Source organism: Acipenser ruthenus, chromosome 2 (assembly GCF_902713425.1).
Source record: "Acipenser ruthenus chromosome 2, fAciRut3.2 maternal haplotype, whole genome shotgun sequence".
In the NCBI taxonomy this organism is placed as follows: Eukaryota; Metazoa; Chordata; class Actinopteri; order Acipenseriformes; family Acipenseridae; genus Acipenser; species Acipenser ruthenus.
In genome coordinates, this window is record NC_081190.1 from 59,013,736 (window position 1) to 59,135,631 (window position 121,896).

Sequence of the window (121,896 nt, forward strand, 5' to 3'; positions counted from 1 at the left end):
CAGCTTTTATGCAGTTGTACCGAGATTCGATTGCTAGTCAATCATTCAATTGGAATCTCGGTACAACTGCACGTGAATTAATTAAAGTGCAATTCCCCGTGCTCACATATTACTTTTTACTTGCACGTGATGTGATGTGCCATCCCCATGCCTAAATACAAATATACAATTTACACACACGTGAAACACAGACCGCTTATATCCCGTGTACCAATGCCTATACACCAACATTTACACACAACACGTAACATAACATACACAGGGGGGGGGGCATTTTGCCACATATACCCCCCCTTGTGCAACGCACACATGGCCTCAATGGCCACCTCCCCCCTCAGTCCCAAAGTCCCGGAAGAGGGGGAAGCAAGTTGTTTCTGGGGGTGGCCATGGTGGAATGTCTGGCACCCCCCAATTGTTCGTGGCTGGCAGCTCCCTCTTCCGGGGCTTCAGCCACACTATCTGCTGCCGCGAAAGTGCAGCTGGGGGAGCTGGTCTCCTGACCTCCCCCTCTTTCTTTATGGCCGGCAGCTCCCCTTCATGGAGCTCCGGCCACAGTGTAGCGACCCGAGGCAAAGCAGAGGCCCCGGCGACCCCAGGCGAAGCAGGACCCTCGATGACCTCAGGCGACGGCAGCAGCAGCGGACCCTCGGGAGGTGGAGGCAGAGGCAGCTCCTGCTCCTCTCCCTCAGGTGGTGGAGGCAGAGGCAGCTCCTGCTCCTCTCCCTCGGGTGGTGGAGGCAGAGGCAGCTCCTGCTCCTCTCCCTCGGGTGGTGGTGGAGGCAGAGGCAGCTCCTGCTCCTCTCCCTCGGGTGGTGGAGGCAGAGGCAGCTCCTGCTCCTCTCCCTCGGGTGGTGGTGGAGGCAGAGGCAGCTCCTGCTCCTCTCCCTCGGGTGGTGGTGGAGGCAGAGGCAGCTCCTGCTCCTCTCCCTCAGGTGGTGGAGGCAGAGGCAGCTCCTGCTCCTCTCCCTCGGGTGGTGGAGGCAGAGGCAGCTCCTGCTCCTCTCCCTCGGGTGGTGGAGGCAGAGGCAGCTCCTGCTCCTCTCCCTCAGGTGGTGGAGGCAGAGGCAGCTCCTGCTCCTCTCCCTCGGGTGGTGGAGGCAGAGGCAGCTCCTGCTCCTCTCCCTCAGGTGGTGGTGGAGGCAGAGGCAGCTCCTGCTCCTCTCCCTCGGGTGGTGGTGGAGGCAGAGGCAGCTCCTGCTCCTCTCCCTCAGGTGGTGGAGGCAGAGGCAGCTCCTGCTCCTCTCCCTCGGGTGGTGGTGATGGCGCTGCCGGCTCCTCCGACAGCGGGGGTAGGGCTGGTGGCGCTGCCGGCTCCTCCGACAGCGGGGGTAGAGCTGGTGGCGGGCGTCTCCGCTGGGCTCCCTTCAGCAGCAAAAACAGCGGCTGCTGTGGAGCCTGAGCTTCACGCCCTCGTCCCTCCCAAAAAAAAATAGGGGTTTGGGCCTTCAGCTCCTCCCCTCCGGACACAGGACGCACCGACTCCTCCCTCTCGGGCCGTGGACGCACCGACTCCTCCCTCTCGGGCCGTGGACGCACCGACTCCTCCCTCTCGGGCCGTGGACGCACCGACTCCTCCCTTTCGGGCCGTGGACGCACCGACTCCTCCCTCTTGGGCCGTGGACGCACCGACTCCTCCCTCTTGGGCCGTGGACGCACCGACTCCTCCCACTCGGGCTGTGGACGTTCGGGCTCCTCCCACTCAGGCGCAGGACGTTCGGGCTCCTCCCACTCAGGCGCAGGACGTTCGGGCTCCTCCCACTCAGGCGCAGGACGTTCGGGCTCCTCCCACTCAGGCGCAGGACGTTCGGGCTCCTCCCACTCAGGCGCAGGACGTTCGGGCTCCTCCCACTCAGGCGCAGGACGTTCGGGCTCCTCCCACTCAGGCGCAGGACGTTCAGGCTCCTCCTCCCCTGGCTCCTGCTCTGGGCAGTCCTCGTCCTCATGCCCATAAGCAATGCACATGGTGCACCACCTTGGCTCCCTCTGCTTCCTCCTCACTTTTCCCCCTCTCTGCCTCCTTCTGCTCACCTTCCTCCTTTGGGCTGGTTCCTCCTCCTCTTCCTGGAAGGGGCAGACAGCCACCGTGTGCCCATACACCCCGCAGGCAAGGCACCAACCTTGGTCCTCCAACCTGCCGAGGAGATCCTCCAGCTCACTGCAGCCGTCTCTCCAGTTCCAGCCTTCCATTTTTTTTTTTTTTTTTTTTTTTTTTTATTTACTTTTCCACAAAAAAAACTGCGGTTCCCGCTCTGGCCTGAGCCCTGGAGGCGCTGTTGTCCCGGTTCTGACACCACGTGTGACAAAGACGGCTGCAGGGAGGAACTCAGACCAGAGAGAGAAACACACAGACAGACGGTGATGATGAGAAACTGAGTGCGATGGTTGCACTCAGCGTTTAATAACAAATAAATAAAAAGGTTTTAACAAACAGAACACAAAACAGGACACGGCACTTGAGCCAAAATAAAGAGACAAACAAAACGGACTACACAGACAAACACGGTGAGCTTCTTTTACTACTATTTTACTTTATAATACCCTCCGTCTCCTAACCCGTTCTCCACTCACCGAACACCAACCCCCAGTGAGTGAAAACATGCAGCTTTTATGCAGTTGTACCGAGATTCGATTGCTAGTCAATCATTCAATTGGAATCTCGGTACAACTGCACGTGAATTAATTAAAGTGCAATTCCCCGTGCTCACATATTACTTTTTACTTGCACGTGATGTGATGTGCCATCCCCATGCCTAAATACAAATATACAATTTACACACACGTGAAACACAGACCGCTTATATCCCGTGTACCAATGCCTATACACCAACATTTACACACAACACGTAACATAACATACACAGGGGGGGGGGCATTTTGCCACATATACCCCCCCTTGTGCAACGCACACATGGCCTCAATGGCCACCTCCCCCCTCAGTCCCAAAGTCCCGGAAGAGGGGGAAGCAAGTTGTTTCTGGGGGTGGCCATGGTGGAATGTCTGGCACCCCCCAATTGTTCGTGGCTGGCAGCTCCCTCTTCCGGGGCTTCAGCCACACTATCTGCTGCCGCGAAAGTGCAGCTGGGGGAGCTGGTCTCCTGACCTCCCCCTCTTTCTTTATGGCCGGCAGCTCCCCTTCATGGAGCTCCGGCCACAGTGTAGCGACCCGAGGCAAAGCAGAGGCCCCGGCGACCCCAGGCGAAGCAGGACCCTCGATGACCTCAGGCGACGGCAGCAGCAGCGGACCCTCGGGAGGTGGAGGCAGAGGCAGCTCCTGCTCCTCTCCCTCAGGTGGTGGAGGCAGAGGCAGCTCCTGCTCCTCTCCCTCGGGTGGTGGAGGCAGAGGCAGCTCCTGCTCCTCTCCCTCGGGTGGTGGTGGAGGCAGAGGCAGCTCCTGCTCCTCTCCCTCGGGTGGTGGAGGCAGAGGCAGCTCCTGCTCCTCTCCCTCGGGTGGTGGTGGAGACAGAGGCAGCTCCTGCTCCTCTCCCTCGGGTGGTGGTGGAGGCAGAGGCAGCTCCTGCTCCTCTCCCTCAGGTGGTGGAGGCAGAGGCAGCTCCTGCTCCTCTCCCTCGGGTGGTGGAGGCAGAGGCAGCTCCTGCTCCTCTCCCTCGGGTGGTGGAGGCAGAGGCAGCTCCTGCTCCTCTCCCTCAGGTGGTGGAGGCAGAGGCAGCTCCTGCTCCTCTCCCTCGGGTGGTGGAGGCAGAGGCAGCTCCTGCTCCTCTCCCTCGGGTGGTGGTGGAGGCAGAGGCAGCTCCTGCTCCTCTCCCTCGGGTGGTGGTGGAGGCAGAGGCAGCTCCTGCTCCTCTCCCTCAGGTGGTGGAGGCAGAGGCAGCTCCTGCTCCTCTCCCTCGGGTGGAGGCAGAGGCAGCTCCTGCTCCTCTCCCTCGGGTGGTGGTGGAGGCAGAGGCAGCTCCTGCTCCTCTCCCTCGGGTGGTGGTGGAGGCAGAGGCAGCTCCTGCTCCTCTCCCTCAGGTGGTGGAGGCAGAGGCAGCTCCTGCTCCTCTCCCTCGGGTGGTGGTGATGGCGCTGCCGGCTCCTCCGACAGCGGGGGTAGGGCTGGTGGCGCTGCCGGCTCCTCCGACAGCGGGGGTAGAGCTGGTGGCGGGCGTCTCCGCTGGGCTCCCTTCAGCAGCAAAAACAGCGGCTGCTGTGGAGCCTGAGCTTCACGCCCTCGTCCCTCCCAAAAAAAAATAGGGGTTTGGGCCTTCAGCTCCTCCCCTCCGGACACAGGACGCACCGACTCCTCCCTCTCGGGCCGTGGACGCACCGACTCCTCCCTCTCGGGCCGTGGACGCACCGACTCCTCCCTCTCGGGCCGTGGACGCACCGACTCCTCCCTTTCGGGCCGTGGACGCACCGACTCCTCCCTCTTGGGCCGTGGACGCACCGACTCCTCCCTCTTGGGCCGTGGACGCACCGACTCCTCCCACTCGGGCTGTGGACGTTCGGGCTCCTCCCACTCAGGCGCAGGACGTTCGGGCTCCTCCCACTCAGGCGCAGGACGTTCGGGCTCCTCCCACTCAGGCGCAGGACGTTCGGGCTCCTCCCACTCAGGCGCAGGACGTTCGGGCTCCTCCCACTCAGGCGCAGGACGTTCGGGCTCCTCCCACTCAGGCGCAGGACGTTCGGGCTCCTCCCACTCAGGCGCAGGACGTTCAGGCTCCTCCTCCCCTGGCTCCTGCTCTGGGCAGTCCTCGTCCTCATGCCCATAAGCAATGCACATGGTGCACCACCTTGGCTCCCTCTGCTTCCTCCTCACTTTTCCCCCTCTCTGCCTCCTTCTGCTCACCTTCCTCCTTTGGGCTGGTTCCTCCTCCTCTTCTTGGAAGGGGCAGACAGCCACCGTGTGCCCATACACCCCGCAGGCAAGGCACCAACCTTGGTCCTCCAACCTGCCGAGGAGATCCTCCAGCTCACTGCAGCCTTCCATTTTTTTTTTTTTTTTTTTTTTTTTTTATTTACTTTTCCACAAAAAAAACTGCGGTTCCCGCTCTGGCCTGAGCCCTGGAGGCGCTGTTGTCCCGGTTCTGACACCACGTGTGACAAAGACGGCTGCAGGGAGGAACTCAGACCAGAGAGAGAAACACACAGACAGACGGTGATGATGAGAAACTGAGTGCGATGGTTGCACTCAGCGTTTAATAACAAATAAATAAAAAGGTTTTAACAAACAGAACACAAAACAGGACACGGCACTTGAGCCAAAATAAAGAGACAAACAAAACGGACTACACAGACAAACACGGTGAGCTTCTTTTACTACTATTTTACTTTATAATACCCTCCGTCTCCTAACCCGTTCTCCACTCACCGAACACCAACCCCCAGTGAGTGAAAACATGCAGCTTTTATGCAGTTGTACCGAGATTCGATTGCTAGTCAATCATTCAATTGGAATCTCGGTACAACTGCAAGACCGCTTATATCTCGGTACAACTACAAGACCGCTTATATCCCGTGTACCAATGCCTATACACCAACATTTACACACAACACGTAACATAACATACACAGGGGGGGGCATTTTGCCACAAAGTGGCATTGTCAAATCCTGCAGTTTACTTATAGGTTGTGCCCCTGTCTGTAACAACCAGTTGTGTCAGTGTCTGAACAGCAGAGTAAATTGATTCAAGAGCAAAACAACACTAGTCATTTTAGAAAAAAACTAGCCCAACTGTCGTTCTCTTTCACTGACAAGCTTGGCAGCATTTTAAGAACATAAGAACATAAGAAAGTTTACAAATGAGAGGAGGCCATTCTGACCATCTTGCTCGTTTGGTTTTTAGTAGCTTATTGATCCCAGAATCTCATCAAGCAGCTTCTTGAAGTACCCCGGGGTGTCAGCTTCAACAACATTACTGGGGAGTTGGTTCCAGACCCTCACAATTCTCTGTGTAAAAAAGTGCCTCCTATTTTTTGTTCTGAATGTCCCTTTATCTAATCTCCATTTGTGACCCCTGGTCCTTGTTTCTTTTTTCAGGTCAAAAAATGTCGACATTGTCTATACCTTTTAGGATTTTGAATGTTTGAATCAGATCGCTGCATAGTCTTCTTTGTTCAAGACTGAATATATTCAATTCTTTTAGCCTGTCTGCATATGACATGCCTTTGAAACCCGGGATAATTCTGGTTGCTCTTCTTTGCACTCTTTCTAGAGCAGCAATTTCCTTTTTGTAACGAGGTGACCAGAACTGAACACAATATTCTAGGTGAGGTCTTACTAATGCATTGTAAAGTTTTAACATTACTTCCCTTGATTTAAATTCAACACTTCTCATAGTTATAATTACTGGTTACTAAATATTGATTCCTGCATTAATTTGGAAACAAGTCAGTGTTATTTTTTAAGTAGCACTTTGATGGCTGAAATTTTATTCATGGGACAGGTCGGAAAAAGAGAGTTACGACAAATTCCCTACATTTTCCTCATTGGGCAATGGCTAAAATCAGCTTTTTATTCAAATGCTACTTGCATGGCCTAACATAACACAAATTGCATTATAAGATATAAACCCAGTGACACTGTTAAAATCCCTGTCATATGAATTTTTTTGTGGCTAATTCTTTCATCACATATTTTCTCCCCAATTTAGAATGTCCAAATATGTTTCCTCCCCGAGTTTCAGGTGTGGAAGGAGGTCACAAAGTCCTGCAGGTAGCCCAGACGCTGGCGAGCCCGGCTGGGCCGTGCTGCCGGCCCAACAGGTGCGGGGCCTCCTCCATCAGTCACAGCATCTGCACTGGAGGGCCAGAACCCGGTTCCGTGGTGGCCAAAGGGTACTGGCTGAGATTCAGGAGGCGGCACTTTGCGCAGTCGGCTAGCATGCCAACGGGACTCGTCCTGGAGCTGGAAAGTAGCTGGTCCCAGCTGGCGACTGACTCGAAGCGGGGAGGACCAGAAGGACTGGAGCTTGTCTCCACGGTGGGGCCGTTTAGCTCTGACCCAGTCCAAGGCGCTTATGTCAGGCGGTTTCACTCTGCGTGCTCTGTCGAACCGCTGCTTCATGCGGCGCTGGCGCTGGCGGACCCTGGTATGAGCAGTGGGTGCATGAGGGCGAGCCTGGGGTAGGCGCAGCCTATCCAATGGCAATTGTAGCTCTCGCCCCAACATTAGCAGCGCTGGTGAAACCCCTGTGGTAGTATGCTGGGTCGCTCTGTAATGCAGGAGGGTCTGAAGAAGAGCTGTTTGGAATGCACAGCCTTGGGCTCGGATACCGTTCTAGAGGGTTGTGCTTGATGTGCTTGATCCCCTTATTCTTGAGGAAAGTGGAGAACTCGGCAGAGACGAACTGTGGCCCATTATCAGTAGTAATGGCCCGAGGCCACCCCCAGCAGGCGATGTCGGTGTCTAAGATGTTGATTATTATTATTATTATTATTATTATTTATTTCTTAGCAGAAGCCCTTATCCAGGGCGACTTACAATCGCAAGCAAATACATTCAAGTGTTACAATACAAGTCATACAATAAGAGCAAGAAATACAATAATTTTTTCAAGTGTGACAAACCACAATTCAATAATACAGCAGATAATAGTGAAAGTTACATCAGGATATGATTAAATAGTGATAGTTACATCAGGATATGATTAAGTACAAAATACTACAGGTTAAACACTTGGCAGATTACAATATTCTGAAGTACAGGATTAAATGCAGTAAAATAGGGGGCAGATAAGAGCAAAATAAAGCATATTTAAATGAAGTGTGATAGTGTCCCAGGATACAACAGAGGAGTTCTACAGGTGCTGTTTGAAGAGGTGAGTCTTAAGGAGGCGCCGGAATGTGGTCAGGGACTGGGCAGTCCTGACATCTGTAGGAAGGTCGTTCCACCACTGCGGAGCAAGGGTGGAGAAGGAGCGGGCTCGGGAGGCAGGGGAGCGTAGCGGAGGTAGAGCCAGTCTTCTAGTGCAGGCGGAGCGGAGAGGTCGAGTGGGGGTGTAGGGAGAGATGAGGGTCTGGAGGTAGCTGGGTGCAGTCTGGTCAAGGCATCTGTAGGCTAGTACAAGAGTCTTGAACTGGATGCGAGCGGTGATCGGGAGCCAGTGGAGCGAGCGGAGTAGTGGAGTAGCGTGGGCGAAGCGAGGTAGAGAGAACACCAGGCGAGCAGCAGAGTTCTGGACGGGTGGGGACGCAGGGAGGCCAGCCAGGAGGGAGTTGCAGTAGTCTAGGCGGGAGAGTACCAGGGCCTGGACCAGGAGCTGGGTAGCATAGTTGGTGAGGAAGGGTCGGATTCTTCGGATGTTGCTCAGGAAGAATTGTCAAGTGCATGCCAGAGTGGAGATGTGCTGGGAATAAGAGAGGCAGGGGTCCAGGGTGACTCCAAGGTTCTTAGCTGAGGAAGAGGGAGAGAGTGTGGTAGATTCCAGAGGAACAGAGATGGAGAGATCAGAGGAGGGGGAGGAGGAGGGAAAGAAAAGGAGGTCAGATTTAGAGAGGTTGAGTTTGAGGTGATGCGAGTGCATCCAGGAGGAAATAGCAGACAGACAGGTAGAGATACGGGAGGAGATGGTGGAGTCAGAGGTGGGGAAGGAGAGGAAAATCTGAGCATCATCAGCATAGAAATGGTATGAGAAACCATAGGATGCGATGAGGGGGCCCAGGGAGCAGGTGTAGAGAGATAACAGGAGAGGACCCAAGACTGACCCTTGGGGGACTCCAGTTAAGAGTGGGTGAGGTGTGGAGGTTGCTCCACGCCAGGTTACCTGGTAAGTGCGGTTGGAGAGGTAGGAGGAGAACCAGGCCAGAGCAGTGCCAGAGATCCCCAGGTCAGCAAGAGATGATAGTAGAATAGAGTGATCAACAGTGTCAAAGGCAGCAGAGAGGTCGAGGAGAATTAGGACAGAGGAGAGAGAGGCAGCTCGGGCACACTTAAGTGAGTTGGTGACAGACAGGAGGGCGGTTTTAGTGGAGTGAGCAGAGCAGAAGCCAGATTGGAGAGGGTCAAGCAGAGAGTGGTTGGACAGGAAAGCAGAGAGCTGGCGGTGTACAGTCTGCTCGAGGGTTTTGGAGAGGAAGGGTAGGAGGGAGACAGGACGGTAGCTCTGGAGGGAGGTGGGGTCGAGGGTAGGTTTTTTGAGGAGGGGAGTGATAGAGGCTTTTTTGAAGGCAGAGGGAAAGATGCCAGAAAGTAGAGAGGTGTTGAGGAGGGAGGAGATGAAGGGGAGTAGAGCAGGAGCAGCAGCTTGAAAGAGGTGAGTGGGGAGGGGGTCCAAGGCACACGTGGTGGGTTTGTGACCCTGGAGCAGGGAGGAGAGGTCAGAGTCTGAGAGGGGCAAGAAGGTGGAGAGGGAGGGCGAGTTAGTAGGGGATGTAGTGGGTGTAGGGGTTGGAGCAGGAGGGGGTGCGGGGGAGGGAGAGGTGTTAAAGAGTTTGCGGATATCTGAGATTTTAGAAGAGAAGAAGGAGGCAAAGTCGTCAGGGGAGATAGAGGAGGGAGGAGGAGGGGGGGAGGGTTTAGGAGGGAGGAGAAGGTAGAGAATAGTTTACGTGGGTTGTTAGTGGAGGCTTGGATTACAGATTGGAAATAAGCACATTTAGCAGAGGAGAGAGTAGAGGAGAAGGAGGAGAGGAGAGTGCGGTAAAGGTCTAGGGCAGCAGGGAGTTTGGTTCTCTTCCATTTCTTTTCAGCAGATCGCAGTGTGATTCTTGCCTGGGAGGTGACTGAGCCCACTAGGAAGACTTCAGGCCATTTGGAATGGAGGTCATAGATGACCACGAGAAAGCGCTGGTGGTGGGGTACGCCATGGATTTCCCCACAGATGTCCATCTGTAGGTGTTCCCATGGTTTGGACGGCCAGGTCAGTGGTTGCAGGGGTGGTGGAGCCGGCTGTCCGGTTTTCCTGCTGAGCAGGCAGGCAGTACAGTCCCTGACCATCACCTCAACATCGTGGTCAATACCAGGCCACCAAATGAGGTCCCGGCATCGCTGCTTCAATCTGACAATGCCCAGGTGTCCCTCGTGTGCCATAGCCAGCACTCGTGCCCGCAGAGCACTCGGCACTACTGTGCAGTGACCCTGGGCCACACAAGTGTCATTCCAGCATGACAGCTCCTCCTTGATCCGGGCGAATGGTGCTAGCTCGTCAGGCACCCGGGTAGGCCAGCCACCTGTGATGTAGGAGCGCAGGGCACAGAATAGGGGGTCCTCCGCCGATGCCTGCTGGAACTCAAGGCGGGAAACTACAGCCTGGAGAGGAGTGTGCAACAGCTGAATCAGGTCATCTTCAGTGTCTGCCAGCTGGCCGGCACGGTCAGGAGCGATGACGGCTCTGGAGAGAAGGTCTGCTACCACCATGTCACGGCCCGGGGTGAACTGGAGTTTGAAGTTGTACTGTTGCAGACGACCCGCCCACCTGTACAGCCGGAGCGGTCTGTGTCCTGTGCCTGAGGTGGACATCAAGGCTGTGAGAGCCTGGTGGTCCGTGCGGAGCTCAGACCAAAGGGTATGCGGGTGTAGCGGAAAACACCAGTGTGTGTAAGAAAAGCAGTGAGGTCCCTGCTGCTAGGGTGTAAGGGAACCTGGAGGTAGCCTTAGTGTAAGTCCAGTTTACTGAAAACTGTGGAACCATAAAAGAGGGTGGTGAGCTCCTCCACTGTTGGAAGCGGGTATTTGTCTGGGATGATGGCCGTTCTCACAGCTCTCAGATCCACACAGATGCGGAGCCCCCCCCTGACTTCTTCTTTGCTATCACCAGGTTTGAGATCCAGGGTGAAGCGTTGATGGGCTCAATAATCCCAGAATCCAGTAGGGCCTTCAGCTCAGCCGACACTTGATCCCGCAGGGTGAGGGGAATGCGGTGCAGCGGCTGGATCACTGGGGTCACTGCAGGATCGACCTTGGGTTGGTGAGTGAAGTTGGAGAGGCAGCCCAAGCCATCAAACAGCGCCGGCCACTGGCATTGCTGGGGGGAGGCAACAAGTAGGATCTCCGTGCCGGAGTTGTCGGTCAATGAGAAACCAAGCCCCATGAAGAGGTCGAGACCCAGGAGGTTGGCCCCCTTGCGTGTGACGTGGAATGGGAAGGCTGGCAGAGCCCTGGTGCCATAGCGCACTGGCAGCTGGAGGGAGCCCAGGACTTCGATTCTAGTATGTCCATAGCCACTCAGAGCGGTGGAGGGGTGCTGAAGGGGCAGGTGCGAGAAAAACTGTTTCTAGGTGTCGAAATTAAGCAGAGACACCTTGGCCCCAGTGTCCAAGAGCAGGGGAAGGCAGACATCCCTCAGGTATACGGCACAAGTCTTAAAGCCAGTAGGGCTGGAGAGCACAGTGTGGATTGTAGCTGGTACTGGTGCTGCTGCTGGGGTGGACCAACACCACCTGGCAAAGTGGCTCAATTTATTACAGTTTCTGCAGGTTTTCCCCCATGCTAGGCAGCCAGGGGCTCTGGACTCATGCCTGTTGGACCCACAGTTTCCACAACACTGCCTAAAACGAGCAGGAAGTTGCTGCGCTTGTTGGACAGGGAGACCAGGTTCTGTGTCCTGTTGCAGTAAGGCAGGCTGAACTTTCTGCACTGTAAGTTCAGTAGTTGTAGCAACAGAGTGAGCCCCAGTAATTTTAGCAGCACATGCAACAGCAGACTCTACTTGGCACGCTAATTGAATGGCTTTAGCTAAAGTTAACTCATCAGATTCGAGTAACAGTCTCTCACGCACTTGCGCACTGGAGGTTTTCTCAATAAGTAAGTCCCGAATCATTTCGTCATACAGTGCTCCAAATTTACATGGCAGCGCCAATTCACGCAATGCAGCTGTATATTGTAGAATGGACTCACCCGGCCGCTGGCCCCACTGTCTGAAGATGAAACGCTGGAGGAGGACGCTCTGTGTGGTGGCAAAATGCCCCTGGAGTGCAGCGACAGCTTCAGCGTATGTGTCAGCCGGTCCCAAAGTTGAAAAGACGCGCTGTCCCTCAGTCCCCAGGCAGTGCAGCAGCAGGGCGCTCTTGTGGGCATCGCTCACATCAGCCAGACCGAGAGCAAGCAGGTACATCTGGAAAGACGAAAGCCAGCGAGTCCAAGGAACAGGCGGCTCGCCAGGTAGAGCCAGGAAGACCGGCGGGGGTGAAAGCGAAACTTCAGCCATCCTTGTCGCCAGTGTTGTATTGTAAAAACAAACGACTCCAACAACGTGTTACAGTAAACTAACAGGTCGCTTTATTGTGTGTTTTCTAACTCCAGCATCGTATCTCACTGGCGTAAACCAGCACGCCCACTCACCTGCGGCAACACCAACAATCCACACCGCATGACACCCACACACACACACATTATGAACAGTAACAAACACAGCACAACATAACCGTTAGTTAATGAGTTAACTTTATTATTCTTTAGATCAGTTTAATTGGAGCTTTTATTTGGTAATATGGATATCTAGAGATAAAGGACTGAATTGCAGATGAGTGTTTGTTTAAAATCTACTATGAATTTCTACCAGTCCTTATTATAAAACAAACTATAAAAGTTTCAGCTAGTGCCTTCATCAATAGCAAAAAAAGGTTCATCTACTTGAGATTAAGTGCTTCTTAAGCTATGGATACGCTATATATTTGCAGCAAACAGAAATGTAATATACAGTACAAAATGCAGTATTATGTCATTATTTGGCATTTAGCTCTGCATATCAAGTAAACCAAACACATTTTTTTATAGGTATTATTATAAATCTTTAACAGGAAAGCTATTTAGAAGAACTCATGCCCCAAGAATATTGCTGCAACTCTCTTTACCACCATCAGTCTGACTCTGTCAATTTTCATGTTAACATATAAAACAAATTCCCTTATCAAACAGATTAAAATCGAACAAATTAGGGATGTATTTAGTACACTCTCTCTCTCTCTCTCTCTCTCTCTCTCTCTCTCTCTGAAGATTAAACAAGTCTAAACATAATGAGATGAAAACAAACTTAAATGTTCTTTACTCCCAGAAGTTAATTATATGTTACCGTACTGTTATTTATAATGCTACAGAACAGAGAGAAATTAAAAGACAAAGCCTTAATTATTTGTCAGTAACCAATGTATTATACAGTACAGTTCAAACGGAAAACAAAACATGCAAATACTATGCATTTACAGGACTCAAGATTCTGATAGCAATCAGTAATTAATAATAAAAAATAATAATAATTTAATAAAAAAAAAAACATTTTGAAAAAGCCACATTTAGAGAGACAGACATCAAATACCAGTACATTCATCTTAATTTCAGGATGTTTTATTCAAGTAAAATACCAAAATATACCTTCGAAAAGCAATTGAAACACTTAATATGGCAATTGATTAAGAGAAGCACTATAGCATATACATGTGGACACATTTAATTGTACGGTGTAAAAAATCAATTATTTAAATAATTTTAGTATTTACATATTGGTTTTCAGCTCACACATTACACATAATCAATCACAAATGACCAGTCATTGATACAGTAAGAAGAAAACACTTGTATAACACTGACTTGTCCTGTCATTTCTGTTCTTGAAAATATGAGAAATAAAAAGGGGGACTGTCACAAAGACGGCTGCAGTGGGTGACGTCAGACCAGAAACAGGAAGTAACACACAACAGAGACTTGGGGTTTTGGTGAAGCTGAGCGCGTGATCGCGTTCAGCATTTAATAATTAACAGACAGAACAGAAAATAAAAATGTATCTTTCTTTCTTTCTTTCTTTCTTTCTTTCTTTCTTTCTTTCTCCTCTCCCGTTCTCCACTCTCGAACACCCAACCCCGAGTGAAAGAAATGTGCATCTATATATACTGTTGTGCTGGGATTCAATTACTAATTAATTTTTCACTTGAATCCCAGCACGTGAATTCATTACATGCAACCCCGTGCTCACATATTACATTTAACTAGCACGTGAAGTGATTTGTGCCCTCCTCGTGCCTAAATACAAATCTACATTTTTAAATACACGTGAAACACAGACCCGTTTATATCCTGTGTACCAATCTCTATACACCAACATTAACACACGCAACATACACCATATAACACACACATGCACACAGGGGCGGAGCACATTGCCACATATACCCCCCCTTGTGCACAGCACACATGGCCTCAACAGCCACCTCCCCCCTTAAAAACCCAGCAGTCCAGGACAAAGTCTCGGGCTGGGAAGGAAGGCTTCAGTGGGCCCATGGCTGGCAATGCTGTCAGCAGACGTGCTGACAGCTCCCAGACTGACTCCTTCAGCCGGGGCAGTCCTGGCAGCGGAAAGGCTGCAGTGGGAGCAGGTCTCCTGACCTCCCCCACGATCTCCGGCAGCGAAATTGCTGCTGGGGTTGGTGGTCTCCAGACCTCCTCCCCCTTCTTCGTGGCCGGCAGCTCCCCTTTCTGGGGCTCCGGCCACCGTACTCCCTGTGGTGGAGGTATGGGAAGCAGAGACAGCTCCTGCTGTTCTGCTTCTGGCAGTGGCGGATGCAAAGGCAACTCCTGCTCCTCTGCTCCGGGCAGTGGCGGAGGCAGAGGCAGCTCCTGCTCCTCTGCTCCTGGTGGTGGTGGAGGCAGAGGCAGCTCCTGCTCCTCTGCTCCTGGTGGTGTCGGAACCAGCAGGTAGTCACCCTCTGCTGGTGGAGGTGGGAGGGGCCAGCAGTCCTCCCACAGCGGTGAAGGCAGAACCAGCAGGTATTCACCCTCTGCTGGTGGAGGTGGGAGGGGCAAGCAGTCCTCCCACAACAATGAAGGTGGAACCAGCAGGTATTCACCCTCTGCTGGTGGAGGTGGCGGAGGCAGAGGCAGCTCCTGCTGCTCTGCTCCTGGAAGTGGCAGAGGCAGAGGCAGCTCCTGCTCCTCTGCTCCGGGTGGATGCAGAGGCAGCTCCTGCTCCTCTGCTCCTGCCGGTGAAGGTGGCGGAGGTAGAGGCAGCTTCTGCTGCTCTGCTCCTGCAGGTGAAGGTGGCGGAGGCAGAGGCAGCTCCTGCTGCTCTGCTCCTGCCGGTGAAGGTGGCGGAGGCAGAGGCAACTCCGGCTGCTCTGCTCCTGCTGGTGAAGGTGGGAGCAGAGTGTAGTCTCCTGGCGACGAAGGTGGGAGCAGCATGTAGTCTCCTGGCGACGGAGGTGGGAGCAGCGTGTAGTCTCCCCCTTTTGCAGGGGACTGGTGCTGCTCTGCCTCTCTTGCAGGGGACTGGTGTGGCTCTGCCTCTCTTGCAGGGGTAGGTGATGGAGGCAGAGGCAGCTCCTGCTCCTCTCCTCCGGGTGGTGACGGTGGGGAAAGTGATACCAGCAGACATTCACACTCTGCTGGTGGACACGGGGACAGCAGGCATTCTCCCTCTGCTGGTAGACACGGGGACAGCAGGCATTCTCCCTCTGCTGGTGGACATGGGGACAGCAGGCATTCTCCCTCTGCTGGTGGACACGGGGACAGCAGGCATTCTCCCTCTGCTGGTGGACATGGAACCAGCAGGCATTGTTCCTCTGCTGGTGGAGGTGGAACCAGCAGGCATTCTCCCTCTGCTGGCAGCTTGGGTCCTAGGGCTGTGGAAGCACCGACTTCCCCCTCTTGGGCTATGGAAGCACCGACTCCCCCCTCTTTGGGCTGTGGACACACCGACTCCTCCCTTTTGGGCTGTGGACGCACCGACTCCTCCCTTTTGGGCTGTGGACGCACCGACTCCTCCCTTTTGGGCTGTGGACGTTCGGGCTCCCCCCATTCAGGCGTAGGACGTTCGGGCTCCCCCCATTCAGGCGTAGGACGTTCGGGCTCCTCCCACTCAGGCGTAGGACGTTCGGGCTCCTCCCACTCAGGCGTAGGACATTCAGGCTCCTCCCACTCAAGCGTAGGACGTTCGGGCTCCTCCCCTTTGGGTGCTAGAGAGGACAACAGCCTTGCTAGTAGCGGTGCGGGGCACCTTTTTAACACCGCCTGCAACTGCTGCACTGATGTTACTCTGGGGCTCCCTTGCTTCTCCCGATCCAGCAGCCAGTCGATCACCTCCTCTGTCACTGGCCTGCAGGATGGGTGCTGCTGTTGCTTCCTCTCTAGGCTCTTTTCTCCTTCCCTTTCCCCCCCAAAAAATCAATTTTTTTTTCATCCCCTTTCCAAAAAAACACACGGTACTCCTTCTCTGGTCTGCGTCTAGGAGGCACTGTTAATCCAACTGCTGACACCACGTGTCACAAAGACGGCTGCAGTGGGTGACGTCAGACCAGAAACAGGAAGTAACACACAACAGAGACTTGGGGTTTTGGTGAAGCTGAGCGCGTGATCGCGTTCAGCATTTAATAATTAACAGACAGAACAGAAATAAAAAGGTTGTACAAACAAAACACAAAAACAGGACACGGCACTTGAGGCCAAAATAAATAGATGAACAAAAACGGACTAAAACAGTAAACAGACAGACAAACGGTGAGTGAAGCAAAACAAACGTTTCTTTCTTTCTTTCTTTCTTTCTTTTTTTCTTTCTTTCTTTCTCCTCTCTCGTTCTCCACTCTCGAACACCCAACCCTGAGTGAAAGAAATGTGCATCTATATATACTGTTGTGCAGGGATTCAATTACTAATTAATTTTTCACTTGAATCCCAGCACGTGAATTCATTACATGCAACCCCGTGCTCACATATTACATTTAACCAGCACGTGAAGTGATTTGTGCCCTCCTCGTGCCTAAATACAAATCTACATTTTTAAATACACATGAAACACAGACCCGTTTATATCCCGTGTACCAATCTCTATACACCAACATTAACACACGCAACATACACCATATAACACACACATGCACAGAGGGGCAGAGCACATTGCCACAGGGACAAATTGTATATCAATAATAGCAACTTATTAGCATATTCTCCCGGGAGGGTCCCATATTTTTTACACTTCTCCCGGATGGCTCCTGGGACAAACTTTCTCCCGTATTTTAAACTTCATATTTAGCCAAAGTAATTTTGTTTGCTAATTTTTCAAGTTCTAAATCGTAGTGCCCTTAGCACAATACTGGAAGATATTTGTCATCGTTTAGGACCCAGGGGAAGCCAGTGGAAGACAACACATGCGCGTGTCGGGGTTGGTAACGTAGGCGAATCAGCTTCAGGAGACCTGACAGCACCCGCGCCAGTGCTGTCTCTAATGCAAGTCCTATTCGTCAAGTAAAAAAGTATTCTTGTAAATTCCAATCTTGCTGGAATACAATACTTAATTTTTACTTTAGTGTAACTAGTGTTTTTAATTGTTACAGTCGTATCTGATTAGAAGTTATCTTTCACATAGTATAATAACACTATTTTTTTTTAAATCTATCTTCTAAGGATTTCAAGTTGTTTAAGTGAAGTACCAGTAGTTCATTCTGTGACACTGAAAATTATTTCATCTTCTTTGTTTTTAATTTTAAGATTTCTGTATTTTTATTTGCAGTGTTGAGGTTAGCAAAGAAATGTCCACAGCTGAAATTTGATATAGACAGACTGAGAGATAAAATGATTTAGTTCCATATAACAGACAGCACAGCTTTCTCCAAAGAAGGGAAGGTAGGCAGATTCTGGGGAGTTGTGGGAAAGCAAGTAAGATTTATGCACTTGTCATCATTAATGAAGGCACTTCTTTGCATCCCTCACAGCAATGCAAGCAGCAAGAGACATTTCAGCATGGTTATTATTTCTTAGCAGACACCCTTAAGATTGTGACTGAGAACAGGATGACTTGGATAACTCTACTGTATGCGCTCTACTGTCATGCAAAATTAACTAGCTTGAACTGGCTCACAAATATTGTCTTTCTAGCAAAGTACTGGCTGCTGCCAAATCTGTAACCTATGCTTACAACCAGAGCCTCAAGGGCAGAGAGAATGTTTGAAATTGATCTCTATGAATTTTGGTTACCTCTGATGTGACGCAAAACCTGGGACAACCATATTTACTCTTTGTAATAAAAGTTTAAATTATGGTATTTTTTAATTTTTTTCACATCATTTTAAACTACCGGTATTCCATTTTTCGTAAAGTAAACATTATTTGAAAATAAACTTAAAACTGCTCTGTTACTGATATTGATGAAAGGCCAACAAGGATGGGAAATAACCTACTTTGAATTCAGGAAAATTATTAAGCTTTAATTAATGTTTGTTATAATAACATATTTGACAATATGTTATTATAAATAATAAAGTGGAATGAATTTTTTAACTTGTATGACTTTTGTGTGCTTAAAACACAAAAAGAGACCTATTCAATCATTTAAAAAAACTATTTCGGACACAATCTCGCAATATCTCCCTTATTTTGATAACTTAATGTCGACATGTATGCCATTAGTGGTAGTGAAAAGTGTACGGCAGTAACAGAAAATACCGGGGTCCTGCAGGTGTTGTCTGAGGAACACATGTAATATTTACAAAACAAAAAGTAGCTGCAAAATTTGCAATTTTGTTTCAACACTGAATTCAATAATGTCTGCAAGGCAAGTTAATTTAGATAAATCCTTTTTTATTTTATAGTTTAACGTTGATACATTAAATTATAATTATATAGCTTTAGGGAAGATGGAATTTCCCTCATAAGCGTTATATACTTTCATTCTACCATATTACCATACTTAATGATATTCTCTATCAACCAACCCTACAAATGTAAAAGTAGCAGAATTAACTATGTGAAACGGTTGCTACCTGTTGTGAGCTCTGTATCCCTAACATCACACACAGCACACATTATAAGGAGAATTGCAGTTGTTTGGATCCAAACTCACTTTATTTTGCTTACATTTAATGGACACGCAGTGAATGGATCTTAGACACACTTGACTGAAGTACACAAACCTTTCCTTTGACCTAGATTAAAGTAAAATCCAAAACAAGGAATGGAACTTTCTGATCTATAAGACAAACAGTGGGATGCTCCTCACCCTGATATGATTTCGTAAACCTGATGAAAAGGAGAAGTCTAGATTTAAAGTGGCAGATCTTTTTTCTCAACAGTTTACTTAATATTAGAAATCATTTCACTCCATTTGCACCTTCTAGCATAACTGCAGACCCAAATAGCAGATATATTATACTTACTGGCAAGCGTTTTAACATTCCCCTTATTCTTGACAATGTCTATGCTCAAAATTGGGATGACAGTCAGTTTATCAAAAAGAAATGTTGTCCTCTCTACCGGATCTAAATTCTCACCAACTGCTTTTAGGGGGGGACTTTAATTGTGTCTTACACCCTGTTCTGTACCGCTCGTCCACTAAACCCTTCTCACTCTCTAAAACTGCTCAAGCTTTTAACTCCTTCCTAGATACATATAAAATATGCGACCCATGGCGTTTTCAAAATCCTACTGCAAAAGAGTATTCCTTCTCTTCTGTACATCATACCTATACTCGTATTGATTATTTTTTTTAATTGATTGCAAACTGCTTCCTTCTGTTTGTAGCTCCACTAATAGTAGCATAGTGATTTCTGACCATGCTCACTTGTCTTGGGCTGTCCTTTCCCTCATTGGTGTTTTAATTCTATATTGCTTTCTAATGCAGACTTTGTTAAATGTATTAAATCCCAAATCACTTTTTTTCTAGAAACTAACACCACTCCTGATATTTCGTTCGGCACATTATGGGAGACCTTGGAGGCCTACCTTCGTGGACAAATGATCTACTATAGAAGCTCAAGACCGCAAGCGCCACCTTGAGCAGCTCTACAAATTGTCTGATTCTATTTTGGAAATTGACCGTATATATGCCAATTGTCCCTCACCAGCTTTATTTAAGAAACGTCTTGCCTATCAGACAGAATTTGATCTACTCTCATCATCCCAAACTGCACAATTATTAATCAATTCTCGTTACAGAATTTATGAACATGGTGATAAGACTGGTAAACTTCTGGCCCACCAGCTTCACCAATCTGCCGCTTCCCATTTAATTACACAAATTCAAACTGATTCTGGTTCAACATCTATTAACCAGCAAAAAAATTAATGACCAATTCTGGCACTTTTACTCTACATTTTATAAATTACAATCACCCACTGATTCCTCCTTAATTGATACATTTTATGAACACCTTAATATTCCCTCCATTGATTCCTAATCCAAATCTTGTTTGGAGGAGCCTTTATCCTTAGAGGAAATAACTAGCGTGATTGGTTCCATGCAGTGTGGTAAAGCTCCGGGCCCTGATGGGTTCCCGTCAGAAGTTTTTAAAACATTTACTGACCAGCTCTCCCCACTCCTGAATTATGTGTTCTTGAAATCATTTAATTCTCTTAAGTCTCTCCCCCCAATGCTATATCAGGCAGCAATTTCTTTACTATTAAAAAAGATAAAGGCCCTGTGAGGCGTGTGAGTAATAATGGAAGGTTCAGACAGTAATTTACGTGTAACCAAATATTTTGTTTTATTAATATTATTAGTTACACGATAAAAAAAATAATAAAAAAAATGAAAAAAGAATGGCGTGAGGGAGGGGATGCTGGAATAGATAATAACAAAAAGAAGGTTTCGTAATCTCCTCTGTCCTCTTCACAATATCCCCGAACATAAAAGGGATAAAAACAGTACAGAAAACGTTAGTGCATATTCCAACCCCGTGCCAAACAAGTAACAACAAACCAAGCCAATGCTTAGTGCCTCCCTCAGGCATAGTAACCCCGCCTATCCTTTCAAGGACCAACCCTGAACACAGTAGTACGTTCCCTTTTGTATGCAACGCCCCGCCCCTGTAGTCAGTGGAACACCAATCCCCAACTGACAAGTGTCCTTATAACTCACTTGACTCCAGTGGCTGGAATTTACATACTCGTACTTCCGCCCCTCACCAAGGTGCCGCCCCTCATAAAGATGACTTTCGTCATGGTCACGAGACCTTGGTAAGGGAAGTCCTGAGTTGGTTTGGTGCCTTCTACTGTCGGGAGGCTGAATTACAGACCAAAACCCCTTTGACTCATCACAGGCCCCCTTTCATGTTCCTTATATCTCCCTATCTCTCTTTTAAATGTGGATCTGAAGATATTAGCTAAAGCCCTAGCATCTCGCTTAGAATCGGTCCTTACTTCTATAATGTCTCCGGATCAAACAGGTTTCATTCAAGGCAGGCATTCGCTTTCCAATTTACGGCGGCTTTTCAATATCACATACACTCCTCATGCATCCCCTGTGCCAGAGGTTCTGGTTTCTCTAGATGCTGAGAAGTCATTAGCTGGACTGCTTTGTACTATCTAGGCATGGTTGTACTGTACTACCATTTTTTATATACTGTTTCTTTATCTGTCTTATTATTGTTTATAATTCAATTTTGGTTGGTGGGCGGGTGGGTGGGTGGGTGATTGTTTAATTTTGTTCTTTTCAAAACCCAATAAACAGAGTTGAAAAAGAAAAAAAGAAATACTTTCATTAACATGTGGTAGAAAAATAAATGTTCAATGTATTGCTTAAAAATATATATGCACCTGTGTTTCATGTATGTAAAATTTAGCTTCACCATATGTATTGTATATACTGACATTTTTAAAATACATTTTCTTTCAACAGCTGACCTCTCTAATTTGGGAAAATCTCTGCAGTCTCCTTGGTCTGGTACAGAAATCCCCCAGTTTGCCAGCATGAGTAATTTTACCCAACCTACAAATCCTTTTAAAATAATACGGTAATGTTGGATAGATACATAGAATATTGTATAGGGTGCTGTGCAATACAAGCAGATATTCACCCCATGAGAGGTCAGAGGTAACAACAACCTGTAAATTAAATTAATGGATACTGAATGTCAACATTGAATCTGCTGCTGTTAGCATGCACGATGCTTCCTTGAACTATATGTCAAATTGGATTATAAACCACAGCCCTATAGACACATCAGTGTATAAGTCGCTCGCCCCTTTTCAAAACTGCTAAGTAGACTTATACACCAAATGTTGTAGTAAAATGTATCAGTTTTGTCTGCCACTCACGAATATGTTTCATTGTATGCATTTGATAACCTAATTATGCATCATTTTAGTTATTTGTCTTAAGAATATTAAAGAGCTAATTTTGCTTCCTAAAGCCTGTGAGGACTATTTTAGTTTAGAATATTCTCTTTAAACCATTTTTCCCTGTGTGTGGTAAATTGTGGAGTAGTTTTATAGAGGGGAGATTATTATTATTATTATTATTATTATTATTATTATTATTATTTCTTAGCAGACGCCCTTACCTAGGGCAACTTACAGTTGTATACAAACAATACATATCAAGAATTACAGTACAATTAAGAGCAAAATACAAAATACAATGACTTCAGTCCTAATAAGAGCAATAGGACCGCAGGTAGTGTGGAGCCTATACCCTCTATAACCACAGCCCTAAGGACAGGGTAAAAAACACATTTCCCAGCAGGCTTTGCGAGTTCCAGGACACCTGTTTGTTGGTAGCTATATTTAAAGACCCTGCTTGCTTTCTCTGTTGGGGTAATGCCGTGGAGTGTGGCAGAGAGACCGACTGAGCGAAGGTCAGAACAAAGTATTATTAAATCTTTGCATTTAATATTAGAACTGTGGTCCACAGGCAAGCAGCTTAGTTGCCCAGTTATTAGTTAGCAATTTACTGTTTAGTTAGTACTCCGTGAGGGAGTTAGGATTTTGTTTTGTTTTTTTTTGGATTCAACTCGCATCCTTTGAACAAGGAGCACTTACAAATAAACATACATTTACTGCCCTGTCTCTTATTAATACAAGATTGTGGTATTCCCCTGGATAAATGGTGGTAATCAGGACACATTGTCACATATGGTGGAGAATGCGGGCATACCACTAAAACTGTCTGTGTAAGAAGAAAGACTCGACTTCAGAAATATGGAAGTTGTAGTTCAAGGGTTCATACAAGCCGCTGTGGTACAGCAAGAAGCTACCCACGCTCAACAAGCGGCTAACCAAGTACAACAAGAATCCCAACAAGAAGCTACCCGCACTCAACAAGAGGCTACTTGGGCACAGCAGGAGACCAAACAACTCCATATTGCATGGCTGGGCATTTTAGCCGGATAAAGCCCCCTTGCTCGCAAATGTTCAACCCGGTCCACCTTAACAGAATGTCGTTACAGCCGAGGTCCACTCAGCTGCTGAGGTCGTTCAACAGGTCGTGATGGATCGGTTCCTGTTGGGTCTTCCACCTGCTTTAAGGAGGGTCGGCCAGGGCAACCCCATCAACATCGACCAGCTGGTTGTCATACCACTGAGTTACTTGAGTTGGTACGGCCTGCAACACCAGAGAGGCTCCAAACCCCGAAGGCCCAGAGCCTCAACAGAACCGGTAAGACTGTTTTTGGGTCAGGGGGAGCAGAAGAGCAGCCAGAAGCTGTGAAGGAACTTGGGGACATTGGGGAAAATAGAAAGGGATATAGGCCTAGAAGGCTTGTTGAAGGGGGGTATAAGGGGTACCCGAATAGGTTTGTTCTGTGCTTTCGGTGCCAGGAGACAGGGCATATAGCCGCTAATTGTCCGTCTATTGAAGAGCCTAAGCAGTGCAACATAGGGGGAAAAAAACATGGAGACTCTACGTTATATTATTATTATTATTATTATTATTATTATTATTATTATTATTATTATTTTATTTGTTTCTTAGCAGACAGTTGTTACAAGATATCACACTATTTTTACTTACAATTACTTTTTTTTTTTTTTTTACACATTATTTTTTACATACAATTACCCATTTATACAGTTGGGTTTTTACTGGAGCAATCTAGGTACCTTGCTCAAGGGTACAGCAGCAGTGTCCCCCACCTGGGATTGAACCCACAGCCCTCCAGTCAAGAGTGCAGAGCCCTAACCACTACTCCACTTGTAGTGTGGGGTCTGTTTTAACTGGAGTGCAGGGTAACTGCAAACATTTATGTTCGGTCACAGTAGAAGGAAATCAGGCTAAGGCTTTACTCGATTCGAGGAGCATGATTACCCTAGTCTCCGCCAATTTAGTAGAGGCAAAGTATTATTTTTGTTCATGGAGACACCCATCAATACCCTACAGCCCAAGTTCTCATTGAGACTAATGCTGGGTCAGTGGACTGTAGGGTAGGGGTGATTGCTATGTTACCATATACAGTAATAATGGAACAAGACTTCCCCAACTTTTTCGAGTTGTGGGGAAAAATGGGCAAATTGAACAAGCACAGTGAAAACGATATAGCCACAACTATGGCAGAGAGTGATGAGCTAGGGGCTTTGTTTCCATTTATGGATTCGGTTATGTCCAATGATGTGCCAGGCACTGGAGAAATGAAATATATAACTTGGGTTCAACAGGTGGCCATTCTTTCCCTTTAGAAGCTCTGGCAGGGGACAGATTGGGCCAAGGAAGATCCGGTTCCAGTGACACAGAACCAGACAAAGTCTTGTCAGAGTTAAGCGCACCCGCTGACAAATTTGATTACCTGAAATCTGTATTTTGTTATCAAGGAAGTGATTATATTACATCAAAACATAAAACGAAGTGCTTACCTTTGATATGCTGTTCTTCAGTATTTGATCTCGTGCCATTTTACCATGTCAACCTTCTTGTTTCAAAGACATTTTTAAAGTGCTGTGGGCTATGTTCTTAGCGGTGACTTAGTGTTGGTAAAAAGAAAAAAAAACATAACATATCTAAACAAAACATATCTAAAATAATATTTGTTTTAAACCACAGACAGGTCCATTGGCTTTTAATTGTGCTGTTTGTATGTTTGTTTTTTTTGTTTTTAAATACTTAAATATGTAAATTGCTTGTCTCAGCTAAACAATTACAAAAAGAAAGCCAAAACTAAATTTAATGAATTTAACACATTTATGAAAATGAAAAATACATATAAAAAATATCTGCATTTGTGGATTGAGAACACAAAAACAAACTAAAGTGAGAAATTATACTAATAACTATGAAATTACACCCATATTTGTCACTTAAAGAATACCCTAGTCTGAAAAATATAGCTTTATACATCCCCACGTGTTGCTACAACTGTTTAAATAACATATCCTGAAATTTTTTTACACTTATAACTTTAAAGTCTGTTTCAAAGCTTTTTACCAAATGTCCACTCTAGTGCACGGAGATTTGAGATCTGTCCTCTAAATCACTGCAGGAACAGCAATTAAATAAAACAAAAAAAAAGTGCTCTGGCTTTTCTGTTCCATACCACATCATGGATCATTATTGCTGTGTTATCTGTTTGACAATGCAGTCAATAATCCTTATGCTATAAGTGCATTAGAACGGACATTTTGAAAATAGCTTTGAAACAGACTTTAAAGTTATAAATGTAAAAAGTTGTCAGGATGTGTGGCGGAGTGTCCCGCCCCTATTTATTATTATTTGTATTTTTGTTTGCGACGCTGATAAAAGCGCTGTGTCTTTTGTTATTGTTTTTTATATTTATAATTTAAAAACCCAGTGAGGATATATGACTGATCAGCTACTGATTATTTAACTAGCTGACAGTCATGCATCCTTACCAAACGCGTGCAGACTGTGGCCGAGGGGTAATAAGATAATTAACAGCTAGTTAACCCCTCGGCCAGAGTATAAGAACATGCAGCTGTCCGTGCTGCAGGGTTGGGGTGTACAGAGAGGAGGTACGGGGAGATAGAGAGGAGACAGAATACAAAAACAATTTCTAAAACGTGCTGGATTAGCCAGCACGACACTTACTTGTTTGTTTGTGTCTGCCCTTTTGTCTCTGTTTTGTTGTTTGTTTAAATCTTTATTTTTGTTTTGTTTAGTAATAAAATCACCTGAACGCCGTTGCGTTCAGCTTCACCCGCCCATACATTGTTTTGATTCAGTTACTTCCTGGTCCGTGACGTCACCACACCTCACCACTGCGAGCCAGCCTGCCACAGGATGTTAATAATGAAAAGAAATATTACAGGTACGTTATTTAAACATTTGTACCAACATGTGGGGACGTGTAACGATATATTTTTCGGAACCCTGTTACTCTTTATATACTCTTAAATATGTGCTTTGGAATTATTATTATTATTATTATTATTATTATTATTATTATTATTATTATTATTATTATTATTATTATTTAGATATGTTCTGCATTTCAAATTGAGAATAAATTAACTGTACCTGTGCAATTACAGAACTCTTCCCACTTCATCACCTTATCTTAAATTCTCTGGTCCTTGAAATTAAGGGATTTCAGTTTGCAAGTAGGAGGATTTGTGACAGCTGTCATATTGTGAAAGAAGGGCTTTTGCCACAGTGGTACTTGTTTCAAAGATATTATTTTCCAGAATCTTCCATGCACATTTATTTTACAACCCAACATATCATCACCACCAATAACTACTTACACCCTCCCACTCTGGTTTAAGCTTTTGATTAAGCATTTTCATACAAAAATAAATTCCATTGTTAAACTACTGGTATTAAACCTTTGAAGAAATATAGGGGTGGCTTTTGACTCTTGTTAATCTATTAAATCCTTCAATTATAACTACGAAGGTTCCAGGATGACAACATCCATTATGTATAAGCTAGGTAAAGATATCCTTGCTTAAAATGAACTGGGAAAACACGTTAGGATATTTCTCATGCATATGCGAACAACAATATGTTCTGGCAATTAAATTATGTTGAAAATAGTATTATTGGTATAATCTTATTAAATAAATGTATCATTTTGCAAGTATACTTTATGCCACGTATATGCGTCTGCATGGAAGGGTATATGCATTTCTTTGTAAAGGTTATTTTGGTCAATTAGTCCACAAATAAATTTCCAGTACATTATTCCACTTTTCATCAAGTTCTTTATATAAGAATATGTGCTGCAGAAGCCTTGATGTGGGTTGGACATCATGCAAACTGCTATACATGCTGCAATTTCAGCTAACAAAATACTAAATAAGACAAGTGTTGGTTACAGAAGTGGCTTTGTTTTTAAACGATCAAGACTTCACTGATCCTGGTTTTAACAGCCAGGGAATTTCCTTTCTTTAATAGCACATTACTTTACTGTGATGGTAATGCTCTGCACTGCTGGCGTGAGTGTTTGAAGTTGCTGAGTACATCACATATTGTTTACACTCCTGCAGGTCATGACAACTTGCAGTAACCAGTATCTGCTAAAACACACTCTCTCTCTTCTTCTTTAGAGCAAATTTAATATATCACCTACATTTTTATGTGTGCAAAGTGTTTGTTTTAGTACGATGGCAACACAAACCCCAATACCACTCTCGCACAGTGTAAACTGATGCTTCCTGGTAACGGCAGGTCACATAGTCTGAGGGCAGTGAAACAAATGGATTGAATTTGACAGACATCGCAGGAAGTAATTAATTGTGTTGCAGTGAACACAATTATCAATTTATCACTTACAGTATTTATGATTCAACAAAGTAGACAGCGATGATTTTCAAATGTAATATTTTAAATATGCATTGAAATAAACCACCATAAATTGTTAACATATGTTAATGTTAAGTGCATATGGCAGCATGGACGTGATTGCTATAAACATGCTTGTGATGAAACCGACAGCTGGCGGTGCAGCGCATCCCATTCTAGTCAATAGTAGAATATTAGGGGGAACGCTGTTTGGCTTCCACAGGGCTGGTAATGAGGGCGCGCCCATTCATATTGCTAGTAATTAGGTACTAGGAAGCAGCAATTGAATTTGAAACATCTGCATAGGTAGCTGCATTCATGAAAAACTATTAAGCAAAAAACCAAGCATTTAATATATTTAGCCTGATTTAAGCTTTGGTTGTCACTCTTACAAAGGCATCTGGAATGTACATGCTGTATACAGGGCAGCTTAGTAAATTAACTGTGAAATGGTTATCCATTATTTTAATGCAATTATTGTTATTTACGCCAAAAAAAAGTGCTTACATGTATTGTTGTGTAACACTGCAAACTGTACACAACTTGCTGCTTTAATATACCTTTATAGTGTTATATAGTTATTCTAAATGGAAAATATAATGCAGATGATTACAGGTGTTTTTAAAATATTTAAATAGCAAAGATGCTGCATACATCAGTGTTGTCTTATAAGTATATTTTATATAAGATGTCTTTGAAAAAATATCCTGACGTAGGCCATATGCTGTACTCTTATGTTAATCATACACCATTTTAACTTGCCTTGGTATTTCACCCACGTTAATATTTACATTTTCATATATGATCTGATGGGTTTGGTTTACTGCGTATGTATCATTTGCTGGCTTGCCAGGGCTTGTTCAGGGTTCCATTGTGATTTATGTATTCTTTGACATTTTGATGCAACTGTTTTAATTGCTGATTTACTCTTTGACAGGTGGGCCCATCTGTTTGATATCTCTGCTGTGATGTTTAAAAGAATGACTGCAGGCTATTAGAAAGCAATAGGTGTACAATGTTTGGGATTTTACCTAACCTGAGAACTGCTTGGCTTATGGATCCCTTTTTGACTTGAATTATTGATGTAAAGAAGTTGGAATAACTTCACACTTCTTCAGATCAAAATAGTACTACAGTGCATTAGCTCATTTATCAAAGATAGTCTATATAGTATGACCTATATAACATTTTCTGCAGTTTTATGTTTTTAGATTTCATGCAGTATCAAAATATAATTGTATGTAATTATATATTTAAACAGTAAGGAGCTTCAGATGGCATTTTTCATTTTATATGTATTACTGTTCTCGTATTTATTTATTTATTTATGCTATCTTTTTATAGCAATTCAATAGATGGAATCTGCTGCTAATACTTAAGACACTTTGGTTGCACTTAGGCAACTAGAATAGCAGCTTCTAAACTTGCAGTAGGTCAAAACAACTTAACACAGACAATACAAAAAGGAACGACAATACAATATTTGACTAATTGCAATAAGAACCAATCAGAACGATTTCCAACATCATGAATGTAGTGTATTAAGGTATTGATATTCATTTCGTATGTGATAAGGAATGTAGAATGTAGATGCTTTTTGGCTTTAGTGAGTTGCCATAGTTGTAGCAGAGTCAGAACAAATCACAGGACTGCTGTAGTAAAACAGGAGAAGTCTGTAGTTCAATTAATAAAGTTGTGTTGATGAAGACTTGGCATCCGTTTCAGTCAATACACAACAATTAACTGGCGATGAGGAAAATTGGAAAATAAAAATAAAAGGACTGACGGTAGTGGGAAAGTGAATGCAAAGCCTTCAGTCCCAACAAAACCAGGACGTTACCATCATTGTGATGGTAAGGATCACAGTGCTAGTAAACAAACAAAATACATTCATGTGGAAGGAGAAGAGGAACATGTGATGTTTTCTCTGTCGGACACTGGAGAGAAATCCCCATTTAAAGCTAACTTTAAAGTTGCAGAAAAAGATCTTGAAATGGAGATAGACACAGGTGCAGCAATTTCAATAATTTCACAAGAACTGTAAGAAGATGTATTTTCACAGTTGCCTCTTGAGAAAGCTAGTGTTAGACTGAAGACTTGCACTGGGGAGGCAATGCCAGTTTTGGGACAGTTTACAGTGACAGTACGTTATGGTGGGCAGGCCCAGCTTTGTGTGGGAGGAACTGGCTACAAAAATTAACCTTAAACTGGAAGCAGATTCAGCTGGTTAGGCAGGTCAAGATGAATGAGCCCAAGACAATTAAAGATGTGCTGGATATATATCCTGAAGTTTTTAAAGGTGAATTAAGCAAATTCTGCAAGAATCGCCCACTGCCTTTTGCAATGAAGGAAGCTGTAGATAAAGAGTTGGAGAGACTGGAGAAGGAAAACATTATTACACCAGTCAAACATAGTGACTGGGCAGCTCCAGTTGTGCCTGTCTTAAAAAAATTCAAGTCAATTTGCTTGTGTGGAGACTACAAGCTTACAGTGAATCAAGCAGCAACCACAGAAACGTATCCACTGCCACGCGTTGAGGAGCTGATGGCAGCCCTTAGCGGGGAACTGTTTTTTCAAAAATTGACTTGGCTGCAGCATACCAGCAAGTTTTGCTAGGCGATGATTCCAAAAAGTATGTCACAATTGACACGCATCATGGTTTGTTCGTGTACAACTGCTTACCTTTTGGAGTCAGTGCTGCACCATCCATCTTCCAAAAGGATAATGGAAAACTTAATGAAGGACTTGAAGTTAGTGGTGTACATAGATGATTTGCTTGTCACTGGACGCACTGAGGAAGAACATATAAAGAACCTGCAAATAGTGCTTCAACGCTTCAGCGCTTACAAGAGAATGAAGAAGTCCAAATGTGAATTTGGGAAGATGCAGGTGGAATACTTTGGCCATGTGCTGGGCAGCCATGGAATTCATCCATCACTGGACAAAGTGGTAGCTATTAAAAATGCACCAGCACCGACCAATGTTAAGGAACTACTGCATTTCTGGGACTAGTTCATTATTATGGAAGATTCATTCAAACCAAAGCACAATGCTAGCCCCACTCTACAATCTGCTGAAAGAGCAAGTCACTTGGCAATGGAAACGTGCAAAGAAGGATGCTTTCAACAAATGTAAAGCACTGTTGACTTGTGACAAAGTCCTTGTTCATTATGACCTGAATCTGCCAGTCAGCTTAGCTTGCGATTGGAGCAGTGACTCAGCTCATCATGCCATCGGGTGAAGAACCCCCAGTAACCTATGCTTTACGAACTCTGGCTCCAGCAGATAGAAAATACTCTCAAATTGAAAAAGAAGCCTTAGCCTTGATTTTTGGAATAAAGAAATTCCAACAGTATCTGTGGGGGAGGCAGTTTAAACTAGTGACAAACCACAAACCTCTACTTACCTTATTTGGAGAGCATAATAGCCTTCCAACAATGGCAGCAGCACACATTCAGTGTTGGGCCATAATCTTGTCAGCTTATGACTACAGTATTGAGTACCGTGCATCGGAGCACCATGGTAACGCCGATGGACTGTCACGCCTTCCTTTACCGGATATCAGTGATGCTGGCAAAGAAGCAGTTTCAGAGCACATAAATGCTGTTCTAGATGAGCACTTTCTAGAAGTACCAGTGAATGCCGGCCTAGCTTGTCGTGCAACACATTCCGACATACTGCTCAGTAAGTTTTATCAGTTTGTAATGGAAGGATGGCCTGACCAGGTTGAGGAAGACTGCAAACCTTTCTTCACATGACGACATGAACTGCCAGCTGAGAGAGGTTGTATTTTGTGGGGAACCAGAGTCATCGTGCCTTCTAAACTCAGAAAAACAGTGTTAAAGGAAATACATGTTGGGCACCCCAGAATTGTAAAAATGAAGGGACTTGCATGCAAGTATGTGTGGTGGCCAAACATAGACAATGATGTGGAAGGTGTCTGCAAAGATTGTGATATTTGCCAAGCTGAACAAAAGGCACCACCTCAAGTTCCTCTACATCCATGGGAATTTCCTGGGGGATGCTGGAAGAGACTGCATATCGACTTTTCAGGTCCTTTCCTCAATAATATGTTCATGATTATTGTGGATGATTATTCAAAATGGCTGGAAGTGTTTAGAATGCCATCCATAACATCTCATACTACCATAGCCAGACTACGAAGGTTGTTTGCATCTTATGGATTGCCTGAATAGATGGTAACAGACAACGGCACCCAGTTCACTTCAATGGAGTTCTAACAGTTTGTGAAACAAAATGGAATTCTACATTCTACAAGTGCACCGGGACATCATCCAGCATCAAATGGACTTGCTGAACGGTTTGTGCAGACATTTAAGTCAGGCATGAAGAAGATCTCAGCTACATCACTGGATTTAGAAGACATGATCTCATTGTTTTTGTTTCAGTACCGCACCACACCTAACTGCACCATAGGACAATCTCCTGCTGAATTATTCTTGAATAGGCATGTTCGCACTAGGCATGACTATTATTAAGCCAAACACCCTTTTGCAGTTCCTAAGAAGCAATACTTACAGAAGTCTTACCACGACCAACATGTTCCAGACAGATCTTTCAGAGTCAACGACACTGTGTATCTAAAAAACACAACAGGAGAGGGTCCAGGAATTGTGATTGATCAAACAGGACCAGTGTCTTACAAAGTTAAGGCACAGGACGCAGATGTCACCTAGCGTAGACATGGTGGTCAGTTGAGATCAGGAGTTTCAAATAAAACATCCAACTTCAGTTTGACTGACAATACAAGTGAAGACACATCTGTGTTAGACGGATTCAATCAGAAAACCGGTCCAGTCAATGAAGGTTTCACTGAGCATGAAAGCATTGCAACCAGTGTGACAGTGTGAGTGTGATCTAAGAGAATCGTCAGACCACCGCAGCGCTACAACCCTGAATAAAAGACAGTAATGTTCCTGTTGGACTGCTGACATTTACTCATTTATGAGATGTTTTTGTTGAAAAAAAAAAATGTTATACAGTAATAGTAATGTTTGAATTACAGTAAATAATCAAGCTCGGTGGGGGGGGGGGGGGATGTAGTGTAGTAAGGTATTGATATTAATTTCGTATGTGATATGGAATGTAGAACGTAGATGCTTTTTAGCTTTAGTGAGTTGCTGTAGTTCTAGTTCTAGAGTCAGAACAAATCACAGGACTGCTGTAGTAAAACAGGAGAAGTCTGTAGTTCAATTAATAAAGCTGTGTTGATGAAGACTTGGCATCCGTTTCAGTTAATACACAACAATGAAGAATATTAAAGTGTGATTTAAAGCAACTTACCTAAGATGCTAGACATAGATAATCAATATAAAGTTACTTTATCGTTTTGCCAATCATTGTCAATACATGTAACTTTAATTGAATCAGACCACTTTTCAATTAGAGCAGTTCTTATATTAAATGTTACACATTATTATTATTTTCTTAGCAGATCCCCTTATCCAGGACGACTTACAATTGTTACAAGATATCACATTATTTTTTTACATACAATTACATTATTTTTTTTACATACAATTACCCAGTTATACAGTTGGGTTTTTACTGGAGTAATCTAGGTAAAGTACCTTGTTCAAGGGTACAGCAGCAGTGTCCCCCACCTGGGATTGAACCCACAACCCTCCGGTCAAGAGTCCAGAGCCCTAACCACTAGTCCACACTGCTACCCCTACTCCACACTGCTTATACACTGTATATCTTTCATTAGAATTATTCCTTGCCCAATAAGCTCCTGTCTCGACACTGGGCCAATTCTTAAAGCACTTTAGTCCAGAATTTATAGTAAAAGGTGTTAACCAATTCCTTAAAATCAATGTTCTTATTAGACCATTGGAGTAAGTTGAAACGGAGCACACACTTTTATTAGGTACCAGGAAACAGCAGCAACATTTCATCTCTAGTTTGTCTTTGAAAAGTCTGCACATTCCAAACTGAAGTGTGACATGCATGTTAGAACTCTAACAGAAGAACAGGGTGACCGACCGGTGCAAATATTTATAAGTCAAATGCATTTTAAAATATTTCAGTTTCTTATTTTGTAACAACATGGATACTGTAGTAAATTGTAGACTACATAGTTAATAGAGTAAATGGTTTTGAGAATACAGCCTTGTGTCTCTTTACAGAATGTTAATATTACTCTTTGCTCATGATATTCTCAATATAGTAAACAGCCCCTGTTCTTTGGTACATCACTTGGGGATCAAATAGGTTGGATAATAATTGGGGTTTCAAAGCTTACTGGGACTTGTGTTTCAGTCAATTTGAGATTTTAATTTTTAGGGGGTAAGAGTATGGGTAAACCTTAATTAATTAATTAAATACCCAGTCTCTGTGTTGTCAGTGTACAACCCCTGACACTGCAAACAAACCCTTAGTTAGCTTCAGTATGTTTATACAATGTAACACAACTATGTGGTAAGTGTGTTTACAACAAAAATACTTTGTAAAGGCAATTGTACCAATCGTTTGTGTTTTTTATAAATGAAATCAGCCAGTACATTTGTAAATATCAACGCCATTGCCTACTGGCAGTCATTCTTGACACCAAAACAGAGTTTGGGGGGAAAAGTATGATAAACTGTGGTTTATTGTTTTTTTGTGCTGTGGAGGGAACTATGTACAACTGACAGATTAAAATCTCAAAATAAAGGTAATGTATCTGTGCAAAGCATCCTCTATTGGCGAGGGAGGGTACGTCGGCCAAACTCGAAATGAACCACAGGAAATATTGGGCAGTTCATGAAACACTACAAAAGGGTCATTTCTATTGGTAAGCATTATTATAATTCTTATTTTGGTGAACAGGAGTTACCTGGGAACACTGGGGATTCTTTTTTCAATGCACCAAACCTTTTTCAGGTACTGTGAGGTTAAAATTGTTCATCATTTTAACACTGCCTTTTTCTTTTCTTTTTTTTTTTTTTGACTCTTTTTTTTAAATAAATGTTTATTTCCTTTGGATTGAAATATGATTTGAAAAAATATATGCGTCTTTATAATCTTGTTTTATTTTTAGGCATATTACACTAAAATCACCAACACATTGTAATTAGAATTCTGAACGGGCATTGATTTGTTTTTTTCTGATTTGTGCATTTGTGTTTGAAATCATTAACCTGCTGGTAGATGAATAGGTCCTTAAATGATGATTTAAAAATGAATAAATTTACATATATAGTACAGATAATGATTTCCTTTATAGAGTCACAATCTTCTGCTCAGAGTAACATATCCGTACACCTTCACTTTATTTTTTCATGCCTCACAGATTTTTTTAATCTCAGGTGCACAAAAAAGGCTTATCAGAATCTCAAGATATAGCCCTCAATACTTCAGCCAGTCAGGATTCAGTATTGTAAAAATATTTGTTCATGACCCATATCCAAAGCAGAGACCCTGCTGTAAATACCTTTGAGCAATTCTCAAATGCAATTATTTAATTTTTTTTGCAATAACCCTTGTTACCCTCTTATTTTTGCAGGTTGAATACATGGCATTCAAAATCCCCCTATATCCCTTAACGCATAGCCTCAAAAATAGTTAAAATAGTGGGGCTCCTGAGTGGCGCATCCAGTAAAGGTGCTCCACATGGAGTGCAGGATGTGCCCTATAGCCTGGACGTCACGAGTTCGAGTCCAGGCTATTCCTTTGCTGACAGAGGACGGGAGCTTCCAGGGGGCAGCGCTCAATTGGCCGAGCGGAGACCGGGGGGAGGGAGGGTTAGGTCGGCCAGGGTCTCCTCGGATCACCGCACACCAGCGACCCCTGTAGTCTGGCCGGGCGCCTGCGCGCTTGCCTGTAAGCTGCCCGAGAGCTGTGTTGTCCTCCGAAACTGTAGCTCTTGGGTGGCTGCATGGTGAGTCCGCAGTGTGAAACAAAGCGGTCAGCTGACGGCACACAAGGACAGTGTGTGTTCGTCTTCGCCCTCCCGAGTCAGTGCAAGGGTGGTAGCGGTGAGCTGAGCCTAAAAATAATTAGCCATTCCAAATTGGGGAGAAAATAATAAAAAATAATTGGCAACAACTACATTTATTAAATATATATATATATATATATATATATATATATATATATATATATATATATATATATATATACAGACGTGCTCAAATTTGTTGGTACCCCTCCACAAAAAACGAGGAATGCACAATTTTCTCTGAAATAACTTGAAACTGACAAAAGTAATTGGCATCCACCATTGTTTATTCCATATTTAATAGAAATCAGACTTTGCTTTTGATTTTTTATTCAACATAATATTGTAAATAAGAAAACAAATGAAAATGGCATGGACAAAAATGATGGGACCGCTAACCTAATATTTTGTTGCACAACCTTTTGAGGCAATCACTGCAATCAAACGTTTTCTGTAGCTCTCAATGAGACTTCTGCACCTGTTAACAGGTAGTTTGGCCCACTTTTCCTGAGCAAACTGCTCCAGCTGTCTCAGGTTTGATGGGTGCCTTCTCCAGACTGCAAGTTTCAGCTCTTTCCATAGATGTTCGATAGGATTCAGATCAGGAGTCATAGAAGGCCACTTCAGAATAGTCCAATGTTTTGTTCTTATCCATTCTTGGGTGCTTTTAGCTGTGTGTTTTGGGTCATTATCCTGTTGGAGGACCCATGACCTGCGACTGAGACAGAGCTTTCTGACACTGGGCAGTACGTTTCGCTCCAGAATGCCTTGATAGTTTTGAGATTTCATTGTGCCCTGCCCAGATTCAAGGCACCCTGTGCCAGGCGCAGCAAAGCAGCCCCAAAACATAACCAAGCCTCCTCCATGTTTCACTGTAGGTATGGTGTTCTTTACTTTGAAAGCTTCATTTTTTCGTCTGTGAACATAGAGCTGATGTGACTTGCCAAAAAGCTCCAGTTTTGACTCATCTGTCCAAAGGACATTCTCCCAGAAGGATTGTGGCTTGTCAATATGCATTTTAGCAAATTCCAGTCTGGCTTTTTTATGTTTTTCTTTCAAAAGTGGAGTCCTCCTGGGTCTTCTTCCATGGAGCCCACTTTTGCTCAAAAAGCGACGGATGGTGCGATCAGAAACTGACATACCTTCACCTTGGAGTTCAGCTTGTATCTCTTTGGCAGTTATCCTTGGTTCTTTTTCTACCATTCGCACTATCCTTTTGTTCACTCTGGGGTAGATTTTCCTCTTGCGGCCGCGCCCAGGGAGGTTGGCTACAGTTCCATGGACCTTAAACTATTGTCACAGGAACATCAAGCTGCTTGGAGATGGTCTTGTAGCCTTTACCTTTACCATGCTTGTCTATTATTTTCTTTCTCATCTCCTCAGACAACTCTCTCCTTTGCTTTCTCTGGTCCATGTTCAGTGTGGTGCACACAATGATACCAAACAGCACAGTGACTACTTTTCTCCATTTAAATAGGCTGAATGACTGATTACAAGATTGGAGACATGTGTGATACTAATTAAAGAAACTAATTAGTTTGAAATATCACTATAATCCAATTATTTATTATCTTTTCTAAGGGGTACCAACAAATGTGTCCAGACCATTTTAGAATATCTTTGTAGAATAAGCAATAATTCATCTCTTTTCACAGCTTCTTTGCTTTATTCTATGACATACCAAAGGCATGCAAGTATACATGATAAAATAGCTTTTAATTTCATCACTTTTCAGGAGGAATGAAGCATTATTTCAATAAGCTGTAAGGGTACCAACAAATTTGAGCACGTCTGTATATATATATATATATATATATATATAAAATAGTAAAAATCTAAGGACCCTGCAAACATACCTTGTAACTAAAGTGAGCAAGTTGCAGCTGGAACGTAGTCTCAAATGATAGATACTGTATAGTGCAGATGGAGCTCAAAATGTCTGTCAGGAGAGTGTAGCTTTGAAAATTACAAATGTAGAGTACATTGCAAACTGCCATGACAGTAGCCTAGATTTCCATTTATATTGGGGCCTGTATAATATACAGTCACTAGTCACAGAATAGTCTCCACAGTATTAACTTGACTAGAGTCACCACCATGCCTCTAGATAAGAGTTACTTGCATTAGTTTGGCATTTAGAAATTTTCCATCATCTTAAAATACATATAGATAATAAAATAATGTCACTAAATCTTATTTTTAACAGCTTTTTAAAGATTACAATTAAACATTACTGATCGCTCCTCCCAGATATTTCAATGCGACGCTTCTGCTACCTCCCTGCGTATAGGAACATAAATACATTGAAAACATGCAGTCTTTGGCAAAGCATCAATTGCAGACTTCCAGTCTCCGGCTTTGGCTTTACCTCATTAACCAATCACTGCTTTTCCAATGACTTGTCCAATGTGCAGCATTGAAATACCTAGAAGGAGCAATCAAATGAATGTAGTTCATTATTATCTTTGAAAAATACCTTGAAAAAATCAAATACTTGTTTTCCATAATGCTGTTTGTCTTTTATTACAGCCAAAGCGTGATTCAGGGGGCAGGAGCTAGGGTGTCTCCCCTGTTCTGTCCTGCCAATAATCTCTGCCACTCTCCCTCTTTAAACCCCAAGTCATGCCCTCGTTCTCTGTCTTGCGTTTTTCATTTTCCACCATCCTCCCCTCCTCCTCCGTTGTGCAGCTGTACCGCTGTAGCTGCTGCTCCACCTCTGCAACGGTCTCCCTCTGGGGGGGGGGGAGTGAAGCTCACTTCCCAACCTTAGAGGCCAAGCCACGCTGGCCTTGTCCTCCACCAGGAAGGTTCTCTGCAAACCCGAGGGGACCTCCGGCCAAACCTATCATAACTCTTTCATTTTCCCATTCTCTCAGTTGCTTCCCAGCCTTGGAGCCCGATCAGTTTGATCTCACAGTGAGGACGGCTCTCCACGAGCCAAGGGGAAAACCATGTACTCACAAAGCCCTTCTATTCTCAATTCCTGAGGTTCTTCCTCCATGCAGCCCTTGCTCTTGTTCTGTGAATAAAATGTGAGCATTACAAAATGATGGTAAAACATATTATGCAAGATTTACTGGAATTATTTCATTAGCTCTATGCATTTTAAGAAAAAAAATGGCATTTTAAAATGAGAAACATATCAGCAATGTTTCATGGCTAGTAAATATTTCAGTCGTATGACATGCTGATTAGCAAGAGGTCAAGCACATATCTCTCAGAGGGGATGTTACTCTGATGCACTTTTTGTATTTTGCCAAAGCACCACCTATGTTTGATTCTGTTGCACAGAATGTTGAAAAGGTAAAGGTTTCAGAGCTCCTGACCACACACCAGTTCTACCACCATAACCTAGCCAAGCCATGGATTAGAAGTTAATTTTCACTATCGTAACCCATGCAAAGAAAGTGAGCTATTCTGCCTATTAATAATTTAAAAGCAATTACTGAGCATAATCTACAGTTTTGACTTACAATGTAATGAGTAAGCCCAAGGAACAAAAAATCTGCCCTGAGGGAATAGCTAAAGTCAATTGCTCCCCAACTCCCCAGACTGTTTAATTCTACCTGACAGAAAACATATTTTATGAACAAAGTTGATGTTCACATTTAAAATGTTGATCTTCCTTTAGTTATTTGACATAAATGACAAGTACATGTTACTAGTATAATTATTATTATTATTATTATTATTATTATTATTATTATTATTATTATTATTATTATTATATGTATGATTATTACAGTTTTGTAGCATGTAACTCTTAAAGAACCTCATGTTTGTTTTAAATTAGATAAATATATAAGGAAATGTGGATTGTCTCCAACTAATCATAGAAGATGCTATGCAATTAATTTAAACTGCAAGCCTGTTACATATTATGTAACATATACAATTAAATCTGATTCTCCCTGTTGTAAGTCCGTTTCCATCATCATGGACAAAAAAATAAAAATCTTACTGATGCAGGATAAATAGTATGCCAATTTGCCAGTTGCTTCAAACTTGCCCAAATTACAGATAATTCACAGAGAATAAAACAGACATTTCTGCAGATCCACCTCCCAATTCATACACATCCACCTCCCAATTCATACAAGGAATGAGAGGCAGTAGTAATTTTAGAGGGATGGTCAAATATCTCTCCAGAACAATTTTAACACATTGAATTATCCTCCTGGCTGCCATGATACTCCATACCCTATTCATAGTTATGGACGCCTTTATAAACGTTTTTACCATAGTTTACCCTGGTTTGCCTTGTTTATCAATATGTTTTACCATACGTCCCATTGTTCTTTCAACACAATGCACCTTGTTATTCTTTACCATGCTTACCTATGCTTTGCCATGCTTTCACACTGGTTTATTTCACTTTGCTATGCTTTTACTATAGTTAACTTTTATAATAGAAGTATTACTTCTTTTTATTTGAAGCACCATTACTTTGTTGTTATTCCATAGACCACATTAAATATAATTATATTTGAAATATAATTGTATATAATTAAATAATTATATTTTTGAATGCATAATATTTAATCTCTTACTGTTAAAATATGTAAATTAAACCTAGACAGGGTGTGCCATGTAGAGGTGCAAGGTTAGTCTTGTTTGCTGCACATTCTTCACAGAGATTGGGTTATTTTTTTCTTTTACTATTTTCTCTGACAGCCCAGGTGTGAAAGGGTGAGGCATTGGAAGAACATCTCCAATTCAGCAGCCATGTCATTAAAGAATCCTCTGATCTTTATTCCCATGATGGTCCACCATGACGAGCTGAACAGCAATTTTCCAGCTGAATAATGAGTAACAATGTGAATTTTTCATTTTCTCTGGCAGGGAAATATCTGTTTGCTTACGTTGCACATTACATTTGTTTCAGTAAAATATGACTGGAATTAAGTAGGGGTAGCCAATCAAAAACAAAAGAATCATTTTACATGAGTGTTTGTCATTCTAAACTTACTTGGATGTTAACCCACGCTACTCCACTACTCCGCTCGCTCCACTGGCTCCCGATCACCGCTCGCATCCAGTTCAAGACTCTTGTACTAGCCTACAGATGCCTTGACCAGTCTGCACCCAGCTACCTCCAGACCCTCATCTCTCCCTACACCCCCACTCGACCTCTCCGCTCCGCCTGCACTAGAAGACTAGCTCTACCACCGCTACGCTCCCCTGCCTCCAAAGCCCGCTCCTTCTCCACCCTTGCTCCGCAGTGGTGGAATGACCTCCCTACAGATGTCAGGACTGCCCAGTCCCTGACCACATTCCGGCGCCTCCTTAAGACTCACCTCTTCAAAGAGCACCTGTAGAACTCCTCTGTTTGTATCCTGGGACACTATCACCCTTCATGTAAATGTGCTTTATTTTGCTCTTATCAGCCCCTATTTTACTGCATTTAATCCTGTACTTCAGAATACTGTAATCTGCCAAGTTTTTAACCTATAGTACTTTGTATTTAATCACATCCTGATGTAACTATCACTATTTAATCATATCCTGATGTAACTATCACTATTACCTGCTGTATTATTGAATTGTGGTTTGTCAAACTTGTACTTTACTTGAACAAAAGTTATTGTATTTCTTGCTCTTATTGTATTACTTGTATTGTAACGCTTGAAATGTTTTTGCTTACGATTGTAAGTCGCCCTGGATAAGGGCGTCTGCTAAGAAATAAATAATAATAATAATAACCAGGATCTTCAACTGTAAAATCAGATATGTCTTTGAAAACCTCTTCAAATGTATGTTCCCTTCCTTTAAAATATACACCAGTAGCTTATATTTACACTATTGAAGACTTGAAAATAATTTGATGATGATACATTTCGGATTTTTTCTAAAGCACTTCGCTGAGTTAATCAGCCAAAGATTTTACTGCATGCATTCATTAAAAAAAATAGCCATCCAAGATTATTATGGCCAGTGCAGATAAATAATTCCCATGAACCATCGTTATGTCAAAGTTTGCTATAAATGAGCAATATAGTCAGTACTAAAATACAAGTTTAGCATAGTAAATGTGAACGGTACTTTTGCTGTGTGCTTTTCCCATGGTTATACCATGCATTTATATCTGTCCACTGGATGAAACATAAAACGGAGGTCCTACTGTAAGTGACTGCAGCAGCAGTTGTTGTTGATGCTTAGTTCACACCCTGATCTCTCTGAGTCGCTTTGGAGAAAAGTTTCTGCTAAATAATTAATTCATAATAATAATGTAATGTTCTCCCTGGGTTTACAATGCTTAATTATGCTTTACCATGATTTCGCTATGATTTATTACACTTTAGTATGCTTTTACTATGGTAAACTTGTGTAAAGGAATAAGGCCTGTAACAGGATGACGAGTGGTGACGTCAGGCCAGAAGCAGGAAAAAAAGAAAAACTCAGAAATACTGCAGTTGCAAAACAAACGCACCGTGCGCCATTTTTTTTTTTTTTTGACAAAAAAATAAATAAATGTTTAAACAGAAAAACACTGTGCTCACAGAGCAAAATAAATGATTAAACAAAACAAGTCAACAACACAAAGCTAAACAATACCGGTCAGGCTGGGCAATCGCTTTCACGGATCCTGTATTTCTTTTATATCGTCTCGCTCTCGCTCTCGCTCCTCTGTACACCCACCCGGAGTGCAGAGAGCTACAGGTTTATATATCGTGGCCGAGGGGTTTAACTGGCTAGTAATTATTCTATTACCCCTCGGCCACAATCAGCATGAGTTTATTAATTACTCCTGGTAGAGGACAAGCTACTAACCTGCCAGAACACGTTTTAAATAAAAACAATAACAAACAACGCGGCTATGCCGTCATATATATACAACACTAAACCATAACAATACAACAATAATCACAATAATAATAACAACTACAACAAAACAAATACAAAATAATAAACTGCACAGGGGCGGAGGGGGAGACCCCGTTCTAAAAATAAATAAACAATACATTTAAACAGCAGGGTTTTGCCCTGCCCACTTTTCATGTGCAGGGCTTTCTACCGACCCTGCTACAAGGCCATATGGGTTTTTGTTCACACACTTCTTTTCTAAACTCAATTATTTATTTTTTTACCCTTCACAGCTCATACCCATATGATTTAAACACAACAAAAAAAAACATGCAACAGATGCATCTCCTCATCATTTTGTTATAACTATCAGATGGTAACAACAACATAATTGTACTGTATTATTATCTCTTTATTAGCCCTTATCCAGGGCGACTTACAATTGTTATAGTATACCACATTATTTTTACATACAATTACTCATGTATACAGCTGGGTTTTTACTGGAGCAATCTAGGTAAAGTACCTTGCTCAAGGGTATAGCAGCAGTGTCCACCTGGGATTGAACCCAAGACCCTCCGGTCAAGAGTCCAGAGCCCTAACCACTACTCCACACTGCTGCCCTATATTCTTCAGCTTCTCATGGATAAACAATTTATGCCCAACTATGCTTACCTGTTTTTAAGGCTGGAGTATAAAACCTTAATAAATACTCTTTAGCTTAATTTAAGTTGTAGGAACAGTTTAGATGATTCAGGGATTATAATTTTAGGTAAAAAGAGGCTAATGTTGTAAAGCAGGTTAGTGAGAGACAGCCATGTATATTCTGTTAAGTCCCATGTTTTAATAAGAACTATATTGTAAAATGTTTATTTTTGACATGTTAATAAAATATATATTATCTCTCGTGTTGCCCTGACTAGACCTTAATAGTCCAAAACTTAAGTATATTCTGTCCGAGGGGTGCATTCCTTTTAAAGGGTTTTTTTTTCTTCTTTTTTTGATTCTGTTGTGTGTTTTCTTTTTTTTCCTGTGGCTTTGATTCTAATGGGAACACACACTGAGATCTATTTATAGATTAATGACAGATCTTTCAGAATTAAAATCTAAACATCTCCTCCCATATATTCATATTTGTCTTTTTATGTCTAGTTATGTATAGTTTTCTGAATAGCAACAACATCTTTTAAAAACAACAAAGTTGCTTATTATGATCTTTGTAAAGCAAGACTACTTTGAGCACAATTAGCACATTAACTCCTGTCCTTTCACAAAAAGAGGATGTATTCAATCTTTCAATATATATATATATATATATATATATATATATATATATATATATATATATATATATATATATATATATATATATACTGTAACCAGGGAGGGAGTTAAAAGCCTCCCTGTCAGAACACGTGCAAACACACGCTTGTTTATTGTTTAATTAATTGTATTATTGTTTTATTGTTAATTGTCACCCGCACCTGGTAATTATTGTAAATTAGTGCCAGGTGCAGGGTTTAAAAGGCCTGCAGCCAGTCTTTTCTGGGCTGATGTGTGTAAAGAAGCCCGACTGTGCGCGTGTGTGTGTGTACAGCCATAATAAAAAGGTAAAGTGAAAAGCCTTTTGGTGTTGTCTGAAAATTGTGTTTGTTTGGTTTCATTTTATGCTGGTAAACACCTTAGCTGTCCGGCTTATTAGATAGTTTCCAGTGTGTGATAGTTAGTGCTCGAACAGAGCTAGGTTTGTTTTCATTTTATTTTTATTATTAAAAATAGCGCTTCTGCGCTTAAAAATCCACTTCTGTGTCCTGGGTCATAATTTTAAAGGGGCTATGAACGTGAATGAGTCTCAGCTCGTTTACAATATATATATATATATATATATATATATATATATATATATATATATATATATATAGTAAATATGGACTGGAGAGGAGGGTCATAGTGCAAAAGTATTGCCCCCTAGGGAAGACTATTGAAAGAAGACAGGGGGCTATAATGCCCGAAGCCACAGGCTTCCCGAGGGGCATTTCATTTTCCACAATGGCTGAGTCTGCAGTACATATTTAATATATGAATGAGTCAAGGAAATAAGTGAGGCAAGGTTGGATAGTAAATATGACTGTATAGATTTTGTTTAAATATAGCTGATACAGCATAATACATAAATAAATAAATACACAAATACATAAATACATAAATAAATACATAAATAAATAACATAAGTAAGTAACAGAAAAGGTGTTTAAAGTTCATACCACATAGTTATCAAAGTATTTTTGGAGTACAGCGCTCCGTCTTGCTCCCTGACTGCTGCATAATACTCTTAGTAGTGCTGTAACAGGGCGAGGTCTGTGCTGGCTGTCTGACACATGCATTGTTCTGCAGGAAGAGGGCAGTCGCCCCGTAGGATCCGCCCGTCAATCATGGCAGTGACACAGAGAGTTTGGGTGAGGGTGTGCGGTCTCTCCCTCTCTCTGAGTGGTTGGGAGGCGGGTCTTGGGGAGTTGCTGGGCCTATAAAAATGACGCTTTGTTGTTCCCTCAGCCCAGCCCATCTAGGAAGACAGATAGCGGGAGCTTTGCTCGAGAACGGAGAAAGCCAGAAAAGAAAAGAAAACAAAAGCTAAGCGATCAGTGTTGACGTACCTGAGGGGGAACGTGTTTTGAGATAGCTGGGGAACCCTGGGCAACTCCACGAAGTATAAAACAGAGGGAGTAAGACAGCGTAGGCTGGAGAGCCAGGCTGTATGAATAGTGGTGGTTGGGAATGCTGCACAAAGCAGCACCTTTTATTTTGTAGTTTTATTACTGTGTTTTATTTTCACTTTTCCTTTTTGCCTTTTGTTTTCATTATTATTGTGAGCACCTGCGTGTGTGCCGCAATTGAACGGCCAACCTTTTACCATTGCTGTTATTGGGTTGTGCTCTGCAAGCAGTGCTACATTGCCACCTTGTGGCAGAAATAAATCAATGCGCCAAGCGATGTTTCAACTAAAGTTCTGCCTCCTGTGTGTAAGTGACTTTCCCCACCTTTCCACAAGTGGGTTTAGATCCTGGGCATCATATTTGTTTACATTGTCGAGTTGAATTTGTTTGAATTTCAGAAAACAGTCAGAAAACAGTGACAGTGACGGTTTAATCACCATTTTAGTGTTTTGAGCATCTTTCTTTTGTAGAATGTTTTGTAATTCATTTTCTGTTAAGTCTCAATCGCTGTTCTGCAGGTCTTTTACTTTCAGCTTATTTCTCCTGTTGTGAGGAGTGCAGGGTGGCACGTTCCTTTGAAAAGTGGCGGGACTGACAGTGATGTGAACCAATCACATGTCAGAAGGTAGACTACTACCCTGTGGTGTAGGGATGTTAGGGCAATAGTTCAATCTGTTTTTGCTCCTATGATGAGGTTTTAACCAATCACAGGCCAGAATTTTTCAAGCACTGATTTATATATATATAATATCCGTATCCGTCCATCACATATCCGCCCTAGCCGTTTATCCACCATGATCAACCTCTTCATCAGTGTTAGTTTATTATTGAACAGAGAAGATTAGTTCAGCTATTGTAGATTATTATATGGGAGGATGCTGTAGATGAGGCGTATGAGAGGAAGAAACTGCGGTATGCTCAACTAGCCACTGAAGCGGAACAGCGAGGATGGAGAGTTCGGGTTTACCCAGTGGAAGTGGGTTGTCGAGGATTTGTGGCACACTCTACAACCCGGTTTCTCAGAGACGTCGGATTCAGTGGCCAAGAGTTGCGTCGCACAGTGAAGAACTTATCTGAAGCAGCAGAGAGGAGCAGCAACTGGCTGTGGTTGAGACGGAAAGATTCTGGCTGGGGACAGGTAAGTAAGCTGGGCTGAGTTGAGTGGGGGACGGAGGGGGGTGATGCTGGGACGCCAGAATCACCGTCGAGCCCTCTTGAGGTGTCGTGGGCTAGTCGACGAAACACTGAGGATGGAAGGTGCCCACTTGAAAACCCCAGAGATGTACCCTACTTAGCTCAATCCAGACGGTTGTCATGCTGATGCGCTGGGGAGGCCGCACTTTGGTTGATCCCCGGAGCCAGCATCGCAGCCGTTGTGTGTGCTGATGCGCCAGGGAGGCAAAATAAGCTGATCCCTGGAGCCAGCATTACACTTCAGCCATTAACACCAGACAGAAGGATATCTACATCATCATATGGAAGGAAACGTAAATGGATGGAGACACATATGGATCACATTAGTTTACTGTAAAGCTACGTCTTAGTTGGTGCTTATCTTGGCGAGAGCCGAGTTCAAATCAGCATGAAGTTTTAACATCTACTCTCATGTAATGGAAATCATGAAGATCTGGATACGTCCAGTGACTGCTGTGAATAGTGCAGCTGGCAACAAGGGAAAGACCTTGTGACAGCCTGGAGAGACAGCTGACAGGAGGAAAGAGACCCCATTGGGGCTGGTAAGGGTTAGCTACCCTTGTCGGCAGTATCCAGCTCTGTGTTTACAGGATGCTGGAGACACCCGCCCAAGGCTTCTAAGAAATTAAAGAGAAAAATACCCCTAGAGTCTGCGAGAGCGGGGGCGGAAGATGACTCAACGTTGGACAACACGGTTAACGACTTAGGAACGGAAACGGATATGAGTATGGAGAGTACTTCACAAAAGACTAGTTCAAGATCTGCAGTTAACAAAGACATGGAACTCCAGGTTTGTGTCTGCGGCTGGAGCAAGGCGACAACGGTCAGGGGTTTGAAGATTCATCAAGGGAGAATGAAATGCCTGAGGGAGAAGGGACAAGGGCCTCGCATTGATCAGTACTTCTTATGAAGTCAGTCAAGTCAGTCGAATGAAATCCAGCGACAGGAAGCAAACCACAGTTCGCAGGATATCAGCACCCCTGTCATAGATGTGAGGAGGACTTGCATGGACACAGTTAGTGATGAACCTAATGATCCTTGTGAACCCGGTCAGACAAACCAGCATAAGAGAGAAAAGAACCTCAACGGGCACAAGCCTGGAGTTAAATGGCCAAGAGCTTGTGAGAAAACTGCATGGGACACAGTAAACACAGATCTCTGCGTTGCATTGGAAAGATTAAGTGGAACAGTTGAAAAGAAGCTGGATAAATTTGGGGACATCATCTACGCATATGGAAGTGAGAGGTTTGGAGTTGAAAAAAGGAAGGAAAAAGTACAAACTATTCCTGGAAAGTCTAGACGGCAGCAGGAGATTGAACGCTTAGTTAGAGAAAGGAGACAGCTGAGGAACCAATGGAGAAGAGCAGAACAAAGTCAGAAGGAGGGACTCAATCTCTTACAAAGGGTCATAAAAGATAAGCTTGCAACATTGCGCAGAGCTGAGCGCCTACGGAAACGCTACAAAAAGAAGGAGCGTGCGAGAGCTAACTTTTATAAAGACCCATTCAAATTTGTAAAGAAGTTATTCACCAGTGAGAAGAATGGCACACTAAAAGCATCTAAGGTTGAGCTGGAGAGATATTTGGAGGAAACACATACAGATTCAAAAAGGCAGGAGCCTATGTCAGTTCCATCAGACATCCCACCTATCAATCCACCAGAATACCAAATGGAGGACTGTGCACCTAAGTGGAAAGAAATAGAGCAAGCTGTGAAAAAAGCAAGGGCTTCATCATCTCCAGGGCCTAATGGAGTTCCGTACAGAGTGTACAAGAGTGCTTCAGGAGTTCTACGAATTCTGTGGAAATTGATGAAAGTGGCATGGGAAAAACAGGTTGTACCAAGAGCATGGCGCCGAGCAGGTGGAGTCTTTATACCTAAAGAAAAAGATTCTACAAGCATCAGTCAGTTTCGTCCCATTTCCCTATTAAACATAGAAGGCAAGATTTTCTTCAGCATTATTGCTCAGAGATTGTCAGCTTACCTATTAAAGAACTGCTTCATTGACACTTCAATACAAAAAGCGGGCATTCCAGGTTTCCCAGGTTGCTTAGAACACATCAATGTGATCTGGCAACAAATTCAATCAGCTAAAAAGGAGAGGAAGGAGCTCCATGTGACATTCCTGGATTTGGCTAATGCATATGGTTCAGTGCCACATGAACTACTTTGGGCAGCATTTGATTTTTTCAGTGTACCGATGACAATAACAAATTTAGTGAAAGCCTATTTTGGAGATTTGCAATTCAGTTTTTCAACTTCAGAATTCAGCACTACATGGCAATGCCTAGAGGTTGGAATAATGGCAGGATGCACCATTTCTCCACTGGCTTTTACCATGGCAATGGAAGTAATCATTAGGGCATCAAAATGGGTAGTAGGAGGAGAGCGCTTGGCTTCTGGAATGCGACTACCACCAATTCGAGCATACATGGATGACATGACAACCATGACTACAACAGTAGCCTGCACTAATCGATTATTGGGCAAATTAACCAATAACATTGAATGGGCACGAATGCAATTCAAGCCCACTAAATCAAGGAGCATCTCTATAATTAAAGGCAAAGTAGTAGATAAAACATTCTTCATTAATGGTGAGGCAATACCAACAGTGTCTGAGAAGCCAGTGAAGAGTCTTGGGAGATGGTACGACGGGGATCTAAAGGACACAGTTCGTGTGGGAGAAGTTAGACAACAAGCAGTGGAAGGGTTGAAGAGCATAGACAGCTGCGCTCTACCAGGTAAACTAAAACTCTGGTGCTTTCAGTTTGGTCTACTGCCGAGGTTGCTGTGGCCACTGACTGTGTACGAGGTTTCTTTGACAACAGTAGAGAAGCTGGAAGCTTTAATCAGTTCATACATCAGGAAATGGTTGGGAGTTCCACGCTGCCTCAGCAGAGTGGGACTTTATGGTAAAGGAATACTGCAGCTACCAGTCTCTGCTCTAACCGAGGAGTTTAAGTGCGCCAAGGTCAGACTGGAAATGACATTAGTAGAGTCACGCGATAAATGCGTAAGGGAGGCAGCACCTGTGTTGAAAACTGGAAGAAAGTGGGCGGCAAAGAAAGCTGTGGAAGATGCAAAGGCTGCCCTTCGAATTGGTGATATCATGGGGCAAGTTCAGCATGGAAGAGGGGGTCTTGGTTTCAGTTCAACTCCTCCTACATGGCACAAGGCGGCCCCAGCTCAAAGGAGGAAGCTGGTAGTCAACGAGGTGCAAAAGCAGGAGGAGAGGATGAGGTGTATAAAGGCCATTTCCCAGGCCAAACAGGGAGAATGGATGAGATGGGAGAGTGTGGAACAACGCAAGATTGGCTGGCAAGACCTATGGTCAATGGAACAGAGCAGGATCAGTTTCCTCATCAGGTCAACATATGATGTTCTCCCATCACCACAGAACCTAAACCTCTGGGTAGGAGAGGATCCCTCATGTCCTTTGTGTTCATCACCTGCAACATTAAGGCACATTTTGACAGGATGTAAGGTGGCTCTTAGCCAAGGACGGTTTACTTGGCGCCATGACCAGGTGCTGCGATGTTTGGCCTTAGCATTGGAAAACAAGCGTAACATGACCAATAAGTTGCCACCTGTTCCATCAAAACATTACACACAAAAGACAACATTCCTCCGCCCAGGAGAGCAACCACCAAGAAAAGGTGTTAAAACCAATCCTCGCCCAGGACAACTGGAAGCTGCTAGAGACTGGAATATGCTGGCAGATGTTGGTCAACGGCTTATTTTTCCACCTGAGATTGCCACCACTAACCTTCGACCAGATATTGTCTTGTGGTCTGGATCAGCACGCCTTGTTCACCTGGTAGAGTTAACAGTGCCATGGGAGGATGCTGTAGATGAGGCGTATGAGAGGAAGAAACTGCGGTATGCTCAACTAGCCACTGAAGCGGAACAGCGAGGATGGAGAGTTCGGGTTTACCCAGTGGAAGTGGGTTGTCGAGGATTTGTGGCACAGTGAAGAACTTATCTGAAGCAGCAGAGAGGAGCAGCAACTGGCTGTGGTTGAGACGGAAAGATTCTGGCTGGGGACAGGTAAGTAAGCTGGGCTGAGTTGAGTGGGGGACGGAGGGGGGTGATGCTGGGACGCCAGAATCACCGTCGAGCCCTCTTGAGGTGTCGTGGGCTAGTCGACGAAACACTGAGGATGGAAGGTGCCCACTTGAAAACCCCAGAGATGTACCCTACTTAGCTCAATCCAGACGGTTGTCATGCTGATGCGCTGGGGAGGCCGCACTTTGGTTGATCCCCGGAGCCAGCATCGCAGCCGTTGTGTGTGCTGATGCGCCAGGGAGGCAAAATAAGCTGATCCCTGGAGCCAGCATTACACTTCAGCCATTAACACCAGACAGAAGGATATCTACATCATCATATGGAAGGAAACGTAAATGGATGGAGACACATATGGATCACATTAGTTTACTGTAAAGCTACGTCTTAGTTGGTGCTTATCTTGGCGAGAGCCGAGTTCAAATCAGCATGAAGTTTTAACATCTACTCTCGTGTAATGGAAATCATTATTATTTATTTCTTAGCAGATGTTCTTACCCAGGGCAACTTACAGTTGTATATAAAAATACATATCAAGAATTACAGTACGATTAAGAAAAAGATACAAAATAAAAACCGCTGCCACCCCTGCGCTGACTCAGGAGAGATGAGAACAGACACATGCGTCCTCCGAAATGTGTACCGTCAGCTGTCTGCTTTTTTTCACTCTGCAGGCCCACCATGCAGCCGCCTGAGAGCATCGAAGGACCACACAGCTCTGGGCAACTTACAGGCAGACCCGCAGGCTCCCAGCTAGTCTACAGGGGTCGCTGGTGTGTGGTGATCTAATCCCTCTCCACCTGGGCAGCGTTCGGCCAATTGTGTACCGCCCCTTGGGAACTCCTGTCCACGGTTGGCAGTGGAAGATCCTGGACCCGAACTGGCGATCTCCAGTCTATAGGGCGCATCCTGCACTCCATGCGGAGTGCCTTTTACCGGATGCACCACTCGGGAGCCCCTTACTCATCTGACTTTTTACATATCCGCCCTTACTCTGGTCACACCGCAGTCAGATATGCGATGGATTACTGTATATATATATTAGAGATTGTAACACCTGATAAAGACATGTATTGTTGAAACACGCTGCGTTTTGTGTTTTTAATAATAAATAATTGTTCAGATGTAAAATATTGCTGCTTGCTTTTTACTCTCTTCAACAGCAAGTCTAAAATGAATTAAGGAAACAATTGAACCATCCTGAGTGTGCGACCCACCCAGTCTCTGCAAACAACAAACAAGTGGACTTTGATTTGTCTTTCACTCCACATGGTTGATGACTAAACAGAGACTATTTTCTTATATACAGTGGTTTGCAGAAGTATTCACCCCCTACCAATAATGTCACATTTTGTTGAATTACAAATAATGTATGCACAGTTTTTCAAACAAACTTTTTTTATTCAAAGCTGTAGTGGTTAAACTGAACACTGTTATATGAGGAGGAGGTTAAATGTCAGCAAAACTTGCAAAGAAAATGTACAAAATGAAATTTACTGTTTGCATAAGTATTCAGCCCATTAAGTCAATACTTGGTAGAAGCACCTTTTGCAGCAATTACTGCTATGAGTCATTTTGGATAGGTCTCTACTAGTTTTGCACAGTAGGATGGTGACATTTTTGCTCATTCTTCACTGGAAAATTGCTCCAGTTCTGATAAGTTTGTTGGGGATCATCGATGGACTGCAATCTTCAAGCCATAAATTTACGATTGGATTCAAGTCAGGACTTTGACTGGGCCACTCAAGAACGTTAATTCTCTTCTTGTTCAACCACTCCAGTGTGGCTTTGGCTTTGTGCTTCGGGTCATTGTCCTGCTGAAATGTGAATTTCCTCACTTTGCACCATCCATTCTCCCCTCTATCCGGACAAGCTTCCCAGTCCCTGCTGAAGAGAAGCATCCCCATAACATGATGCTGCCACCACCATGCTTGATAGTTGGGATGGTGTTGACTGGGTGATGCGCAGTGTTGGGCTTGCGCCAACCCTTTTCCACATGTCTGCAGTATCATCTACATGCTTTTTCGTAAACTCCATACGTGCTTCAAGATAAGTCTTTTTGAGTAATGGTTTCTTTCTTGCCACCCGTCCATACAGGCCAGCTTTGTGTAGGGACCGGCTTATTGCTCATGTGTGAACACTGACTCCCATCTCAGACACAGAACTTTGCAGATCTCGCAAGGTCATTGCTGGCTTCAGAGTGACATCCCGAACCAGTTTCTTGCTTGCCCGGCTGCTCAGTTTGGGAGGGCGACCTGATCTGGGTAGTGTCCGGGTGGTATGATGCATCTTCCACTTCTTAATGATGGACTTCACTGTGCTGAGAGGGATAATCAGCACCTTTGAAATTTTCTTGTATCCTTCTCCTGCTCTGTGCCTCTCCACCACTTTATCCCTGACTTGTTTCGAAAGCTCCTTGGTCTTCATGGTTGCTTTGATGGATCACTATGTGTGTTGCAGCTTGAAAGTCTTTATATACCTGAGGGAGATTATCTACAAGTTAAACCACTTTGAGTACACACAGGCTGAAACCATTTCACTAATTTTGTGACATTTCAAACAAATTATTTGCACCTGAGCTGATTTAGGGCTGCAGCAGCAAAGGGGCTGAATACTTACGCAACTGAGATTAATCTGTTTTTCTCTGTAAATCTTACTTATTTATATTCTATATGCATTTTTTAACTTTATCAATGAGTAGTAATTTTTGTAGATTCTACATCTACAGTTTAATTTGAAAGCGTTGTGGAGTATGCTCAGGTGCCAACAAAATGTGAAAACTTTGCAGGGGGGTGAATACTTCTGCAAACCACTGTGTGTGTGTGTGTGTATATATATATATATATATATATATATATATATATATATATATATATAGATAGATAGATTGATTAAATGAAAGGGAAATATAACTACCTGTAGAGACTTTTTTGTAAGGACTATTTTCCAGCAGATTCAATTTAGTATTCATAATCAGTTGTTTAATTCAGGACACCAATGTTTTTCCTACTGATTAAATTATTACCATAAAGAATACTCAGCCAATTTACTTTTTTTCTTGTCTTGAGGACAGACAGGCAGCCAAAATAATTATCTAAGGTTCTGTTTTTACTACAGACTTTATATGCCAAGGAAACTCCTGCTGAGTGTAACAATAATGGTTTCCTATGGTAAATGTTTATCTGAGTAAAGTCCACCCTGTTTCTGAATATTCATTATAATGCAAAGTGTTTTTCTAATGAAAATGTTGAATTATACCTTACAAATACCGTAATCTTAAGAAGATAATGCTCATCTTTTTACAAGTTTTAGAAGTATTGCAGCATGTTATATAAGAGGTGCACGGTATACTTGAGTGCAGTTTGCATGTATAAGTCACAACCTACATGAATTACTAGCCTATTTTTCTTGCAGCTGTCAGCAAACGCTGATGCTGATGCTGAAGCCTAATACCAAAGAATTTTAATTGATATTATCTGACTTTAAAACAAGTGTACAGTGTATGCTTAATTGATACATTGATGATGTGGTATATATAAATACAGTTTAAAGTATGATTGAGCCTACTAAGTATTATTCTTTGCTTACCTTTTAGCATATGAGAGGCACACGTTTTACAAAATGAGCATGTGTTACAAGGGGTGCATATTATACAAGTAATGTTAAATGAAACTGTCCAGTCATGCAGATGGTGCACATCATATTCAGAAAATGAAGGTCATAATTTAATGTGCCAATAGTATATTCTTATAGGACTAAGTCTGTGTATACTGATACTTCTTTTGTTGTATGACTTTATAGTGAAACTATATTACACCGTGTAACAATTTTATTTAATTTTTTTGGTTCCTGGGTAGTAAGTGTTATTTCCTAATTGCTTATGCCTCAAAAGTATAGAAAATGGCTATTATTCCCCACAAACTTTGCTTTTGTGACCAGGACAGTGATACCTATTTTCCAGAACATTCCAGATAGATTCAGTGCTGAGTAAACTTGGAGTAACTTCTAGAACTTTCTAGAACTTTCCAGTAATATAAATAGTAGTGTAAATACAGGGGCCTTAAGCCCACCAGTTCAGTTTAGTTCCAGCTGCCTAAGTGGATACATATCTGCATTTTTCTGAGATGGCATCAAGGTCATAGGAGACTTCAAAATGGTGGCATTCCTGATGGGTCTCCAAGGCGGTTTTACCAAATTTCCCTGCTATCTTTGCCTTTGGGACAGCAGGGACACCAAGGCGCACTACCACAGGCGGGACTGGCCACAGCGGACCGAGTTCTCTGTGGGGAGGAACAACGTCAAGTGGGAACCACTGGTGGACCCCCGGAAGGTGCTGATGCCACCACTGCACATGAAATTGGGCCTTATGAAACAATTTGTCAGAGCTCTAGATAAGGAGTCGGCAGCCTTCAAGTACCTTCAAGACTTCTTCCCTAAGCTGTCTGAGGCAAAGGTCAAAAGCCAGTGTCTTCATCAGACCACAGATAAAGAAGATCCTGGAGTGCAATGAATTCCCCAAGAAGCTCACTAGTAAGGAGAAAGCGGCTTGGAACAGCTTTTTCGCAGTGGTTCGGGGCTTCCTGGGCAATCACAAGGCCGAAAACTATGTGGAGCTGGTTGAGACTCTGGTGAAGATCTACGGCACAATGGGCTGTAGGATGTCCCTCAAAGTCCATATCCTTGATGCTCATCTTGATAAATTCAAGGAGAACATGGGAGCGTACTTGGAGGAGCAAGGCGAGCGCTTCCACCAGGATATACTGGACTTTGAACGCCGCTACCAAGGACAGTATAACGAGAACATGATGGGAGACTACATTTGGGGGCTGATTCGTGAAAGTGATTTACAGTATAATCGTAAATCTCGAGAAACTACTCACTTCTAAATCTTTTGTAGTCATTTTTGTATTACTTTAGTAGTATAAATACATGTTAATTTGGATTCATATGTTGTTTTTTTCTGACTTTATGTGAACGAAAAGACACAAATTCGCCCGTTTTCTCATTGGAAATAGGTCAATTTCAAAATATCACTGTCCTGGTCACAAAAGCAAAGTTTGTGGGGAATAATAGCCATTTTCTATACTTTTGAGGCATAAGCAATTAGGAAATAACACTTACTACCCAGGAACAAAAATGGTGTTACATAGTGTTATTAATCCTTTACCGTAGGAGTCATAACCCTAATTACTCCACAACAGGATACACTATTATTAAGTATCTCCGAATGAATGAGAACAAAATAAAGGTTCCAGAGAAGAAATTAAGGAACCATATGGTTCTAAATAGAATGCCTGTGGCAAAGTGCCCGCCCCTGTGTGTATTTTGTGTGTTATGTGTTGTATGTTGCGTGTGTTAATGTTGGTGTATAGTCATTGGTACACGGGATATAAACGGGTCTGTGTTTCACGTGTATTTAAAAAGTGTAGATTTGTATTTAGGCACGAGGAGAGCACAAATCACTTCACGTGCTGGTTAAATGTAATATGTTAGCACGGGGTTGCACAGAATTAATTCACGTGCTGGGATTCAAGTGAATAATTAATTAGTAATTGAATCCCAGCACAACAGTATATATAGATGCACATTTCTGTCACTCAGGGTTGGGTGTTCGAGAGTGGAGAACGGGTGAGAGAGAGAAGGAGAAACGTAAAGTAGAATAAGATCGTAAATATAAGTGTTTGTACTCACCGTGTTTGTTTGTCTCTGTGCACCGTTTGTCTGTGTAGTTCGTTTTGTTTGTCTATTTATTTTTGCGTGAAGTACCGTGTCCTGTTTTGTGCTTGTGTTTTTGTTACAAACCTTTTATTTTCTGTTCTGTTTATTAAATGCTGAGCGCGATCACGCGCTCAGCCTCACCAAAACCCCAAGTCTCTGTCTGTTTCTTTCCTGCATCTGGTCTGACGCCACCCACTCCGGCCGTCTTTGTGACACGTGGTGTCTTCGTGGGATAGCCGCGCCTCCAAGCGTCAGACCAGGAGGGGTCTGGATTAAAAAAAAAAAAAAAAAAAAAAAAAAGGATTGCAAATATTGTTTTGGGGGAGAAAAAAAAAAAAAAAAAAGAGTCAATGGCAGAAGACGCCATCAAACTGCGGGGCTGGTTCCTGGAGAATGCTGGGCTGGAGGCCCAGTCTCTGCCCATGGTCGTCCGGGCCCTGTGGATGATGGACAGTGAGAGATGGGAGGCCTATCAGCAGGAACACACCCCAAACACCTTGGAGGAAGGTGTGGAGTTTCTCCTCAGCTACCTGGAGGCAACAATAAACGGAACAGCAGCCCAGGTAGCAGGACCACCAGCAGAGGAGTACCTGCTGTCCCCATCTCCACCAGCAGAGGGTGAATGCCTGCTGGTTTTGCCTCCACAGCCCAAGCGGGAGGCAGAGACAGATAAAGAGGTGAAGGACAGGGAGGAGGAGTGCCGCCTAAGGGCCAGGCATCCACGGCGATGTAACAAGCCATCGCCGGGGTGCCTCCTCTGCGACCAGGATCACCTGTTCGCCCACTGTCCCTTGCGCAGTTATGGGGAGGAGCCTGAGCATCCACAGCCCAAGCGGGAGGAGCCTGAGCGTCCACAGCCCAAGCGGGAGGAGCCTGAGCGTCCACAGCCCAAGCGGGAGGAGCCTGAGTGTCCACAGCCCAAGCGGGAGGAGCCTGAGCGTCCACAGCCCAAATGGGAGGAGCCTGAGCGTCCACAGCCCAAATGGGAGGAGCCTGAGCATCCACAGCCCAAATGGGAGGAGCCCGAGCGTCCACAGCCCAAATGGGAGGAGCCCGAACGTCCTACGCCTGAGTGGGAGGAGCCCGAACGTCCTACGCCTGAGTGGGAGGAGCCCGAACGTCCTACGCCTGAGTGGGGGGAGCCCGAACGTCCACAGCCCAAAAGGGAGGAGTCGGTGCGTCCACAGCCCAAAAGGGAGGAGTCGGTGCGTCCACAGCCCAAAAGGGAGGAGTCGGTGCGTCCACAGCCCAAAAGGGAGGAGTCGGTGCGTCCACAGCCCAAAAAGAGGGAAGTCGGGGCTTCCACAGCCGTAGGACCCAAGCTGCCAGCAGAGGGAGAATGCCTGCTGGTCCCATCTCCACCAGCAGAGGGTGAATACCTGCTGGTGCCGTCCCAAGAGCCAGAAGGGGAGGAGTTACAGGCTCAACCCCCTGAAAATTTTTGGGGGGGAGAAGGGCAGGATGCTGGTGTCCCCCAGCAGCCTCTAGCTATGCTGCTGAAGGCAGCACGGCGCGCACATGCCCAGCCGCCACAGCAGAGGGAGCCAGCACCGCCACAGCCTCCCTCTGAGTGGCCAGCATCAGCCCCATCGCCTCTACCTCCGCCACCTCCACCAGCAGAGGGTGAATGCCTGCTGGTTCCACCTCCACCGCAGTGGGAGGACTGCTTGCCCCTCCCACCTCCACCAGCAGAGGGTGAATACCTGCTGGTTCCACCTCCACCGCAGTGGGAGGACTGCTGGCCCCTCCCACCTCCACCAGCAGAGGGTGAATACCTGCTGGTTCCACCACCGCCAGGAGCAGAGGAGCTGGAGCTGCCTCTGCCTCCACCACCGCCAGGAGCAGAGGAGCTGGAGCTGCCTCTGCCTCCGCCACCGCCCGGAGCAGAGGAGCAGGAGCTGCCTCTGCTGCCCGTACCTCCGCAGGGAGTACGGTGGCCGGAGCCCCAGAAAGGGGAGCTGCCGGCCACGAAGAAGGGGGACGAGGTCTGGAGACCACTTTCCCCAGCAGCAGTTTCGCTGCAGGAGTTCTTGTGGCCGGAGCCCCACAGGAGGGAGCTGCCGGCTACGAAGAAGGGGGGGGTCGGGGGACCACCTGCCCCCGCAGCTTTTTCGCTGCAGGACGGGACCAGCATGCTGTCAGCCGTGCCACTACCGGCAGGGGAGCTGACAGCATTTCCAGCCATGGGCCCACTGAAGCCTCCCTTCCCAGCCCGAGACTTTGGCCTGGACTGCTGGGTATTTAAGGGGGGAGGTGGCCGTTGAGGCCATGTGTGCTTTGCACAGGGGGGGGTATATGTGGCAAAGTGCCCGCCCCTGTGTGTATTTTGTGTGTTATGTGTTGTATGTTGCGTGTGTTAATGTTGGTGTATAGTCATTGGTACACGGGATATAAACGGGTCTGTGTTTCACGTGTATTTAAAAAGTGTAGATTTGTATTTAGGCACGAGGAGAGCACAAATCACTTCACGTGCTGGTTAAATGTAATATGTTAGCATGGGGTTGCACAGAATTAATTCACGTGCGTGGATTCAAGTGAATAATTAATTAGTAATTGAATCCCAGCACAACAGTATATATAGATGCACATTTCTGTCACTCAGGGTTGGGTGTTCGAGAGTGGAGAACGGGTGAGAGAGAGAAGGAGAAACGTAAAGTAGAATAAGATCGTAAATATAAGTGTTTGTACTCACCGTGTTTGTTTGTCTCCGTGCACCGTTTGTCTGTGTAGTTCGTTTTGTTTGTCTATTTATTTTGGCGTGAAGTGCCGTGTCCTGTTTTGTGCTTGTGTTTTTGTTACAAACCTTTTATTTTCTGTTCTGTTTATTAAATGCTGAGCGCGATCACGCGCTCAGCCTCACCAAAACCCCAAGTCTCTGTCTGTTTCTTTCCTGCATCTGGTCTGACGCCACCCACTCCGGCCGTCTTTGTGACAGCCCTTTTTTCTAATGTAGACTAATCTTAATATTGATCTTTTGGAATCCGTTTCATATGTACACTTCAGAATTTTCAGTTTTATTTATTTATCTAAACAGCAAATTTATTGATGCTTTGCCTCAAGCTTAATTTGTTGGCACTTAATTCATCAAAAAAAGCAAGGATGATGTTCCACCGCTGTTTAGATCATTAAAAAAGACCCAATGAGTTCTCAAGCAATACAGACTAGAAATCTTAAAGGTACTGTTAAATGGACATGGATTTGTATTGGGGTCAGAATAGATCCCTGTCATAGGGGTGAGAATTGATGTACTTTTCATGTCCAACTATGTAGAGAAGAGTGCACTTTGACATGAGGTCAGCCATAAACAGATTTCTCTTTCCAAACTGGTAAAATTGTCAGTATTTTACTATTGTTCGGATGATGCAGGGATGCAAGGACCACACAAAGAATGTGCAAAACAAATGGAACTACTAAAAGGATTAGAAGCATTTTTTGCAAGACATGCATGAAATCCTCGCTTATCCTTGTGTCATCCTTGCATTACCTTTTGCTTTAAACTTGCATTTATTTATAACTATTGAAATTCTTGCTTGAGTCACAGTATAAAGATACATTATTCAAACACAGCTACCCTTTCTATGGCTATTTGGTTTTCGTACTATTTTTTTTTCTAAACAACATTTTTCTGGCCACCTCACTACAGGATATTGCTGCTCTAGAAAGAGTGCAAAGAAGAGCGACCAGAATTATTCCGGGTTTAAAAGGCATGTCATATGCAGACAGGCTCAAAGAATTGAATCTATTCAGTCTTGAACAAAGAAGACTATGCTGTGATCTGATTCAAGCATTCAAAATCCTAAAAGGTGACAATGATGAAGAGAAGAGTGATCATTACTATCCCTCCTGTGCTGCAGAATACAGTCAATGTTTTCTGCTTACCCTCATATTTTATTACTTGACAGGTAGAGATAATGTTGTAAAATAAAGTGTATTTTTGCACAGGATGAGGCTATTAATCTGTATAAGTTTAAAGGACTGTTTTTATAATAATTTCCAGGGTGCAGTAATCCATATAAATAGTTAGAAAATCTGTTATCTTGCATTACTTATTACTGGCCATTTTATACATATATATATATATATATATATATATATATATATATATATATAGAGAGAGAGAGAGAGAGAGAGAGAGAGAGAGAGAGAGAGAGAGAACCAGTTATAAGCAGTGGTCTTGACTTTAAACAGGTGAGTCTTCACCACATCCCTCAGTGATATTACGACTTGTGAGTAAGATATAAATTATTATGCTTTATGATATTTGAAGCAGACAACAAAGCCTTCTGAGATGCAGTTCACTGCCCCCCCCCCCCCCCCCCCCGCCCGCCCCTCCCAGCTGACAAACACAAAAGCCTGAAGATCAGAGAGCTGGGAAATGCTGACAAGAAAACATTGAACACCTGCACAGCTTGAGTGGCCTACAAAGAGAGACAGTCAGATCAGTGACTTACACACCTGCCTTATTCTGGACTCTTAAGCACCTTCATCTGATTGGGTTTCTATAAGAAACGTTTAAGGCTGTTTCTGAGGAGGTGATGAAAATAAGGGTGCATCCATTAAGTGTACGAAACAGACCCCAAATTGGACCTGGATAAAGGATTTAGTGTTTACTGTAAAGTGTGACAGACCACCTGCACGTGGGGGGGGGGGATGGTTGCAGGAAAGCAAGCATACAGGCAGATAGATTTCAAAACATCACGTAAACAAGAGCAGGGACATTTCTTGGCAGTGGGTAACACTGGCCTGTTAAACTCAGGAATTCCACAACCAGTCAGGAAAAAAAATGACCTTCACAATGTCAAGGGGCACTTGCATAAAAAGGCAGTCTACTTTAGAAAGCTAGAGACTGAGTGACCCGGAGGATTTGTCAAATAGGTAGCCCATGGTTCATTTTATTTAGTTAGTAAGGGTATTTGTATGCTTTTAAGCTTTTCTTGTGGAGCAGCTTTTGGAATGAATATGCATCAGTCTATTTTTGCACACAACCAAAAAGATAGTGTGCAGCTATTGTGATAATTTTGTTACTAACTCTAAAATGTGCCATTTTAATTATGTGAGGGAAACTCTCCATGCCCAACCCCCCCCCCTCCCCCCCAAATAAAAGGGGGAAGCTAGTACACCATTTAAAATGATTAAAGTTATAAAGATAGTAACAAACAAGTAGTAGGCATACTTGTGAGCCCTTCAATTAACCTTAGCCTAGAGTGTAAATGTAAAAAGGGGTACTTAAGCTTAAGAAAGACACCGATAAACTGGAGGTGGTGTGTGTGTGTGAAAATAACCTTTTACCAATCATGTTCAATACCGACAAACGTATTTGACTTAAAGAAACACAGTTGCTAAGTATGAAGCCGATATTTTGCATTTAAGAAAAATAGTCTTATTTAACTTACTGCTATAATCTGTTCTGTACTGTAGTTACATTATCTGTTCTTGGCGAAAGTGCTTGAAGTTGCTCAAGGCAATCATATTAACAAAAGACACGTATCATTTCCTTTCTTTAGAACCCTGTGCCCCGTAGTTGGTACACAGGATATAATGCGGGTAATTAGCACGTGTTTAAAATGTATAATTGTATTTAGGCACGGGGATTGCACTTCACTTCACGTGCATTTAAAGTATTTAATAATATGTGAGCACGGGGTTACACAGAATTAGTTCACGTGCTGGGATTCAAGTGAATAATTAATTAGTAATTGAATCCCGGCACAACAGTATATATAGATGCATGTTTTACTCACTCGGGGTTGTGTGTTCGTGAGTGGGGAACGGGTGAGAGAGAGAGGAGAGTGTATTTAAAAAAAACAATTGCTACTACGTGCTGGAGAACCAGCACGGTACTTGTTTGTGTCTGGTTGCACTCGTTTGTCTGTCTGTTTACTGTCTGTTCGTTTTGGCTACTGTGCCGTTTTATTTTACAAAGTGTTTTTGTGTTTGTTCAAACCTTTTATTTTTTCCGTAATTAATAAACCGTGCAGCAGCGCTTTCATTTCACTATTTCACTCGCAGTGCTGCGTGTTCATTTCTGGTCTGACGTCACCACTAAAGCCAGCTTGTCACAAACCCTTATTTGAGTTTCCCAAAATGTATTTTAACCTTTCTTAGAAAGAAGAGGTTTTAGAATGGCCTAAACATTTAACCAAGAAAGTGTGATGATGTGATTGGGGGTAATGCTAACATCCCAGTATTGATGGCTTTTGCTCCCTGTGATAGGGTGGCTGCAGGGGTGATGTCAGACCAGAAACACAAACCAAAACAGTGCGTTTATTAAATAGAAAAATTAAGTTTTACAAAACAGAACAAACAGACTCACAAAACAAAAGGCCAAATTGGCCAAAACACATTGCACAAAACAAAAGGCCAAATTGGCCAAAACAAACAAACAGATGGAACAAACAAGTAAGTACCATGCTGGTGTAGACCCAGCACGTTTTAGCAATTGTTTTCTATTCGCTTTAAAGTTTTACTTTCCTTCACCACCCGACTCATTTCGCCTCTCGAACACACTCATCACCGTGCAGCCAAAGCTGCAGGTCTTTTATATTGGTGACCGAGGGATTAACTGGCTAACAATTATTATATTATCCCTCGGTCACATTCTTCATGGATTTACTAAGTTTGCTTGACTGTCAGCTACTTAAATAATCAGTAGCTGACAGTCCCGCATTCTTATAAAGTATTTAAACAATAAATAATACATAAGAAAGTTTACAAACGAGAGGAGGCTATTCGGCCCATCTTGCTCGTTTGGTTGTTAGTAGCTTATTGATCTCAGAATCTCATCAAGCAGCTTCTTGAAGGATCCCAGGGTGTCAGCTTCAACAACATTACTGGGGAGTTGGGTCCAGACCCTCACAATTCTCTGTGTAAAAAAAGTGCCTCCTATTTTCTGTTCTGAATGCCTCTTTATCTAATCTCCATCTGTGACCCCTGGTCCTTTTTTCTTTTTTCAGGTCGAAAAAGTCCCCTGGGTCGACATTGTGAATACCTTTTAGAATTTTGAATGTTTGAATCAGATCACCGCGTAGTCTTCTTTGTTCAAGACTGAATATACTCAGTTCTTTTAGCCTGTCTGCATACGACATGCCTTTTAAACCCGGGATAATTCTGGTCGCTCTTCTTTGCACTCTTTGTAGAGCAGCAATATCCTTTTTGTAACGAGGTGACCAGAACTGAACACAATATTCTAGATGAGGTCTTACTAATGCATTGTAAAGTTTTAACATTACTTCCCTTGACTTAAATTCAACACTTTTCACAATATATCCAAGCATCGTGTTGGCCTTTTTTTTTATAGCTTCCCCACATTGTCTAGATGAAGACATTTCTGAGTCAATATAAATGCCTAGGTCTTTTTCATAAGGTCCTAGGTCTTCGTCAATACAAAACAATAACATAATAATAATAATAATAATAATAATAATAATAATAATAATAATAATAATAATAATAATAATAATAATAGCAACAGCACACATATATATATATACATAGGGGCAGGACACTCCGCCACACTCCTATAATGGGAAAACCCCATTCTTGCCATGAATACTATATTCATGGTTTAAGTTGGCAGGCGGACATCATCAAGATAGTCCCTGGCTTCAAATCACACAGATGCTGAGATCGCAAAGCATGGTTTACATGCTTCAGCACATGAATTCTTCCAAGCACTCCATGAAAGTTATTTCTGGTTAACAAGGATAAAAATCTAAAAACATTAATGCTGTCATGGTTTTGTTTTGAAAGATATTTCTCTGGTAAATGTATAGTCATCAATTGGGGCTAAGTACAAAGCAATATTGTTGGTTATTGTTACAGTAACCTGAATCCAATCATTACTGTACAGGTACTTTGAAACCACACATGTTTAAGTGATGATAGATTCTGTCATGCTTTAAGCTGTACATAAATAAGCATGTATTTGAACTGTATAAATGCATCACAGCAATAAAGTTGTATCTGTAAGTTTAAATGAAGCAGAAGCCACAGAGCATGCTGAGTCACATACATACACAAGTCATAAAGATTACTGTCCATTAAAAGGACTGCAGCTTTTTTTGGCACTTTGTGTTTAATTATATTATTTAGTAAAACGCACGTTTGAAACTGTCAACAGAGATTACTTAATCCTTAGCACATTGACCTCACTTTTTATTGCAAATTTCCAAGTCATTAGAAAGAAGTTTAAGGTCATTGTTTTATTCCTTCTGGATGGGTTGTTGAGTGGGCAGGTTTCTTTGAAGGTGTGGAAAATGTTATATTGGAGATAAATGAAATAAATTATGAACAAAGCTGACTCAGGATCATAATCAATTCATGTAACAACTACCTGCACTGCATCTATTAATTGTTATGAAATGCAAGTGACAAACACGCAAACAATAACAATATAAGATGTCCTTTTAAACATTTCTCCTCAAACAGTGGATTTGCACTGTAGAAACCCAATCCAGTATTCATTAAAATAATGCATCTCACTCATGAACAAAATATATATTTATGATTATATGTATTATTATTTCAAGCAATTGCTCACCCACACAAATCTGCCTAAATTTCTATGCATAAAATACTGAAAACACTACTGTAAAATTATTTTAAATCCTACTTACCATCTACAAACTAGTTTGTATGTTTTGCTTTTACTTATAGAAAAAGGTTGTAAGACCATTTTCATTGTTTTTTTTTTTTCCTATTCTTGTCAAAGCAGATATTTCTCTCTGAAGCTAGTCAAAACAAAAATCTACCATTTACATGTACTGCTAAACTGGAATTTCAAGGGAAATATGATAAATATTTATACCACCTTAAAGGCACCTTAAATTATTTGTATGTTTATACAAATACTAACCATAGTTTCTAGAAGCCTGGAACTTCAAAGTTAAATCTTAAGAGCTACGGTGCTATATGGTGAAAGTGGACAATGGATAAACCATATATTTAAAATAAAATGTACTGCAGTGTATATCACTGTCCCATTTCAGAATCCTCAGTTTCCAATCACCAGCTTACAGGAATGAGACCTATCTAAAGCTTTAATCTAAAGCTTGAAAACCTCCAAGCTAAATATATTATTTTTAAAATAACATGACTATAGGGGTAGGGGTATAGTGAGGTTACAGTATACACTAAAACATAAAAACAATAAATAGAAATGTTATAAATTGAAGACACAGAAACTGAAATTAATTTAAATCGTTTATTTTCCTTATGAATGTTTACTGCACTGCATACAAATCAAGGCTTTTTATATGACCTTTTTTTTTTTTTTTTTTTTTAGGAAACAACATTAATTTAAAAATATACCCTAAACTATACTCTATAAAAGATGTCACAAAAAAATTATATTTCCAATTGAGTTATGATGTAATCTTTTATCTTCATAATTACATCTGAATAAATATTGTCACAGAAAATGTATCGTATTGTACTTATTCCAGTAAAAATAAACTCTTCAATAAATAAATATACAAAATAATTTTTTTTTTTTTCAATTGTTATCTGGAATTGCATAAATAAGTCCATCCTGGAAAGGGATAACTTTTGTAAGTGATCAATCCAGTTTTAACTTTCACCGATTGAAATGTTTGATTGATTTTACAGTCACAATAACTTCCTTCACAGTTCAGATTTTAAATGGAAAAGATGTTTGTCCAACAATGCAAGACATTCTTTCTGCAGATACTCCATCTCATGAAAGGAGTGTTCTCTAACAGATAGATGTGACGTATTCCAAATAGGAGACATCATAGCTTAATTACCAATTTCCTTTTGTCTTTTACTTGGTGAGGTATCAATAGAGCCCAAAAGGAGCAAGCAGCTCTTGCTTTCAGCCTTGTTATCGTCAGACATGCTGAACTGTCTTCCTGGCACAGAAACACTAAGCCTGTTCTCTTTGAGTACAGATCCCAAAACTAGTCTTCGAATGACCCTGTTGCTTTAGGAAGCTGGTACTTCTACATCCCTGTTTCCATGGAAACCTGGGTTGAGGATATTTTCTTCATTAAAAAAGTTGCTGTGTCTCAGCTGTATCCCAATACATCTCTGTACAACTCTGGCACTCTTTCCGGGTCTACTGGTCTTGGCAAGAAATGTGTGAACTTTTGATGCCGTCTGGATCTAGTCCCATCTCTTGGAGTGCCATCTTTGTTTAGTGCTACAAAATACCGGCCTCCCTTGTCACTGTGTTTGTAAAGATTGGAAGAGTAAGTATTGTACCAGTTTTCTTCAAATTGCTCTCTGAAGATGCATTCTTCTGATAACTTTTCCTGAAAAAGAAAATCGGTAATTAGGTCAGAGAAGAAACCTTACAAAACAACAAATGAGATAAAGAAGTTAGTCTGACTGGGCACAGTACCATAAAATGGCCAGTTTAAAAAGTGGTGATTGATTTAAAGAATGTATTAAAATGCGCCACCTGCTGGCAACATGGGTACATTACCAATAGATAACTATTTAAGGCACTTGTTTAAAACTAAACTACAGTATCTGCACTATATTTAATTGTATCGTGCAATATTATGTTTTTGAAAATGTTAAAGAATTAAGGCCTCTACCATTAAAAGAAACAATGAATGGTTTTATTTCGTATACTTACAGAACCATAAAGTTCTCCTTTGTCGTTCATTCCTAAATAAAGACCACTGTCCACTCCTCGTATGCTGACCAGTCCAACTGCAACACTTATAAACTCCAAAATACCTGAAAAACAAAACATAAGAATATCAAGTTATACCGAGGATAAATTTCTTAAATCTCATATTCTCTTATTTATTGCAACTGTTTGTCTATTGCTTACTAAGTGTTTTGTCAACGAATGCGTTGTGCGTATTAAAATGCCAACTTCTAATTGCTAAATGAACAGCAACTTTTTGTTTTGTTCACAAAGGTCACAAAGAATATTTGGGTTGCAATACACTACCATCAGTAATGACAGACAACGTTACCATTCTGTGTTTTTAATAATAAGATATAGAGGTATTTTGTCTTTCTGATCAAGTTTCCAAAGCGACTGCTTTTTCAAATCTATAATAATCAGGTGAGTCAACCCACAGAGGAGACCACATCAGACAGGAGGAAAGGAGAATGGTGGCAGATACAAGCATGAAGAACTGACCGCAAATGTTTGATCTCTCCGAATAAATGAAATGATTTCATGTTTAGGAAGATTCGTCATTATATTGTACACTAAACTACTGGGAGTTACAGTACCATTGAGTTGTGATCTAATAGTTTTCATAATGTTTTTAACATGGCTATGAATTGGATTTTTCTGCATACTTGACTGAACTTTTGGTAAAGATGATTTTGGCTACCAGAAGGTTGTCTTTAATCATTTTCTGTGCTGTTATTTAATCGACACAAATACATGTTTATGGTGGAGTATAACACAAAGCCCGTTTGTTCTGATAATCTCCAACAAATTACCTGTCATTATTCACCTGAGGGTGTATAATGTATTGCAATCCATTTTTTTCAGGAATGGATACCCTAGGACAAACTTGGGCAAAATAAACAAAAACGAGTGTACATATATGCTATTTATAACAAGTGTTGCAAAACAAAGCAACGTGATTACGATTATAGTTTTATCAGGCTTATTGACTCGATGTTCTCGATTAACCTTAAGAGATCTGCAACAGAGATGTGGTGATATTATGTCACGCACTTCTTTTAGATGTATTGCCTAGTTTAATAACAAGAAATGCTTAAAAAAGACAACTCACCAAATCGACTATGATCTTTCCTTGTCCCTTGCACAGTACCATCAGGGTGTATTTCTAAGTGAAAACCAGTTCTGCAGTAGAGCTGCCTCCTCCGAAGGATGCCTTGTAAATGGGCTAAATCCGTAGATGTGCTGCGGGACAGTCTTTCGTTCTGAGCCAGGTGATCACTCAGAAGAATAGGGTTATCCCCAGGACGAGGCAGTAGGAAATGTGAACCGACATGTCCAAAACCATCCAGACCGCCAAAGAAGCTCCCTACTTCGGCTAAAGGAGCCATCGAAGAGCTGATTAACAATTCACACTTCCAAGTATCAGAGATCCAGTAAATTATATGCAAAAAGTAACTAATAAATTAAAACGCGTCCCTTAAAAATCTTTAAATCCAAAAATGTTGTTTGGAGTGTGCTTTCAGTCAGAAACAAGTGTTATTTCTTCATACTGTCTTCTGCAGGGTTTTTTTTTTCTCTTTTCTTAAAGTCCAGGCACTGCTTGTGGAAACCTCTAGCTTGTGCTGTTGTGTCTGAATAACTGGATTAGATTAGACCCCTTTTTAAATACATACCAAATATGTAAATTCACTCTTGACATATGCTAATTCACCGCTTTGTAGACTCTGTTTGAAATATGAATCCTTACTATTATCACACCTTTCATAATAAAATAGACAGGTTTAGTCGTACAGTCATTCAATAGTCTATATAGAGGCTACGTTGCAAAACAAAATTACTGTTGAGATCTTAAATTAAGCACGCTCGGAGTTGGAAGTATAATATGCGAGGTATGAGAGGTGAGTTGCTATAAAAAGGAGTTGCTTTTAGTGGGACTGGAATACGTGCAGCAGGTGCAACATGCAAAGAAAAGAGAAGAGGCGTTACCCGGGGATTAGACCTGCCCAGGCAGATATAAGCAAGGTCTAAACTCAAAGATCTACAAAAAGTAGTTCTTAAACAGATATCTGTTCCGTAAAAACATGTGGCGTTGTAAATAAACTATCCCTTTTATTGAAACTTACATTCATATAGTATGTGGTTTGATTGGTTGATTACCACCCTTCCTTACCCAATGATCTAATTCAGCCGAATCTATTCCCGTTCAGATCAACTGCTGCATTTACAGTAGATTACATTTTATGTTATTGTAAATTGAATGGAAAAATACTTGAGAATATATGTTCATTGGTTGTAACGTGATCGTATGGATTATTTTTTAGACGGGTTGCTCATAATGTATTTGAGCAAGTAAAATGATTCGGAGCGAGAGAAATTATCAAAAAATGTCACCGATTCTTTGTTGCGAGAAAATACAACATTTGGTTATGTCATTTGTGAGACTGAATGCTCGTTCAGCAATCTTTCCTGAATATGTTCCGGTTATGATTTTAAAAGATGACTGGCTGAGTATCGAAGCCTGGTCTTTAAATTGATATGTAAGGAATAACAGTTCATATCACGATCAATATATGCACGGTTAAGATCAGACAGAATGTATTAGTTCTCAATATGAGCCGTGTCTGTCCCCTGTTAATAATAATAAGCGATCAACATATATTATGTATCAATAGATCTGCAGAGCTATGACTTATTGTCAAGCGAGTTCTAACTTTAGAAAAATGATGCAGCGAGAAAAAGCGCCACTACACAAGTTGCAGAGGTTATGTTGGCGATGAGCGGTCAAGTGGTGGGGCTCCTATATTACCACAATAAAGACGTAAAAACACATCTGTGTAAATGCTTTCACTTCGGTGTCAAACATTAACTGATCTTTCCATTCTTAATTGTGGTGTAAAAATCAAAGGAGGACAGATCACAGATGGGCAATCCAACACACTCTGAAAATATTACACAAAGGTATCAGACATGTTTGAACCCCATATAAAATACACTACTTTCTTCATTTTGCCCACCACAATTTTTGAATAAAATAAATAAATAAATAAATAAATAAATAATGCAAGTTAATAGAAAATGTTTCTGATCAGCAGAAATAAAATAGACAGGATTGGAAGTAGACATGATGCGACTATATGTTTAAATTAAAATACATTTAAAGTCTAAACCTGAAATCTAGACCTATGTTTAAAATAAATCTATTTTGTTCACTAAAGGCCAGAATAATTGCAGCCAGATGTATTATGGGTCAAAATAGAATGATTCATTTTGAATCTGTCAAGGTTAATTGAAGAGTTGTATCATTTGATTAATGTATTACACTGTAAGCCATGTTAACCATATTAATCTACAGCAAGATCTGCAACATGAGACTGGGTATTTCTAGGTTTAACCTACAGTACCAGCCTGGGTCTGTCCAAGACAGTAACTCATCTGTCATTAAAACAATAGTTCCAATAGGGTATTGCTGAAGACATACACTGTATCGTGAATTTACTATCTTTTAAGAAAATCACATTTCAAATCAACATGTTCTCCAGTTTAAAAAAGGTATAGCGTGTTATCAGGTATATAGTATTAATTACATCCTTTGCCAAAACACTTGCCTCCAAAAGTGCAGTGGAAGGCTAATGTTAGTGTGGTCTGCTGCTTTACATAATATAAGGCATCCGGTGCAGTGCATTGTGTTCTGTTTTCAAACAGAAACTGTTTGCTGTGCTGCAATCCAGCAACAAATGTGTTTATGACACATATCTGTGATTTCCTAGGCAGCTGTGTGGTCCTGGTCACCCGCTAGTTTTGTTCCCACAAACAGGTCTCTTTCAAATTCAATTACATCAGCTTCTTTATCCAGGTTATTGACTCATCTGTGGCTACAGTGCAAGTTTGGGATTGATGTTCCAGGGAAGTCTACATTGTTATTGCATATCTGGGACACATTTTATTTTACATGGAGTCACAAGTAATGTGCACTTAAAGTTAAGGTCCATACTGTTTTTGGGTGGTCTAATGATACATCATTTCTCCCAAGAATGAATATACGTATAACATTGGAATCAAATACCAGTATATGGGCTGATGAAAGGATACGTGCAAAGTGATTTGCGGCTGCAGAACTCCCATATTGTGGCCAAAATCTGAGTTTTGCACGAGCAAATCGTGTTTAGCTGCCGTAAAGTGGGACTTTGGCAGCCACTAAAAATGTGGCATATCTAAAGAATGAATAAAAGATGTATAATTGGACGGGCATCTGGAATACTAAACGGGTGCAAACATTATAATGAGATGTTGTAAGGATTTTGCCTTGCACTTGGGCAATTGCTGACCCTCCAAAAACTTTGCACTTCCTCTTACAAGCTGCAAACCATTGTAGAAGCGGGTAATTAAGAGTTATATAAAAACACACACCTGCAGAGACCTCTCATTGGCTTCAGGATGGCTGCTATGGTACACTTCCTGATGCGGCGACACTTGGCTCTTGTTAAGGAGAGGCAGGAACACGTTCAGAGGAGAAGGGCAAGACAAAGAAGACCCCGCATATTCAATCCTAGGGTCACTTTATTTGGGATGCCGGAGGATGCAGTGCTAAAGTGTTATCGTCTCACTCTGCAGGTCATCCTAGACCTTATAGCTGAACTGAGGGATGAGCTAGACCATAGCTTCAATCTAGGGACCGCTATCCCTGCACATGTGTGTTCTCTGCACTACTTAGCCTATGGTTCCTTTCAGACCACAATTGGAATGTCTGGAGGGATAGCCCAATAGGCATATTTCTGGATGTCATGCTGAAAAGGACGGGCCAATACATATCATTTCCTAAGGATACTCTGTCACCTCTGGGTTGCAAGTGGCCGCAATGCAATTTGAATTTTGCAACCACAATTATTTGCACTACGCCTATACTTACATCTACCCCTTTATGCATTAAAATATCTCATCACAACAAAAAAAGGGTCTGTAAAATGTAGCACAAGTTTTTTGAAATATTTTCTGTTTAAATAAGTCTATATTATTCAGAAACGTATGTTAGTGAATAATACAAAATCATTTGTTAACTAGTTATTTTCACATTTGTGAAACTCATGTTGTAAGATTATTTTAGGAGTTTCAGAATATTTTTTATTTCTTTAAGTACACATGTTGTGTTGTTTTTAGCAATAATGACATACAATAGTTTCAGGTCTCCAGGTGCCCATTTAATTTATTTAAAAAATGTATTTACATTGATAGTTGAGTACTGTGTATGATACAAATTATTTAAAACAATTACAAAAAAGAGAATCACATCCTCATTTAATTTGACCTTTCGTCTTTAAAAATATCAAAATAAATTGCCTTAGAGGCAGGATAAATCTCTTTTTAATTGGTGACCCCTTATTTTTATTTCAGTGTTAAATGTGATATCAAAGTAGTATGTTTTATCAACAAATAAAAAAGTACTATATTTTATCCTGCAAAGTTTATGAAATAAATAGAGACCATGGATACTCATATTTAAGATTCACGGGGCGGAGCTATGCCACCTGATAGTGTTTATTGACAGAGTTAGTAAACATATACACATGGAGAGAGGGGCTCCGCCTCTTCCAGGCCCAACATTTACTTGATCGATAGACACGATAAACAGGAGGGGGGCCACCGTCTTTGAGGTGACCCGACATACGAGAGGGGCACCGTCTCTGAGGTTACCCGACATACGAAGAGGCTCGCGAACCGGAAAGAAAACATGAATTAGTATTGATAACACAAAAGAGGTTCCGGCTCTTCCTGACCCAACATATACAGTAGGGGGGTTCCGTCACTGAGGAGACCCGACATACCAAGAGGGGCACCGTCTCTGAGGTTACCCGACATACGAAGAAGCTCGCGAACCGGAAAGAAAAAATAAAGTTAGTATTTGTTAAAACATATAATGCGTGGTGTTCCGCCTCTTCAAAGCCCAACATAATAGAAGGGGGGTTCCGTCGCTGAGGAGACCCGACAAACAGGAGAGGGGCCACCGTCTTTGAGGAGACCCGACAAACACGAGGGATGCCACCGCTTGGGGACCCTCACATAGAGGCATCAGACCTGAAAGAAGAATCCCAAAAGAAACATACATGCAGATGGAAGGGTTTGGCCGGGGGTCCCCTCTGACTCATGGAGAACCCTCCTCTATGAGGTAAATGAAGCAGCGCTTAACAAAGGGTTGGAGAAAGTGGAATCACTAACCCCCCAGAGGAGACCGATGCAAAGGCGGTTGAGATGCTAGAGGAGGAGGAGGGAGGAGGAGGAAACGAAAAACACAAGACAGCGAGGTAGAGGTGACTAATGTTTAAATAAGGTAGGTTTAATTGATGACAGCAGATGATAGGTTGTTGGTGCCTAGCTCCGCCCCCTGAACCCCACATATAGGTTAACATTTAATGCTATCTGTTGCATAAGTATGATAGCTATACAAGGTATTTTATAAGTATTTTACTTTATTACTGATAGAAACAGAAAACAACACATGCATAAAAATTTGAACTACTTGTGGGCCTAGGGTTGGGGTTGATCCGTTTAAGTTTCTCCAAATAGTTTTATTTGCAAACTAACTTTTTAGCATGTTTTAAACCAACAGGTATCACTTAAAACAGAAATTAACCTGTTAAAAACATGTTAATTGTGTGATGACATTTCCTGCCTTGTCTATGCATTTTTTCAGTACCAATCAATGATACATTTTTCAGTGCCAACAACGATAATGAGAAAGTGTGTCCCGACAATCTGAAAACTTCTCTGCGCATCTTACATAGGCTAATGCTTATGCTCATATTAAGGAAGATTAAATAGTATTCCTTTCACAAGTAAAGAAGAGACAGCATTTCCTTTGATCAGAAAAGGAACACAATGTAATCTTATTACAGCTTGATCCATGTCTCAGCCTACACTGTTAACTCTAAAAAATAAACTCCAGCCATGATCAACAAATAAATTAGCCTTTGTAAAATGCATAGTTATCTAATTCAGATTGTCAGAAGACGCTTTCTCATGATCATTGATTGGTACCAAAAAACTGCGTATGATTGAAAATAATGGATTAACACATTTTTAACAGGTAACTTTTCCGTGTTACGTTTTACCTGTCCACTTACAGCATGTTATAAATGTATGAGTCTTGTTTAATAGTAGAAAGTGGCTGAAAAAAATTATAATTCCTAGTATCTATGGCAGACTAATGGTCCAAGCAGGAACTGCAATAGGAAAAATATATATACAGAACCATTTAATAAATAGAAATGTTGAGATATGTAATGTTTTCATGCAGAAAGGACCTGGTTTGCAGATTGGACACTGGAGGATAGCATAGTCTTCTTGAAAGTGGAAATCAGAGAAGATACAGTTTCTTAGGCTTAAAATGGACTAGATTTACAGCAATAATCAACAATAAAATTGTGAATTGAGAATCTCAGAATATGATATTATTGAATTGTATTTTGTCATATACTTGTACTTGCTAGAACCGAAGTGATTGTATTTTATCTTGCTCTTAATTGTATTAATACTTGTACTGTGATTCTTGAAATGTATTTGTTTACGACTAAGTCGCCCTGGATAAGGGTGTCTGCTAAGAAATAAATAAATAAATAATAATAATAATATTGAATTGCTACTGTGTAATGTAATAACTATTCTTGTTGTGTTGAAATGAAATTACAAAGACAATAAGAAAGTTTTTTCACAAAAAAAGTTTTTGAAAGTAAAATATTCCACTCTGAATATCTCATGAGTCTCTGCATTCACTTTCAATAAGATATTTGATCAAACATTGCCAAAGTGAAAATAAAAACCCTAGAGCTTCCCCGTGGCTTGGAAGTTGGAGGTTATTCACAATATTTCCATGCTGTCCCAGTTTAAGGACTTAAAAATCTGGTCCTTATGTAAGTGTTGCTGCTAAATAGCCTGATGCACATCATGATTGCAGCTCATTATTTGTGCACTTTGAGTAATTTGCATTGTTCTTAAGCTTACATAGGCCACAGTACAAAATAATTGCCTGTCCGCTAGGCAATTTGGATTTTGCAGCCGCAGTTGTTTGCACTATATGTCTATTCTTACATCAGCCCAATGTTTAAGTAAACATAAGGAATGCCATCTTCTTAGAATTAAGTATGGAAATAAAAATGAACATTTTAACCCCCACTCTGGAATTACTTCAGGTACCCGTATATAATTGTAACCCTTATACCAATTAGAATTACAAATGCCAATAGTTAATAATGGAGACAAAGTTATCATGAGACCACCTTATCTGGACAGCTCCAAGTAAAGCCTTTTGATAGCAGTTTAAAAAAGAATACACACACTTTAATATACGTTCATTGCACTGTACATAAACACTCAATTTTGGTATATTGTAACTTGCATCCACAGCATGCACAACGCCTCGACGCCTGCTGTGTAACAGAGACTTGGTATGTTTACTGGGGTCCCTTTTCCCTATCTCGCGAGAGTTGAGAACATCAGCGTTTCCAACCAAGTTAATACAGTATAGCAACAATAATGGCCGCTATGCGCAGAGTTTTCTGTTTTGTAAGCAGGTCTATGAAGAATAACTTCATAACAAGCCTGCGAATGGATCACATAGGGGAAATGCCTAAAAGGAAATTGAAGTCGCTAAAGCCCGGTGTAGCTGGGATGTGTGTAGCTGCAGGAGGAGCTGTCGCTTATTATTATTACTGTCATGTGAATAACTCCAATCGGGGGAAAGGATTGGTGTTCAATATCATCAACAACAAAACGGACCTGCTCCCATCACTACCCGCAGTAGCTGCTAAAGAACAGGTAGTGTGTGTGTGTGGTGTCTAATATATATATATATATATATATATATATATATATATATATATATATATATATATATATATAAATATAAATTTATATATACACACGTTGTTTCTGAATATTCTTTTAACAAACGTGTTTATAGGGTGGGGTACTCGAGTAACGCCAGATATGGTAATCTGTCAATGCACGTAACTCTGTATTCTGAATGGCTTTCTTTTCCAGATTCGAGTAAATAGATTATGTTTTCTCCCAATACCTGAGAATCGCTAACAATACCTTATTTGGCCAGGCGATTCGGCTTCTGTGATTTGTGCAGACTACACTGTAATATGAGATTTTTTTTTTTTTTTTCCGGTCTGTGTAACGCTTTTCATTTCAATTTTTACAACGTTTTCTGAATTTTTTTTTTTTTTTTAATAAATCAAATATGGTCTCGTGTTTTAATTTTTCCGTTTTTTCGTCCACAATTAAAACATTGAAAAATTGGAATTCTGGTGAAAATTACCATAACTTCGTTTTTTGGTTTAAAAAAAAAAAAAAAAAAAAGTCTGTGGTTCCAAATTACACCTCTTTATCTTTTTAACTCCAAAAGTGGAAAACGAAACAACGGTGTAACTTGAAAATACTTGCTATCTGTGTAATGAACGGGTCATAGTCAGCCTGTACCATAACGGTGGGGGAGAACTGCGGACATGTGACAAACGAAAAACAAACAAAATAAATGTACACAAAGTTTTTTTTTCTATTATTATTGTTATTATTATTTTAATTATCGTTTATTATTTAAAACGGTGCGCATGTTCTAACACCTTACTGTACTATTAAGTACAGTATTCATTTTCCGGACGCAGAACCCACATTTACGTAAGCACAACGATGATGAAGTTGGCTTCTTATTTGCCAGCTTATTCGCATTCCAGCTTCTTATTCGCATTCCAGCTTCTTATTCGCATACCGCAAATGTAACACAAATTGAATAAGTAACTGGGGTATTTCAGGGGTTAAACCGCTTTGGGCCACTTATTTTAAAGTTGATTCTCACAGAGTGGGAACCCCTCTGCGACCCCCATTTGTATGTGTATGTGTCCCGGCCCAAAACTGATTTTGAAACATGGTACAGATAGCAAGTTGGCCCATAACGCAAATTGAGTAAGTGACCCGCTCGGTCAGATGGGCTACAAAACACAGGGTTAAAAATCACAAACATTTGTCACATTGTCTGTGCAGGGAAGGGAACTTCAGAGTGAGAGAAAATATCTGTATAACAAAAAATCTCTTTACTTTCCATACCATAAGCTCCAATCAGCTACCGACAAGCTAAAACTCTTAATTCACTCACATTCATTGTTTAAACCAGCATGCTGTATGCCAGCTGAATACACTGTCAGACAAGTCCAGGCTCCTTTCACTTCTCTCTGTTACTCTCCATTCCAAACACTACATGTGTTCCCATGGACACACAGACACAAACCCCCAGGATGGCCATCCAGTTTGCAAGAGATGTGCTATTTATATTCAGGTGTGTAAAACAATCAATTATTCAATTAGTCAATACCCAGTAAGGCATAAAAGTTGAACGGGGTGGAGAAGCTACTAAAAAGTGATAAATCAATTACAAAGTGTTAAATCAGTAATATACAAAACATGCACTAATCAAATCTAAATGTACAACTATAAAAATAAAACATACAAGTGACAAATAAATATGTGAAAAATAAAAGGGGCATTATTGACACTGTTACAGTGTTAACATTACTTACTGTAATGTTGTTGAAGCTGACACCCTGGGATTCCTCAAGAAGCTGCTTGATGAGATTCTGGGATAAATAAGCTACTAACAACCAAACAAGCAAGATGGGCCGAATGGCCTCCTCTGGTTTGTAAACTTTCTTATGTTATGCCCCAAAATTACTCTGTTTCTCAGTCATAAAAATATTGTGATGCTTGAAAAGTGACATTTTTTCTCAGTGAGCCCCTGCCCTTTAATGTCCTCTGCATGTTACTGCTGTGTTATAAAGTACTACTATGAGGATTTGTCGGTCAGTCTCAGTAAGCTTTCACTGCTTTAAACAGCTCTCTCTAAAAGCCACAATCAGTATTAGAGCTGAGCTGTGATTAAGACATTTTTTCAGTCCCAGTATTTTGTAAGTTTGTGTTTGCGAAATCCCTTAAGTTATTTTCTGCAAGTTCGTCAAAACACACTGAGCCGTTTCTGTGTGTACCTGGTTCCTACCTGCTGCCCTTTTGTTATTGAGGATCACCTCTCTTTTAAACAGCAGGTTGGATGATTGACTGATTGGAAATTGATTTGCAGCCACATTCCTCCCAATCAATCATCATCATACCAAGACAGTACCTACTGTCATTCTGCAGATGAGCCGATGCAGACAAAAAAGCCACCGTCCCTGGGTGCACCGAGGGACTCTAATTCAGCGACTTAACCCCTGAAATACCCCAGTTACTTATTCAGTTTGTGTTACATTTGCGGTATGTGAATAAGAAGCTGGAATGCGAATAAGAAGCTGGCGAATAAGAAGCCAACTTCAGCATCGTTGTGCTTTAAATAAATGTGGGTTCTGCGTCCGGAAAATGAATACTGTACTGAGTAGTACAGTAAGGTGTTTGCACATATCCACTGTTTTAAATATTTAAATAATAAACGATAATTAAAATAATACTTGAAATAATAATAATAATAATAACAACAACAATAGAACAAAAAAATAAAAACTTTTGTGTACTTTTATTTTATTTGTTTTTTGTTTGCGACATGTCCGCAGTTCTCCCCCACCGTTATGGTACAGGCTGACTATGACCCGTTCATTACACAAATAGCAAGTAATTTCAAGTTACACCGTTGTTTCGTTTTCCATTTAATTTTCACCAAAATTCAAATGTTTCAATTTTCAAATTGTGGACGAAAAAACTGAAAAATGAAAACACAAGACCATATTTGATTTTCTTAATTTTCAGAAATCATAAAAATTGAACTGATAAGCGTTACCAGACCTTTTCCCTGTATAAAATCAATTCTGAGTGCTAGCTGGTGCAATTGGTTAACAATTGAAGTGCATTACTTGGTTAAATGAGTGTGGTGGTCTCAACCTAGACCTCAGTGGACATGATTCCACACAAACTACCACACCAAACTACCAATTCATCTCAATTATCATAAATAAAACAAGAATTAAGTCAACAAATAACTAAATATGCATACAATACATGATATTGGTTGACTGCATATAAACAACTGAAGTACGACTGAAGTCATATTTTGGGACTTGGGTTATAAATTAAATAGCTTCCTAAACTATAAGGATATTTGAAAATAACATTTCATAAACACTACAGTTTCATACCCTTTTGTTATTGGGTATGTCATATGGACAGGTCACAGTGCATTCAGCTGAACTTCTGCACCGAAGTAATTAAGCCAAACTAGGAAAAACCAAATTGGTGCATAATAAAGCATTTATACTAGTCAACTTAATTATACATTTGTGTTTATACAAAGATAGAATTAACTATTGATTAGATCAAAAACATTTCAGCGCTTTTCAGTCCGCAAAATGAAGTCGTTAAGGAGATTTTGTCTATTTCATCAGTAAGTACTTTTGAACGTGCAGAACTGCCAATTGATTCAGTCATTCTTGGCTCATACAGTGATTCACAAGTAACTTTGATAGGCAGACTAACAGCACACTACTGTACCATTATATTGAATACAAAAATAAAATACACAAACATAATACTGAATATGGAAATGACAAAAGAAAGTGGACCCTGACACAATCCGACCCTTTTTGTCACGAGAGACGGTGATCTGTGAAAGGCTTTCACCAATGACTAGGGCTCAGAACTTTCACTTCTAACGAAGGAGAAATAACACAGATTTTCCTGTTAAACTAATCTGATGTGAAGTGTTATTCGATAGGTACGCTGCTTCTCGTGTATTTTGCCATTATGAGGTGGAATTTTTAAAACATATAGTGTATAAAGATATATCGGTCCCATCAAAAGTTAGGTACAATTGTTATATATAAGCTCAAACATAGGTGGTTCTCAATACAGTAAATGATTAAGAAAAATCTGCTGGCCGCTTTCAATAACAAATTAAAATGTAACTTTCTTTTTGTATGCTTTTCCTATCCCTTTAAAAAAATGGAGGTGGTAGAAAAGGTTCATCTTTAAAGATGAACTACAGATCTGTGATAAAACTAGATTGCAGCTTTTTCTCCATCTGTAAATGTAGGCGTGTAATGGAAGCGAAACTTAAAAAAAAAAAAAAAAATTTAGAAGAAATACCAGTAAAATATATTTATTTACACAGTTCTGGGTTCCTAACGCTGTCATTGGTGGATAAAGCACTCTCGACCACAAGGGATGGGTTTAAACAGGACGATACCTGTATATTAAGGCATATATGATATACCTAGGGGTTCTGATTTTCAGTTTTAAGTGATAAAAAACGATAAAACATTCCCAATACAAAAAATGAAATCTGTGTATAGCCAATAAACACCAGAAAACACCGGAAAAACACTGGAAATGGTTACTCAGTTCACGTTGACTTCACCCCTTTCCCATTAAAAAAAAAACAAAAAAACTACTTTTCCCGGTGCAGCAGGGCAATGTCCCTCCTTCCTGAGTCTGACTTTTAGCTATCATTGATTTGTTCTAAATGCTTTAAACCCACCCCAACAGTGTAGAGTAGTGGTTAGGGCTCTGGACTCTTGACCGGAGGGTTGTGGGTTCAATCCCCAGTGGGGGACACTGCTGTTGTACCCGTGAGCAAGGTACTTTACCTAGATTGCTCCAGTAAAAACCCAATTGTATAAATGGGTAATTGTATGTAAAAAATGTGATATCTGTATAATGTGAAATAATGTATAATGTGATATCTTGTAACAATTGTAAGTCGCCCTGGATAAGGGCGTCTGCTAAGAAATAAGTAAGTAATACTGAGTGCCAGCAAATTCCTACATTTCTTTTGGAAACTCTTTTGGCGAGATTTAATACAAGATTACAATTAAGAATGGAGGCTTGTTCGTGGGATTTAAAGCTGTATTACAGTTAAGATACAGAGGATTTAAAACAGAATTGCAAATTGTGGCGAAATGTAAATAAATGTCTACATACAAAAACCCCAGAAGAATGTGCCTGTGACATTGTGGAAGACAGCAAAGAAAAGAAGGTACAACTTAAGTGTGCAAGTACTGTCAAGTTACTATACATATTTTGACAGAAAAAAAACACCCAAGCATTATGGAAAGTAACCGAAAACAATAATTTCATACAGTGGATAAAAAGCGAAAGGCCAGAAAAAAAAAACAGATTTACATAAAACTCAAAAATAGCTCAAAATAAGCGCTGAAAAGTGAAATTAATAAAAACCAAAAAACAGAAGCTCTAGATATACCAGATGGCTTGAAAAGTTGTAGAGTTACAGTAATGTCTGAGTCGTGTCAAAGAACAGGTTACCACCATAGAGGGTGTGAGCTTCAGATTGTCTTAATGTTCACAGAAGAGGGATGGATTGTGATGTACTGCAAAACAAACACTGATTCTTTGGGTTTTTTGCACATCGTCTTCCCTTAATCCCAAAAAGCAATATAAAAACCATGTGCATGTCGGGGCAGGTTTTTATTTTTTCTTTAATGGGTGGGATACAGGTGTACAGGTTTAAGAGCAGAACATTGGCATCAATGGACAACTTCTTCAAAGATTCAAAACCCTTTGTCCTTTGTTTCTTCCATAATAATAGTAAAAATATGTGTACCCATCTAATAGTCAAAGATTTGTGATGTTTAAGCTCATACATACAGTACATCTATAAATGTCAGATGCCCCAGGCAATACATAGCCTTAGTTTTTTTAGAGTAAAGCTAGAAGTTTTCAACCTGCTCCAATACGTTTATACTGTTGGTTGACATAATATAGTTTATTCACAGTTTTTGACAAGGTAAGATTCCCTAGAGCATTTGGCATATGAAGTAAGTGTTAAGATCCAAGGGGGGAAAAAATATACGAATGCTATAAAGTGCAGGTGTTTTAAAGTAGCAAGGGGGCTGGTGGGGGGGACGGACTATAAATCTGTTTAGGAAATGTAACTTCAATATACAGAAGTGTACAGATTAATTTAGGTTGAGGTCCAGACCAATGCTGAGTTTTGTATTTCTAAGAATCTCTTTCTAGAAGAACTTATTAACAGTAATCTGATTATACTTTAGGGCATTATATAACTCTTGTTTTGTAATACTGTTGTTGGTAAAATATCTGCCAGCGCGAATGATTGCAATGAATAGCAGTTAAATGTTTACAGATTATACTCATTTATCAGTGCCATTTTCCATCAAATTATTATTATTATTCAAATTGCTGTCAGTAGATTTGAGGGAACACAATGAATTGAGTAATAAAGGAGGGTGCTTAGAAATTTAAGTATGTAAGTGTCCTGGATTGGAATTTATCAGTATTGTAAGCATAACATGAAATTAAAGTCTATTTGACATTTTCTCTGTTCACTGTTGCTACACTAGTATATTATGCATCTAGGCCTACATTTAAAACTCTCCACTTTTACCCTAATAATCAGTTTGAATGACTAGCCCACACAGCTATTTTTGCAAATAAAAAGTTTGGAATTTCTTTTTCTCTTTTTATTTTTTTAGGAACTGGACAATATATCACAATATCATACAGGATATAGTGGAAGTGCCCATACATATACTGTATGCATGTCACCCTTTAAAAAGAATGTTTACTTATGGAACTTGGTGAGGTTGTTCTTTTGCATATGTTTTTGAATATGAGGATGTACTGTAGGTAGTGCATGTCAGATCAGTCTTTTACACATTTTTATATGTACACACACAGTATGTAGGTCATGGTGGTCTGCTTTTTGAACAGCAACAGATTTTTCACACTGATGCAAATTGTTTTGATGAATGCCTTTCATTCTCTTGCAATTTAGGATGAGGGAAGAAAGGTCAGGAATAGTACGCTGTTATGTTGGTCTATGCTCTGCTGTAGTGTAAGCACCAAACCCAATAGGCCTACGCAGCATGACCCATGTCAAGTAGACATTGGTATTTTTTTTGGAATAACATAAGTAGAATAGAAATGTTACTAAGAAAATATATATTTTTTGTTACACTAAGGACACATTATTAGAAGTAATATGTACAAATTTAAAACATCTCCATTTTCGATTTAAAATACTGAAGACAATTTGATAAGTTGTTACAGTTCGATATGACTAGGGGTCTACCTAAAATGATTTCGCGGAAATCGTGAAATTGAGGGGTCACCACGAAATTCACCTCTTAGGGGCCAATGCATACAAACAAGTACAGCGAGGGGAAAAAAAGAAACCTTGTTTAAATGAACTACTGCACAACGCAAGCGACATAAACTACGTGTCTTCCTTCTGTAGATAGCCCTTTTTGATTCCTTCGCCGTCCTGTGTGCATTGCACTTAAGCAAAAAACAAACAAACAAAAAACGTCCACAAGTAACATTTACAAAAGAAATTCTCCAAAGCAGTTAACGTTCTTGTTTACTATTCAAATGACAAAGTTTGAATCAGCCTATCAGTGCATCTTTGCTGCTTTTATGTGATCTGTACTGTGCAGTAGGGGGTGGGACAAAGTTGGTGCTGCATTGTTTCGATTTAGGTTGCTAAAATCTAGTTTTCAGCATTGGAGGTAAAATAGTAGAATGGACGACAAAAAAAGCAAAGTATATTTCAGCTGATGATCGTTTCAAGATATTTCCCAAAGAAACTGTACATGCAGATGGAGGTAATTGTTTTGCATATCTTAATGTGTCTTTGGAGAAAATACGATAGATCGCTATTTAGCTTCAGAATCACACATTAAACAAAAGGCTACTACAGAGGCTGCTGAACAGAACGTAAAATAAACAGCTTTCATAAACCAAACTGGAAAGTCAGCCCAGACAAAAAGCATTCCTGTCTGCAAGTTAAATCAGTACTAAAATGATCCAACACAGCCACCTCGCTTCAACCTGCTGCTTACTTTTTCACAGTTGGAATTTTAGCCACGTTTTCTTTGTTTTGACTTGGTACTAATAAAATAAATTGTTGGATGGGACAAATAACATGACAACTAACGTGCTGCATACATTGCCTTTATTAAAGTATGCCAGATACCCTTGTGTAACCGAGTTTTTGGGCTGTTTCTAATCGATTTCCACATCTGTATAACTTGGCAAAGCTTTGCCTTAACTTCCAAGCAATTCAGTGGATGCAGAACGTGCAGTCTTAATGTATGGGCAAGTCAACTGCTGGAGGATGCTGCATGCTCGCCTTTAACAAATGCCAGCACTCTGTTTTAGTAAGGAAGCAAGTACCACTATTTTTAGGCTTTATAGTGCTCTGAAATACTGTCCACTTAGGTTAATTTAATGTTTAAACAGGTCCGCAAAATGTCTGCGAAATCCTAATTTTATTCCGCAACATACCCGTGAAAAATACGTAAATTGACCGCTATTTAAGTAGACCCCTAGATATGACACTATTCTATAGATATATACAGTGCCTATAGAAAGTCTACACCCTCTTGAACTTTTTTACATTTTGTTGTGTCAGTGCCTCAGAGTTTCATGCATTTAAATGAGGATTTGTTTCCACTTATCTACACACCATACTCCACACTATTAAAGGGAAAAAAGTTATATATTAAAAATACAAAACTGAAAGATCAGATAATTGGAAAGATAATTGGATAAGTCTCCACCCCCCTGAGTTAATACTTTGTGGAAGCACCTTTGGCAGCAATTATAGCTGTGAGTCTGTTGGGATAGGTCTCTACCAACTTTGCACACCTAGATTTGACAATATTTGACCATTCTTCTTTACAAAACTGTTCAAGCTCTGTCAAGTTCCTTGGGGAGCGTTGATGGACAGCAATCTTCAAGTCATGCCACAAATTTTCAATTGGATTTAGGTCGGGGCTCTGACTGGGCCACTCAAGGACATTTACCTTTTTGTTCCTTAGCCACTCCAGTGTAGCTTTGGCTGTGTGCTTTGGGTCGTTGTCATGCTGAAAGGTGAACTTCCGTCCCAGTTTCAGCTTTCTTGCAGAGGGCAGCAGGTTTTCCTCAAGGTCTTCTCTGTACTTTGCTCCATTCATTTTCCCTTCTATCCTGACAAGTGCCCTAGTCCCTGCCGATGAGAAACATCCGCATAACATGATGCTGCCACCACCATGCTTCACAGTAGGGATGGTGTTCTTTGGGTGATGCGCTGTGTTGGGTTTGTGCCAAACATAACACTTTGCATTTAGGCCAAAAAGTTCAATTTTAGTGTTGCCACATGGCTACAGAATCTCCTGAGTGTTTTTTTGCATACTTCAAATGGGATTCAAGGTGGGCCTTCTTGAGTAATGGCTTCCTTCTTGCCACCCTACCATACAGGCCAGATTTGTGGAGTGCTTGGGATATTGTTGTCACATACACACTTTGACCAGTCTTGGCCATAAAAGCCTGTAGATCTTGCAAAGTTACCGTTGGCTCCTTGGTAGCCTCTCTGATCAGTCTCCTTCTTGCTCGGTCATCCAGTTTGGAGGGACGGCCTGATCTAGGCAGGGTCTTGGTGGTGCCATACACCTTCCACTTCTTAATAATCGTCTTGACCGTGCTCCAAGGGATATTCAAGGCCTTTGATATTTTTTTATACCCATCCCCTGATCTGTGCCTTTAAAAAACTTTGTCCCAGTTCTTTTGAAAGCGCCTTGGTGCTCATGGTTGAGTCTTTGCTTTGAAATGCACTACCCAGCAGAGGGAACCTACAGGAACTTTATCCTGAAATCATGTGAATCACAACAATTTAACACAGGTGGAGGCCACTTAACTTGGTGTGTGATTTTGAAGGCGATTGGTTACACCTGAGCTAATTTAGGATTGTTATTACAAGGGGGGTGGACACGTATCCATCCAAGCTATTTCCGTTTTTATTTTTAATTAATTTTCTACAAATTTTGAAATATTTTTTTCTCTTGAAAGCTGTGGGGTAGGCTGTGTAGATAAATGAAAAAAAAAAAAACTATTTTAATGCATTTTAATTCCAGGCTATAAGGCAACAAAAGGTGAACATTTTGAAAGGGGGTGTAGACTTTCTATAGGCACTGTGAGAGCAAAGCTCGAACCCCGAGATGAAATATTTTCTCAAAATGCACTGCAGCTCATATGTTATTTTTATACTGCTGTACATGGATTGTAAAAATATGATAAAATGTGTGGTTGTTCCGGGTTCATACTCACTGCTGTCTCTTTTCGTGTTGAATTCAGGATAGTATTGTAGCAATCTTTAAAAAGACGCCACCTACCGGGTCTTTAAAGGAAAGCCAAGGCTTTTTTTATTTAAATCGATTTTATTTTTATTTATTTATTTACTTTTTAATTATGGAATGTATTTTGTAGTACCGTAGTTGTAGCTCTACAGTATTATTATTATTATTTATTTCTTAGCAGACGCCCTTATCCAGGGCGACTTACAATTGTTACAAGATATCACATTATTTTTACATACAATTACCCATTTATACAGTTGGGTTTTTACTGGAGCAATCTAGGTAAAGTACCTTGCTCAAGGGTACAGCAGCAGTGTCCCCCACCTGGGATTGAACCCACGACCCTCCGGTCAAGAGTCCAGACCCCTAACCACTACTCTAACTGCTGCCCCTAACTGTAAATTTAAGGATGTTGGAAATGGTGGTTTGTGAATAGTTAAATACCAAACTAAATTACTCAATCAAATGAATACATAAATAAAGCAAATTATTTATCATTGTGGCATCCTGTAAATGTGAACTACAATTTATGAACTACAAGAATTTAGCAATGGATTACGCCAGAGAAAAATACCCCTCACTCATCCCAGTCATTCTTTTCATTTACTTTTCTTTCTTTGATTTCCTCTTTCTGTGTCAGTCCAAACACACGTAGTTGTTACTTAGGACTACTTTGCTTTTTATAGTGTGGTCAATTATTAAAGTTCCTGATTGCACTACTAAATAAACCTGGTTTCAGCGGGTCTTCACACAGTGCTCAATTGTCATCAGGATCGCTTCTGCGAATACAGTGCCTTGCATAAGTATTCACCCCCCTTGGACTTTTCCACATTTTGTAGTGTTACAACCTGGAATTAAAATGGATTTAATTGGGATTTTTACCATTTGATTTACACAACATACTTAACACTTTGAAGGTGCAAAATATGTTTTATTGTGACACAAAAGTTAATTAAACAAAAAAAAGAGATTTGTTGGTTGCATAAGTATTCACCCCCCTGAGTCAATACTTGGTAGAAGCACCTTTGGCAGCAATTACAGCTGTGAGTCTTTTTGGGTAAGTCTCTACCAGCTTTGCACATCTGGATCCTGCAATTTTTGCCCATTCTTCTTGGCAAAATTGCTCAAGCTCTGTCAAGTTGGATGGGGACCGTTGGTGAACAGCAAAGTCTTGCCACAGATTCTCAATCGGATTGAGGTCTGGGCTTTGACTGGGCCATTCTAAGACATTCAGGTTCTTGTTTTTAAACCACTCCAGTGTAGCTTTGGCTGTGTGTTTAGGGTCATTGTCCTGCTGGAAGGTGAACCTCCGCCCCAGTCCCAGGTCTCTTGCAGACTGAAACAGGTTTTCCTCTAGAATTTCCCTGTATTTGGCTCCATCCATCTTGCCCTCAATCCTGACCAGTTTCCCAGTCTCTGCCGATGAAAAGCATCCCCATAACATGATGCTGCCATGTGACGGAAATATAATGAGTTCTGGTTGTAAATCTCCCTCTCGACCTGTGAGGATACGAAGTAGCGAAAGGGAAAGGCTTTGGACAGGTTGTCCTGACAGTTCATTCCCTGGGTCGGGAAGTCAATCAGCCTGGAAAAAGACGAGACTGCAGTGCGAGAATGTATTGACCTGGAAGGTAAACGAGGTAGCAGCTGCAGGCAATAAAATCAACTGCAGTCGTTTACCAAGGGGTCATGCATAATCGCATAAAAGGGGCTGGAGAATTGTAAATCTTTTCCTTCACTTGGGTTTCGCTACGAGGAAACTGGAAGGACCGGGAGATTGCCCAAAATAATTAACGAAAGGAGTTTGTGAGTGTTTTGTTTGTTTGTCTGTTTAGTAATTGTCTGTGTTTGTTATCATTAGACGGCTAAACACAGATCCAGAGCTGTCGCTAAGGGCCAGCACGCAACCGGATCACCACTGCACTACCGTCACGAATAAACATTGTTATCAGGACTTGTTTCACTAATAGCACGTATTATATTGTACTTCACCACAAGCACTGAGAGCACTCACTTTGGAACAGTGATCGTGTGTGTCTAATTGTGTGTGTTTTGTACCGTGTCTATTATTTGCGGGACTGCAACCCTTTGTTTCATTACTGTGCAATACACATTGTTGTGTATTGTTGTGTATTGTCAGCTCTTTATTATTTACTGGCTGGTCATCAGACCATTGGATTATACACCATTAAATCAATCATTTTCACCCGTACTTTGCTGTCTGTGTGTTCTTGGAATTACTGTATCCGCACTGCACCTGCTACCACTTACCACTTTGCCACATGCCACCACCATGCTTCACCGTGGGGATGTTGTTCTCAGGGTGATGAACAGTGTCGGCTTTGCGCCACACATAGCGTTTTGTGCTAAGGCCAAAAAGTTCAGTTTTGGTCTCATCAGACCAGAGAACCTTTTTCCACATGTTTGCTGTGTCTCCCACATGACTTTTGGCAAAATCCAAACTGGATTTGATAGGGGTTTTTTTCAGCAATGGCTTTCTTCTCGCCACTCTTCCATAAAGCCCAGCTTTGTGGAGCATCCGGGTTATAGTTGTCCCATGGACGGTTTCTCCCATCTCAGCTGTGGATCTCTCCAGCTCCTTCAGAGTTACCATTGGCCTCTTGGTTGCTTCTCTGACTAATGCCCTCCTTACCTGGTCACTGAGTTTTGGTGGACAGCCTTCTCTAGGCAGAGTGGCGGTTGTGCCATATTCTTTCCATTTTTTAATAATGGATTTAACGGTGTTCCGGGGGATGTTCAAAGTTTGGGATATTTTTTTAAAACCCAACCCTGATTGGTGCTTCTCCAGAACTTTATCCCAGACTTGTTTTGATAGCTCCTTGGTCTTCATGATGCTGTTTGTTTAGATATGCTCTCTAACAAACTCTGGGGCCTTCCAGAAACAGGTGTATTATATGACACTTTAGTTGCACACAAGTGGACTCCATTCAACTAATTATGTGACTTCTGAAGGCAATTGGTTGCACCAGAGCTTATTTAGGGGTGTCACAGCAAAGGGGGTGAATACTTATGCAATCAAGACTTTTCAGTTTTTTATTTGTAAATCATTTTGAAAAATATGTTGATTTTTTTCCCCACTTCGACATTATGGACTATTTTGTGTAGATCAGTGACAAAAAACCCTAATTAAATCCATTTTAATTCCAGGTTGTAACACTACAAAATGTGGAAAAATCCAAGGGGGGGTGAATACTTATGCAAGGCACTGTATATATATATATATATATATATATATATATATATAGACGTGCTCAAATTTGTTGGTACCCTTACAGCTCATTGAAATAATGCTTCATTCCTCCTGAAAAGTGATGAAATTAAAAGCTATTTTATCATGTATACTTGCATGCCTTTGTTATGTCATAGAATAAAGCAAAGAAGCTGTGAAAAGAGATGAATTATTGCTTATTCTACAAAGATATTCTAAAATGGCCTGGACACATTTGTTGGTACCCCTTAGAAAAGATAATAAATATTTGGATTATAGTGATATTTCAAACTAATTAGTTTCTTTAATTCGTATCACACATGTCTCCAAACTTGTAATCAGTCATTCAGCCTATTTAAATGGAGAAAAGTAGTCACTGTGCTGTTTGGTATCATTGTGTGCACCACACTGAACATGGACCAGAGAAAGCAAAGGAGAGAGTTGTCTGAGGAGATCAGAAAGAAAATAATAGACAAGCATGGTAAAGGTAAAGGCTACAAGACCATCTCCAAGCAGCTTGATGTTCCTGTGACAACAGTTGCAAATATTATTAAGTTTAAGGTCCATGGAACTGTAGCCAACCTCCCTGGGCGCGGCCGCAAGAGGAAAATCGACCCCAGAGTGAACAGAAGGATAGTGCAAATGGTAGAAAAAGAACCAAGGATAACTGCCAAAGAGATACAAGCTGAACTCCAAGGTGAAGGTACGTCAGTTTCTGATCACACCATCCGTCGCTTTTTGAGAAAAATTGGGCTCCATGGAAGAAGACCCAGGAGGACTCCACTTTTGAAAGAAAAACATAAAAAAGCCAGACTGGAATTTGCTAAAATGCATATTGACAAGCCGCAATCCTTCTGGGAGAATGTCCTTTGGACAGATGAGTCAAACCTGGAGCTTTTTGGCAAGTCACATCAGCTCTAAGTTCACAGACAAAAAAATGAAGCTTTCAAAGAAAAGAACACCATACCTACAGTGAAACATGGAGGAGGCTCGGTTATGTTTTGGGGCTGCTTTGCTGCGCCTGGCACAGGGTGCCTTGAATCTGTGCAGGGCACAATGAAATCTCAAGACTATCAAGGCATTCTGGAGCGAAACGTACTGCCCAGTGTCAGAAAGCTCTGTCTCAGTCGCAGGTCATGGGTCCTCCAACAGGATAATGACCCAAAACACACAGCTAAAAGCACCCAAGAATGGAGAACAAAACATTGGACTATTCTGAAGTGGCCTTCTATGAGTCCTGATCTGAATCCTATCGAACATCTATGGAAAGAGCTGAAACTTGCAGTCTGGAGAAGGCACCCATCAAACCTGAGACAGCTGGAGCAGTTTGCTCAGGAAGAGTGGGCCAAACTACCTGTTAACAGGTGCAGAAGTCTCATTGAGAGCTACAGAAAACGTTTGATTGCAGTGATTGCCTCTAACGGTTGTGCAACAAAATATTAGGTTAGCGGTCCCATCATTTTTGTCCATGCCATTTTCATTTGTTTTCTTATTTACAATATTATGTTGAATAAAAAATCAAAAGCAAAGTCTGATTTCTATTAAATATGGAATAAACAATGGTGGATGCCAATTACTTTTGTCAGTTTCAAGTTATTTCAGAGAAAATTGTGCATTCTTCGTTTTTTGTGGAGGGGTACCAACAAATTTGAGCACGTCTGTATATATATATATAATATATATATATATATATATATATATATATATATATATATATATATATATATATATATATATATATATATATATATATATTGCTATCATAGATGGTTAAAGAAAAAAAAAAAAACACTGCACCATTGAACCTCAATGTGAAATGAACATGGGGTAAGCTGAGCTTCTAAGCTTACCTAAGATTCAAACAAAACCTAAGCTGTGAACTCGATGAGAGGCTTGTACCCCAGGCTTGATGAGAGGCTTAACTTCAGGCGATCGTATTTCCGGTTAGGAGTACCGCATACACACACTGAATATGTCTTTGGAAAGCCCAGAGTCTGTACTTTTAAACATGAACCAGGTAGGTGGCTTTTACGGTGCCTGAGTAATATGTGCGCATCCTTCGATGAGCTGGCGCCTCAAAATGAATGGGGCTGAGTTTTAGAGTTAAAGTGAAAGTCACCGCTTGCAAAACAACACCTAGATAGACTTAATATCGTTTTTTTGTTGGTTTTGTTTTTTTAAACTGTTTACTTACTGCAGTGTACTGAGTTTCTATAATCCTTAAAGGTAGCGGCCGAGAATCACGTACAAGAGAATAAAGTTTCTCAGCACTTAAAATATCCAGCACTACTTTTATTTATTTATTTTAACCAGAACTACTCAAAATGCGGCTCATAGTGCTTTCGTCACTGACACCCACTTCGTTATAGATTGTTGTAGCGTTTCAGGCATTCTAAATTTGGTGAAAAATACAGTAGCTTGGTGTCTTCAAATATCTCTCCGGGATTTTCCCACACTGAAAGTTGCAGATATGAGGGAGCAACTTGGAAAATGCGTGATTCCCGCAATCCCGCGCTGAAATTCAAGCCCTGAGTAAGCAACCAATGGCTGTTTAAAAAGGCTTAACATGGACATCTATTGTCACCATTACATCATAGTTCAAAAATTGGATGTTTAAAAAAGTTTTAATGTTAAACTCAAACAAAATAATGTACATTTGTCTGATGTCGTCCTTGCCGACTTCTCTCCTGAATTTAGAGAGGAAATGAGAAACTTAGGAGTGATCTTTGACCCAGATCTTTCTTTTGAACCACATGTAGAAATGTTACCAAAATCTCTTCCATCTAAGAAATATCATCAAATTGTAAAGTATTCTTTCCCGACCAGATGCTTAGAAACTGATGCATGCTTTTGTATCTTCAAGGATTTATTACTGTAATGCCCTACTCTCTGGTACTCGTAGTCATGTTATTTCTCATCCGCAACTTGTACAAAATACTGCTGCTAGAGTTTTAACAGGGACTAAGAGACAAGAACACATTAACCCTGTGCAACATCTTTGGCATCCTGTCTGGTTTAGGATAGATTTTAAGGTGCTGCTTTTAACCTATAAGGCTTTAAATGGTCTTGCCCCCTTAAATGATCTTTTAACCCCATATGTTCCTAGACAGTCACTCTGATCACAGGATGCCAAGTAACTTACTGTTCCAAAAATTCTGGAAAAAAAAACACAGGTGGTAGAACATTCAGCTATAAAGCCCCTAAATTATGGAATTACCTGCCTAGTGCTGTAAGGAAAGCTCCCACTGTTGCTGCCTTTAAAACTAGATTAAAAACACATTTTTATAATCTAGTTTATATATTTTGTAATGTTTTCTTATCCTTTCTTGCTTGATTTACTGTTTTGTTTTTATTCTGTTCATTTTTACTGCTTATTGTTACTTTTGGAATATGTATTAATGTTTGTATCCTTGTAAGGTGATCTATCGTGAAAAGCACTAAATAAAAATAAAGATTGATTGATTTAGAGCCCATTTACCCCAGCTAGACTCCCATGACAGTGAATCACCATTTTTAGAAATCTGGTTCTGGGAGTCATCACTGCAGAAACCAGGTCCCACACTGGCCTTCTACATTGGTAGAAAATGCTCTTATGAGTCAGCACGTCAGCTATTAAGATGCAGTACAATATACATAACTTGAAACTTTATTGAAAACTATTCTACTTTGATAACATGATACTGTATAAACAATTTCACAATTAGCCCTACGTGTATGTGTAAGGCAAATTTAGGATAAAGTTAAAGTAATTGTAGCTACAGTAACACAATAGTTCCATAAATGTTCTCCGCAATTAATATCTATTAATTATATCGGTCTCAAATGTGCAATTTATAACTAAACACATGTTTAAGCTAACCTGATATCTGGTACTACACTATGTTAAAGAAATCTCTGTTTGCCGTGTCTTCCACTTCCTGTCTTTTGACCTGGACAGTGAATTTGTCCCAGTCTCATCACTGGCTTATTTCCTGTCAATAACCAGTCAGCTGCTTCCCCAATTGACTGACATTCTTTCAGCCAGTAAGATGCTTTCACACAGAAAACACAGCTGGGGTGAAATGAACAAGGAAGTAATGCAGTCACAGACATACTTTTAAAATGAAAATATGTTTGTTATAACAGGTTTCTTTAAAAACTGCACATTTGAGGCCTATGTAGATAATGGAAGGAAGTGGAATTAATTTGTGATGTACAATTACAGTAAAGTCACACAGAAGACAAAAGGCCTTGAATTATGGAAATATGTGAAGTCTGAACAGTTTTGTGTTTGCTTTGTTTTAGTCCAGAGGTCTGGATTTTGAAGATGGAGATGTCTACATTTCTTCTCATGAGCAAAGATTCCGCATGTTTTCCTCTGTTGAATATGAGGGCCAACTCTACATGACCCCGCAGAATTTCATTGAGTCTGTCACTATGGATGAGCCCAAATGTAAGTGATGAAAATAAATACATAGAATTATTTGCTTACAAACCAAGCAAGTAATTGAATATACAGTACTAGAAGAAAGTGTGTTCTCTGTATAGGAGAGAGGATATTATTCAGGACACTTATGTATTCACCTACTGTAAAGTACTCATACTTTCTAAAGGTGATGCATTACAATGACCTCAAGTAGCTATTTAACAGCTATCCACATCTGTGTTATTCTAGACAGTCTTCTTTCATGTGGTGTGCAAGGATAATCTTCCTAATCCCATTGATATAGATGTGCTATCAAGATAGATCTGAACATGTAAGGGGTAAATCAGGAATTGTTTGCAGGTGATGCTTAGCACACACTCAGGTATGTATTTAGGAAATTAGTGTCTTCATATATTGTCTGAAATAGCCATGATTGTAAATAACCCAATGAGACACAACCCCTGCATGAAGCTAACAGCTTAACCAGCATCACTTTTAGTGCTCAGCTGTGTTACCAAAAGTGTTTACCACAAAGCAGTTGGTGTTCCAAAGGCACTATTCTTTGGTAAACAAATAATAATTAAATATGTAATTTAAAATTTAATCAGTTCTTGTTTTAGGTGGTGATCAGTAAGGAATCGTTTACCTCCAAAACAATTTCAACACATCATTTATGGCTTCGCATGGCGTTCCTACTCCCTATTTATAGTGTTATCGCAGTTCTTTCTATTTCTTTTTCCAATGCAAGCCTTATGAACAGTTTTTTATGTAACTGACACTATTTTAGTTTTTTTTATTATTTTTTCATTGTCTGGGTTATACAGATAGTACTTATTGAAGATAGTGTACTAGTTACTGACATGAATTATTCTTTATATGAAGGAAAATGTTTACGAACAGGATGTTTTTATCGTAAGTATGACTTGTTCCATAAGTTATAGTGCCACTTCTGGTGTTCTTAGTATGTATGAAGAAACGTCTTCATGAAATTTATGGTTTTATGCTTTGGTTGTAAAGTCCATGGAGATGTGTACTCAGTGAAGATACAATTTGTGAGAAGTATGCTGATAGTCAATTATCTCAAAGGAGACATCGTTTAGTTTTATGATCTCAACAGATAAAAACAATAATTTGGTTAAAGTATTATCATAAATCCTCTTGCAAAGTCTGTTTTATTCCTAGGCAAACACATAAAATGCTCACCAGAAACATGCACCTTTCCTTCTTTTGGAACATGTAATAAAAGATTTGTTGGCTGTAAAAAAAAAAAGATCTTTATGGCCCTTCAAAAAGCTTTGACAACAATTTATTAACGATTTACAACATCTACCTTGTAGCACATAATACAATCTAAAAGTGCAATATTAGTGGGAATACTTAATAATCATTGTAAGGCTTTTGGTCTTCATTTTCTATATTCAGGCTTTATCGTTTGTGTTTGGCTGAGTTTAAGTGCTTTGTTCTAACACTGAGAGTTAGAAACTTTATCCACAGGTTTGCAACGTGCCATAGATCTGTTTTTAATCCTTTTTAATACATTTGCAAACAGAAGAAACTGCCTAACATTTGTGCAAGAAACAACAGCTCACTCAAATAAAACATCAGCAGCCCCAATACAATAGTAAAAGCAAACAAATGGTAAATGCATACACAGCACTGAATCGGAGGAATACAGCTAACTTTAAAAAAGATAATTAACAGTCCTTTTGAACATACCAACACCACAGAAGTTCTTTACAGACAATGGAAAGTGTGTTACTGTAAATGTAAAGGCAAATCTACCTCCTTCTGTAACAGTTCTACAGAAGAAGAAAAATGTTAATCTTGAGAATCCTAATGAATAATAGTGCCGAGTAGATGGTATCAGTGAGTGAGAAAATGAGGTTGTGAACCATGAACACTATTACAAAACAACGGTAAGCCAGTGTTTCATCAGTTTGGGATTTGCAAATCTCAATATTGAAAGTAATGTCCACTATCCACGCAGGCCAATCTGTAGTCACATCTTCATTTCTTCAGAGTATGGTTTATACTGTATTCATATAGATGTTTTACACAACTTGTCACAGGTTTGTTTTTTGCCTGCAATCACTGTTAAAATTAAGTATGATATACAATGTAGTTTTTCTTACTGTGTGATAATGTGGCAAGGGTTGTTTTAAACTAGCTCTGGCAACATAAAAACTGCATTTCGGTGGTCTTCATTAAAGCTTTTCAAGGTAGAGGATTTGATGCTTTTACACCTATTGATTTTGGCGGAGGGGGTGGCTGCAGGAATAAAGTCAGGGCGGGGTCTTATAGATACAACTGCTTGGTAAATATTAGTTAGTAGATAGCTCATGTATAACTTTAAACACTCAAATCATAAACGCTGAGGTAAAAATACAGAAATGCAGATGGAATACACAGTATCAATTACATTCAGATATGTATCTTTGGTTTAACAAAAAAATATTTTCTTGTATTTTTTCTCTGCAACATAAATGCAACAATTAGGCCTACTATTTTTACTGGTAACCTTTATTTATTTATTTTTTTAGATCACACCTAACCAAGGACATTTGTGAGATTTGAAGTTCACTTGTGTTTGCACAGTTTCAATTCTAATCGTTTATTGAGAATTTCAAGTTTCCTTCAAAATACTTGAACCATTGCTCAGGTCTTTTCTAGTTGGTTGCTATGTGGACAGGCAGAAGCTGTAAGGTTCTGTTTGCCTCGAATAGTGTTGTGTTTCAGATTTTGCCAGTGTAAATTTTCATCCTTTTTAGAATTTAGACTTTGAGCAGTCTCATAGCAAGGCACCAGCCACAGAGTAAATAAGGAATACTACTGAAGAACTTTTGACCGTGGGTAAATAGCTGACTGTATTGGAAAAGGCACAAGAACGCTTAGATAAATGGCTTATATAAGTGATGTTTTTTAGTTCATTGCTTGTAAATGTGTCAGTTTTGCCGTCAAGAGATAAATGTAGTTTGGCTTTTCTTTCTACAGCCTATTACAGACTTTTTAGCGTTGCTTAGTAAAGACCTTAACATTAGCATAGTGTGTTGATGACATAAGGGTAATTCTCCCTGTTGGCAGAGCACATGCTGATGCACAGATTCAAAATATTTCATTCTGCACTTGAAAGTTTCAGTGCTTTGAGTAAACAAAATAGACCACTGTCTAAAAATCCTATAGTCGTATAAAACAAAAAATACTGGCATTAATGCTGCTGAATACCAGTATGGCTAAAAGAAGTGGGACACACAAAACACTGAAACTAGAACGTATGGTGATACTAAAACTACCTATTTAGTAAAAACAAGCAAATATACCAGATACAGTAACTATGTATTTATTTATTATATAGCATATACTGTAGCATTTTGTTAGTATGCTTTAGATCTGAAAAGTTTTTGACACAAATCAAGTTGTATCTAAAGGCTAAAAGATGCTTGAAATACACTTTGGATAAGAGTTCTGCAGTTCAACTAATAACTAATTTAATAAATCAAACTAATGCACCTTTGGAGATATAAATATAGTGACACATGCAAAATGTTATTAAAACGTTATGTAATATCTTTAATGGTATTACTGTTTTGTATTACTTCCTATTTCTCTGCTCTCTCATGCATGGATGTAACCAGTTTTTACTTGTCTGTTTTATCTAAAGAGCATTTATCTAAAGAGCATTTGGTACAATGTCCTCACGACTATTTTTGAACACTGGAGATTTACAACTGCCTATACTGTAGCAGTAATATGGAACGTTTTATATGACTTCTAATGTGTCAAGACGAGGGTCATTGTCACAGCTGTTATCAGACAATTGTGATAAGTTTAAGACTTTAATTAAACAACAAGCACGTAAGTGTTTTTTTATGACTCCTTGTATCTTGTGAGGTAAGACTTTTATTGCATATTGGAATGCACTACTGAAGATTAGATGAAGGGTTGTGAACTATTTATTGGTTACTAGCAACTACTGAAATACCGTATAGTAATAGGTGTTTTTGGTTATTTATATTATGAACCGACCTTTCATTAAACTGTAATGAAGCTGTACTAGTCTTTAAATTTGGTTGTCAAGTTAGTATTTGTATTAAAATGGTATTTGTTCAATTATTTGTTTATTTTTGTCTTTCTAATCTGTGCCTTTTTTAAAACCTTTACTAGACAGGAGACAGTGGAAGTCACTTTCAAAGCAGGTAAGACCTTTTTGACAGAAATAAATTCATCAGTTATCAGAGCTGAAATCATTTCTAAGCCAGGCCAGAAGTTTTGCATCACCCTATAGAATTAACTAACTTTGCTTCATAAAGTCGAATGAAACCTGCTGAATAATGTTACGTTAACATATTGAATTACATAACGCTTTGTAGTTTTCCATATACAGTACTTAATTGAAAAATGTGAAATATAATATAATCTAACATGAAATACTGTACTACTATTATGGCTTCCGGTAGACTTTTGCAATATAATTTTGTAATTTCTTTGATTGCATGATGTTAAATAAAATATCTAAATTATGTTCATATACTTTTTTATTATTATGTCTCAATCCTAAAATTTTAGTTGATGCAAAACTTTTGGCCATAGTTGTATATTTTTAATTTATTTTAAGCACAAATATTTTCCTTTCAGATATCCTATAATGCAAAACATTTGCACAACACTGAGGCAATTTAGTTGCTTCATGAAATACAATCATAAAAAACACAGTAAACAATTATAATAAAAATTGTTTGACTAGCTTACAATAAATATCTTAATATATACCTAATAGCATATATACAATACAAACAATGTAATCCTCCAAGGTTGTTTTATTTAACTTAAGAAAATAACTTGTATTGTGTTTTATAGGAGTTGGAGCAGATACTTTCAGCAACACCACCTGTTTGGAGAGGGACATCAAAACTGTTTCGAAACTTGCGTGATGGAGGTAAGGGAATTAGATTGCTAATGTGATATTACAGAGAAAACATTTTTAATTTCAATAATATACTGTAAGTCTTGTTACACATCGTGTTGTTCATATCTAAAAATAGATACTATGTTAGTTGTGTTTGTATGTTTCTGCAAACATTTTGTTTACATAACAGTGCATTAACATGATAATTGGCATTTACAGCCAACAAACCTGCAATTGAGGATATATTGTGGGATGATACAACCGTTAAGGTTTAGACAGCTATGGTGTTAGGGATTCCAGTAAGTTATTAGGTGTTTCTTCTGTTTCATTTGATAGCATTGCTCTACCATCAATCAGTTCCAAACTACTTGCAGTATATATACACAACGCTATCTAATTTGTCAGACATCTCTATTCAGTTTTTGTTGTTGTCTTTTTTAATGTAATACTAAATAGTAAGAAGTATAAGGTACATTATAAGTGGCAGCATCTCCTTTATACCAATTAGGGATTCAACGGTTATCATTATCCCAAACCAAACCGAAACCAACATTTGCATAAAATTCCAAACCAAACGATACCAGCAAAAGATAAAACCAAACCAAAACTTTTTACCACACACTTTGCTGCATGTAGACAGTTCATATTAACATGCCTTAATAATTTAAGATGGTAACATAAATCAAACGTTATGACAAGACTTACCTATTTGCCTTCAGCAGGAATAACTGCGGCTTCATGCTTAGTCTGGATGTTCAGATGCCTAGGGCTGTTTTCTTTTTAGGTTTGTTGATGAAATGTGCTGGTGCTAGTACTGGCTGGCATTCGCAGAAACGGTCATCCTGCGTACCCTAGCCTAAACCTCTTGTTCAGAAAATGCATCCTAAGAAGTAAAAAGCTGATGCTGGAAGTTTTTGAGTTAAAAAAAAAAAAATTCTAATTGTTGAGTCTGTCAAATGAGTGGGTAGACCTAATAACAAATTGAATAATGATGCTAAACTGATTACAACAGCCAAATTCAAAAGTATTGAAAGAAAAGAAAATATTAGCATTTTGGTTTCTGAGTTCTAGCTTTAGTTTTTTGCTGGCATAAATCTAGATGACACTTTAAATGTAATTAATAGAAGTGTTTCCTCATCAGTATCCCTTAATACAGTATTTTATTATTTCTACATTGTGCCTAATTGTATAATACATTGGTATGAGTGATGCAATAACACTGTATTGACCTTATTTATCATAACTTTAAAAAAAAAAAAATAGATCCCTTGGCTGCACAAATGTAGTTTGGTTTTTCGGTTTTAAACTTTAATTTTGTTTTTTCCAAAAACCATCGGCAAAAACAGCAGAAAGAGTTGATAAAAAAAAACAAAAAAAAAACGAACTGATCATAACCGACTTGCATCCCGAATACCAATTCATTTAGGGGTATATTTTCAGAATTTTGGGGGGAATTTTACAGAATCATGGGATGTCACTAGGATTGAAACTCTGTTCCACAATTCTAATACATATCTGCATTATAGAGAAATGACTCATGCATAACATAGGTATTTTAGAAACACAGCTATATTTTAAAGCCAAATATGTTAAGATGATTTGCACAGTTAATGTGTCCGCAGAACCTATTCATCTGAAAGATGAAGCTGTCATTGGATCTTTGAAGAGTTAAGTCCTACATTTTGTATGTCAGGTTTTAGATGTTTTCTTTCCCTTTTTTATTTGACTTGAATCCAATACCTGTTTTGGAACTGAAACTGAGGGGCTGTGCTGGGCTGAAGCTTTTTAATCCTGGCGTTAAGTTTCGAAGCTCCACACAAAAGTATTAAAGTGATCTTTAAACAAAGCTCATCTTTGAAAATGTACAAAGCTGTTTGAACTCTGCAGTGTTGAGACAAGTTTTATATACCAGCCACTGATCACTGTGGACAGTATTAACTCTAAAAAGGGCATTGAATTACAGTTCAGACATTGAAGCTTTCTATAAAGTGATCTTGTGGAATTTTTTGTATTGTCTAACCACATTCATTTGAGCTTTGGCTTTGTTAAGGTAAATTATTTAAATCACAATTTGGGGTGCTAAGAAAGAAACTGTGTGGCATAAGTGCTATTCAGAAGGAATTTTAAGTATTTATTTAAAATCAACTTACTTACACTGTTTGAAAAGTGTATACGTGAGTAACCTGATTTTAATGGCATCTCAGTATGCATTGAAAGTACATCACACTTGTTAATGTAATACCATTTTTTTAAAAAATAGTAAGTATTACATTTACCTAAAGTATTTTTTTTTTTAAAAAAGAGTAAAATTGGGAAGGTTGCATTTATTATGTATTTTGAATCTGATTAAAAAAAAAAAAATAATGTTCTATCTCTGTTTTGGTTTGCTGTTTGTGATAATATAAAAAGAGCAGATCTAACATGGTTACTTATTGAAAGAGTAATTTAAGTTTTAACACTAATATTAGATATTTTGAATAACAAAAAACAATTGTGAATTAATTGAAGGCAAAACATTAGGCTTGCCAGTTTCTTTATTTATGTATATTTCCAGTACTGTTGCATTAAAAAAAACAAGAAGAAAAAAAACATTTTATGTTTGGATGTTGCACAGATAATCTCCTTTCCCCTTTGTGGTTTACTGGGGCATGTTTTTGTCTGTGCAATAGCCATTCCAGGATCTTTCTCCCATAACACTCAGTGCAGTCAACCACAACTATCTGTACCCCGGTCATTATCTGCAACTACAAACAAAAGAGGGAATGCTTTCAGGGCCTGCTAGATAGCTTCTTCTATGTATACTGACATGTTGCCTGACAGTTGCTCTTCCCGTCTTTGTTTTGTAACAAAGAGAGTGGCATCAAACAAAGAAGAACAAAATACCAAATAAAGAATCCACATTTAGTGACAGATCACTTAAGGATGTTTTACACCCCTTTACCAAAACATAAGAAGCATCTGATATCTACAGAGATGCCTCAGGGGTGTTTTAATTCTGTTTTGGTTTGCATCCACTTATGAGGTCAATTATGTTGTTAATTCCCTATTTCAGTGAAGAGAACAACAACAACAACACCCACAGTTGGCAAGGGATTAATGCTGCTGCTTTAATGGTTCAGAAGACTTGATGGTTTTTGTTTTGTGTGTGTACTGGGGATTTTGACACATACCTAGCAAATTTCATGTTCTGCGTAACCCGATAGGTGGCATCTTTTTAAAGATTGCTACAATACTATTCTGAATTCAACACTTATTGTCATTTATTACATTCCACATAACAGAAAGTCACAACAAAAAATATATAATATATAAAATCTATATAAAAATCCCTACATAACATTTCCAGCAAGTTGGGCACTGTTTAAGCGAGGCATTTCAGAATGACGTGCTTGCCTTTTTTTTTTTTTTGTCCCATGAGATTCTGACTCGCTCTAAAGCAGCACAACACGTTTTTGACCCAGATGGCATTCCGTAGAGATCACTATGCGTGCACACGCATAATCTGGTTTGCTTACTTTCTGCTGTCTAAAACTTTTAAATAGAGCTGCTGTGTTGCTCTTGTGTTTGTTTTTTTGTAATATATTAATCTCGCATATCACATGGAGCTGTTTTTCATTTTCCATTGCCACTGTCGCACAACTTCTGGTGAGGTGTTAAATATGTGCAAGGTATTATTGTCATTTCTAGCGAAAACGAACATCTGATTTTTGTATCCGAATACATGTCCCAGCACTAATATATATATATATATATATATATATATATATATATATATATATATATATATATATATATATAAATACAATTGTTAAAATGTGTAGTGTCATGTCACAGGGATACATGTGACATCATACAAACTGGTATGACATTGGTCTGCATTACCAGAGAGCCATAAAAAGCCATTTATTGTGGTTTGGCAAAACAGCTATCATATTTGACACATATTCAATGTAAAATGTAATAGTTTATAAAAAGGATAGACCATTATCTTATAAAATGGCATTTGAGTTCAGAAATATGATATGTATTTAATTAAATCACGGTTTGTTTCAGGTATTATTGCCTACACTGAATATCTCTTTCTGCTGTGCATTTTAACAAGTGAGTATGTATAAATGTTAAACTACCCACACATTTCAGTTTACACTTTTTGTTATCTTTGTGCTTGGTCCTCAGCTAGCTGATTGCTTTAAGTCAAGACTTTTCTGTCCTATAGCAATAAGATGCAATTCATTGTACACTTGCCTTAAGTAGCATCTATCATGAGTACCTACCAAGGACAAAAAATGTCATGTTTGGATACTAAAATATACTAAATTAGTATAACTGGGAATTGGTGGCAGTGGTCTCCTGTATTATTTCTGCGGGCTACCGGTTACACCAGGGTTGAGCGACCACCTAGAAGTGAAGTCAAGTCTCTTAAACCTAATTCATTGAGCAAGATTTGTTTTAGAACATGAAAAAAAAAAAAAAAAAATGTTGGTTCCACGAATTGTTTTCAAAAAGACAAATACAGGGCTTAACATCAGCTTCCTGCAAGACTTACATAAAGAAGTTCCAGAAAGTCCCAGGTGGATTAGCATCTGCTGAAAAATGTGTTGAACTCGTATGGACTACCGTATACTGGATACCCATAACAACAACAACAAACTATATAACCACATTCTACTGGCGAGAGCCTTGCACTCTCCCTACTGTGGAAACCCAGTTTCTGAAAGCTGCCAGATATCAGTCGTCGCGCTAGACCAAATTGGAACTCAGACAGAGACATTTAAATATACCCTCCCGTAGTTGTATATTAATTTGGTTATTTGCATTTGGAAGGAGAATTTCTCTCCCTAAAAGAAAACGACAGGGAAACCCACACAACCCGAAAAGTACAAGCAAATTTGCTTTAGAAAAAGAGACCTATTTTATTTTTCCATGAAAACCCTGCCATTTTGTAAATTTTTATAATCTTTACATACTGTCCATGCAAAACAGATTTATTGAACAATCTGCCATTGCACCACTAGGTGGGGCACCTGCTATTAATTTCATCCCATTGATTATTCATTATAATCTTGTGCATGCAATGTGTTTTTTACTGTCAGCTGTGTATTTGTTTAACCCCTTGTTTTCTGCTTATCTGACACTAACAAACATGTTTTATATTAATCTTTTAGAGCCTCATGCAGGCTTTAAGATAGCTTTCAAGATGTTTGATGCTGATGGCAATCAGATGGTGGACAAAAAGGAGTTTTTAGTGGTATGTATGGTGTGTGTGTATATAATCTTGAGAACTTTCATACAGGGCTTTGAGAAAATCCAATCTACTGATATTAGTAAAATGGCAAACAAGTTCAGGCTGCATTTAAAGTTCTATAAAATAGAAAAAGAAAAACAATGTAAACGTGTCACACTGATGATGTTAATACATTTCTCAGTGCAATATGTTATTGACGTGTTTTTTAGAGCAGGTGGTCCAAATTAAAATCATTACATGTGGGATGCATTATTAGTTATACTTAAATACAACATTGTATCGGTCATCTTATAAAATGGGTATTTTAAATACTCTATCCTGATTGATCAAAACAGGTCACATGGGGTGTTGATATTACATATTACCATGGATCAGCACTTCTTTTCAATGAACGTGACTAGAAAAAAAAAATACTGTAGCCAAAGCCATATTTAAATGTATCGCAATAAATATGACTGACCAGATGTATGTACATTTTGACCTTTTGGACGAGTATGAACCAGCCACCAATGACACCAATTCAAGTGTTGAAATAAAAATAAAAGTAGCCATCTTGAACTTACTGAAGCACAGCTTCTCGACATCGGAAAAAGCAAAGAAGAAAGAAATACTCTAAGGAACACTGCCTGGGCATCGTGTGTCCTGTTTGACTGGTTAAAACAAAAATCGTTATTAATTGATTTTAAAGTATTTCCTCTGCCACTGCTACAGGAATTTTATGCAAGTGTCCATAGTTTAGAGTGACGGGAGTATTCAGTTTCAAGCTATGTGAACCTATAAGCTGGTCTAAACCGTTTTTTAAATAGTCCAGCCACACTAGACTGCAAAGTCAGTTTGATTAGTGACCCGGTATTCCAGAGTGCAAACAATGCGTTTATTTCCACTGTAAAGTGGTACTGCAAATCCGGTATGGATACCACCTGCTACTACCCCCGGATCACAGAGGACGATTTACAAAATTGAAAGCTTCCCCAGCACTGCCACAGGTCTGGTGAGGAAGGTGTGGTTTGACGTGCAGCTGAACATGGCCAGTAGCAAAGAGGGGCTCCATGATTCAAAGGCAGTTGCATTTTGTGTTGTGTCATGATGAAAATGGACAGGAATACTTCACTTTAAAATTTAATGAACGGCCGAAGAATCACAAGTAGCGTAATGAATCAAATAAAGAAAAACTCTGGGGGTTCATTTACTCCATCCCTGACAATCCTTTCTGTCCCGTACTAAGTTAAAAAGTACATCTGTAAAATCCCTGCAGGTGCCCTGATACACAAACCACATAATTAGATCATAATTAGCACAGCGGTGCATCTCCTTACCGATGTAGGTCTCGAAGCACTGCAAATAGTGTCTGTCACTGGTCAACGGTGTGAAGGAAGCCTTAAGAATTACTGGAAACCGTCTTTAAGTGATTGAAAACAAAGGAGCCACCATCCTCTAGCACTTCCTCAGACAAGAACAAGCAAAGCAACAAACAAATGCCAGGCTCCTCCAGTTAACTTGCTGCAGCTCAATCTGCTGCTCAGAATGACGATCTAGACAAAATGCCTATATCTTCAAAACTGCACTTTCAATGGCAACAGCTATAAGTGTCTCTTCTTGTTTTTAGTCAATACTTTTAATTGTCTTTCTTTAATGCATTTTTGTTTTTAATTTTAAAAAGTTCTAAGGGACTATTTTTTCTTGGGTCAGTCTTGGTGGAAGGAAATGTAATAAATACTTTTTTGTTAGTCAAAAAAACATTATAAAGGGCTCCCGGTAAAGGCACTCTGCATGGAATGCAGGATGCGCCCTATAGCCTGGACGTCGCTGGTTCGAGTCCAGGCTATTCCACTACCGACCGTGGACGGGAGCTCCGAGGGGATGGCGCACAATTGGCCGAGCGCCGCCCGGGGGCGGGAGGGCTTAGGTCCGTCAGGGTGTCCTCGGCTCACCATGCACCAGCAACCCCTGCAGTGTGGCCGGGGTGACTGAGGGCTTGCCTGTAAGCTGCCCAGAGCTGCGTTGTCCTCTGACGCTGTAGCTCTGAGGTGGCTGCATGGTGGGTCTGCAGTGTGAAAAGAAGCTGGTTGACAACGCTCCCTTCGGATGACAGCATGTGTTCGTCGGCTTCTCCTCGTGACTTACACCACACCATGGTCGTGGTGATATTAGAGTACAACACACGCAGCAACATTATTGCTTAGTTAACTAATGCATGTTTCTTGTTTAAATTGACTTTGTATGTTTCAACTTGTGTTTATTTCCACCATTTTCTGAACAGATTTTGCTTCCACATTGCACTGAAACAACCAGACTAAACACAATTTGTATGTCTATATGAACTAAACTGTTTTGATTAAAATAAACCTGATTTTGTTTGGAGTCTTCATATGTGTTTCATAAAAAAACAAACCACATTGAGTTTGAAATAAACTGCCTAAAAAGTGTGAATGGGCCCTAAAATGACCTGACCTAATAAATACAAATTATTTAAACATTCATTTTAGTTGATACAAAGTACAATTGTGTATAGTTCACTATTGACTTTAGATGGTCACAAGATATGTTTTAGGTGGAAAAAAATCTAACAGTGCCAAAGTAACAAGTGATTTTTTTTTTTTTTTAACTCAGCTGCAGGAGATATTCCGAAAGAAAAATGAAAAAAAGGGAAGAAAAGGAGATGCTGAAAAATCTGCACAGCTGGTAAGGATCACAACAATGGGTTACCTTTGATCTCTAAAGCAAGGATTTTAAAAGGTTCAGTACAGGGGTTTACTTCTGGGAGCGTTATTGCAATTTGACAGGTTTAAAATTTGATTTATTCTGTATACATTGTATTTACTAAAAGCCACATACAAGACATTTAAGTAACTCAGATTTATTCAAAAAATGGCATCTACATCTAATTTTAGTAAGGGTTATATGCAATCTAAGCATTTTGTAAGTTCAAAAGATTAAAGTTTACAAAAAAAGTGTAATTACTTTTGAGCTGTTAAGCAAAGCATTTTAATTCAATCAAAGCATTTAATTTAATCAAACTATTTAAATGCTTTCTTGAAAACACTAAGTTTGACAATGCAAAATAAATATATTTATTTAATAGTAATATTAAATAAATATATTCAATATTTCTGCCTTCTGCATCTTGATTTGGTCTGCCTAGAAGACAATAAATAAGGCCATTAAAGCACCATTTGCACTTTGTGAAAATGCCTTAGATATGTAGTTCTAAGGATTCTGGGACCAGTGTTCAAATGCTAGGTCCTTTTGATGATGTGTTGTTTAGTTTGGATTTTGTATACTTTTGTGAGTGATTACAAGGGCTTAAACAGGTTTGTTTTTTTCTGCTTTTTAGGTCTTAATTAATTAGTCATCATTTATTTACATTTTCTTTAGAGTTAATTACCACAGGTTTGCATACCAAAATATCCCATGTCTAATTAATTTAAACAAAATAATGCATGTTTATTATTTACCAAAATTGTCTTTGCTTCAGATGTGCTGAATGGTTGTATAGTTCTACACTTAATTCACAAACTCAGCTTTCTCTAAGTTATCTTTGTGAATTGGTCATATAAACATATCGCCATGTTTATTAGAGGCTCAGACAAGACTTTTTCTGTAGGCATTCTATTTTTTTGGTCTTCCTGTTCTATCTGTCTATCTGTAATACCATTTAACAGTACATTAAACTGTTCTCAAAGCACTGATATATACAGCACACTGTTAAGTTAATAACTACAAAAGCATTTTGTTAACACTTGTTTTTACTGTTGACATAGGGCTTTATTGGTATTGATTACTTAACAGTTCAAATACATAAGTGCAATTCATTGAATTAAATTTGATTCCTTAGTACCAGGACATGTGCTGGTTGTGTGTTTGTTGTAATCAGTTAAATGTTTGATTAATGCCTTGCATGTTCTAACTTGTTTTACTTTCTTCCTTCTTCCTTCTTTTATCGCATGCTGTATTCTGAAATCTGACTCTGCATCCTTCTTTTACTCTGTGTAAGAATTTGCAACTTTATGGATATCAGTTTGCTCCTATAAACAACGTATGTATTTCATATTAAACTAATATATACTATCTACCATACTAATACTATATCCATAGCTGAAAAGTGTTCATGTATGGGTGATGTGTTTTTAAATTACATTTTAGTTTTAAATGTGTAGTATTTTTTTTTTGTTGATAGTCTCATGTTAGTAATTAAGTAAATAATGCATATCCCATCTTCAATCTAATTTTGTATATAAATGTGGTAGAGTATTTAAAGTTTCTTATCTACAAGTAATGTGCCCCGATCTCAATGTACAGTGTAGGTGATTTGTAGACATACCATAAGGTGCTTTTTTGTCAACTCTATTTTGTTGCAACTTGCAGTTAAGTTTCAAGGCAACTACCACTACCACCCGGTGCTTATATATGATGTCAGGAGGATGACATTTTGTCAGGTTGCACTGTTGTATAAGTAAGCTTCTGTACATAAGTAAGCTTCTGTACAAAATGTCATCTAGGTTACGGTTTGAAGACATCTTCAAGTCTCAGTGTTGCTACAAGTACAGTACCTGTTTTATCATCTTCTTATTGTCCACCCAATTATTTATTGTAGGGGTTCTCAACCTTTTTTAATCACGCTCCACCTTAGCAATTTTTTTTTTATTTTATTTTAAATCAACCAATCACACTGAAGTATTTGCCAAAATACCATTACATCTTATCCTATGTACAGATGTCATTCTGTGCATACAACAGCACACCTAATTCCAAAATTCCAATGTTGAAAAATCAAAAAAAAAAGAAAAAAAACACACATACCTGTTATCTTTTTTTAAAATGGATCATCTTATTAACTTAAATCTTACATTTTGATAAACTTGGCAGTAGTTTCTCCGAAGAAAATCTTACCAAAACCGCTACAGACTAAAAAACACACGTTTCTTTGGCTGTTTTTAATAAATAGTCTGACATTAGCCAGTACATCACCACAGACGACACACTGAGAACGAGGTCCATCTTCAGTGCCAGAAAGGTACATTTTCCAAGTAGCTTTCTTCATATTTCTAGATTTTTTAGACGATAATGCACTAGCACAAATCGATTTTTTCACTCATCACAAACCGATCCATTTTATGTATTGAAGGGTACAATGCGGCAGGAACAGAACTCACTGATTTCTTAAACATAAAATTGCCTGTGCTTGGGTCTCTGCTTTATTAAGCACGGTTTTCCAGACTAAATAAATCTAGTATCTTGGATAAAAAAAACATTTTAATAAAATTGTTCAGGTTTGTAAGTAAAATTCACATTTAACCTGTGTAAACTTTTATTTTTAAATATTTTTTTTGTACTGCAATTACTGTATTATTAGAACACTAACCATGCCCATATTCAACAAACTCAAAAATCACAGTTAAGGAACAACATTTTTACAAAATGTATAACCTTTACTGTACATGTTTGACAACCAATCAGCTCCCAGGAAGTAGTAATAAAATACACTGTGATAGAAACCAACGTTCACAATCATGAAAAGATTGTGTTTTCTTTTTTTGTGTGTTTTAAAATCTGTTAAACAAGAGCTCAAGTAACTCACCCCAGGACCCACATGAAGGCTTGCTTTTCAGAAATGTGAGCACTTCAGAACAGTCAAAGCTCAATCAAGGACCACTTGAAATGTAATGGCTATTGTCTTGCATTGAGAAACACGATTCTAACTGTAAAACAGGTGATATATGTTACCTGTATCAACAAGTTTCTTTGAGACATGATAGCCAAGTTAATCTTAAAAGACCCTCGTAGGAGGAACATTTTAGGACCACCATGCTTTCAGTTTTGAAAAGTGCTATTTTATCTCTTTCTTTGTATTTTGTTTTTAAAACATAGTACGTGACCTTTAAGCATGTTTAAAACTTCAAGAATGAGTGGATGCAAAGAATCTGAACAGAAACATTAAATTAGGCAATTTAACATTACTTTTAAGCATCTATCTATGATTGTATTTTTAATTCATAACATTTTTTTTTTTTAAGGCGCATAAAAACAAAAAAACAAAAACCTTTTCATGCTCACATGACAGAGTTCCCCTTTAAAACTGCAGTTGGGCTTTTCCCCATATATTATTATACATTTAGAGCTTTTATGATATTAGATAGGAATATCACTGTGTATTAAAGGATATTCCCTTAATTAGCTATGGCATCATGCCATGAATCTATCCCTGAAAATGATGAAGCACTTTGTAAAAGTGGTGTTTATCAGGTGTGTCAGTTTTCATTATTCCCTGCAGGCATAAAAGATAAAAAAGAAAAAAGGAAAAAGGAAATACAAATACAAAACCAAAGAAGTTACATACATACATTTTTTAGGATGTATGAATGATAGCATTATTGTTGTTTTTCTTTTTAATTATGTTTTTACTAAACTATCTTTGTAAAATACATTTTTATCAAATAGGTTTACTACAAGTCAATTACCGGTAAATTAACAAGCCACTCACAACATACAAATCCTCTTTGTCAGTGGTTTCGTTTCATTAATGGTATCTGAACTTTTCGTGGTTGATTTCCGAGGTTTTACCAGGTTTCACTTGTCAAACCTTATATTTCTGTTGATAGGCAGGTGCACATTTTTATTTGTATTTTTTATTGCCAGAGATTAAAGCTTTAAATTCTCATGACTTGTATTAATATGGTATGCAATCAACCACCCCCAGATTGTCTTTTTAGAGAAAGTCTTTGTACTTGCAGTAATTATCTGTAATCATTTTTGTAATGTGTAATGCATTCCCAATGTAGTCACAGTAATGCGATGTTACATGCAGTGTAATATTTGTCTTCATTCCTTTCTTTACTTTGGTAGTTCTAATAGTTATGCCTCTCAAAACTTCTACAGGTTCTTAAAGATACTGAGGAGTATGCCCCTAGAAGCTACTGGGATATACTGAGACGCAGCACAAGCCAGGCACTCTTTTCAGACCTTGCAGAGGTACAATATGCCTCTGTCTGGTCATTCTTTAGGTTTTTTTTTTTTTTCAAATTTCATTTATTGATTTTTTTTTTCTATTTGAACCATTTTAGAATTTATGTATGCGTTAAAACTCTCATTTATTCATTGTAAATCATCCAATTTCATGTATTTCATTTCTTCTCATCACAAACTGTTTTGATTGGATTTTGTTTGTTCCATTTCTAAAACGATAGTTTATATTCCTTTTTAATAAGTTTAATTAACATTTATAATATATTGACTGTTTGGTTTCGTATTCTTGTCAATTGTCCTGTCCAGTTCTTAATGTTCTGTGTTCATAGCACAGAGAGGTGGAAGGGTGGAAACTAGTACCTTAAGGCCTCATGCCGGATGTACTGTGAGATTTATGAAACTGTAGTGGCAAATCAAATAAATATATTCTACCTACTGCTTGCATGGCTAATATATTGTATAACTAATATATTGGACTTTACAGGAGTTCATTGTTGAACACCAGTTTAGAAAGGGAGTTTCATTGCCACCTCTTATCTAGTGAAAGTATAATTTTACAGTACAACTTTACAGTACAGGCTGGGATTGCCAGGGATTGTAAATTGTATGATTTCAATTAACTCACCTGTTGCTCCAAAAACTCTTTGGTGGTAGAATATGAACATGTTCAGGAACTTTCTAATATAGTGTTAAGTTGTCTTTTTTTTCTTTAGGATCACAATTGAAATAATTTATTTGTAATCCATGAAGCACATTCAATTCAATTTAGCTCACTAGGTTCATGTCTCTTTTTTTTATTTTAAACACTGTAACAATATGATTTTAGGCTAGAGGTATAGATGGAGCATGGTGTGGATCATTTTTAATGCTGTGGTTACATAGAAAGACAGTTTGCAATGGCATGGGTTGCTTTTTTGCAACTTGAGCATGGAAAACAAACGGTTCAGCTCATGAACACCTAACGTTTTGTGTTACTTGTAAGAATTGATCTTGAATGCAAACAGACTAATTGTGATTATCTGTGCTACATTTCTTTAACTCGTCAAGTAATGTTTTCCAGGTTTTTGGGAAAATGCGTTTTAGTATTCATGTCTGTTCTACATTCGGCAGACTTAAAATGAGAAAAAACAACACCACCAGATAATCTGCACACTTAGTAATATTTATATGCTGATAATGATATGCTGAAAATTAATTTATTTGAATTTTGATTCCAGTGATTTAGTTTTTATATTACCAACTACTCATAGAAAAACAAACTAGTTGAGTCTAATTCTGAAAAAATAAAAAATACTTTCAACCAAATTATTAGCAACTGTTGTTTTTCGGAACATGTTTTGGATTCTGTAACAAAAAAGTAGTACATTTGTATTATTATGTTTCAGTGATTGCTTTGTTTGTGCCTGTATATTTAATGTGTGTATGCAATTAATATATTTGTGTTTGCATTCCTAATCTTGATTTGTGTTTCTCGTTTTAATGTGTGAGCTCATTGATTTAGTTTCCTCCTGTTGTTTTTCCATTTCTGAAATCTCAATATAAGTTTTCAAATCATCCTCTTTTTAGCGTGCAGAAGAGAGTATGATGGTTGACACAACGCTCCTGATGCACTTCTTTGGAAAGAAAGGGAAAGCTGAGCTCAACTATGACGACTTTTACAGGTGTGTAATTCTGCAAAAATATTAAAAAAATAAAACATGGCAAAAGACATGATGCTAGTACAAGACTAATACATATTTTTTTCATAAATCCTGTATTCTAGTAAATTCTGTAAACCTGACCAGGTCTGTCTGTAGTGTATTGGAGCTTTGGGTAACATTAAGAAAAATAAAGAAAACTTATAACTGCTGGAAATGAGATCTGCACCAATTTCCACTATGCCACTAAAGCAGTGTTTTGTTTACTGTTATGTTCAGTGATTGGTAGAAAGTAGTAGTTATATTAATATTGTCACTATATAAAATATTGCTGTCTGCAGATTACTTCAACTAAGGAGAACATTGCCAATCATGTTTGTTTTTCCTTAATTTTAACTGATCTTTAGATTTATGGATAATCTACAGACAGAGGTTCTGGAGATTGAGTTCCTAACCTACTCCAAAGGGATGACTACCATTAGTGAAGAAGACTTTGCTCGCATTCTGTTACGTTACACAAATGTGGAGAACATAAGCAGCTATCTAGATAGCGTACGGCAGAGGATTTCAGAAGAAAAGGTACAAGATACATGCTTTCTTGCTGTCTCACACTGTTTAAAGACTTAGAGACAAGTTATTTAGGAATGTTATAATACATTCTGCAACTTTCCCACATCTGACTGGCTGAGCTAGCTGAGCTTTTTGGTAAATGTGTAAATTACCTGCAGTAACCTGAACGGCATTGCTAAACAATGGGTGGGGTTGTCAAGAAATAAATACTGGTATATTAAATAATGTTTTAAAAAATACCATATAATTGGATATTAAACGATACATAAGGAAAAGTGCTTCTGCGTGTGAATACAGAACATTCTAAAAAAAAAAAAAAAAAAAAAAGAAAAAGTTACACAAACAAAGAATAAAAATAACTGATATTATGTTGGTAAAAAAACTGCTTTAGATTTACAAAAAAAATGGATTTCCTTTTTTTATTATTATTAGTCATCATATCAGAGGTTTAGTTACTTATAGTCATTTGAACCAACAGCTCTTAATTGAACTTCATCTACCTTTTTCCTACACTGTTTCCTGTTCCACATAGAGAGGAACTTTTATTTAAAAATGTTAACATGACATCATGATAAAAAAGCAAGGCAGTTTACACAATGTAGGTGTTGTACACCAATGTTGGCATGCAAGTATGTCATGAAAAATGCATCTACAGCCAGTTTTTGCACCAAAAAAAAGTTTGGTTGTTTAATAATGAACAGGAATGCCATTCAGTCAGTATGTGATTGAAACATAATACACGGAGAATAAAATCATACAGATTAGTCTGCTGCTTAATGTTAGTTTTGTAGTTTACAGATTCTCTAAACATGCATTACCAGTAAACTAAACAGAGGCTTTTACATCTTTATAGGTGGCACCCTTAGTGACTTCTTACCTAAAATTGTAAATTTGCATGGGTAAAATTTGTATCTTTATATCCTATCTAGGAGTGTGCTTGGACTCCAGGTCCATGCTGTCCACTCTGTCAGAGAATAGCCGCCTGTTTAGAGCACTTTCAGCTCAACAGAGCTCTCACAGTAGTAACGTTCCAGAAACTTCTGGATTTGAACGCGCATGCGCCCTCTGCAGGCCTGGTTCAAAAGCAGGTTTTTTCAGCCCATGTTGAACCACGACCGTCTATTGACAGTGTCTCGTCACTGTCTAAAGGTGCTCTCTTGGTGGAAACAGCCTGCCCATCTACGCCTCGCAATAGCGCTGGGCAGTCTCATCTGAAGTGAGGTCGTCACCACTGACATTTCCATCATGGGCTGGGGCACTGTGTGGAATGGCAGGGGGGCGCAAGGTGTGTGGGGCAATTTTTGAACGGGGCTCAGCAGCTTTGGCCACATATGAAGGACATTCTTACTCGCTACAGGTTAAACGTGGTGCATAATGCACTCATGAAGCCTCCACTTGTGCCCATGCATTCAGCTGAGTTAAAAAATATTTTTCGCTCAAAGCGGCTTTCTTGCTTGCTATCACCTCCGTAAAGCGGGTGAGTGAGATTCAGGCATTCTCCATTGCAAAAGCCTGCGTAATTTTTAAATAGGCCAGGATAAATGTTACGCTCCGTACCAACCCTGCCTTTTTGCCGAAGACAATCTCGGCATTTCATGTCAGCCAGTCTGTGGAATGGGAGGCTTTCCATCCACTTCCTTTCCAGTCTGACAGGAAGCGACAGCTCCATACGTTCTGCCCAGGGCCCTGGTATACTACATTGACAGGATGAAAATTTGGAGGCATTTAGAACTATTTTTGCCTAAGCAGTCTAAGCAGAGGCTGTCCAGATAAATAGCAGACACAGTCAGGACTGTCTATGAGCTGGACAACTTGCTCCCTCCAGAATAGCTCACTGCTCATTCCATCAGGGGCATGGAAACTTCATGGGCTTTATTCCAGGGTGCATATGTCAAGGACATTTGTGGTCTACTCCCCATACCTTTACTAGGTTCTACAGACTGAATGTTGTGGATCCTCAAAACCCTAGCTGAAAACATTCATGAGGTTCCGTATGGTAACTCACAAGACAGCCTCTCGGCTTACCCTTGTAGCATTCCAGTCATTCTCCAATCTTGCCCTTGCGACGGCTTTGGTACACTCACCCATACCATTAACCTTCAAGGTCGCTGTGTCCATTATTGCAGCAGACTTGAAGGACTTAATGACCTCCGGGTCAGGCCATGACTGCGTCACAACTCTGCAAGCAGCTTTGATATATCTTATTCAGGTTTTGGGTCTTTAAGAGGTAAATACCCTTATGGTAATGGTTACATTTCTATTTCATTTTACCAGGGTTATGATAGTAACCTAATGTTATCTGACCTTCAGACATTTCACTTCTTTGTAGTTATTTGGTTCCAGTATTTACCTGTTGTATTATCAAGCTGATCATGTTATTACTATGTAAAATTTCCCTTCCATTTAAAAATAAAATGCCATTTTTTTTTTTTATGTAGGGTCTCACATTTGATGAGTTTAGGTCATTCTTCCAATTCTTGAACAACTTGGAGGATTTTGCAATTGCAATGCAAATGTACAATTTTGCAAACCGATCAATTGGGCAAGGTATGGTGAATTTTTTTTTTGCTTTTTTTTTTTTTTATATATTTATCATGATAAAGGAAAACATAGTTTTAGCCTTAAATATTTTCTATTCCATCTGTATGTTTTTGACATTTTTGTAAAGCCACTACTAGTTTCCCATGCTGATAGCAATTTTTCACATTTGTTACAAGAATATTTTAAATACTGTGGTGCTGATTAGCTGAGCCATGTAGGCCAAATTGAAACTTTGCATAAACATTTGTTTCAAAACTTCTGTTACACACTGTTAATATAGCACACGGTGGCCCACTAACCCTGGATTGGCAAATCTATTGAAACCTTTATCCTTAGAACTAATTTCTTAAATTTGATGATGCTTTGCATGGCTATGTGTTAGGAGTTTTGCTTGTAAACTCCTCACACATGTCCTGACAAAGTGCAAGCAAGTGAAGTCAATGTGTAAAAATATATATATCTGTAGATATATGTGTATATCTCATATTTTATATAGATGAGTTCAAGCGTGCAGTTTATGTAGCAACAGGATTAAAACTATCCCAGCATTTGGTGAACACTGTCTTCAAAATCTTCGATGTCGACCGAGATGAGCAGCTAAGTTACAAAGAGTTTATCGGAATCATGAAGGACAGGCTGCACAGGGGGTCTCGGGTAAGTCGTTTTTATAATCTATAACCCAATATTGATGATACCTTACTTGTATTCTAAGACAAACATTTTGTAACGAGAACCAAAAATTATGTGTACATGATAATGTAAGAATACAGGTTAGGTAGTTTATAAGTACACAACATAGATTGCAGGGGAGCACATTTGGCGCAAAATTTAATTCTGTTCCCAGTAGATACATTTAATTTTTAACATTGTATTTTAATTTTTATTGTTTTTATTCCTTAGCGACCATAGATGATGATAGTTTCTCATTGGGTCTGGACTACTCACATGACCCATACACACTCATCCGCAAAACTCGAAAAACTAATTGAAGAGCAGGGGGACGGGGGTTGATTAGGGCAGGTTTGATAATTTAGCACTAACTCTCAAAACAGTTTAGCACCAATTTTCAAACTGATTTGCACCCTTGGATTATGATAAATCATTTTAGAATTTTTTTCTTTCTAGTTATCAAAAAAAAAAAAACCATGATGAGATTTATAATTACGTTTCATTGGATCCTAATTGTTCATCTCCCCATCTGAGGAGACAACAGAAACATTTGAAAAGTAAAAAGATTATAAAGTAAAAACCTACAACTGAAGAAGAGTCTAGGCTATAATCTAACCAGAATATATGGCAATAATCTAGTCCTCTAACAATATATGTCGTATATTTCATGGCAATGTGGACATCAATATTAACTGAAAGTGCTGTTTGGTGAAATTAATTAATGCATCACTACTTTATTGGGAAGTGCTTTCTCTGTTCTCTTTCTTGGTTGCTTCCCGACGGCACGGCAATGTAGAAATTATAATAGATGGTTTGGGAATGATTCTGGGCATTTATACATTTTTGACCACTTATGTATTGCAATTTAACTTTTTTGGGGGGTGGAGGGTGTAATTTACTTACAGTGCTGCATAAAGCAATATTTACTTTTTCTTGTTTTCTTTGTTTATTTTTTCCTCTGAGTTTATGCATCACAGAACTCAGAAATATTGGCTGGAAAGTTTCTTCTGAAATTATGTAGGTTGTACCGTGTTACTGTTTACTGTATGTTGTACCTTACTGACACCTAGTGGTCTTTATTGATTTTAACCTTTAAGCACTGCTAAGCCATTACTTTTTGTCAGTACCTTGCACATTACAAAATATGATCATTTAATATATGCAATTCTGTATTAACCAAAAACTAACATACTTGTTTTGCCACGTTTTCTTGTTGTTCTGTCACTTTCATCACTTGCTCACTTTGTCTCTTCATACCACTGGCCACTGCTATGCTTCCTTTGTATGCTTCCACAACGTTCTATGCCTACATAAGGGGTACAAAACTGTACAGAGGTACACTACCTTCAAATCCTGCATCAAAAAGGAACTCTTCAGCAGATAAGTATGTTCTATTACTGAATATTCCATTATTTGCAATCATATGTTGTTAAGCATGCATGCTGTTAATTGATGATCCTTGTTTTAGAATTACTTTGCTAGCATTAGTTTGGTACAAAAATAGATACAGTATCTGAACAGATGAGCATCTCCTCAAATGTCATTAATGAGTTTCTAGTTGTATATTGCAAGTGGGGGAAAAAAATATGCTCATGGAGTATTGTGGTATTTTCACAAATGTGAATGTCGCTCGATGTGGTCCTATGTAGTAAAATTACGAATTTCATGTATGTTCATCTAGTACTCTATTTATATAAGGACAATATATGGAAAACTAAAGTTAGGTTATCTTTCCTTATATCAAGCTCTGTATTTGCTTAGTGAAAAGGTGTGACTCTCCAAGTCATTCTGTCTCTGGCTTTGTGATCCAGTATAAACAGTTATTCACGCTATAGTGCTGCAGGGCCCTAAGCTGGCAAAAGAAAGGGCAAGACCAAAATATACTGAGTTCAATACATTTGTAGAGGGCACAAAGGCCACTAAACTTAAGTCAAGGCCAAAGTCTAGGATGTTGTATCATTTTGCTTATGACTCATATATAAAGCTAATTATTAGCAATACAGAAACACACAGTTTTAAATAAATATGTATTTGTTCAGAAAATACTGTTTTTTGGCAAAAGCTGCCTCAATACATTTTTTTATTCTATCAGTTGTCCTGTGTGGACACTGGTCTTTTGTGCCCACAGGCTCAAATTTTTTTCCTTTTTTTTTTTTTTTGGCAACCAGCTGTCGCCACAAGACCGGCCAGAGAGCAATTTAGAGCTTAGCCGTGCACCGAGAGGCCACATGGCTGCCGTACATTTTTGAGCCCTGGTGTTGAATATATTTATATATATATTAAACATATTAAACAAGAGATATTTTGAGATATACTGTGGTAGTACTAGTACTATAAAACATAGCAGTAGGCAGGAGAACTATACAGTTTTTGGCACAACTATACAAATATATTTCTGTTTTTTATAAATTTACAGCAGTGCATTAAAATGATTTTTAAACGCACATGTTAAAACTGTAACAGAAGCTCAGGGCCGTCCAAAATTAGACAAACTAGTCTTGTGTTCCCATCATTCTGATTTGAAGGAAGACAATTTCAACTATACATTTTTGTTTTTGATCTTCAAGGTGCACTGTACCAAGACAGAGACAACTTTATTACCCTGTTTTTTAGCCTTAATATATTATGTTTTTAAAAGAATACATTTACAGTTGTATTGTGCCTTCCTGAAAAAGTAACCACCAAAAAAATAATGTGTTGTCCCAGCTTATGATATTTTACTTTTAGGCTCCTCTCGTGTTCCCACACGTTTCCTTTGCAGCGCACAAGGACATATACAAGGCACAAGAGCGTCAGCAAGCTCTGGTTATTTTTCTCATAATTTTAAGAAAGACAGCACTGCACAGTTACATTAAAATAGAAGTAATTGTTAAAGGGCAGAAAAAATGCCTATGCTTTTATTTGTTACTGTATTCCCTCAGTTTTCAAATACCTGCACAATTCATTCAAATACAATACATACAATAACATCTCAAATCTGTTTCTCATACAGTACACCTTACCATACAAAGAGCTTAAACTAAAAGAGATAAATACAGCTAGAGTGAAAAATCCTGCCCGTCACACAGAACTACTCGGTTTCATAGCAAAATCGGATTAGAAAATGCTACATACTTCTTGCTGTTTATTTGTAGTTTTAACTTCTTGAACTAACTAATAATCCCGTTTGACACAAATGTATTTTTGGTAAAAGTTTTGCATCACCTAGAATTGTAGCATTGAGACAATTAAAAAATCATCTATATGAACATAATTTATAGCTTTTATTTAACATTGTGTAATCGAAGAAACTACAAAACTCGCAAAAGTCTACCGGAAGCCATAATAATAGTACAGTATTTCATGTTAGATTTCAAAATGTCACATTGTTCAATTTGTCAGTTTTTTGTTAAGTATATGGAAACTACAAAACAGTATGTACAGCTAAGTAGCCTACTAGCTTTCTGCACATGGCAGTGATGAATATACTATAGGAATGAAAAATAAAATTGACCAACAAAAAGTAAAACTCGCCAACATCCTAATCATGCACTGAGTTAGCATGCATTAATACGGAGACAGCCTTGTTTCTGTCAGTTCGACTCAGTAGATGTTAGTTCTCCAAAAACGTGAATAATTGTGCTCCTGTTAAATCGATATCTGCTATGAATCACATCAAAGTAATACAGAGCAAGTGACAGCTCAGATCTGCAGGGTCTTCTCACTCATCTTGATGTACAGTCCACACAAGCACACTGAAGCCTGGCATTTTCTAGAGCAAGTAGTCTACAAACATGATTTGTTTTCCAGCCAGTAAGCAGCCTATCCTGTTCAAACGAGTTAACAATGCAATTTAATGTATTGTGTAGCAAATAACAAACTACTTAAATTTCGTAATTATTGTATAATTAAATATAGATGTTTTTATTATTATTATTACTGTTGGCTTAAATACATGTTCCTAAACGCAGAAATTATTCTAGTAAATGATACCGTAGACGCATCTCATTCTCTGTCTGGTCTGAGGCACGTGTTAATTATAAAGGTCAATTAAGGGCACAATACGGATGTATGAATCAGACGAATAATATGCTAATGAGAACATTGGTTTCTAAGGTCATGTTATTCTAACATCATGATGAGTGAAGTTTTATGAAGGTAAATGATGTTTATGCATCACCCGATGAAATACTGTCATGTTAAACACTATTACTGGCATGGTAAAGCAGGTGGTAAGTTTTATGAATATAGTCAAAAAATGTAAAGCAAAAACCATATGAAATAAAAACAAAATTGTAATATGTTGCACACAGCAGGGAAATGTAGAGAAATTAGGATTTTATGCTTCTCAGTGCTGCTTACTTTAAATACTGTATTGTGCAGTTGCAATACTTTTCTCCATACTAGAGCTTCTAGTTTTGCAACATACAGTATATATAATAACTTTGTCTCCAGATGTATTATATATTGTGGCACATATGTATATACTGTATTGAATGTAATCTGGGCTTATTTATATTCTGTAATGACAATCGTTTTTTTGTTTTTTTATTGCATTATTTATTTTAACAGGTGGCTAGACAATATGGCGTATCTGCGTTCTTCACTTGTGTGAAGGCTGAAGTCAGAAAACACTGTAAACGACTGTGGAGGAGATATAAAGAAAATATTTAGTAGTTCATAAAAAAAGAGTTTGTATGATGCCTTATAGCTCACTTCTATGTTGAAAATGTTTACTTAATGTACTATTAACTGTATTGTACAAGCAATAAACTTTATTCTGACTGGCCTGTTAGATGACAGTTAGAGAAAAACTTTACTGAGAGAGAGGACTGTGTGCAAACACAGAAATACCTGCATGCAAGCTTGATGAACCTAAGAACGTGCACCAGGTATGTTGCATGACAAGTGTTCTATTTAGGCAATAGTGCCTGTCGCTGAAGGCTGATAGAAACCTGCCAGAGCAGGAAGCTTATTGGCTCACGATACTGATTGTTTTTCTAAGTATATTAAGTTATTATCACCCAAAACTATTATACCTTCATTATTATTATTATTATTATTATTATTATTATTATTATTATTATTATTATTTATTTGGCAGACACCTTTATCCAAGGCAACTTACAATGCTCAGTCTTTTTAGTATCTATTAAATATTGTTTTCGGATTTATATATTAAATTATATCGCACATTTTGTTATGTTTTACTGCAAAGAAATAGTTTTGATGCTTCTATAATATAGACAACTGAAGTATATTTGTTGTCATAATACTATAGTGCATTAAGTGCATTTCTAATAACACTTTACTAACCTGGTACTGCAGTTCTAAACACAGAAATGAATACTTAGCTGCAGTACTTCTACAGCACATCTTCAGATATTCAGTACAATTTACTTTATCATATTTATTTTATTTAAACTATGAAACTAGCAGATCATGAAATTCTGCACTAAAATCATAATTTTTAAAACAATTTAACACACTGAAGCTGCTGTAATTTGCACTCACTGAGCTGTATTGAATTATTTATTAATTATACTTGCTTTGCACCTTTAACCCTGTCAAACCTGCTGTGTTTTTTTTCCTTTGTGCTTTTCTGTATGTATTTAGTAAACAAATGTAGTTGTGATAAGCAAAATAAACCATACACGTGATACCTTAACAATCTTTTTAAAATCTATTTTGCTAACATTTTCCTTCAAAATGCAAAACAATATTTGGAAGTATGCTTTAGGTAATCTAAATGATTTTTTTTGTTGAATGCATGAATAAATTGATTTAAAAATGTACCAAATGTGTCTTTTATTTAAATTGGGGATATTTGTGTTTAGAAAAAAATGTTTGTTTTTTTTTTGTATTTCTGACTAGTAAAACAAATTGTAGGCTATTCAGTGATTAGTAGGCTATAGTAGGCTATTCAATGATTCCCTGCACTATGATATATAATTCATACATGCCCTTAGAATGTTTGATCACAAAAACAAATCAAACAATATCCGTCCACCAGTTTTATTTGTAACAAAATGTTGTTTAAAGTACATTTCAACCTTTTTAAAAACATGTTAATTGAAGAATGGGTATGTCAGAACTTCCCAGGAAACAATACAAGCATATCTCATTGCATGTGAAATGTAGTTCCTATATATGGTAAAATTAATTTCATAGCATACCAAAAAATACTGGTCAATCATCTGAAACCCTCTGCTGCAAAACCTGGTTTACAGCGCAACTGTACATTCCAACACAACAACAATCAAAATCTACTTCAGAA

The 121,896-nt window shown here is 39.8% G+C and overlaps 2 protein-coding genes across 9 annotated transcripts; one reads left to right on the forward strand and one right to left on the reverse strand.

Moving 5' to 3' along the window:
* Positions 1-64,973: 64,973 nt before the first annotated feature.
* On the reverse strand, positions 64,974-68,221 carry LOC117408422 (fibroblast growth factor 20). The gene is made up of 3 exons (XM_034013394.2): positions 67,469-68,221; positions 66,340-66,443; positions 64,974-66,010 (listed from the first exon to the last, which is right to left on the reverse strand). Exons 1-3 carry the CDS (start codon positions 67,743-67,745, stop codon positions 65,765-65,767), a joined length of 627 nt encoding a protein of 208 aa, XP_033869285.2. The 5' UTR covers positions 67,746-68,221; the 3' UTR covers positions 64,974-65,764.
* A 6,624-nt stretch (positions 68,222-74,845) lies between these two features.
* On the forward strand, positions 74,846-121,419 carry LOC117409258 (calcium uptake protein 3, mitochondrial-like). Of its 8 annotated transcripts, XM_034015010.3 has the most exons (15): positions 74,846-75,162; positions 92,992-93,139; positions 97,274-97,305; positions 97,967-98,045; positions 102,069-102,116; positions 103,181-103,263; positions 105,871-105,942; positions 107,255-107,296; positions 110,137-110,229; positions 111,790-111,884; positions 112,268-112,439; positions 114,869-114,977; positions 115,468-115,625; positions 116,956-117,024; positions 120,192-121,419. In XM_034015010.3, the coding sequence occupies exons 1-14, from the start codon at positions 74,881-74,883 to the stop codon at positions 117,022-117,024; spliced, it is 1,482 nt and encodes a 493-aa protein (XP_033870901.2). In that variant the 5' UTR covers positions 74,846-74,880; the 3' UTR covers positions 120,192-121,419. The 8 variants fall into 8 exon arrangements, with proteins under 8 accessions (XP_033870901.2, XP_033870900.2, XP_033870903.2 ...); XM_034015009.3 differs by lacking the exon at positions 116,956-117,024; XM_034015012.3 differs by lacking the exon at positions 110,137-110,229.
* The last annotated feature ends 477 nt before the right edge of the window (positions 121,420-121,896 follow it).

Excerpts from the sequence above, each read along its gene's own strand:
- LOC117409258 (XM_034015009.3), top strand. The coding sequence starts at position 74,881 with ATGGCCGCTATGCGCAGAGTTTTCTGTTTTGTAAGCAGGTCTATGAAG. Across the intron at positions 98,046-102,068 it reads TCGAAACTTGCGTGATGGAG|GTATTATTGCCTACACTGAA; the intron begins GTAAGGGAATTA and ends GGTTTGTTTCAG. Across the intron at positions 102,117-103,180 it reads TCTGCTGTGCATTTTAACAA|AGCCTCATGCAGGCTTTAAG; the intron begins GTGAGTATGTAT and ends TTAATCTTTTAG.
- LOC117408422 (XM_034013394.2), bottom strand. The coding sequence starts at position 67,745 with ATGGCTCCTTTAGCCGAAGTAGGGAGCTTCTTTGGCGGTCTGGATGGT. Across the intron at positions 66,444-67,468 it reads GAAAGATCATAGTCGATTTG|GTATTTTGGAGTTTATAAGT; the intron begins GTGAGTTGTCTT and ends TTTGTTTTTCAG. Across the intron at positions 66,011-66,339 it reads AAGGAGAACTTTATGGTTCT|GAAAAGTTATCAGAAGAATG; the intron begins GTAAGTATACGA and ends TTTCTTTTTCAG.